The 144,179-nt window shown below is 43.7% G+C and overlaps 2 protein-coding genes and 1 long non-coding RNA gene across 3 annotated transcripts in view; 1 reads left to right on the forward strand and 2 right to left on the reverse strand.

Annotated features, from left to right (window-relative positions):
- Window positions 1–54,627: 54,627 nt before the first annotated feature.
- On the reverse strand, window positions 54,628–102,765 carry Cenpf (centromere protein F). The gene is made up of 18 exons (XM_052737986.1): window positions 102,662–102,765; window positions 100,423–100,616; window positions 99,170–99,366; window positions 98,123–98,244; window positions 97,629–97,720; window positions 94,949–95,240; window positions 93,655–93,857; window positions 86,277–86,402; window positions 84,420–84,548; window positions 81,883–82,005; window positions 75,276–75,411; window positions 70,156–73,535; window positions 65,848–68,682; window positions 64,731–64,883; window positions 64,183–64,342; window positions 62,648–63,121; window positions 60,547–60,725; window positions 54,628–55,651 (listed from the first exon to the last, which is right to left on the reverse strand). Exons 2-18 carry the CDS (start codon window positions 100,582–100,584, stop codon window positions 55,448–55,450), a joined length of 8,967 nt encoding a protein of 2,988 aa, XP_052593946.1. The 5' UTR covers window positions 100,585–100,616; window positions 102,662–102,765; the 3' UTR covers window positions 54,628–55,447.
- A 29,341-nt stretch (window positions 102,766–132,106) lies between these two features.
- LOC128109518 (uncharacterized) lies at window positions 132,107–135,284 on the reverse strand. The gene is made up of 3 exons (XR_008217833.1): window positions 134,695–135,284; window positions 133,904–134,048; window positions 132,107–132,449 (listed from the first exon to the last, which is right to left on the reverse strand). It is a non-coding gene; the product is annotated as an uncharacterized LOC128109518 (long non-coding RNA).
- Window positions 135,285–139,173: 3,889 nt separating this feature from the next.
- Ptpn14 (protein tyrosine phosphatase non-receptor type 14) overlaps window positions 139,174–144,179 on the forward strand; it is a 146,506-nt gene continuing 141,500 nt past the window's right edge. The window contains exon 1 of the mRNA XM_052737987.1: window positions 139,174–139,600. The gene's annotated coding sequence lies outside the window, so the exon portion shown is untranslated. The remainder of the gene's footprint in view (window positions 139,601–144,179) is intronic.

The following is a 144,179-nucleotide window of genomic DNA, read 5'->3' on the forward strand; positions in this document are numbered from 1 at the left end:
CGCCGGAAGTAGGGTATTTCCTATGATTTAAACGCTAAAGATGAGAATTATAGGGACTTATGTAATGAATTAGAGCTGTCTAGAAAGATAAATCTAAATGTGCCTGAATCGTGGTCATTTTTTGATGCCAACAGCTTATGTGTTCAGCTTTCCCAGCTCATATTTGTATCCTGATTGTGTAGATGTTTCTAAATCTGGTGCTGGAAAAGCTAGGAGAGATGATGGTCTAGCCCTTGCTTTTCATTTGAGGAAAAATCAAAATGAAATGGAAACACCACATATCTTGTTTGTTTTTTTTTCCTCTGAGAACATTTTATTGGCCTTTTGTATAAAATTTATTTTCAATCCTACCTTTTCCCTGTACTTTTAAGAAGAAGAAAAAATTCAAATACTAGGTTTGTGAAGGTTAACATTGACGGGCTCTAGAAACACCTTGGAAACTAAGCTGTTGACATGTCTGTCAAGGGTTTCTAGATTGGGTTACTCTAGGTGAGAAGGTGCTCCAAAGTGTGGGCTGCATCCTCTCACTGGTGGGGTCTCAGAGTGAATAACAAGGAGAAAGGGAGCTGAGCACCAGCATCCACCGCTCTCTGCTTCCTGACTGTAGATGTCATGTGACCAGCTGCTAAGCTCCTGCGGTCATGCCCTCCCGGCCATTAAAGGTTGTACTTGGCACTGTGACTCTAAACAAGCCTTCCTTCCACAGGATGATTTGTATTGTGGTGCCTTGGAGCTCAGCAGTGGTCCTCTTCATCAGAACACCTGTGAAGACTTGCCAGAGACCCTCAGGATCAGGCTCGTTGACTGCTGACATTCCATCCTAGGAGAAGGGGGTGGGGTGAGGATGGGGAGGACTGTTGGACCCTCAGCTGATGGCAGCTGCTCCTCTTGCACCACCCAGTCATTTGTATGTTATTCTGCCTCAAGTTCACATGGCCTCATGGTTTTGGGAGGTGCTAGAGTATATAGACTAGGAGAGATTAACTGAAAAGAGGGTTCCATCCATCTGACTCTGAGGAAACCATCTCCATGCTGAGAGAGATTTTCTGGTGAGGCCACTTAAGAGTCACTCATGCTCCGATACCTCACATCTCACCGATGCTATGTAAGTAACCCCAATAAATGCATTGATTCCGAAAGTTGGGCTCTGATGTAATCCCTATTTTGGTTTTGCCATCAGGGCCTTTGAAAGCCTTAGACAGTGGATGGCCGTCTGTGGGAATTCTCCCAGCATTTCTGACACGTTCTTTGTCACAGCAACAAGAAAAGTGACTGACACACGCCTGTTCCTCTTGCATTGCAGTATCAGGTGATTTGATGCAGGGCAATCCCCGGGAGCCAGAAGAGCTTAGCTCTGCCCCCGACAGACTTGCATCTGAGAACACATAACAGGTGCTCAGAGCATGGGAGCTCTGGGGAGCTCTGGGGAGCTCTGGGAACACTCCTCGCCCTAAAGGAGCAGAGAGAGGAACACAATGAGATGGGCAGGAGGAAATGGAGAACAGGGAAAGGTGGGGAGCCACCGAGGGAGGCTCGAGGAAGGACCTGGAGAGAACCTGGCCGTCAGATGCTGCAGGGAGGCCGGAATTCCAAACCTGCCCCAGGTCCCTCCTGGGCTGCTGCATTCTCTTTCTTCTCTCTTCTCTTTTCAGGAGCAGTTTTCAAAGGGGTCTACTCGGATGCCCCCTCCCCGTGGGTGCGTGGAAATCATTAATGGGACAAAGGGGAAAGAGACTAGTGAGGTGACATTTTATCCAGAGCTGGACATAATGACACTCTCGTTGTTTGGGAACAGGGACAGAAGAAAACCTATTTGTTTTCTAACAAATCCTGTGTTAAAGTAACACAAGATCACTCAAGTCAGAAACACTCCAAGGTACAGAGAAAATTAAAATCACACTCAACCGCCCCTCTGGAGATAACACAGTACTTTATTCCTTCCAGTCTTTTTCTGTTTTCTGGACCTGTGATCTCGGACAACAGCGTAATATTGCCCCCTGGTTTTTAGTTCTCAGTACATCACGAGTGCTTTCCTTATTGTGTAGTATTTCCTGAGAATACCCACTTCTATTGTGTAGATATACACTAGTAAAGTATCATCAGTGGGCGGAGAAAGGGCTCATTGGGTAGAGCCCTGTCACACAAGGGTTAGGACCTGAATTCAAATCACCAGACCCCACAGAAAACTACACAGGCTGCATCTGTAATCCCAGCACTGACAGGGGTGTGGGAGGCAGGAGCATGGGACTCCCCGAAGTTTGCAGGTCAGCTAGCCTGTTATATACAATAATGAACAAGAGACCATGCCTCAAAACAAAGGAAGGCAAGGACCAACATCCAGAGCTGTCCTCTGGCCTCTACGTATGTATGTGTTGGCACAAATGCACTTGTACTAACACACACAAATCACTAATGATAAGGTTAAAACCCCAACCCATAACCTCACCCTAAGCACTCCCTTGAAATAGTACCACAGTTGTTAAAGAAATAGTTGATGTCAGCCGAGCAGTGGTGGCGCAAACCTTTAATCCCAGCACTCGGGAGGCAGAGGAAGGCAGATCTCTGTGAGTTCAAGGCCAACCTGGTCTACAGAGTAAGTTACAGGACAGGCTCCAAAGCTACACAGAGAAACCCTGTCTCGAAAAATCAAAAAAAGAAAAAAGAAAGAAAGAAAGAAATAGTTGATGTCAACAAGAACATTTGCTTAAAGAGTTAAGTAAGGCATTCTGTGTCTTAGTGTTACAAATAAAAATTAAAGGTATACCTAGTTCATAAGAAAACAAAATGAGGGGCTTGGGAAGATAACTAAGTCAAAGATGGGCTTGCTGTGCAAGCCTGAGGACCTGAGTCTGGGCGCCCAGGATCCGTGCCAGGTGTGAGTGGTTACACACAGCTGTAGCCCACAATCCGTGCCAGGTGTGAGTGGTTACACACAGCTGTAGCCCAGGATTCATGCCAGGTGTGAGTGGTTACACACAGCTGTAGCCCAGGATTTGTGCCAGGTGTGAGTGGTTACACACAGCTGTAGCCCTAGCATGGAGGTAGACATAGATGGACTCCAGGGCTCACTGCCTGGCCATTCTATCCAACTGGTGAGCTCCAGGTTGGAGAGAGATCCTGTCTCAAAGGCAGAGCATAGTCATGAAGTACACTCACATAAATAATCAGAAAAATAAAATCTTAACAGAAAGAAAAGTCTTCATTTTTACCAAATACTTATGCCAAGGCAATTGAATGCATCAAACCATCTCTCTAGCCAGAATTTATGCTGCAGAGACCTTGTGATAGTACAATCACTTCATCTCTGCAGCAATAAGTGTCCCACTGTGTCCACACAGAGGTGTCCATGACCTTTGAGGACCGAGAGCTGAGGGCAAGGCACCATTTCCTGCTATTTTTATATCCTTTGGCTTCTAAGGCTCAAGCACATAGGGTTCTGTCGGGAGTTAAAGGAAGAAGAAAAAAATAAAGAGGAGCCACTGCCCATCCTGGAAGTTTAGTTTGGGGACAATTGCAATCACTGTTCTTTCCTTGAACAGTCCTTCCTGACCTGGGTAGGGCACAGCAGCTCAGGGCAGCCTGGAGTATAGAAATGGCCATTCAATGGGACCAGCTGGCATTCTGGAAGTTTCTTTGATAATGCAATGAAGTTGGTCTGCCTGGTCTGACAGAAAGATCGGTCTGAGAAGGGAGCTCCCAGAAGACCTCTGGCAAGCACTGATGGGTGACAGCTCAGACCGCTGGCCTGTTGGTGGCATCCATCATTAGGGCCACTGCTTACTCTTCCCAAGTCTTCATCACTCGCTGGGACAGCTGTTAACTGTGGTGACAGGGAGCCTGTTCGGCCAGAGACATCACCTGTGTCCAAAGGGAAGCAGTCCCTGGTGTGTGAGCCTTGAAAGGTTGACAGCATTGCTTACAAATGCACCCCAGCCCAGCAGGGCCCACTCAGTAGACTCTGGCTTAGCAAAATACCACAGCTTTGTAAGATACCTGTTCCAAAATCTCATAAGGCCAAAACTGTTCCTGTTCCCCGCTCTGCCAGGTAATCACAAATGATGTTTTTCTAGGGCAGAAAAGGGATGCATAGAGTTGGTAGATGCTAGACTCTGGCTATAGGCTTCAAGTTTTTAGCTTCTAAGACACTCAGAAGACATTCACCGTGAAAGCTTGTATTACAACTTCAGGAACTTTCCTGAGACATTTCAAAAGTAGGCTTCAGAAGGGCAGTCATATTTCATTAATGACATCACTACCAACAGATAAAATAAGGAACATGTTTTATTGGGAATAAGTATAATGGAGTTCATTAACAATACTGAAGTCATTAAAGTGATATGAGTACATTCAAGATATTTCCATATTCATTTCACTCCCTTGCAAAGCGAATTTTTGTGGTTTTTGTTTTTGCTTTTGCTTTTTTTTTTTTTTAATATAGGGGAATTGAACCTAGAAACTATCCTCTTACATATAAGGAGTCCCAAAAAATCTGTAAGAAACAGTTTAGGGTTGGAGACAGTCTGATCTGCCATAAGAACCTGAGACCCGACAACAGAGCCCAAGGAAAAGGTTGTGTAGGTGGTCAGAGTGTGATGTCAGCCCTGAAGAGGGGAGCAATGATCTCCAGGGCTTGCTGGCCAGCCATGCCACTGGAAATTGTGAGCTTTAAGCCAACCAGAGATCCTGTATCAGCAAACAGAGTAGGCAAGGCAGACTGTAGCTGAGGAAAGGTATCTGAGGTTGACCTCCAATCTACACAGGTACACACACACACACACACACACACACACACACACACACACACACACAGTGGGGAGGGAGGTCAGTGCAGTGATAAAGCATCACTTCCAACTATATAGATACCAAAGAACAATCCTTATGAAAGCTTACTTCCAAGTGGCTGCCATGGATGTCTTTCTCCCTGAGCAAGCTCACACCACCTCCCTGGTACGTGGACTGTCTAGGAGACACACTGGACCCTGTGATGCTGGCAACTGATGCTCTGAACATGCAAAAGCTAGAATGATTCAAAATTATTTTAATAAAGAGTTGTTACTTTCTTCGCTGCAGTTTTAGAACTGGAGAGGAGAGGATTGAAGGAACATCACCCAGTGACGAAGTAACTATTCTGCACTGAGGTGGCACCCAAATGAGCAGCCAACAATGATGTCCCCTGTGTCCTCTGCCATGGCTTAAGCAAAGCAATGATAATTGTCTGTTTAGTCCCCGCCCCCTATGCCTCAAACCCTTTCACACTTACTTGGGGACTAGACACTAAGTGTTCAGATTCTTTCCAACCCAACACATTGATCAATGTATTAACTGTTTAAAAAGCTTTAAGTGCCAGAAAGATGGCTCAGCGATTGAGAGCATGAGAGGCTGCTCTTTGAGGACCTGGGATCGGTTCCCAGCATCCACATAGAGGCTTACGGCCTTCTGTAACTCCAGTCCCAGGGGATTCCATGCCCTGTTCTGTCCTCTGCAGGCACCAAGCATGTTTGCAGTACATACAGGTAAAACACCCATACCTAAGATCTGAAAGCACTAAATAATCACCTTACTTAGCAGACACAGGAACCTGTAACATAGTTACACTGTGGCAAATTGCTTGCATCATGATCAATCAACCTATCAGTATTTTTTGCTTTTTTGTGTGTTTTTTTGGTTAAAGAAATTGGATAATATAGTTTGTACTATCTTTCTTAATCTCTTTCTTCCAAGGCCACTTTACTGAATTACTTTGAATAACTTAAACTTACTTTGTTTGCATTGGTGTCCTAGACAGGCTTACATCTGCCAAACCACACCTTCCATGGAAAGGGCTGTTTTCATCAACACGCCTGCACAGCGGCACCCACCAGTCCTCCACAGAGCATCCTTCCTGAGGACTCCAAGATCTTCAGTGAGGCCACTCCGATACTGTGTTCATTGAATTCTTCAGACATTGATAAAGGAAATATTTGTCACTGTACTTTTCTTGTCTAGCACATGTGAAGCACAGACATAATTCTGTTTTCTTGAAGACTATCTCAAGGTGGAGCCACTTTAAAAGCTTGGGGTCCAAATCTGAAGTTCCCTCCTCTTCAAAAGCTTTGCCCTGAAGTGTGTTACAGACAGAAACACACAGAGAGACAGCCTGAGTACTAAGACTTACTGCCTGTACTGAAAAATAGAAGCAAAATAATAAAAGGGGGGGTCAATCTAATAGTAAATGAGAAAAGAAAGAAATGCCAAATAAGTCCCACCATTAAATGCTTCTTTTGCAAAAGTTTGAGTGTGCTTTTCCTTCACTGGTTTCTTCTATTAGACCCAGAAGGTGCAAGTCCTCCATCTCAAATGACAACGTGCTAGCAGTTGGAGTTATCGTTTTCATCCACAACAGAATTTAAAGTAGCACTAATAAGATCCCCATGCAAAGCCTAAGGTAAGTGACAGCAGAACTCCATATTGTCATCTAGCAATAACTCAAAGTGCTCATTTATGAAACAAAGAGCACCAGACAGTGAGTCAAAGAGGACGTGGGCCATTTGTCATTTTTATTTAGACAACTGACTTCAGCCATGGCAGCTCCTTAAGCATGGATCATTTCATCTGTCTGTTGATGTGGCTCTCATGAACCTAGTCAGTGCTACCCAGCATAGGTGCCCCAAAACACTCACTAGTAAATGAAGGGCTGATGAACCAGAGAGACAGCAGGCAGGGGATCCGTGACCTCAGAACACAACATGCTGCTTTACTGTAAATGGACCATTAGTACCCAGAGTAGAAAAACCTTCAGAAACTTCTGAGGTCATCACTCCTCCCAGTGTGCCCATGGACGAGCAGCTCCTGCATCACTATCACTAGAGTTCAGCAAACAGCTCCTGCGAGCCCAACCAGGTGCATTAGATCCTAACATGCCCCTTAGTGAGCCAGCACTCCTACCCTGTGTGCCCTGGCATGGGATGCACACACAGAGCAAAGATCGAAACCTAGATGCAAATGTCACTGATGTTCACGGAAGTCCTCTCCCAGCCCAGTCTGCAGTCTGGAAACTGACTACAGGATGAGCACACTGAGAGAGAGGTTTTGGGGAAACTGAGCCCACAGCAGTTAGTGATGAAGAGTGGATCTGAGAAGCAGCCACGGCATCCGAAATAAAATTGAAGAGTTTATCCAAGATTGGGCATCCTGTCAACAAAAGCTGGTTGGGGATCAAGCAAAAATACTTGCAACACATCAGCAGAAACAGAATTAAGGGCTGGGAAGCAGGGTGTTAGAGAGGTACTCATCCACAATACATAGGAGTCCCCAGCTAAAGGGACAGGACAACATTCTGAGAAAGATCACTCAACTGTGTGGCAAACGAGGGATAAAAAATGGGGAGAGAGAGCAGGGGTCCAAACAACATCAAACAGCTTCTTAGAAGCCAACAGAGTAACAATAACTGTCCAGTTCCTTGGAAGGTCCATGTAGATAACAGAACCTGAGCTGAAAACATAAAATCTGAAGCTGGCGTGAAGAGGAAGGGAGGAGAGAAGGAAGGAGCAGGGAGGGCAAAGAAGTTGTGAGAAAACAGAACGCCCCAAAGAACAAAAAAAAAAAAAAGAGTTCTGTGAAGGACAGACATGAGCCAGGCACAATGAGTTCACACAAAACAAGCTATCATCTGCATTTTACACCTGAAAACTGAAGCCCAGAGAACAGAAAGGCTTCGCAAGAATTACATACAACCAATAAAAACTGTTTGGCCTTACAAGGAATCATAGAAGTGCAAACCAAGACTGAATGAGATCCCCTTGCATATCTACAAGTTGATAAAATGTAGATACCTCACATGGGCAATGGCTGTAGCAGACGTAGGTCAACCCATCCTAGTACAAGCAGGTACAATCATTTGGGTGGAATTCTGCCATTATTTTATAAGGCTGAAGACATGCACACCTTTCAGCCAGTAGTTCCACCATTGGACACACATCCCACCAGAGACAAGCTCGTCCAGATGAGGATGCCTACAGCCCCACTTTTCATAACAAGAAACTGGAGACAACAGAATTGCACATCGACTGAGGACGGATTTAATAAACCTTGTCGTACTGAGGCAATGCAATAATGCACATCAGTGACCGTGAAGAAATCAGAGCCCCTGTTGGCAACACGGCTTTTTCGCTGTTGTAACATTTTGAGGGAAATGAGCGAGTCCCAAGAGACTGTGACTACATGGCATCTTCGTATTTAAAGTCCATGAACAAATAGAACTAAATAAAATGTTGAAAGAAACGACAGTACCAAAACTGAACAATACATAGAAATCAAGGAAATGGTAAGCACAAAATTCAAGATAAAAGTCACAGAGAGAGCAGAGGCATGTGGGAGGAGAGGGTGAGCAGAAGGGAGACAAGATGATTCCATGTCAGCTGTATGAGAAGTGGGGGAGGGATGTGCTGCAGTGTGTGCTGAGCACATGCAAAACCCTGAAGTCACTGGGTTGATTACCAGCAACACACACAGGTGCATGCACACACACATACACACACACACACACATGCACACACATATGTACATACACAGGCATACACACACATGCATGCACAATACACAAATGCACACACATGCATGTGTACACACATATACATGCACACACGCACATTGCCAAGATTCAGCTGGCTCGTCTCTGTTCCCAGAATTAGGACGTGGATGCAATTGAAACCAAAAGTCTGTGAATTCTGAGATAAAAAAGATCTATTTCCATAAATTTACTTTCAGTTCTTAAGCCCTAGCCCAAACTCGTTTTTATAATTTACTGTATTTTATTTAAAGTGCCGTCACTTGAAGCAATCTCTCTGAGAACCAGTCATTTTAAAATGACAACGTCCCTGTTAGAAGACCCTCCCCGCTGTGGGGCTTGGAGCTGACATTTTGCTGTCTCTACTGTCTCGCCCCCAGGAAGCTTCGTGCTTCTGCAGCTCAGCCTACTGCTTTAGGAAGCCTGCCCTGAGTCAAAGAGCAGATGGACACCCACTCCAATACTCCAAATTCTTTACTCCATTACATGTTTGTTCCGGGCCTCTAGACTAGCCGAGAGCTGTACCTCAGTGTCTCAGGATGCCAGAGCTCTGGGTACCAATGGTCCCTTCCCATTGTGGCTCAGCTCTGGGAAAGAAAAGACACACATCTGAGAGGAGCACTTACCACAGTTTCAAGTAACATATTTCTGACTAACTACTTCTGTTTCCTGTCATGAGGGGCTCTTCCATTTTGACCCCCTTCCCTACCCCTCACCCACCCTGTTAGTCCTCTTTGTTTACCTGGACACTTTCTGTTGCTATTGTCATGTCATATATACATACATATGTGATTATATGCATCTAAAACTCTAGGGACCACAAATGAAAGAAAACAGACAATAGTTATCTTTCCGAGATGCTCCATGGGCTTAGTATAATTATCTCTAGTTGCCTCCATTTTTCTGCAAAGAGCAGAACTTCGTTGTTCTTTACGGCTGAAAAGAAAAACTCCATCATGTATCATGCCATGTTCCCTCCTGCCCCCTCTGTTGCCGCACGCCCGGGTGGGTTCCATAGCGCAGCTCTCGCTAACAGGGCTGCGGGAAACGCTGGTGTGCATGTGTCTCTTGAGTTGCTCTGACTTGCTGTCAACAGGGACGATTTCTATTTAGGGGGAAAGGAGTGAAGATCCGGGGAACACACAGAGAGGAGCGAAGAAGATCAAGATGAAGATGTGCTGGTGACACAGGACTCAGTCTCGTGTGTGTGTGTGTGTGTGTGTGTGTGTGTGTGTGTGTGTGTGTGTGTGTGTGTGTGGTACCCCAAGGACACCTGTATAGAGGCCAGAATCAACTCCAGGGACTGCACTCTACCAACTCCCCAGTGAACACCCAGGGTCCTGGGGATCCGAACTCAGGTCCTCAGGCTTGCACGGTGAGCACTTTACCCATTTACCGTTAACCTCGGTGAAATCTACAATTGCCTAGAAGGTGTTCCTCTGGCCATGCCTGTGAGAGATTACTTTAATAAAGTTAATTGAGGTGGGAAGAAACATGCTCTGTGGATGGTACTGTTTCCTGGGAAGGAACTCATGGACTGAGTCAAAAGGAGGAAGATGGCTAAGCACAGCCATCCTTGCTCTCTGCTTCCTGACCGTGGAAGCCGTGTGACCAGATACCGCAATCTCTGCTGGTCTGCCTTTCCACCATGAAGGACTGCAACCTCAACCGCGGCCAGATAAACCCTTTCTCCCTGAAGATGCTTCTGTCAGGGCATCTCTGCACAGCCACAGAAGAGGACACTAGAGCAGCCACTGAGCTGCCTATTTGCAGCCAAGGTTACTTATCAAAGGACACTAGAGCAGCCACTGAGTTGCCTATTTGCAGCCAAGGTTACTTATCAAGGGAGAGAGAGCAGGGCTCTGTTAGCAGCATTAAAAACAAAAAGCCCAGCACTCGGGAGGCAGAGCCAGGCGGATCTCTGTGAGTTCGAGGCCAGCCTGGACTACCAAGTGAGTTCTAGGAAAGGTGCAAAGCTACACAGAGAAACCCTGTCTCGAAAAACCAAAAAAAAAAAAAACAAAAAGCATTTTCATCTGTGGTATTTCTTGAGTCGATCAGATAAATGAAAATGAGTAGTATAGATAGACGATCCAGGAAGAAGCTGCAGGCCCACTGTGTGGCTGAAATGACGCAACAGCCACACTGAGCTGTGACAAGCACACATGCTCTCTGGTGGATGGTAGGCCTGGGGAAGTGAGCTATGGCTAGCACACATGCTCTCTGGTGAATGGTAGGCCTGAGGAAGAAACATGACCCCAAACTTCACTGGTTTGCATGGCTGGGAGAAGCAGGATCAGTAAATACACTCAGTAGGTTGATGGATATTTGGACTTATTTTGACCACATAGATGAGGCCACTAAGAAATAAAACCAGAAATTAGACCTTGAGGAAATGTGCTCATAACCAATTTGATTTTATCTAAAATAATTATTGCAATGTATTCCAATCTTCGTAGTGATTGCTTCCTCAAGATTTTCTTGTTAGTAGATCAGAAGCAACAACATTTCTGAAATGGATAGCATGTGCTTTTAAAGTGACTCATACTGGGGAAGAATCGAGTGGACTCTACGTTTTAAAGAAGGTTTTTCATAAGGTCTTTTCCTAGAAGTATTTTATTGGCATAGTAACTGCACCTCCTTAGTAACTGCACGCTACTAGTGCAGCATGATAATGAGATGCAGACGTGCCATGTGAGACAGCACTTTCGGAGTTCATTTCTTTGTCATAGGAGATAGAGGGTGATTAGCATTTCTGTCTGCTTAGGCAGTTGTCACTTCCTTTGTTCATTGGGACATTAGAATTTGTTCCTCCTGTGGGGCTCCATTTGAGACCTTTGATATTTGCCTTAGGGGTTTGTGTGTGTGTGTGTGTGTGTGTGTGTGTGTGTGTGTGTGTGTGTGTACACTCATGTGGGGAGGGTGCAGGGATGTGTGTGTGTGTGTATCTGTGTGTGTGTCTGTGTGTGTGTGTACACGCTCATGTGGAGAGGGTGCAGGGATGTGTATGTGTGTATCTGTGTGTGTGTCTGTGTGTGTGTATGTCTGTGTCTGTGTCTGTGGAGACCAGAAGTCAATCTTGTGTGCCATCTGTCTCAGTCTGTCTTGGTATTTTTGAGACAGGGTCTCTCTCTTTTACCTGGGCCTGTGATTAGGTTAGGCTGACTGGCCAAGGAGCCCAGGGATCATCCTGTGTCTTAGTCAGGGCGACTATTGCTGTGATGAAACATCATGATCAAAGCAACTTGGGAAGGAGAGGGTTTATATGACTTACACTTCTACATCACTGTTCATCACCAAAGGAAGTCAGGACAGGAACTCAAACAGGGTGGAAACCTGGAGGCCGGAGCTGATGCAGAGGCCATGGAGGGTGCTGCTTACTGGTTTGCTCCTCATAGCTTGCTCAGCCTGCTTTCTTATAGAACCCAGAACCACCAGCCTGGGATGCACCACCCACAGTAGGCTTGGCTGTCCCCTTCAATCACTAATTAAGAAAATGCCCTACAAGCTTGCCTAGAGCCTGATCTTATGGAGGCATTTTCTTAACTGAGGCTCCCTCCTCTCTGATGACTTTAGCTTGTGTCAGGGTGACATGAAACCGTCCAGCACACTCCTGTCCGCCCTGCCCCCAGCATTGGGATGAGAGGTGTACACCACACTCAGTTTTTTACACAGGTACTGGGAGATCAAATTCAGGCCCTCAAGGTTATGCAGCAAGAATTTTATCGACTGAGCCACAGTCCCATCCCTTATTTTTGTTTTTGGGGCAGAGTCTCACTTTGTAGCCAGGCTGACCTCAACATTCTAACAGTGGTCCTGCCTCAACTGGAACTACAGGTGTGAGCCACCACTCAGTGACATGCTTGCAAAGAATTCAGTATACTGATATCTGCTTTTATGAATGTTTTTTTTTTTTGCATGATGCAGGTATGTAGGAGTGAAATGTGTACAAGGTATACAAGTTAAATCATAATCTACACACTGGAAGCAAAATAAATGCAGAAATAATTTTAGATTCTTCATGAAGTCTCAACTAGTGTAAAGCTGATGTCTAGGGTGTTGCTTAAAGTTGACTTTGAATGGCAGTCAGTAGACAGCATATAGTCTCATAAGGAAAACACACTGAAATCTTTTAAGATCCATTCTTTTTCAGAAAAAAAAAAGAGGCTTTGTAGAAAGAACTGTGTGCCTCCGATACCCGATCTTTGCTCCCTGAGTCTCAGGAGCTGCCTTCAGATCTGACAGCGTCTCCTCTACCTGGCTGCATCTGCTCCACACTGAATTTCAGCATTTACTGTTGTCTGGCTCAGCTCCAGACATTATCAGACAGCAAGGCAGATACAAATGCAGCCCCTGCTCCCAGGACGGAGGGACGCGCTTCTATGGGATTCATGCCTGCTAGTTAAATTTTTATTTTATTTACCAGATGCAATGGTATCCCCTACAAAGAGATTCCCTTGAAAGTAATTCCCCCAAAATGTGCATCTTTATGTCTTTTGTTTCCCCTCTTCAGACAGAGACAAATACTGTGTCCTCTAAGAGAAATGAATGGCTGTTTCAGGTCAGTTCCTCTCTATTGTGTGCAGTAGTGCTCCACATTTGAGAGCATTCAGAGGTCTGTGATCAATTTCTTAATAACACACTGAAAAGTGCACGCATGCACGCACACAAACCAGCTAAAACGGAAGCTGCATGGTTTTAAAGCTGACATTGGGAACACTTAGAGCAGCCCCTTCTGGAAACAGGTGCATTGCAGAGGGAAATCTTCCCCCTGGGCAATAAGTAGGTCCAATGCACAGACCGGATGACAGAGAAAAAAATTAGAATCTTTCCTGAAATTGTTCTGCAAATAAATATAATAGGCCCTGGACCAGGCTCGGAAGGGACTCAAGGCACCCTCACTCTGTGACAGCTCTGTCACAGTGCTGTCTGCACCAAGCCTGTCCACCTTCCACACTTACGCAGAGAAGCAGCTGTCTCCCTGACTCTCAGCTACTCCAGTCCTCCCTGACTCTCAGCTACTCCAGTCCTCCCTGACTCTCAGCTACTCCAGTCCTCCCTGACTCTCAACTACTCCAGTCCTCCCTGACTCTCAGCTACTCCAGTCCTCCCTGACTCTCAGCTACTCCAGTCCTCCCTGACTCTCAGCTACTCCAGTCCTCTCTGACTCTCAGCTACTCCAGTTCAGACTTGAGCAGCACAAGCAAGGGTGACTGAAGTTGTATGTGGGGGCGGAGTGGTCTCTTCAATGGCAGCATTTCCAGAGGTTACTGCTATGTCACAGGGCAGGGAGCATTAGCACTCACAGATCCAGGCCCACCTGCCTCCATGCACCTGGGAACACATCTGTGCACACAGATGCAGGTGAAGGTGGGGAGCCTTAAAGGTTTGATACGTGGCCTGTTCTCAACGGCACAGAATTCTTTTGTTTCCTGGGTCATGTGACTCAGCATGCTATATGTATGTCTTCTCTTCTTACTTCATCTCTGCTCTCCTGCCACAAAGACAACAGTGTAAGAATTTGCCATTTAAGAACATCAAAGATCAGGCAGGGTAGTGCATGCCTGTAATCTCAGCACTTGGGAGATAGAGACAGGAGGATCAGGGTTCAAGGTCATTCTCTGACACCTACTGAGTTTGTATATGGTCTACATGAGGCCCTGTCTCAAAAACAAACAAATAAATAAGTAAATAAGTGAAAATAGCAGATGACTAGGTCTATTTCAGCTGTCTGTAGAGACTGAACCATAGAACTGTCAAAACTTGACCTAGAAGATGGCAATCCACAGTTTTAACTCAAATGCTCCATTCAAATACTACCTTCTTTTAATTTTACTTATCATTATTATTATTATTATTATTTCATGCATTACATAGGGATACAGTGAATGAGCCAGGGTGCACATGTGGAGGTCAGAGGACAAGTTTGTGGAATCAGTTCTCTTCTTCCATATTGATTTACATGGGTTTGGGGATTTGAACTAGGCCTCCAGGCTTGCCCAGCAAGTACCTTTACCCATGGAGCCATCTTACCAGCCCCAAACATCGTCTTCTTTGACAGGACAGCGTACTGTTAGTCTAAGAAATGTCTGTGTCAGGCTGTTTGCTGTTAGCTGTCACCATTTTTTCAGAATTCAATAACCAGCCATATATCATTACTTTTCCTAGACCTTCACTGCAACTTGAAGGCAAATGATCAGTATTTCAAATTCTGTGCTTTGGGCAGAAAGCGTCTCAGCCAACTTCGGTCCAACGGCTCCTCTGCTTTTTGATCCAGTTAGTCTCACTGCCCACCGTTAGTTATTGTCCATAAAAATAGATAGAGGAGGTAAGGATAAATCAAACTCATTCTGATGATAGTTTATAGTTTGGGGAACATTTTGTTTCAAACAAGGCTGGAAAGAGGCTTAAACATTCAGAGTGTGCACATCTGCCTTCCCCAGAAATGCCTGAGTAGCAACTGCAGGGCATACTTGCGAAATTGATGCCCAGATTATCTTTCAGAAAAATGTTCCCGAACTTCTAAAGTCATGTTTGTCCTCTCAAACACAGTATTATGGGATTACCTGGAGCCAGTAATACCACACCCAGCCATACATTCCCCTAAAACACTTTCCTGAAGAAACTGGATAGGCTGTGGATTCTCAAAAGCATTGTGTTGCAAGGTAAATACTCCATCTGAAGTATATGAAAGGCTGAAGGCCCCTGGGGAAACTGGAAATAGAAATTACACAGAGAGAAAAACCTCAGCAGGTGACAGGTCTCTATGGGGAGATCTGCAATGTGATACTTCTAGCACATTTCAACATGGCTCGGTTATGTCCTAAAGTGATCATATGACCTCACAGAGCATTTTTCTCTCACCCGGATTGCCAGAACTCTACACCTGCGAGGGAAGCTGGGGCCACGGGATTTCAGAGCTTTGGTTTCACGTTTGTCTTTTGTAGCTTGTACCAGATGATTTCAGGATTAATTGTGTTCTACATTCTTAGTTCAAAAATAACCTCTAGTATCTCATTGGTGTTTCTCATAAACTGGTTTATAAAAAGCTTCTGTCCAGCAAAAGAAACGCCAGCAATTGAAGAGGCAACCCACAGAGTGGGAGAAAATCCTTGCCAGAAATTCACCCAGCTCAGGATTGGTGTCTAGAACATACAAAGAACTCTAAAGTCTAAACATTAACCAAATAAACAACCCACTTAAAACATGGCTGTGGAACTGAACAGAAAAGTCTCAAAAGGAGAAATAGTTTCTGTTTTTCTTTGCAACCAAAGACATCTCAGTACAGTGGAGTTTCCCAGAACTGTGTGCACACTTTAAAGCTCCGTCTAGACACAGAAATCTGTGTACAAATTGGTTGATGTCTTTTCTTCCTGGTTTTGTGTTCGGGATCTTAAGATTTATAGGGCTCTTATCATTTCATCATCTTGCTTCAAACTGAACTTACTGATCCCAACTTCCACACTGCCTGTCAGCCATCCATGCTTCTGTTTCATTTTGTGCTTTGTTCTGTTAAAAATCTGCTCAAATAATGAAGAAAAGAAGTGTGCAGGGTAGAGGAGTATGTGTGCATGGGCCACATCTGTAATGAAGGACTGTTATCTAGCATCAATGTATAAAGAGATAAATAAATAAATAAAATCCAAAGTCAAACGGGACAAAAGAGTGAGCTACATCAAAGGTGGGCAGGTAAGCCAGCTTGGAGGTGCCCGCTTTTCATCCCAGCACTCGAGGCAGAGGCAGACAGATCTCTGCAAGCGCCAAACCAGCCAGGTCTACAAAATGAGTTCCAAGACAGTCAGAGTGACATACTAAGACCCTATCTTAAAACTAAAACCAAAAAAAGATGTATGGATAATAAACATATCAAAAAAAATACTTAACCTCGATAGCTACCAGAGAAATGCAAATTAAAGGTACAATGGGGTGTCAGTACACAGAATTGTTAAAATGAAAAGCAACAGTAACATCCAACGTTGGCGAGACCTCAGAGAGAGTGGATCAGCCACTCACAGCTGGTAAACATCTCCAACACTGAGGCCACTCTGGAGCCAAACCTACAGCTACCATATGATTTAACATAAAGCCCCAGGCTTTCGTCCCAGTGAGATTAAAACTCGTGCTCACCCAAAACCCAGCACAGTGGTACATTTAATAGATCCATTCAAAACAGCCCCCAAATGGGCAACCAGATGACTTTCAAGGAAATGGATAGTCAACCGAACTATGGGGTGTCCACACTGTCGAGTTATAATTAAAAGAAACAACCTATAAAAACAACACCCTGGACAGCAACCCACAGAATAATGTGGAGAAAGAAACCTCTCCCAGAAGGTTTGGTCCTGCCTGATTCCACATCCTCATCATCACAAGGAAAAGAAATGGCACGTGGGAAGAGCAAATGTTTGACTGCAAGAGCTTGAGGGAGAGAGGTCAGGAGAATGGCTGAGCTTAGAAGGGGGTACCAAAGGTTCCCATGGCAACAGGCATTTCTAAGCCTTCCCTGCCTCACACTGCAGGGTTCCTACTGGATGCTGTCCTGGAGTTCTACAAGATGGAGAAACCTGCATGAAAGGACTCATCTGCTCTCTCTGACTTGTCTGTTAGACTAAAAATGAGTTTATATCTCAAGATAATTAAGAAGGATCTATGAAAGCCTGGCTTTCTGGGCTACTCCAGCCAGTTTTTCCTTTGTAATTTCTGTCCATGTATCTGCTTGGGAAGGGTTCTTCTCCCCTCAAGGTGACAAAAAGACCTTGGATATAAGATTTCACTAGTTCTATATGTGACATGGGGACCCTTTCTCCATAAGGATGTTTTAAAATCTAACAGGCTGTCACGTGTCTCACTCCAGATCATTCCAAAGGTCTCTTGCTAAAACAGAAGTGTTCTTCCCACAGCTCACACCCAGGTTCTCTAAGAGACCAAGGGTGGGAGGTGCACTATCCATATTCTCTTTTAAAGACTGCACTTCATGCACCATGAGGTTTTTTCTCCTGTTTTGTTTTGTTCTGAAATAGGGTCTGCACAGCCCAAGCTGGCTTCAAACTTGATTTACCACTGAAGATGACCTTGAACTTCTGATCCTCTAGTCTCTGTCGCCTGTGTGCTAAGATAACAGGTGTTCAGCTCCTTGCCTGGTTTACGCAGAGCATCATTCATTCCAGGTAATCGCTCTGCCAACTGAGCTACATTCTCAGACCCCTTCGTGCATCTTCAAATGGAAATTGCTAATAAAATACTCTGTACTCCTGACATAAGTCTTTTCTAAATTAAAGTACAAGAGCTTAACAAGGAGGTTAGTTACCAATACTAATATTAGGCCAGGAGGTCTAAATTCTAAGTGAAATTTCTGTCACACTCTTGTCCTCCAGTGAAGTAGGGCTAGGCAGTGGACAGGCACACACAACTCCAAACAGCACCAAGGACATGGACCACAACAGCCTTCACACACTGGGTACAACACTCTAGACCAGCCAAGGATCTGTAACAAAAGAAGGAAAGTGTCCAAGTGAAGGGAGAAAGGCTTTCAGGCTTCCATTGTAAGAAAGGCTTGGTGGCACACACCTGTACTACTAGCACCTAAGAGGTTAACAAGGCCAGCCTAGGCTACACAATGAGGCTTTGTCTCTAAGGAAGTAAACAAAGAAGCAAGAAAGGCTCAGGGAGAGGAGAGTGATGCGCACCTGAACCTTCTTCCCAGACAGACCTCACTGGGCTGAGTCACGTACAGGAAAGCTCCCTTCTCATCTTCTGGCAGCAGATGGCAAATAACACGGAACCACATGTGGGCAGTGTGCAGAGAGTGGGAGACTTTGGAGCACTCAGCTCTAAATGGGATGTCTTCATCAAACCCTCCCCTCAAGGCTCAGGGGTCTGTGAGGAAGAGGAGGCTGAAAGATGTAAGAGGGAGGTGGTGGGTGACACCAAGGACACAGGGTCTTCCAGACACAACTGATGCACATATGAACTCAGAGACTGTGACAACACTCCCAAGACCTGCACAGGTTCAAGTCACGCAGGGTCCTGAAGAGAGGAAAGCGGACACAGGGCCTCACCTTAACCAAGAAGCCATCTGCAATTTACACGCCCTGGAAAATTAGTTTTAATTTACTCAAATGGAGGATCACTGAGCACAAAAAACCACACTCCAGGACAGGACCCAGGCCCAAGAGTAATCGGCCGACTCAAACTGACTCTGTGTGCTTTGCTTGGTTGGTTGGTTGGTTGTGGACTCTTTGTTCATTTTGTTTTGTTTTGGCTTTGTGTGTGTGTGTGTGTGTGTGTGTGTGTGTGTGTGTGTGTGTGTGTGTGTGTGTTTTATTTTATTTTCATTTTGTATTTTTTGTTTGCTCTTTAAAAAGAGATAGAAAGAACATGAAGTTGGGTAGGTACAGAGGTGGGCAGGATCTGGAAGGAGCTGGAAGGGAGGATTGAAATATATTGTATGAAACAAAAAATGTTAACAGGAAAAAAACTCCTTTGCCTGCTACAGTCCCTCTCTCCTCTTCTCTGGCTGCCTGAGTCTCAGGTAGGTATGTGGAGACAAAGCAGCAGCCTGAACCCTTGACAACCCAGCAGAAAGAGCTGCAGAACAAGACATCTCAGGGGCTGGAGCCACCTGAGGCCACGGGGCTCACTGGTAATCCGAACACAGGCCCTCTGGCATTCCACAGCCCCCACCTTAGAGTTGATCCACCTTAGCGGTGCATCACAGCATTTCAGCAGCAAACTAGTGACAGATCCGGGTGACAGCTGAGCCATTATTTAAACATCCACAGACACTGACAAAACAAAGCTAAGTTCTGTTTTAATTATTTAGTTTCCTTGGAAAAACAAGAAAATAATATCGTATCAAATGTACATACACAAAAAGAACTGTCCAAACACGGAAGCAAGAGAATGCTCTTAGGACGCTCATCTTTTAAGGCTGATTGTACTGGTGGGGAGTTACTGGATAAAGTGCTCCAGGCTGATGCATTCATTGGGTTTATTCTGAATTGAGAGAAAATCTTGCAGTCAGATGTCCTCATCAATCTTGTCCCTTCCCCCTCTTCAGTGAATGTATACGCAATTCCAACAGAGACACAGATGCAAGAGGAAGAAAATCAAAATGCAAATCCAGCTTTCTCACAAAGCCTACCAGAGAACTGCCTGAAAATCTGAATCTCCAATGTAATATAAACATTCTTCCAGGGAACCAGACGCTGAGAACTTTACATTAATGTTTTGAAGATTCAAAAGTAAGAGATTCATTTGTGAGAGGAGAGGGCTATTCTGAGAGTGGAGTTTGGTTGAAATTATATGAGCCCTTTGATTTACATGATGCAATTGGTGTGGTCTTGTGGGTGGGGCTTCACTTGTAGGTAAGTCCATGCATTGTCAGAATCCAAGCCTTCTTCATATTTGTAGTCTGACTTACATGGTGTCCTAGAAATTCCTTGCCATAAATATGACTTGAGAGAAGCAGGGAACGGAGATAGTTTAAGTGAATTTTATACTGAAAAATAATCTTGGCTGCAGCTCACTGAATATTAATGATATCTCCTTTTCTATGATGTGGCATCAAAGGTCATAGGTTCTTCCCATCACATGGCCGAGGTCATGACATTGTCACAGAGGGTCCTATTAACTTAGTCCTACTGTCGTATTTTAATTATAAGGAAACTGAGCCTTGGAGAAATTTGATGACTTTCAATATCACAAAGTTTTTAAATGAAAGAAGCATGATTTTATTCTGATCCATTCACCTCTAAAGCATGTGCTTAAGTCACAAAATCAGACTGCCATTCTACGTGGTCCCACCCCAGATTTGTATAATGCAAGACTTAGAGGGCATTTCTCAGCTCCAGGATGTAGGGGGTTATCTCTCAGCTCCAGGGTACTAAGGTTGGCTGTGTGTTTCCCGAAACACTGCCCAGGTGAAAATTCCATGGACTGCATGAGTGTTTGCCTACATGCATGTAAGTGCATCATCTGTGTGCTTGGTACCCATGGTGGCCAGGAGAAGGCATTGGATTACCTAGTACTGGAGTTACAGATGGTTGTGAGCATCTATGTGAGTACTGGGAGCCAAACCTGGATCCTCTGCAGGAGCAATAAGTGCCGTTAACCACCAAGGCATCCCTCCATCCCTAGTTAACTGCTCTCTTGATTGCATCCTTTTTTCTAGAGTATGATGATTTAATTTTGTGTTGTTTTGTTCACCAGGACCTTAGGAGAAATAAGCTATGCCATGTGCTGCATAGACATGCCTATAGAACCAGGTGTGTATAGGATACCTTATAGGTTTATGTAAATGATTGCACAGATAACAATTTCCATTTCTCATGGATGCATCCCCACCGTTACACAGTAGGGAACTATGTATGATAACAAACTGTAATAATACATGAAGAAAAAGAAACCGAGATATCATCACAAGAACCAGCTTTCAACTAGATAGGAAAGCAGGCCTCTGTAGTGTGAGCTGAGATCTGAAGAGAAGGAGCCAGACAGAGAAGGCTCTCAGCCAGAAAGGAGGCAGCTGTGGGACAGTGGAGACTGGGGGGCTGGCGCAGCACCCTGACATCCCCAACTCTAATGCAATGTTTTCAAGTTGAAAAGGAGCGATGGCAAACTTTGATCCGTTCTGTTGGTTTGACTCTGCCCCACAGCTGACAGCAGAATAACAGACTCCAAAGGCTCCTCCCAGACTTGCAAAGACAGAAGTCAGAAGCCCATGTCACCTCCAATCCCATCATCAACCTTGAGGTACAGCTGGGCTGAATGCAAGGAACGGGAGCCTCTCTGGCGGGGCTGGAACTAGGCTCTGTGTTGCCTCCCTGGCCTGACTCATCCACAGATGGGAAGGAACTGTTTACCTCCCACACCCTGGACCTAGTGTGGAGCTCAGGGGTCTGCTCCATGAGTCAGCATTCGACTTGGGTACAATATCAGATGCTGAGGGGCTGTGCCATGGCTCAGTCATGCTGAGAAGCAGCATTCTGAGAATCTGGGCAGCACTGGGGTGGACCACTCTTCCACACAGGCAAGGGTGTAGATGTTCCCATGGGCCTTGTAGGACTCAAGGTAGCCTGGTTGGAGCCATTTTCAAAGATGCTTCATTCTAGAGTTTTACCAGAGAGTCTAAAACCAGAGACAGAGTTTATGTCATTGAGAGGCCAGCCATGTCCCACATCACAGAGTTGGGAATGTCTAGAAGCACACAAAAATGCATTTCAAAGTAAAGACCTAAGTGTGCACTTGCTGGGCTCAGAACACAAAGGGCAGATGGAGAAAACACCAGGCTAGAAACAGTGTCTTCCTTCCTTCCTTCCTTCCTTCCTTCCTTCCTTCCTTCCTTCCTTCCTTCCTTCCTATTGCTGATGGAGCTGGAATCCAGGGCTGCTGATCTGGGGCTGGAGGGATGTCTACCAGGTGGGATGTGACCTGACGTAACTATTGTGATTCCACAGAAGCCATGACAAGAGACTATGTAGTCTAAAGTTTCACTCATGTCCTTTCCTTTGTGGTCACACTTAGAAAATCAGTGTGTGTTATAGGCACTCAGAAGTTAGCGCTTTCAGACTAAGATACAAAACCCTTCCACCCATCAAAGGATTGCCCTAAAAAGGCAAAAAGAAGGTCAATCAGACTGCCTAAGACCATGGTGACAGCCAGAATCTCAATAATATTCTGTCAGTGGACATAGACAGTATGCTCCTGTCAATGGACATAGGCAGTATGCTCCTGTCAATGGACATAGGCAGTATGCTCCTGTCAATGGACATAGGCAGTATGCTCCTGTCAATGGACATAGGCAGTATGCTCCTGTCAATGGACATAGACAGTATGCTCTTTGCAGGCAATAAGTGTGGAGGGGCTATAATTCTTCCTGTATCGGCGTCTAGCACCATTCCTGGCACACAGGTGCTACCCAAAATTAACAGATAAGCAACAACAAAAATGAGCCACGTGAATTGTTATGTGATATCCAAGGTCAGGTTCGGGTATTATTCTGAGACATAAATTGGGAGATGAGTAACTCAAGAAGTAACAGGGCTGACTCCAAGGTTGAGAGCACTAACTGCTCTTCCAGAGGACCTAGGCTCAGCTGCCAGCACCCACATGGTGGTTCACAAATACCTATAACCCAAGTTCCAGGAATTCCAAACCCCTTTTCTGACCTCTATAGGTATCAGACATGCATATGGAACACATATATACATACAAGCAAAACACTGATACACATACAATACAATAAGTAAGTCTATCAGAAGTTTTTCAAGAAGACCCAGGGAATGAGTAAGATGTAAGATGATGTAAGAGTGCTGTCTTAGGGCTGATGAGTGCTGAGACCTGAAGAGCACATTAGTTAGTAGTGTTGATAAACTAAGTGACAACATGGAGAAATGAATGGACAAAGACAGCAGAAGCCACTGAGATTTTTGTGCCTGAGGGAGGCTTTGGTAGCTTACTCCTCAATGCACTAATAAGACAAAAACATGGAGCAGGGGGAGAGTGTCATGAACTGATTTCCAATGGCCCATAAAATGCATTGTACTGCAAGTGACACTGGCTACTGGTGAGTGACCTCCCACTCAGGCTCACCACAGTCAGCACCACATTCTACTTGCAGAAAGGGACGGTCAGCTACTCATATATACGTTTCACCAAACAAGCTATTAAAATACTAAAAGGGTTTATAGCTAGTAAGCCCATCCTATTCCATGCCTCCAGATGTCACTGCATTCCTCTAAATGTTCCAGATGCAAGAATTCTCCAGACCACCTTAGCATCCACAGGATAAAGGAGACAGTAAGGCCACTGGGGACCCACTGCACGCTGTGAAGCATCGGTACCATGTCAGTGCGTGAGCACTGTCAACAGGCACCCTGTGTGTCTGCCACCTGCCTGCTCCTGGTAGCTATTTGAGTTTGCCACTTCTGTGCAGCCTTCAGACACCTCCCATCCCCATCCCATTGACATTACTATCTTGCCCCATCTCAAAATATTTGGCTTGATGACAGTGTCCTTATGTGAACTTTAGGACAAGGCTTTTGTTCTTAGCCCCTTTCCCATTGGAGGTCCTGACAACTCACCCACTCAACCCCCTACCGCCTCTGAATGGCTGGTTGTCAATTCATGTGACAACTCTCCAAAAATTACCCCCTGCTCCCTTTGTATGGGCTTTACTCAACCCCACAAGGTGCGGTTTATTATGAGATTTTAATATTAAATTCTGGGGTGCTCTTTGATTACCTAAAACATAGGCCCACTAAAGCAAGAAGAGGAAGATTTTATTACAGAAAAGACTTCCATATTTAAAAAGATTCCTGTTGGGTTTCTAACAAGCCTCAAGCCGCCAGAAGAAAATAGGAACATCATTTTGCATCCGATTTTCTTGTTGTTTCTGCCTAAGCTAACAAAGCAGCCGAAGTGTCAGGAACCGCATCTCCACAGGGGGCTCCGGTGGTCCTCAGGTCCTCAGAGGCTGGCTGTGCTTCAAAATAATAAGCAATTGGTTCTGGAGACAGTTTAAAGGAAATAAAAAGTCATAAAAATCTCTCATCATCCAATATGGTTTATATTGGAATAAATTGATTATTCAAACCCTAACATAATCAGAGTGCAGCATAAGGAACAACAGTTGCTGGCCCAAGTCCTGGTCAGCTGCTCACCACCAGTGACTGTTTCACAAGCTCTGACAAGCGTCTTCGCTCCTTTACTTGAGCTGGGGGAGGAAAGGAAGCCAAGGCCCTGCAGGGGGAGCAATGACCACCATGGAACCCAGGCGTGCGGGGTGGGTTGGTTGGTTTCTTTTTGGACTTTGGGAAGCATGTCTGTGGGCAAAGCAAACTTCAATGTTATATCAAAAGTCCTTACTTCCATCTCCAAAACAATCCCATAACCTGGTGACAAATTCCTAAGAATGATGAAAATATCACATACAGAGTACCATTAGTGTCTTTTATAATATACAAAGTTTTTGATAGAATGAGTAAAAAAAATAAAGTCTGAGTATCAATAAAGAAATGTGAATCAATTCTCACAGAGCAGGTTGTTAAGTGAGAAACCAACACACACACACACTCACACTCACACACATGCACACACACATACAAACATGCACATATGCACACACACACACACACACACACACACACACACACACACACACACACACGAGTCACTATGGCTTCCTGCTAGCCATGTGATTTTACTTTCTCACTGCCATCTTGCCGCTGTGAGATAATCTGACATGCCATTCTCGCCAGGGCTGAGCCAATGCTGGTGTTATATCTTTATACTTCCCAAACCATTAGCCACACTAACCTCTTTATAAAGTTTGCCTTCCTCAAAGGTTTTGTTATAGATAGCCACAAAAGTGAACTTATACAATGACATTTTAGAAAATGTGAAACCATTAGACGTGGCTAACAGAAGTGGTGGTTGGAAGTTCAGAGCTAGGGAGAAGGATAAACAGATAAAGCATCGAGGATTTTAGGGAAGTGCAACTGTTCTCTTGTAGCTGGAAGTTTTCTTGTCCCGCACAGCCCCGCAGCCGCTCAGTCCCAAATAATCATTCAGAGGCTTCATATAAATTACAAACTGTATGGCCTATGGCTCAGGCTCATTATTATTAGATCTTACAACTTAACTCAACCCATTCCTATTAATCTATGTTTTGCCACATGACTTCGTGGCATTATCTGTTCTCTCACATCTTGCTTCTCCTGGCGGTGGCTCACAGCATCTCCCCTGACTCCACCCTTCTTTCTCCATCTTCAGTGTGAATGTACCCCCTAACCTTATTCTGCCTCTCCATTGGCCAAAAAGCTTTATTTATCAACCAATGAGAGCAACACATATTCACAGTGTACACAAAGACAATACAAGGGATGAATTTGGATGTGTCAGTTTTTTGTTTTGTTTTTGTTGTTGTTGTTTTGTTTTATGTTACTTATCACTCATCAGTCAGGATCTTCAGGGAAAGAATGTAGATTTGGTAAGAAACTGTCTTCCATATGTACCAAACAGCCTCATTGCAGAGAAGGGAAAGGGCTGGATTTGAACATGAGCTGCTGTGCAAAGAGTCATGAGACCAAAAGGCGGGTAAGAAACATACATTGCTGGACACAGTTGTTTGTGCAGAGATCCGAGCTAGTTCTGATACTGTTAAGAGTATATGGACACCGAATGGTCAGGTAAGCAGTTGACAGATGTGGAGAGCGAATCGAGATCACAGATAGCAAGGGAAGGGAGCAAGGACAGCCCACCGGTGACGGATGGAGTTGGGGACAGTAGTGTGAATGCACATCTAACTTCACATAGGTGCAGATGGGTTACACATAAGAATGAGGGTGCATGTGTGCATGTATGTGTGGGTGGGAGGATGCATGCACATGCAGCGTGTGCATTTCATTTCTACAATTTTTCTTTTAAAAATGGCATTTGCTTATCAGCCCACATGGAGCACCCAAATCTCAGGGTCTAACACTGTGACCCAGGAGAAGAAACCCAGGCTCCTTGGAGAAGTAGCTGATTTTAGGTCAGGGACAAAAATTATACAAGACCATCTTGCAGCAACTTGTGACCAGAAAGTAAAAAACAACTCAATAAAGCATCATACATACAACACACATACACACAACACACATATACTCATCAAACACACACACACACATACATATGTTACATGCACACTAATAAGGATTGTTGAATGAATACACTGGAAAATTCCAAGATCTCCCATTGTCCAGAGTGGAAATGATTTAAAAATAAAATGATACTGGATTAGAATCCAAAGGATAAAACAAACACCCATGAATCCACACAAATGCTCACAAAGGACTGGAGAAATGGATATCTTGTGCAAAAGAAACCCAAGTAGTTTCAGATGTTCAGTCTTCAAAGGGCAAGAAGGAAACCTCCAACTGCTCTGGTGCAGGCTGCAGAGTGCCTTCCACACAGCCAGCTGTGGAGAGGGGAAGCAAGGATGGAGATGTCCATCAAGCAGTTTGGCTATCAGCATTGACAATCAAAACCATAACAGCCACACGCACCCTTGGCAAAATGTGACAAAAATGTCTTTGCCTCTGTAATCTTCTTCACCCAAACTGGTGACTCCAGGTTATCCATGAGAAATAACACCCAACAAATTTCAACAGAAGACCATCCCATAAAATACTTCCCAGCATGCATCAAAATGACACCAAGTCTCAGAAACTGTCACAGCTGAGAGCAGCCTGAAGGGCTGCAACAACATGTGACACAGTCATCTGAAGTGGGGGTGTTAGGTCAAATCAGAAAAAATCTTGGCATCAGCTGTGGATTTCAGTTAACAAGAAGATGTCGGGCTGGGTGCATGGCTTACACCTGGAATCCTAGTGCGTAGAAGGCGGAAGTAGGAGACTGCTGAAGTTCAAGGTGCAACTGATCTAGACAGCGAGTTCCAAGCCTGCCGTGACTACAAGACCTGTCTCAATGTGGGGTGGGGACGCACTAACAGCAGCTCAAGTTCGGCCAGTGCGCCCTGCTGGTAATGAACAAAGACACTGGGGAGTCATCACTCAGGAGGCTGGAGCAGGAGGAGTGCCACGAGTTCAAAGCCAGCCTGGACTAGGTAGCAACCAGATCTCAAAAAGCACCTAGTCTATGATGCTTAATGAGCTCTTGTGGGGTTGGATATGGATGTTCCAACTATGGCTGAGTACTCACAATCACTTAGTGTCAGCACTTTGAACTTCATTAACCACTAACCACACACACAGAGAGAGAGAGAGAGAGAGAGAGAGAGAGAGAGAGAGAGAATCTCTGACCAAAGCTGAGAACAATACAAATCTATAGATAAAAGCTTATTTAGAAGGCAGTTTGACAAAAATGACCATTTAGCAAAACAACATCCCTAGGTTCTCCCCTTGGGCCTATGGGATCCCTGGACATGGTCTTTGACCATGTTTATGAATTCCCTCCTGTGCAGCAGTCCTCAAATCCAAATCAAGAGAATGGTTGGTTGCCCCCATACACAGTCTTCCTGGTATTGCCGCAGTGAGAATATTTTGCCTGGCAGGTCGGGATTATAGCATTCAGGGGCCAGTGCCAGATAAGACTATTGCTCTCGCTCCTCGCCCAGTGTCAGCAAAGCACATCCTAGCATTATGAACGCTAGCCAGCAGGAAGAGCATTCCTTGATCAGCTCTAGGTTGATTTCTCTAGGCCTATAAGCAAATCGTGTGGTGTCTTCAGGAATAGGGTTTTATCATCTAGGTAGAGGGGGCACCTGGCCTTGTTGGCTTCTCTGTTGCTGTGATGAAAACACTGACCAGTCACAGATGAGAAGGAAGGGCTGCTTTCTGCTAACTTACAGATTCTAGTGCATCATCGAGGGAAGCCAAGGCCGAACCGAAGGCAGGAGCTTGACGTACAAACCGAAGGAGAAACTCTGAGCCGCTGTTCCTGGCTTGCTCAGCTACCTTTCTTGTACAAACTACCACAGTGGGCGCCTACATCAATTAGTCATCAATAAGATGACCCACAGGCATGGCCGCAGGCCAAGCTGATGGAGGCAGTTCTTCCAGAGGTTCCTCCTGCCAGGTTTGTTGTGTTGGCAAGCAAGGGCAGCCACAAAGTAATCAAGAAGCACAACAAAAGCTTGTGCTGTCCTGGAAGCCTCGGGGGCCTCCCAGACCAACAATAGCTCACAAGAGAGGTAGGTTATAGCTAGCACTAATAACCCATGTCTTTAAGAACAGCTTTGTTCCCCCATGCAAGGCACTTCTGGTCAAGCTCCTTTTATTTGAAGTTGTTGATGTTGTTGTTGTTGTTGTTTAGTTAACTTACAAACTAGTGTGGTTTTGTAAAGCTTCTTCATACATCGTTAGTCTTGGCTAACCCGTCCCCTAGCTCTCCTGTCTCCCACTCCTCCCATTCACATCCCCACTTATCCATTAGAAATTCACATAAGCAGGAAAGGCGCAAAGCTACACAGGGAAACCCTGTCTCAAAAAAACCAAAAAAAAAAAAAAAAAAAAAAAAAAAGAAATTCACATAAGTCATTAGGCTTTGATCTCCAAGACAAAATCTATTCCTTTCTTCAGTATCATAAGGAATTTTCCAGCTAAAAGAACCTCCATCCCTCCCTACATCTAATCTTCCTTGTTAATAGGCACAGACTTTGAGTTTAAAATTCAACACACCTAGATAGAAAGTCTGTATCTCTCACCGATGTGGTGAGTGATTATGAGGAAGTTGGCAAAAGACTTCTAATTCTCCATCTACAGAACAGACTAAAAAGCCACTCCCCAGAACCATCATTCAGAAAGCCCCAACTCTTGTGTCACGTGAAAAACATTGTATCTTCTTCTTCCCCTAACTCAGTCACACTCTTGTATCCTATTACACTTATGGATGAGTTCATGATTCCCATCCTTAATAAAAAACAATTCGAGAAGTTGCTATAAACTGCTATTGCAACTAGAGAAGGGTCCTTGACTTCAGAACAGGCAACCTTGGGCCAAGGCATTAGTCCCCCAAATGCACCCACCCTCCTGCTGAGCAACAGTTGGGATGAATATTTAAATCAGGTTCTGATTCTCCCACTAAGGCCACTCCTCCCCTAACAGGGGTCAGGGAGTCTGAGGCTCTGCAGCTTCCTAGGGTTGAGGAGGCTTCTGTTCTGTGTGGCTCCCTCCTGTGGTTTGGAAGCATCAGAAGGGAAGGGCTTATTTGCATCTTCTGTCCTGAACCAGCCTCTCCTTTCACATTTGGCAGAATCATTTATTCAAATATCATTTATTCATTCATCCATTCATTTGTTTGGCTCTTGGAGTCTAAGTCTTTCTATGTAGCCCAGGATGGTCTCAAAGTCCCAATCCTCCTGTCTTAGCCTCTCGTTGCTAGGATTCTCAGTATGCACCACTGTGTCCACCTTAGAACACTTGTTTCATCACCAATGTCACCAGTGTCTGCCTACATGATGCTCATCAGTCAAGGCCCAATATGTCACCAGTGTCTGCCTACATGATGCTCATCAGTCAAGGCCCAATATGTCACCAGTGTCTGCCTACATGATGCTCATCAGTCAAGGCCCAATATGTCACCAGTGTCTGCCTACATGATGCTCATCAGTCAAGGCCCAATTGAGACCCAGAGGTGCTGCTCTGCCGCTTGTCCGATGTCAGCAACAGAAGTTACTGGGGATGATCAACAACTCAGAAAACCAGGAATTGAGATAGCAGGGTCCAGATTCCAAAGAATGGGATCTGAGTGGTATCTCTGGCCCTGGATGGAGACACAGCACTCAGATGGTAAGAGTCCTGTCACAGCAAGTTTCCAGTAAAGACCAAAGACACACAGCATCATTTCTCCCTTAGGAGTTCATCCGAACGGGCCTGTCAATCACTTGGATGAGAAAACACACTCCAAGAAAGCTGTTTGTAGCAGAAACTTTAAAGATACGTACATCCCACATAGCAGGCGGCTCGGCACAGCCATCTTTCCGACTGTTGTCCGCTCTCCTTTGCTTGTGGGTGTGCTCCACTTAGCTTCTACGCTATGTTCTGTGGGTCTGAATTTTTTCCAACAAAGATCACAAGGACCAGGGAGCAGAGATGGGCCATGGTGAGATTCCTCCAGGCAGTGCCAGTTAATTAGACAGTGGACTTGATATAAGGAATTGTTAAATAAGTCCTGAAGGACCAAGGGGTGAGAAGACAGAATTCACAGAGGCTGCAGCTATGACAAGTGGCACTGCTTTTGAGGTCGGATGAACAAAGAGAGTCCAGAGGAGGGGCCTCTTGTGCCTGTCCCCTAGCACAGAAGAGCAATGAGCACGAAGGTCCGCTAGGGAACAAGTCATCTGACCTCAGGCGCTGTGACCACCAGAGTCCAGGACAGGAGGGACCACTAGGACCCGATCCTTTCTATCATCCCAGTGTCCCCCAAACACCCAACTACTGAAACAGCCAGGGCCAAACAGGAAGCAGAAATGGGACTTCTTTCACGAAGCATGTGACTGCAAGCAGGGAATAAAAGGCTCTGTAACGAGTGTTTTATAGCAAAGAAATGCTAAAAAAAAATAAAAGTCAGCTTTATCATTAAATAGGTTATGCTGGGAGTGGTTACAGGTTATGCTCACACCTGTAATCCCAGCTCTCTGGAAGGTGCTGAGGCAGGAGGATTGTCAGAAGTTTAAGGTCAGTCTGAGCTACTGGTTAACATTGTCATCTTGATTAGATTGGGAGTGACTTTTGCCTCTGAGTGTGTCAGTGTGTTTCCAGAAATGTTTGAGGAGGAAAGACCCGACCTGCAGGTGGACAGTGCTGTTGATAGGCTAAAAAGAGACAGCGAGCTGAGCACCAGTCCTCTCTCTCTGGCTGTGGATGCAGTGCGACCAGCTGCCTCAGGCTGCTGTCTCCATACCCTCCCCATGATGGATGGCACCCTATGACTATGAAACAAAAAACTACACCCCAGAAGTTAGTTCTTGCCAGGCATCATGTCCCAGCAGTAAACTAAGTAACTAACAGATCAGTGCAGCGAGTCCCAGGCCGGCCTGAGCTTCCGGACAAGACCCTGTCTCCAGAAAGAGATAACTAGGTTAACCAGTTTGTCAGGGATTGCATTTACCTTTTTAAAGTCACTTGGAAGACCTGATCCTCACAGACAATGTGAACTTGGGTGGCATCCTGTAGATGTAGGACACTTTCACACACTATACACACGGGAATCCCTCTTCCTGCACCTGCAGTGTCATATAAAGTCTTATTTAAAAAGGAGCCGGGCGGTGGTGGCGCACGCCTTTAATCCCAGCACTCGGGAGGCAGAGCCAGGCGGATCTCTGTGAGTTCGAGGCCAGCCTGGACTACCAAGTGAGTTCCAGGAAAAGCGCAAAGCTACACAGAGAAACCCTGTCTCGAAAAACCAAAAAAAAAAAAAAAAAAAAAAAAAGGAAAGATGGGCTGGGCGGTGGTGGCGTACGCCTTTAATCCCAGCACTCAGGAGGCAGAGCCAGGCGGATCTCTGTGAGTTCGAGGTCAGCCTGGTCTGCAGAGCGAGATCCAGGACAGGCACCAAAATTACACAGGAAAACCTTGTCTTGGAAAAAAAAAAAGGAAAGACAGGGCACCTGGGAGCTCCTGGCTACATCTGATGCAGCAGCTGTGTGCAGATTCAGTACTTTTCTGGAAGGTAGCTCCTCCCACTAACAATGGCTACAGCCCATGTTAGTTCATCTGTGTCAAACTCTCACCCTTCTCAGGTCCCGATACCATCAAAGGCCACTGGAGGCCAAGTAAGAATCAGGAATGAGTGTTTGCAGGCTGAGTCCTGTACCTGAACCAGGAGTGTGAAAGGCACAGGACTGTCGCTAGTCAGAGAAGTCCTTACTCAGAGCCTTGGTCCTTTCTATTGCAGTAAATGAAGAAATAGAAGTTAGTAAGGAAGGTGGATTTATTCAGTTCAGACAAACGAAGTGGAGGGATCTAAATCTAAACTGTAAAGTCTATGGCTGCTTACAGTTTGTAGAACCAAGAGATGTGGGTCAGAAGCAATTCAGATCAGCTGGGAGGCAGTTTAGACAGTGACTGAGGGAAGGTGACTGGGCCCCAGGCTGCTTCCTGGTCTCTGCCTGTTATGGGGACAGTGTTTTCATCAAATGGGACTTGAGGGAAATGGAGCAGAAGACACTCCATCTTCAGGATCCCAGGTTTTGACAGAGAAGATCTAAGAGGTGTTTGGTGATGGTGGATGTAAGGTCCCCACTCACTCTGGATTCTGTGATGGCGGGTGTGAGGTCCCCACTCACTCCGGATTCTGTGATGATGGGTGTGAGGTCCCCATTCACTCTGGATTCTGTGATGGTGGATGTGAGGTCCCCACTCACTCCGGATTCTGTGATGGCGGGTGTGAGGTCCCCACTCACTCCGGATTCTGTGATGGCGGGTGTGAGGTCCCCACTCACTCCGGACCCAGCAGAGTTCCTGTCTCTAGAGCTATTCCTTTCATAGATGTAGAGCAACGCCACCCTTTGTATCTTCCCTTTGGCAGTCCAAGTCCTGCATGCCTGTTAAACACTCATTTTCTAAGTATTAAGAAGTGATCATGGTTGTCTGATGGTTAAAGGAAAGGGGACACAACCAGAAGAAGTGTCCCGGAACCACAGTGGGATGTCTATGTTACACCCCCTTCGAAAGGCTCAGGGACCATCTCAGAGGAGGAAGTGAAAAGACTGTAAGAGCCAAAGTCAGCGAACACCAGGATGAAATAGTGTTTTGTAGTTTGCTGTTGTTGTTGTTGTTGTTGTTTTTACTCTTTGGGGCCACACCACCCAGTTCTCAAGTAAATACACAGAGACTTATTCTTACTTATGAATGCCTGGCTTTATTTCTAGCCAGCTTTTCTTGACTTACATTATCCCATCTACCTTTTGCCTCTGGGCTTTTACCTTTATCCTTTATACCCTTTTTTTTACTTCTTACTCCATAGCTGGCTGGATGGCTGGCCCCTGGTGTCCTCTCCTTCTTTTCTCCCTCTTCCCTCTCTCTCTTCTGCTCCTATTTATTCTCTCTGCATACCAGCCCCACCTGTTTCTCTCTCCTGCCTGGCTATTGGATGGTCAGCTCTTCATTAGACCAGTCAGGTGTTTTAGACAGGCAAAGCAACAGCTTTACAGAGTTAAACAAATGCAACATAAAAGAATACAACACATCTTTACATCATTAAACAAATATTCCACAGCATAAAAGAATGTAGCACATTTTTAACTAATGTTCCACAACAGTGTCTTCTGAACATGAGGAATGCTACACTCATGAGCTCACAGCACTGTGGTTGCCTGGACCAGACCTGCACAAGATCAAGCCAGTCAGCATTCCAGTGTGAGGGGAGAGGGGCTCACAGACCCTCACCCCTAACTGGGGAGCTATGGACAGCAGATGGCTGCTGGGGAGGGAGTGTCAGTTTTCTTTAGAGGTGGGTCTCCTGGTACACTGACCACATTCCAGTAAATGGATCCATGGCTAGAAGTGTGGGAGCCACATAAATTAGAATCGGTGGATTATTTAAAAAAGAGAGAGATGGGTGTGTGCAAGGAGGTGGGGGTGATTCTGTGAGAAGTCATAGAGAGTAGTTGGAGTAAATATCCTAAAAAATGCATTGTATGAAATTCTCAAAGAATTAATAAAAAAAAAATAAAGAGTCTCTCTTTAGAATTTATAATACCACCTCTCCTTCTAGGTCTTCAGTATGGAATATGATGTCTTCAAAAGTCTTCACTTCCGGATGAGGAGGTAAGAGATGCACATAAGTAAACACTTGTTGCTTTGTCGTCAAAGTGACCACCACAGGGGATCACCACTGGGTCATCATAAGAGGAGGTGGTCACCCAGGAGGTGGTCAATAGACTGCAGAGAAGGCGGGGGTTACACCAGACCTGGGAGAACAAGGCAACGCAAGGAAGGAATCCAAGAGGAAAGAGAATCCTTTGGAAAGGTGAGGAGAGGTGGGTGGGTTTGGAAATAAAAACCAAGTAATGCCGGGCGGTGGTGGCGCACGCCTTTAATCCCAGCACTCGGGAGGCAGAGGCAGGCGGATCTCTGTGAGTTCGAGGCCAGCCTGGGCTACCAAGTAAGTTCCAGGAAAGGCGCAAAGCTACACAGAGAAACCCTGTCTCGAAAAACCAAAAAAAAAAAAAAAACCAAGTAATTCACTCCAAATTAGGTTGGAGTGAATGCTCTAAGGTTTAGTGAAATAAAATGTGTTGAAACACATTTGACCCTGTAGTCTTCTCCAAAAAATCCAAAGACAATTACATTGTTGTTTTCTACTTGGGAAAAAAAATCTTTATACAGACATTGAGCAATTGCATAGTTCAGTGTTTTTAATCACACAGCTATAGATTGATCAATACTTACTGAAGGTATTTGCATACTAGGCACGCTTTTCTAGGAAATACCAAGTCTAAAAAGAACTTTGGGGTATGCTTCATAACAGTATGGGTAATAAAACAAGCAATAAAATAATGAAAACAACACATGATGAACAGAAGAAAATAAGTAACATGGGTAGTGATGATTGCTGTCCTAATCTGTTCTGGTCAGATTACCTGGAGTCCAGGTAGCATGTCAGCAACTTAAAATCTTAAGCCAGGTATGGTAGCACATACCTGTAATCCCAGTACTTAGAAACGTGAAGCAGGAAGGTTGCCATGAATTGAGAGCAGTTGTAGGCTACATAGTGGGTTCCAAACCAGTCTGGGCTAGAGAATGAAACAGTCTTTTAAAATCCTTAAAAACAAAACCTACCACTATGCATTCTATTAAGTATCAGTACTGTACCAGAAAGTCAGAGAGAAAGGAGGAAGAGGAAGAATGGTTGAGTTTGATTAAAGGAAGAGCAGCATCCAAGATGGCGAGAGCCAATGGAAGACCCATTACAATGGAAATAGAAGGCCATAGGGAAAGCACATGAAGACAGATAGATGGAGTCAAGAATAGAGGACAAATTTATTGGTCCTTGGTAATTGATGATGGGCAAGGTATGAAACAGGCGGAGACAAGAACACCTCCCTGGCTCCTGACTTTCTTAAGGCAGAGGAGACGGAAGAACAATAACAAACTGGAAGAAGAGAGTGAGAGTGAGAGGAAGGGACATCATCTCCTGGTGACCAGTAGTAGAACTGTCTCCTATGTTTCCCAAGTTTTCACTGACGAACACTCATTACTTGTATGATTTTTAAAAATGGACAATGGTATGTGAAAAACCAGTATATATGAAAAAAGTTTAGGCTGGTATTTGAGACACAACTATGCTGGAATCATAGGTGAACTGTTTTCTAATTTGCCTAAAAATGAAGTGAACATGGATGATTTTGTACTTCGGAGAAGCTTGGTGTCTTGTTAGTTTGCTTTTCTTGGTAGAGAGTCAAAGCCATATCAGGATCAACAACAAATAAGTCAGCCTGGTCAGAAAGAAATGAGTCATGGGTGCAGCCCAGGGGAGAAGAAAACAGAAGAGAGCCAGATGGAGACCAACAGAGAAGCAGGGTCCAAATGTCACATTCAGTCATCCTTGACAGCTGAGACCCCTCCCTGCTGACACAGGAGCCAGCTCCGGAGAGTTCCTGCCCATCCCACAAAGGACTACACTGAATGGAGGGTCTCAGTGTTGGTTTTAAATGCAGTGCTTTTACCGTGTGAGGAAAGGTCAGAGGCACGACAAAACCCAGTATCAGAGCTTTATTAGGAGGAAGCGGGGACAGAGAGTGGCCAGGCCTGAGACAGAGACATATGCAGGAGAGAGAGGGTGGGGGTGGGGAGGAAAGAGCAGAAGAGGAGGGAGGAGTCTGTGTCCGGTTTTTTAAGGATTCCCCTGCACATGCACAGGTGGGCTTACGGAGCTACGCTGTGCATGCGCTGATTGCATGACCGACCACACTGTGAGCACTTGCACAATCACACAGCACACTGATGATGTAAGACCCCTTACTTAGCTACTGAACTGCACATGTGCAGTCATATACCTGCAGTGGCAGAATCCTAACACTCACAGAAAGGAAAATGAGGCTCACAGGAAATGACCAAAGTCCAACTTCCTATGCAATTTCTCCCCCTCTGCCTGGCTTTACTTCAGGGAAGTGTTTGACCTCCCTGAAATTAGGAGAGAGTGTTGGCAACACATGTGCATTTAAATTCCACAAAGGAACTGTAAATCTTTCAACCGGTAAGGATTATTTATTGTTTGTTTGTCTTGTTTTTCTCACTGACCATCACTTGAGTCTTTCTGACCCATGACCAATCTCAGTCAAGCTCATTATTGTTGTTGAATATTAGTTTAAGGTGTGTTACATCAGTTTATGCTGTGGAATATTTGTTTAGTGATGCAAAAATGAGTTGCATTCTTTTATGTTGCATTTGTTTAACTCTGTAAAGCTGTGTTACTGTGCCTATTAGACCTGATTGGTCTAATAAAGAGCTGACCATCCAATAGCAAGGCAGAAAAGAGATAAGTGGGGCTTCTGGATAGAGAGAATAAATAGGAGGAGAAATCTAAGGAAGTGAAGAGGAGCAAGAAAAGGAGAAGGAGAGGAGGACACCAGGAGTCAGCCATGCAGCCACACAATCAGCCAGGGAGTAAGAAGAAAAGAATAAAGAAAGTAAAAAAGCCCAGAGGCAAAACATAGTTAAAGAGAAACAGGAAAATTTAAGTTAGAAAAGCTGGCTAGAAACAAGCCACGCTAAGGCCAGGCATTCATAAGTAAGAATAAGACTCCACATATTTATTTGGGAGCTGTGTGGTGGACAAAAAATATTTTTAAACTCCCTCGTTTGGAGCTGAAGAGATGACTCAGCAGTTAAGCGCACTGGTTGCTTTTCCAGAAGACCTGGGTTCAATCCCCAGCACCCACATGGCAGCTCACAACCATCTGTAAATCCAGGGGATCTGACACCCTCTTCTGGCCTCTGCAGGCACTCTGCACATGTGGTGCACAGACATATATGCAGGAAAAATTAGCGTACACACAGAATAACATAAATTTTTAAAGCTCCTTGACTTAATCATTTTTATATTTTTGGAGGGCCTAGGAACCTGTTCAAGTGGGAAGTGGAAAGAAATCTATTTCTTTGAGGTAGTGTCTCTAATGAGTCCTGGCCAGCATGTGACTTGCTATGTGGGTCAGGCTGGCCTTAAACCTGTGTCCATCCTCTTCTGCCTCCTAAGCTAGAGTTACAGGTATAAACTGCATGCCTGGTTAAAGTGGACAATTTTACATGAAGCCAGAAAACAGTAGACCCTGTAAAATGTGCATTCTTCTCAGACTAAAATGCTGATGCTCAGAGCAGAGGATAGAGGGGAAAGCCTGGCAAACAGCTGTTCCTGTGGTAGTGTGTGGTACATGCCTCTAATCTGTGGCCATGTCAAGAAAAATTACATGAGAAAAGTGGATTCCCGATAGCTCTACTATAAATAAAAGTAATGTTTAAAGCAGAGGACTTGTAATCACTATTTCCTTTTTTTGTATTACTATTATACTGACTTTTACAATCCAGTAGTTTGGGCCAATGGAATGACTCCAAGGGCACAAAGTTTTGCTAGCAAGCCTGACAACCCACACTCAGTTCCTGAGGTCCACATGGTGGAAGGAGAGAAGCGACTCTTAAAAGTTGTCCTCTGACCTCTACACACAGTGAACGCACATGCACACACATACGCACATGCACACAAAGTAAGTAGGTAATCTTCTCGAATACAGCACTTTTTCTAGTGATCAGCATAAATTGTTCACCTGTCCTTATACTTGATCTTTGGTGGTGTGTAGCCCTTTGACACTTTTCAGTTAAATTTCCCTCCAAAACTCAATTTTTCTGTTAATTGGTTACTAGTCTCAAAAAATAAGGTGGCAGTGCTTCCTCTACTGTTATTTGAAGATGATAGGAAGGACTTACTTGGACATACCCACTCTCTTATTTCATTCTGGTTCTTATCAACTAACAATTCAAGCAGATTGCCCGTGTAAAGGGAAGAAATCTAAGAAGTCTTAAAATTCTGACCAATTATATGTAGTGTGATATTTTGTTTGTGTTCTGACAAATAAAGCTTGCTTGAAGTCAGAGGGTGGAGCGAGCCACTAGTTAACCATAGAGGCCTTGAAGTCTGTACAGAGAGGAAACAGGAAGTGAGAAGGTGGAGCGGAGATAGGATCTCAGCCTTTTTGGACTAGAGGCATGGGAGAGGTAGGAAGCGACTGTGGCTTCCAAGCTGCTTCTCTGATCTTTCAGGTTTTTGCCTCGATAACTGACTCCTGATTTTTATTAATAATATTAATTAGATTTGTGCATCAATTATATCTAAAGATTTTTGTTTAATATTAAAGTCCAGATCATGGGTTAGGGTTTATCCAGTGCCATAAGAAGGAGTTTGTTGCTAGCTGTTTTTGAGGAACAAGCTGGATATGCGGGGTCTGACTCCATTGATGGACTAATCCAATGATACCTCATAAATCCATGGGCTGCTGTGACAAAAAGAGGTAGAATCTAGCAGAAGAGAGTGTGGCCTTGGGATTTGCCAATGAGGTATTGCCCCTACTCTTTCTTCTTGCTTGCCAGCCTGTTCCATGAGGTAAGCAACGTTGTCTGCCATACAGCCCTGCTGCCAGGATGTTCCAACTCAACTCAAACCCAAAGCAATGGCACCCAGGAACAACAGACTGAAACTTCTGAGACCACAAGTCAGAACACATCCCTTCTCCATCCAGTTGATTTCCTCGGTGTTTTATCACAGTAACAAAAGCTGACTCACAAGCTGTAGGAGGACACATTGCCGTGTTTGAGAGCTGTAAAATGAAAAGCCTTAAAATATAGAGGTCAAGTGAGCCTGTGGACGGAATCCAAGAGGCTCTGTAATCTCTCCAGCAGTGCTCTCGTCATCAGCCACCAAACTAACACAGCTCCCCTACTGACTGCATCCAGTACTGTCCCTGGTCTTTAAGGCAGGACGGTGAGGGGCCATTTACATAGAACTCAAGACCTAGTTCTCTTGACATGGTCCAAATGCATCACTCCTTCAATGCCATGAGTGATAATTTCCAGAGGTGGGGAACAGGGCAAGTGATTGTTCAAATTGGCTACCCACATGCTCTGAAAGGGTGCCTAAATCCAGCTTTTAGGTGATCATGTGTGGTAGAGAGGAAACTATTTTCCCTTCAGGATCTCGATTTTGTCAGTTTCAAAGTGATACAGACAAACTAGATAATAAATCATATGTGTTTAGGAAAAAACACAATGGGCAGAGTAATAAGTTATATTAAAGATTTGTTAAGAGGCATTAGAAAAAATTTTAATGACATTTATTTGAGGGGTTCATATGCATGTACACATGGAGGTCACATGTCAACTTTTGAGAGTCAGTTCTCTCTCTCCACCCTGTGGGCCCAGAGACCAAACTCAGGTCTAGCTTGACTTCATGTACTTTTAGATGTTGAACCATCTCACCAACATACTTTCTTCGAGGATTACATACTTTCTTCGAGGATTCTTCACTGTAACTGAGGTTATATTACATAGGCTAAAATTAAGTTTTAGGCACATTCCCTGTACCCACCTAGGTAGAACCAGACTGTGGATTTTCAACATGCTCCCTTACTCTGTAGAGGCTAAAGTCAAAGAAACTCTAGAGAGAGTAGGTGCAGACCAACAAAATCTCTGAGAACAGCCTTTGTCACTTTATCAGCAAGTCTGTGAGTGGAGTAAGAATTTGCTCTTAGGAAATGCTTTGAAAAATAGTTTTAGGGTATAATTTGGGGGGATAAAAAGAGCTCCAGCTCACAACTGCCTGGAAGTGTAGTTCTGTGGGATCTGATGCCCTCTCCTGGAATCCAAAAGCCCTGCACACATGTGCATACACACATACATACACACACACACAGAGAGAGAGAGAGAGAGAGAGAGAGAGAGAGAGAGAGAGAGAGAGAGAGATTTTAAAGTAGTTTTAACATTTCTGACATGCTAAGAAATCCAAGGTTTGTCCGGCAGTCAGACTGTTATCAGGACCCAGCCCTTCTGGTCTTTCTAATCTGGTGTTCTCCATGTTTCTGGAAACACCTCATTTGCAGGTCCCAGTTGGTTACTACGGGATGGTCATTATAACCAGACACTGCAAGAGAAGGATTGCCCTAATTGGCTTATGCTAATTATCTCAGGGTTGGGGGGATAGTCTGCATTCCCTGAGCACACTGATGCCAAGCATCTGAACAAAAACCGGCTGCTCTGACGGGAAGAGAGCGGAAGTGACAGTTGGATGGGCACTCTCCGTCTCTGCCACAGCAACAAAGCCTGTTCTCTCTGGGGGTGATTTTTACAACTGGCTGAATTTGGCTTGAATAATCTCCTCACTGACTACACTTCACTCTGCATTTGGGAAATCAGAGTGAAACTCTTCCAAGCCCGCATGCTCTCTTCTTAAATGAGTTTATGACCAACTCACAGGAGGAAATCGTCTCATCTCATTTCATATGCTGGAACAAGATTTAGGATGTGAATCTGGACTTCTGGTTCTGAAAACAACAGATTGGTGGGTGCAATCTGCAGTAATCCTCCCAATAAGAACTTGCTTTGAATTCTTGAAACATTAGTCCCACTATGAAGACAGGTTAAATGCAAGCTCAAGCACATCTGGTATTTCCACCTGGACTGAGTCTGTGTTGACGTCACAAGTTGAACATCCAACTTCTGATGTTTATCCCTCTTTCCCTGAGTTGTTTCAGAAGGAAATGGTTTACATTCACCTCACCCATCAGAACAGTGACATTTCTCTCCTTCTCTGTGTGTCCCAGGCAATTGACTGCCAGGTCACTACATGGGCTGTATGCGGTCAGCCAGGCACAAAAGAAACAGGGAATGGCACTTTCATGACCTCCTGCTGGCTTGACGCTAAAAAGTTGACCATTAAAACAACAAACAGATGGCATCTAAAACAAATCATCCTTGTGTGGACTTCCCCAGGACTGCTAGGTCTAGCAGGAGGCCATGGGAACATAGCCAAGAACTCTGCTAGGTAGCTCGGCTGCCATTTCAAGTCAAGAGATTCTGTTCACATCAAAGGCTCCAGAATGCCCCAATGCTTTGCTAGAAAGCCTGTAACTGGAGACACCTATCCATTCTCCCACCCCATACAAAGAAGCCTGTGAATAGAGACACCTATCCATTCTCCCACCCCATACAAAGAAGCACCAGAGAAAACCAATGTGGAGAGCTGGGATTCCCCGTTCCTACTACACTGACATTTTTGCTGGGAATCAAGATGTCGTCACATTTTCAAGTGTATCATTTGGGTAAATCCCTAACAGAAACCCTGTGGGTTCAAATGGAACTCTGAAAAGAATTTGACTAGCAAGCAAGCAAGTTATTCAACATCTACAGGCCTTTACTCTATTGAGATGGTATATGCAAATAATGAAAAGCTGTGGACCAGATATGATAACTTATAACTGTAATCCCAGAACTCAGGAAACTGGAGCAGAAGGACAGGCAGGAGTCTGAGCCTGCCCTAAGCTACACAGTGAGTTCCAGGCCATTCTAGATTACAGAGTGAGACCACATTTCAAGTATCCAAAGTTAAAAATAAAAATAAAATAATGGCTGAGGGTATAGCTCAGTGCAGAGAGCTTATCTGGGTTCCTAGGTTCAATCATTGTATGGCCAAAATGTTAAAATCAAAAGAAAAGAGGGGAGTTCTAGGTGTGAGGGGGATTAGATTCTCTGGTTTGTTTTAAAAGTGAACAATCTGCCTAACAAACAGAGCCCAGGTCACAGGGGATAAATGAGATAAAGCATTTGAAATGGCAAGGACCAGGTCTGGCAAGTAGGATTTTACACATTAGCCTTGGGGTCATCCATTAGAGACCCAAGGCAGAAGGATAAACATAATAACCTCATTCATCTGCCAGGTTAGTGGGCATTCTTGGGGTTTGAACTCAATCTACAAGTGAACAAACTATATAAGGTTTGGGGGTACATCTCTCTGTGAGTTCCTAAAACACCAACAGAATAAGCCATATCTGTATACACACACACACACACACACACACACACACACACACACACACACACACACAGAGCTGAAGCAGTTTTACACCAATAAAATAACTATTGTGCATATATAGACACACCAGCACCACACCAACAAAGTAAGCTATTTCCATGTGCACGCAGACATGCTAGTATCACAACAGACTAAGCCACCTCCATGAACACCCCCTGAGATGCCCACATTAGAGGGTTGCTTTTGGCCACAATGTCAGAGCCAACATTAAGGACATCGCTCCCTTCTGGGAGCAGCTGCTGAGCTGGCAAGGTGGCAGACAGAAGTCTGCATCCCATTTGTCTATCTTGAGACCATTATGCTACTCCTGTGAACTGGCACAAAAGAGGAAGAGAAGCGCGGGGGCACATAGCAAAAAAGATTACAGGGAAGCAAAATGCATCTCGGGCAACCTCATTCTTAAAATCTGTTTTCCATAGCACTATGAATGGAGGAGGTTTGTATAGTTGTCACAAATCTAATTGCCATTTTGACATATTATGAGCTAAATTTGCTTTCTACTTCAATTTAGGTACAATTTGCAATGTTGTTCTTTAAGGAAATCTATTCTGAGTTCTAAACAACCAATTTAAATATGAACTTAAAGAGCACAACTCATTTGTAAGTAAAATTGCAGCAATTGTTTTCTTTGGGTATTTTTAATGAGCCAAACAAAAAAATGAAAAGTATATGGCTCATTTGCATGATTAGCAATTGAATGCTATACACAAATCTGTGGTGAATTAAACTTCTTTGCTAAGTCCAGGTTTAGTTGTATACAGACTGGTCTCCACTCATCTTTTGGAGAACAGAACTTGATCTAAAACTAACCTATTATGTTAGAGGAACACATTTTTTCTAACAATTCTAGCTTCAGTGTTTTTAAAAGTTAGGGATGGGGAAATGACTCTGTGTAAGCATGCTTGCTGCCCCAGCATGAGGGCCTGAGTTCAAATCCCTGGCACCCACATAAAAAGCTGGGCTCGATAGCACATCAGTAACCACAGAATAGTGGGGGACAGAGATGAGAGGACCACTGGGGCGTGCCAGTCACCAGCCTAACTCTATGTTCAGTGAGACACCCGATCTCAAGGGACTAAGGCAGGAAGCTGTACATCAGACGTCCTCCTCTGGTGGCCACACTTGCATTTGCATATGGGCACTTGCATTTGCATATGGGCAGTCTTGCAGTCAGCTCAGTTCATGACCCTGCTGCCATGCCTTCCCTGTCATCAAATACAGCCCCTCGATTCAGGTCAAAACAAACTTCTTTTCCCTCAAGAGTTTCTGTTGGGTGTTGATTATAGCAACAGGAAGTAACTAATACATGTCATCTTTCATCATGTGAGAATAACCACATTCAACAACGTTGATGGGAAACACCTTCAATGTTAAACATGGTCCAGATCTACGAGTCAGAGCTCTACCAGGGACTGCTACTTCATCTCGGCCACAGGAGGCCAAAACCTAGATCTCACACGTCAGACTTGAAAAAAACACCAAGATGACTGGAGATGTACTTTCACATCCGAATAATGGATAAGAGATTACAATTCAAATGTCCTCAAATGCCAGCTAGCACCTGCCAACTCCAGGTTGTCAGTGTCCTCTTTAATACGACACCCACCCCAACTTCCAACCACAAGAGCACTGCTAAGAACATGGCGCCGTGAACCTGGGACTGGTGGAACTAGCCACTTTGTCCTCCATGTAAATTACTTTTATGATGTATTGCTAGCCTTCAAGTGATTTTGAAAAAACCCAGAAATTCCAAAATGACAACTGTAGTGGGTAGCCATTCCAGCTTTGATCTGGAAGTTCCAACCCCCATTGAGACTTCGGCAACTGTCACGCCTACAAGGCGGGGCCAAGGGAGGTGCCTGGAGACCCAAGATCTGGATGGGTCAGGGCTCGCTCTTGGTTCCGGGACCCTGGATGGTGGAGGTGGGCCAAGAAGAGCTCCAGAGAACACTGCTGGACTGCGATACACCTTCCCCAGACACCGCAACCTACCTATACCTTAATTTGTAAGTTATGCCATTAAATAAATCTCCTTTTAACTACGTGGATTGGCCTTAATAATTTCACCAATATCTGGCGCCCAACGTGGGGCAAATTCCAAAGGCCTGGGTGGCTCCTCCCACCATCTCGACTCCAGCGAGCTGCAGTCAGCCAAGATCACCAGCAGGCCCTGCTTTGGAGCTGTACCAACGCCACCTGCTGGCTGAAAAGTGCTACTACACCCCCCCAAAACCATGAAAGGTAAGCATATTGTTTCAAGTAAGAGTACTTGATAATTTTACACCTTAAAATTGACTAACAAATTTTGAGTAATTCTTGTAATATGGCTGACATTACCTCACAAGAATTTGAAAATCTTTTTGCCTGTATGATGAATGACATCTTCCTGGAAATATACGACCTTCCTAAGGCATATCTGGCCTGTACCATTTTGGCATTCATTGTAATAATTCACACAGTGTTCAAACACTGGTTTAATAACAAGAACAAAGATGAGTCATTATTGGGACTGATACAGGCTTTAAGAGATAGCAATGAAAGCTTACAGAAAAAGATTATCTCTCTGGAATATGCTTTAAAGGATAGCAATGAAAGCTTACAGAAAAAGATTCTCTCTCTGGAATCTGCTGATCAGGATTTACAAAACAGGCTTATACCAAAAATTGATCTTATTGATAATAAATGTGAATATTTAATGGACAGAATACTAACTCTCCAGACACTATATAAGGAAGAAAGATTATCATTAATTGATAAGATAAGGTTCATGGAATCATGTGTTTCTGAGGAACATAAAAACTTCTATGATTCCATGAGAAATCTGGAGTCCCTTGCCAGAGAGGAGGTTCACTCCCTAGAACAGATCCTAGGTGCTCGTTTGCAAGCCTTAGAAGAAACTCTCAGTAAACATGTCAAGGGACTTAATAAGCAGAAGGGCAAGACCATAGAGGTTGTAACATCTCCAAATGGCTTTCATACAATGGCTTATCCTGTTATCATCCATGAGAAGCCAGCAGATGACACACACCCCGAGCCATATAATACATATACATTACAACCAATTTCAACAAGGGACTTTAAAAATATAAAGGAAGCAGTAGTTATGTATGGGATACACTCCACATACGTAAAACAGATGTTAAATTCATGGTCTACCTCACATAGAATCATCCCAGATGACTGGCATCAGTTAATTTCAGCTGTTCTAGAATATAGCCAGCAGCTACAGTGGAAAAGCTGGTTGAGAAAAGAGGCAAAAAATTTAGAACAAGGTAAACTCAGAGGTTTTGTGATCTCCCAAGATCAAATACTTGGTGACGGATGTTTCGCTGACAGGAATGTACAAGCCACTTATGATGAGCATACAATATCCCTATGCCATACAGCAGCTCTAAATGCTTGGGAAAAAATTCCAGAACCTGGAAAACCAACGGAGGTATACACAAAGATATTTCAGGGACCACACAAACCCTTCACCGATGTTTTACAAAGGCTGAACACAGCTATAACAAAAGCTGTATCAGATAAAGAATTAAGAAAAGTATTAACTGAGTCCTTGGCGTTCGACAATGCTAATGCAGAATGCAGAAGAATACTTACACCATTAAAGATCAGATCAACTCCTCTGGAAGAATGGATTCAGAATACTAATGGTGTTGAGTCTCGTAACTACAGTAATGAGGCTTGGATAGGAGACAAATCCCAGAGGTGAATAAAGGCCCGGTGTTATCAAATGTTTTAAATGTGGTACACCAGGTCATATAAGTAAAAACTGTACGTGGGGTACTCCTAGAAATAATACTCCTTTTAGGAATAGCCTAAACAGGAGACCCCAACCACCTCCCGGATTATGTAGGTGTGGCAAAGGCCGACATTGGACCAGTGAGTGCAGATCAAAAATAGATATACGAGGCAACCCTTTACTGGTGGGAAACGCCTCAGGGGGCCTCTTGCAGGCCCCCAAATCAAATGTAGTACGAACATTCCCAGCCACTGTGGAAGAAATTCCTCTCCAGGACAACTGAATAAACCAATGCCTAATGTAAAAACCGATACTGCAATGGATGATAAAACAGCTCTGACAGGTGGATCACAGTTTACAAAGAACACTATAAAACAAATATTTTGGCAGACTTCCACAAATGAACAAAGACCAAAGCTTAGAATTTGAATTAATGGCCTGGTTATGGAGGGCCTGGTAGACACAGGTGCAGATGTGACTATAATTACACCAAAATCATGGCATCCAAATTGGCCTCTTCAAGAGGTAGATATCCAACTTTTAGGGATTGGCACCCTATTTCAGATAAAACAGAGTTCGAGATGGGTTGGATGCATAGGGCCAGAATGACAGAGAGGAAGGCTGAAGCCATTTGTAGCAAATGTAGCACTAAATCTTTGGGGCTAAGATCTGTTACAACAGTGGAATACCCAGATTAAAATTACTACACTTTCAGAAAAGGAATACAGACCAATGCATGTTTCTAGGAATAATATCATGACATGCTATAAAAATCAGGCACCAAACATTCAGGCTGTTCACAAACAGAGCACGACTGCTGTTGAACTCTCAGAAGTACCAACTGCCTTACCTTTAAAATGGCTAACTAATAAACCTGTCTGGATTGGACAATGGCCTTTGACAAAAGAGAAGCTACAAGCTTTAGAACAGCTGGTTCAAGAGCAGTTAAATGCTCAACACATTGAAGAATCTACCAACCCTTGGAATTCTCCTGTATTTGTTATTAAAAAAAAGTCTGGTAATTGGAGAATGCTGACAAATCTGAGAGCTATTAATAAAGTAATTCAGCCAATGGGCTCCCTACAGACTGGGATGCCCTTGCCCTCTCTGCTACCTAAAGAATGGCCTATAATAGTTATTGACTTAAAAGACTATTTCTTTACCATACCCTTACAAGAAAATGATAGAGAAAAATTTGCCTTCACAGTACCTAATTATAACAATTCTCAGCCAGTCAAGAGATATCAATGGAAGGTCCTCCCACAGGGAATGTTAAACAAAGCCCTACTTTGTGCCAATACTTTCTGCAGAAACCATTGGAGATAATTCGTGTAAAGTTTCCACAATCCATAATATATCACTATATAGATGATATCCTATTAGCTGATCCAAAGTTAGATACATTAGAAAGCATGTTTGAAGAAGTAAATAAAAGTTTTGCCTCGCTGGGGACTGCAAATTGCTCCTGAAAAAATACAAAGAGGAGATTCTATTAATTACTTAGGATATAAGATAGAGCTACAAAAAATCAGACCCCCAAAAGGTACAACTAAGGAGAGATCGATTGAAGACTCTTAATGATTTTCAAAAGTTATTAGGAAGCATTTCCAACTTACTGGGTATCATGGGAATACACAAAGATGGACTACAAAATTTGGCTAATACTCTAGAAGGGGACAAAGAATTAAATAGTCCAAGAGAATTATCAGCCGAAGCTGAGAAGGAACTGGCTCTAGTAGAAAAGACAATTCGAGAAGCACATGTGGATCGTGTGGATACAGAACATAAATAAATTCTTGTCATATTCCCCTCCAGACATTCCCAACAGGTATTTTGAGGCAGAGGGAAGATATTATATTGGAATGGATATTCCTACCACATAAACCAAATAAGAAATTAAAGACTTATGTAGAAAAGATCTCTGATTTGATTCAAAAAGGTGAACTAAGACTTCGCCAGTTGACAGGAATGGACCCAGCAGAAACTGTAGTACCTTTAACTAATGAGGAAATTTCATCACTATGGAAAGATAATGAATACTGGCAGAGAGCCTGCAGTAACTTTTTGGGAGAGATTAACAACCACTATCCCAAAAGCAAGAGAATAGAATTCAAAAGAAGACTGAATGGGTCCTTCCTCACATTGTACGACAAAAGCCAATTTCTGGAGACCTCACATTCTATACTGATGCAAATAAATCAGGGAAAGCAGGATATAAACCAGGAGACTTAAGTAAAGTGGTACAAAGTCCATACAGCTCTGAAAAAAAGGCATCACTGTATGCCATTCTTATGGTACTGATGGACTTCACAGAACCCCTCAATATAGTCACTGACTCTCAATATGCAGAGAGACTTGTTTTACATATTGAAACTGCTGAATTTATTCCTGATAATACAGAATTAACTTCATTATTCATACAATTGCAGGAAATCATCAGAAAAAGGGAACATCCTATATATATAACACATATCAGATCCCATACAGGTCTGCCAGGACCTCTAGCACAAGGTAATGATGAGATTGATCAGTTACTAATAGGTAATGTGCTAGAAGCCTCAGAATTTCATAAGAAATACCATGTAAATAGCAAAGGTTTGAAGAAGGATTTCTCCATCACTTGGCAACAGGCTAAGGATATTGTGAAAAAATGTTCTACTTGTTCCATCTATAACCAAATTCCATTACCTGCAGGGAGCAATCCAAAAGGTATATAAAGAAATGAAATTTGGCAGATGGATGTGTTTCATTTTGCAGAATTTGGAAGATTAAAGTATGTACATCATACCATTGACACCTATTCAAGATTTCAATAGGCAACTCCTATGAGTTCTGAAAAGGCTGATTCTGTGATTACACACCTATTAGAAGTTATGGCCATCATGGGAATACCTGTACAAATTAAGACAGACAATGCCCCAGCATATGTCTCCAATAAAATGAGACAATCCTTTGCTTTTTACAATATAAAGCATGTTACAGGTATACCCCACAATCCCACAGGCCAAGCAGTCATAGAAAGATCCAATCGAACTTTAAAGGATATGCTAAATAAACAGCAACAAGTAACAATGACTCCTAGAAATAGATTGCATAGTGCTTTATTAACCTTGACTTTTCTCAATGCTGATGAGAAAGGAACAACAGCTGCGGAGAGACATTGGACGACAGACAAAACTCCTGAGCTAAACCAAACGGTTTATTTCAAGGATGTGCTGACCTCAGAATGGAAACCTGGATATGTTCTACGTTGGGGAAGGGGTTTTGCTTTGTTTCTGCAGGAGAAGAAAAGCTATGGATACTAACAAAATTAATAAAAATTTGATTCGAACAGGAAAAACCCCTTGATGAGAAGTAAAAGATCATCCACCAATGTGACATCTCTACAAGTTGTAAGAAAAATTTAACAATCAAAGGTTGGGGTAGGGTTCTGTTTTTGTCTTTCCAGGATAATGGAAATACCCATCTTCCAAAAATCATAAGGCCTTGGATATCCGGATGTTTACAGCAGAAAGAAAGAATCTATTGGTACCAATCTACACACGGTAAAATCTCACTGTCTAATATCTATCTCTCTATCAACCTAGAAAAGTTGTGGTTCCAATTCAATTATAAACCAAGCTGGCTTTGGAGATGGAATTGGCTCACTCCTTCTCTAAACCCAAGCATATTGCTAAAAGAAAAGTTTGAGAGATTCTTCAGTCCCATATCAGAAGAGCCCTCTGGTGTGGGACAGAAGGAAATCAATAAAAAGGGACCATTGTCTTTTAGACTCTAATTCTCTCCATGCTTACTCTTGATTTCTCAGAATCCTTTCTTACATGCTATGTCCTCTTTAAATCCAAATCTTCCATTTTGATAACAAATAAGTTTTTCCAATAGCAATCTCGGAAGTCTCCAGAAGGAAGATGGGGCCCCAACAACAGCAACTCTACCCAATCCAGAATGATGCCATGGTAATCATCATCATGCTACACTTCTTGCCAGAATTTCAGACAATCTTACCCATTACTCTAAGACTTGCTGCAGAACCTACAGTTAGTCTGAGATTTAACTATCTGAGCTTTCTCACAGTACCCAACAGAGATAACATCACCCCTTAAACAGCAGGAAGCAATTCTAAGAAAATGACGCCCCTTCTCCCTTAGGTTTCATAAATCTCAGGGTTATGGATGATGGTTATAGGGTTGGGGGTGGAAGAAAATATTACACTCAGTATTCTAAAAAAAAAAAAAAAAAGAGAGAGAAAAAAGGGAAAAGAAGAAATGGAATGGATAGGTATAAGATATTATGGTAGATTATTGTATATACTAGTAAACAAATTTAGTAAAATAGCAGCCTTATTGCACTGTAATTTGCACTGTTATGGATTCTTATATGTTGATACAAATGTAAACTATTTTTATGTTCCTGTTTAAGATAATTTGTATATTGACACAAATACTATATTTGTTAATTATGGACATATATTTCTACTCTTATTTGAAATATTTGTATATTGATACAAATGTAAATTTATATCTGTCATACTTTATGTATGTTCTACTTCTGTTTAGGATATTCGGTATATTGATATATATTTAAGATTATTGTCATATTGCATATCGCACTATATATTCCTACCTCTGTTATAAATATCTTGTATATTGTCACAATTTTGAAGTCATCGTTCTTTACCATACATTTGCTTATAGACTGTTTACCTTGTTTACGTGAAGCCTTAGTCCTTAGGTTATTTCGGTAGATAAGACTTATAGATTTATAGTCACCTATGCTTGTCATCTCTATAGTTACATTAGTTAGGTTATCCAGATTTACAGATACATAGGTTAGATGGACAGGTAATCTTCAAACACTTCATAGACCTAGAGAATATGACATTTAAATAACTTAGAATTCTGTTGACGTGAGACACAATTGCTCCTGGCTGCACCAATTTGATCCCGAGAGAATGTTGGGCTTCGAAGACATTTCCATTTGGAAGTTTGTCTTCTTGGCACAAAATGGCCTACTGGGCAAAGAACTGCCCTTGCCTCGATGGCTGACAGTACAAATGCAATGCTGTCCTTTCTGGACCAGCCGGACACAAGGAAAGCGACCACTGTACTCAGCCAAGACAGGGTATGATGGTCTTTCAGAATTCCTGCTTCTGAAAATGGTCTGTCAGGTACTCTAGGCCTGTGGACAATTTGAATGCACCAACAATGCTGAGAAACATTAGGTGACTGTCCAGGCTGCCAGCTGTCTCGGTCTACTCTTGCAAGATTCCCGAAAGTTGCTTGCATCCATCTACCATTTCGCAGGTACCATTATATTCCTTCTCAGGTCTTTGATGGGATTGAAGACTAGCAGTTATAGTTACAACTTAATAGATAGAACATATTAAGTATTAGATTCAGGTTCTTTAGGATAGGACACCTTTTGGAATGATCTTTGTAACATGCCATTTACCTATGCTCTATACTTCTCTGGATTTTAGTATGTGTTTCTTGCTTGATATTGTTTGCATTGGTTGTAATTCCATCTTATCTAGGTCATTATCCCTCATTATTCCTGGACAATATTTGATAACCATTCCTTTGCATATAGTCTTGTATTAGGTTAGAACTTTCTTATTTAGACAAAAAGGGAGATGTAGTGGGTAGCCATTCCAGCTTTGATCTGGAAGTTCCAACCCCCATTGAGACTTCGGCAACTGTCACGCCTACAAGGCAGGGCCAAGGGAGGCGCCTGGAGACCCAAGATCTGGATGGGCCAGGGCTTGCTCTCGGTTCCAGGACCATGGAAGGTGGAGGTGAGCCAAGCAGAGCTCCAGAGAACACCGCTGGACTGCGATACACCTTCCCCAGACCCCGCGACCTACCTATCCCTTAATTTGTAAGTTACGCCATTAAATAAATCTCCTTTTAACTACGTGGATTGGCCTTAATAATTTCACCAATAGACAACCAATGTTCTTAGCCCCTGAAAGTAGTTAGAAGTCATTTGCAGACTCAATCCATTGCCCCTTGTAGACTCAAAGGAGTGCCCTAAATTTTCCAGGTCAATACATCTAGAAACTTAACAGCACTGAAAAGACAGATCAATTTGGAATCAAATGAGAAAACTCAAATGAATCTTGAAGGTAAACACACTGGAGTGTGTGTGTAGGGGGGTGGTTCTTAAGGAACCAGGCTACACTTGAACCTCAGATGTTACTCCCTCACCGAATATGCTGTCCCACAGGAATCCTGACAACTGTCACAAACACAAACAGTCATTTCAGTTCCAGCTCAAGGAAAATTTCTTTCCACCACACCATTCCCTTCATTGTGCAGATGAGAACTAAATCCCCAGATCTCTGAACTTGATTTGTTTCCCCATATAAATCAGCTGGTGTTCTATTAGTAACTCAGCCACTCTATAAGACACTGGAACCAACACACTTATTTTCCATTACATATATAGCCCAAGCTCATGACCCATCCTGCCAACTTTCAACAATTCTGATTACAAAAAGTGTTAGTCATTTTTAGGATCCAACTTCCATATTCACAGGAAAATGACTGCTATCCCTCTAAATGGTGAGTTAACTTTGAGGTTAGGCCATCCAAAGACATAGAGCCATATAAACCAAGGCCACCTAGCTGTTATGTGGGACCTAAGCACAGCTTTTAAAACTGTGGGTGGCAACTCATGTAACTTAATTGGGGTTAGGGGGTCACACTACAGCTCAGATTCAACACTATTACGTGATGTGAATTACAGTGTTTTTACATTCAACACTTTTTACACTGCATATTAAGGTTTCTGCTGTTATAAAAACAATTGTTTGCAAACAAGAGACTTAGTATTTTCCTGTGGTCATTCTTTAGCATGTATCAAATTGGCATTATCTTTGGATTGATTTTAAATTTGTACTATTCTGGTATGTGCATGTGTGTTTGGAGATGAGAGTGACTTTGTGAAGCTTGTCCTCTTCAGATAATCAGGTTCGGGTCCACTGAACCATCTCATCAACTCCAGAATGTTTGGTTTTAAAAAATGCTGTTTGAGCTGGGCAGTGGTGGCGCCTGCCTTTAATTCCAGCACTGAAAAGCAGAGACAGACAAATCTCAGTGAGTTCGAGGCCATCCTTCTACAAAGTGAGTTCCAGGACAGCCAGGGCTGTTACACAGGGAAAACCTGTCATGTAAAAAACAAAAACAAAAAAAAAAGCTGTTAACTCATTACATACACACACACAATTTTTAAATGAATTTTGGCTTCAGATTGGGACAGAATTTGTATTTCTGAAATGGCTCTGAATATACTTACACCATCTTCTACTACACATTTATGTGGAGCAGGGTTCCCACTGATTATAAAATGGGAGCATCAGTCAACTCAGGGAAATATTGAATGCGCTTATTTCCTGCAGTAACAAAGGCTCAGCTAAGATTTCATTCTTTATATAAAATAAAAATACTCATTCATCTCATTGGGAAGCAAATTTGCTTCTTTGAAAAAAATGGCTAAATCATATGTACATCAAAAGGTTTTAGGTTTTGCTTTGCTGGTAGCACAAGGATCAAACTCCATTCCTTGAGCATATTACACAATACTTGAACATCGAGTCACATCCCCATTAGCCTAAAATAAACTTACAGTTTATCGGCAGACATCTGATTATTTTATATACCAGGTAGTCTCATGGGAAAAGGGATCACAAGTACTCAAGTTTTAAGTACTGACCTACCGGGCATGATGGCATACGCATTTAACCCTGGTACTTTGGAGACACAGGCAGGCAGATGAGTTCTAGGCCAGCCAGGCTACACAGTGAATCTGTCATTACAATCTCACTCCATACACAGCATGTGCCCGGAATGTGCCCACACATGACTGGTGTTTTACCAATGAAAGCCTTTTGCTTTCTATTCAGACATTGCTTTAAGAACCATCTTCAACATGCTCATTGCTGCAACTAACAAACCATTCTTTACCTTCAGCTTCACATTCAACCGAAGGATGAATCCATTGCTTCTAGTAATAGAAGTATTCCACGTCACAACAGAGCTATGGGGGACCTACAAAAAGAGGACCTGGAAAGTACTCAGCAACACCCTGTGTGGGATCTTTCACTGGAGGCATTCCTTAAAGCTGCTGGCCTGACCCCAGCAGTCCCTCCTTGGGACCACTTGGGACTGTGCCAGCACACTTTCAAGAAGATGCACACTGTTCAGATTAACGCTAGTGGTTTATCTTCCAACAGTGGAACAATATTTGAACACTGTAAACATGTATTGCTCTCATTGTTAATAAAAAGCTGATTGGCTGATGGCTAGGCAGGATTTTAGGGGCAGAGAGAATGCTGGGAAGGAGGGCAGAGTCAGAGGAGTCACTAGGAGACACAGAGGGAGCAATACTTGGAAGACAGGTAAAGCCACGAGCCACAGGACAATATTTAAATTAATAAAAATCGGTTAATTTAAATTGTGAGAACAAGTTAGTAATAAGCCTGAGCTATCAGCTGAGCATTTATAATTAATATTAAGTCTCCATGTCAGTTGTTTGGGAACTGGCGGGCAGGAAAGAAAAGTCTGCCTACATGGAATCATGCTGGAGACATTTTTTTTTAATGGCTATTTGTGAAGGCTAGGATACCAATCTGAAATGAAAACCAAGAATAAATTATCTCCTCAAAACCTTTTTATCCTTATTCAAGGGCACAGGGGCTTAGTCAAGGGTTTTAATGTGGGTTAAATGCCTCCATCTTTACAACAGATAGATAGAAACAATCCCATTCTTGTACCTTTGCTGATGTGATTTAATGAGGACAAGGTATCCATACTTTTATACCATGTGTATGACCAACATTCCAAAGTATGTCTCATATTCAGTAAGCATACTGGTATTCAAATATATGTTCCAATTGTTCAAACATCTTAACATTGCATGGTGCCACTAGTCACAATGCTTTTATACTTACGAAATAATTTTTACAAAGATTTCTATGAGAACATATTTTAATATATCACCAAATACAGCCATGTATACCAAAAGAACTATGATGACTTTAACAAGAAAAATATAGTGAATGTAAACATGATCTATATTACCTCTAAGGTGTCTGCAGCAATCTAACTAGAAATAAATACACACCCCAATGCCCCCCACACATTATGTACAGGTTATATGAGCGGGGGTTATGAAACACATTGAAAGAATGAAGACACCACATTCACACAGGTTCTCATTTTACTCAGCTCAAATTCTTGATCCACAACTATTTCACACCTAACACTTTACACAGGAAGATCCTAAATCAAATCATTGCAGGGTTTTCTAAGTGTAAATTCATACAAGCAAGTCACTATGGTGCTTCCCATTTAATTGCAGAAAATTCTCAAGCTCTATCCACAACTATTTACACCGTGCTTAAGAACAAGAAGTAGGCAATAGGTGTTTCCAAACTTTCCCCATCTTACGGATGGAGAGACCTGAAGGCCATGTAGAGCATTAGGATTTAGTTATTTTTTAGTGATAGTGTTTGTGGCTCAAAGACAAGTCCCCACAGGCAGACTGGTTTGAATACTGCCACCTTCCACAACCCTGACATTTCACTGGACATGGCAGTTTTCGTTGTTTCTCTGGTCAGGCCCAGCAGCTGGGCTGGAGGCAGGGTAGCCCTGCTTGACCTTCAGGCCCTCCTTGGGGCTCTCTGCAGAGTTTCTCCCAGGAACATTACTGGCTGTGACAGACTTCTCTAGGTGTTCTGGGAAGGCAGTGTGTAAATCCCCCGAGCTCTGCTGAACAACCTTGACCTGCAACATACATAATTTGTAAGAGGTTCAAAATCACATCTACATTTTTCAGTGGTTCAAAATCACAGTCACATTTTTTGGTGGTTGTCATTGTTTTGTTCTATAGGGGACTGAACCATGTTATACATGCTAGGCAAGTAGCCCACCAGTGAGCTACATTCTCAGCCCTATTTTTACTTTGGATTTGAAATAGAGGTTCATTACACTGCCCAGACTAGCCCTAAACTCACTCTATAGGCCAGAGAGACCTTGAACTTGTGATCCTCATGCTTCAGCCTCCCTCACTGGTGGAGTTAGAGGTCTGTACCGTCAGGCTTGCTCACATTCCCACTCCTAAGGGATGAAACTGATCACCTGGGTCAGCTCTTCTGTAGGAAGGAGTAAAATCTCAATATCTTCCTCCCTGAAAGCAAGAGTTAAACCTGACTCATTGGTCCTGAATCCCTGCTGCATTCACAGTAAGTGCAATACAAATGCATAAAACTGACTTCAGGGGGAAAAAACTATTTACAACATGTCAAATACCTAGGACCCATATTGAAGTGTCAATCACACTCTCTTTTCTTTTCCTTTCTTTCTTTTTTTTTTTTTTTGGTTTTTAACACAGGGTTTCTCTGTGTAGTCCTGGTTGTCCTGGAATTCACTCTGTAGACCAGGCTGGCAAACTCACAGAGATCCACCTGCCTTTGCCTCCCAAGCACTGCCAGGCTCTCAATCACTCTTTTAATAGTGTTGTTTCCATACTGGATTTGGAAGACAGTTATGCTAATAATGAAGTCCAGAAAGAATAAATCTCCCATGATGTTGTATCTTTTAGATGAAAGAGGTTATACCACAAAACGAAACTTTAAGAAATGGTTAAGATGTTGATGTAGTTGTTAAGTCAAAATTTATGATATATAGAATAATGAGGAAAAATCAGGTCTGAGAATAAGGTCAAGAAGTGCTGGGGAGAAGGCTATTTATGAAGTGCTTGCCCTGTAAACATGAGAACCTATGTGCAATCCCCAGAATCCACATAAAAAGACTGGGCATGATAGTGCTCTAGGGATTGCTGGCTCAACAGCTGATTCTACTTGGTGAGCTCCACACCAATAAAAGATCCTGTCCCAAAATAAGGTGAAAGTAAGGAGGTACATGAACAAGAATTAAAAGCAAGAATGGAAGTTTCATATACAGGATCTTCAGAAGAAAACAGAGCAACAAGGTGAGAGACTCGAGATCAGTTGAGCCCAGGAGTTCAAGACTAGCCTGCCCAATAGTGAGGTGCAGCTAAAAACAAAACAAAATGAAACAAAGCAAAAGACAGTCAGAAACCTAAGGGGCCCAGTGAGGCCTGCCAACCTAGATACTCAGGAGGCTAAGGAAAGAGGACAGCAGTTTACAAGGCCTGCTTGAACTGGCTACAGAGTAAATTCCGGCCAGCCAGGCAACTTAGAGTGACGCTGTCTTAAAAATTAAAATTAAAAGGAGGGCTAGGAAAGGAGCTCAGTGGTAGAGAATTTGCCTAAATGCACAAAGCCCTATGTTCAATTCTGCCCAGTACTGCACGTCACCCTCCAAAAATGAAAAGATTAATGAAAATTTCAAAAGAATAGCTATTTTGCAAGTACAGCTAGGTCTTCAGTGGAAGTGTCCCAAGAATAACTACACGACAGACACTCCCTAAGTAAGATTTCCAGGTACCATTTTGAAACAGGAAAAAAGAATGGAGCTTGTTTTTCCATTTATATTCTCTCTACAGGAAGCACGTGACTTTAAAGGGCAGTTAGAGACGTTGCATTACAAAAAACACAGCAAATTTCAAAGCCTGCTTCTATCTCAGATCATGTGCACAGGACACTGAAAAACCAGTAGCCAAAGACCAGGAGTTGGTGGACAATTAGCCCGTGTGAAAAGTTGAAGGGAGAAGTTTTACTGGTACTACCATTCTTTTTTCTCTTTGAGAGAAGCAGTGAGACCACGGACAAGGGTTTCCCTTGAATCTATCAGTCACAGGAACATTAAGTGTTCAGGTGCATTCAGCAAAAGAGAAAAGGAGGAAAGCAGGGAGAATGACGGGTCAGAGACAAGGAACTGAGACAGCAAGACCCAACCAAGTGACTGCAGAACATTCCTTGGCTCTTCTGACATGGAACTGAGTCAGTTACACTCTGCGATCAGAATGTAAAGTGTGAGTGTAATGTTCATGTAGACAGTCCGCTTCTGAATGGCCCATAACCAGGCAAGGCCCTGAATCTTTCGGAGAGTGCCACTCCCCATCTCACCAGTGATGTCTGAAGACAGAATGGGGAGAGAAGAAAGATGTGGGCAACTTGCTAGAAATGAGTCCTACTAGCAGGGGATTGGGGGGTGAGCTGCAATGTCTTCAAAGCTCTGTTAACTGACCCTCTGCTCAAGGCCATCACTACTATCCATGTGGACAGCCCACCAAGCAGAAGCAGTCAGGGAATCAAGTCTATATATAAACAGCAGCTCCTTTGTCTCCGGTAGAGTAGGATTTCCTGGGCTTCCTCATCTCAGAGACAGGATGAACACAACAATGCACCCAATGCATCTTCCCGATGTATTTTCCCTACCTGGAATTCATCAGATATTAATAAATGACTAAGGAGCTGCTTTGAACTCAGCTTTCACCTTAGAGGAGAATTTACAGTTTTGAGTGTCAAAGTACCTGCTTTAGTAAACAAAATCTTGTTCTGTATTTTTTAAACTAAATGATGAAACATACTTGTATTTTTTTACAGAGCATCTCAGAAAATGCTGACTTAAAGTGAAAATGAGTAGGCTATGTTTTTAAAATGTGAATCTAATCAGAAAGTCTCCTAGACCCTCTTTTCAAGAGGACCCCCTGCCATTCTTCAAGTGCAGAAAACTGCTTTGTAATTCCTAACTGCTGGTGCCAACTAGACTGCATGTAGCTAATGCAGAGAACACAAATCTGCAGGAAACCATGGTTACTGCTCTGTACCAGCAGGCTCCCCAGCAGTGAGGAGTGCAGGCCCCCTAGTGTGCAAAACTCTTCCTCCCAGGTAATAAATCTGAACACCGCATACAGACTGCTTTTCCCATCAATTCCTTATAGAGGGAGGGAGGGAGGGAGGGAGGGAAGAAAAGACCCTGTGGTGACTTCATAGGACAGTTTCCTATCTTTATAAAAATCTCATTATGAAAGTCACTCAAGGTAACATTCAGAGCTCCGTTCATCCCACAACCATTTGCTAAATGTCAGTCTTTTCATTAGCCATGATGACACAGGCAACCCAGACATAACTAGCTACATACTGCAAATCAGAGGACAGATATCTGAGCAAGCAGTACCAAGGGAGTAAGGACTTTTTGACAGTGAAGTCCAGATCCTAGCTTAGTGCCCGTTTCCTTGTAAGGGAGCCTGACATACAGAACATCTGTATCACATAAGCCTCAGAGAGGAAGGAGTAGGACTTTTTTTTTTAACTGAGGGGGGACAGGGAGCTCCCTATCACATATCTAGAAAATGGCAGTCTATAATAGCACCTACACCTGATTCCTAGCCTTGTGGCTATCCCATGGCCATCAGCTCTAGTCAAGCTTCCCAGCTTCTCTCCTTCAGGGAACCTGCTACTCTACAGAGCTTCTCAGCAGTGGAGGAAGTCAGGACCCACTCTACTGTACTCCAATATTGTTGGCAGTGCCAACAGTTGATTCCAAGTGAGAGAGGGAACCAGACAATAATTGAGGGGAAGGAGAAAACTGCACAGGATGATATACTACTTCTACTATGAAGAGTGGACAGCTCCATTCCAGTGTATGAAAAGTTTAAGACCCTTCCTCACTGTTAAATTAACTTTAACTTATAAGCTATAAGAAAACGTATGACAAGGTTTAACTATATATGGCATTTCCACATCAATCAAAACAAACCAATTTGCAGTGTGTTGCTGTTTTGATACAACCAATCACCAATGTTTCTGGATTCTGACACATAGGAACCACTAACTACACTTGTGAAAAACCTTTTTTTTTTTTTTTTTTTTTTTTGGTTACTTGAAGGTTATCCGATGGCATACTTAAATTCTGACAAGTGAGCAAACTAACATCACAAATTTTAAAACTTCCTGAAGTTACTTTAGAAATTTCCAAGACTATTCCCATGGTTCCCAGTTTGAGAACTACAAACAAGCTGCAAAAGAGAGGTGTGAACTGTGGAGGTTTCAATCTTTCAGGAATGTCACCTTCTTCATTCGGTCTCCCAGTGTGAGAGGTCAACAAACATACCTGAGGGGAGTAACAGTAATGGGTGCAGCTTAGTTAGCAGAATGCCCTAGTGTGCACCAAGCATAATCAGGGAATGGTGGTGCACATCTCTAATGCCAGCACTCAGGAGGTGGAGGCAGAAAGATCAGAGTTCAAGGCCATCTTTGGCTACACAATGACTTTAAGCCAAGCCTGGGATTTAAAAAGAAAAGTAAAACACATGTACTGTGTGCAGAAATGGTGCTGCTAGTATGAATTACAGTATTAGAAATAAAAATCAGCTGAGGATATATTCTCCACCTTTTGTACAATGTAAAGAATAAAGTCCAGGAGAATCAGAAGCTTTGACGGGAGAGGGGAGATGAATAGAGTGAAAAACCCAGTGACCAGAACCTGTGGCCCAAAGGAAAACAACCTCTTTAAACCTTTTAAGCCATGTTTGAAAGTCTCTTACAAATGTGCTGAAGTTCCCCTAACACCCCTTCCGAGGAAGCTATTTACAAGCAGTCCTTTGGGTAGAGGAGGAGATTAGGCCTCAGGAAACTGAAATGTATCCTTGGACTTGCTTACTCAGGCCGAGTCAAATACTACAGCAGCCAACCCTGGGTAATCTAACAGACTTCCAGGCTGGCAGGCAGGAAATGACATTCACAGATTACCTTTTGTGATCTGCTGCCACCAGCTGTTGGTTTTGAGGGCTCTGCAATGTTTTCTTTGCCTGGTATTGGTGAGGATCCCACTAACTTCTGTGCGGCAAGGCGGGGGCTGGTTCTGGTTGCCATGGTTGTTCTCCGCAGGATATATGGACTTGTCTTTCCTGTAGGAATGTCAGCGAACCCTAAGGGCAAGAGTTGCTTGTCAGTAATGGCATTCATAAGGGACTTTCTGTTTTAGCTGGGCTAACAATGGAGTACAGATGCTTGTACGTGTACAAAGTTTCAATAACAGTAAAAATAACTGCAAAACATAGTTTCTCCCCAGCCATAGAGAACAATGTATTACACTACATAATGGCCTTGGTGGTCATCAAATCAACTGGAAAATTAACAGGTTAGCCCTTATTAGAAAGATAAAAAGCCGGGCGGTGGTAGCACACACCTTTAACCTAGAGCTTGGGAGGCAGAGCCAGGTGGATTTCTGAGTTTGAGGCCAGCCTGGTCTACAGAGTGAGATCCAGGACAGGCACCGAAACTACAGAGAGAAACCCCATCTCGAAAAACCAAAAAAAAAAAAAAAAAAGAAAAGAAAAGAAAAGAAAGATAAAAGATTTAAAAAGAGACCACGATGGGAAAAAGGATCAGGGAGAATCACATAAAAAGATAAAAAGTCTTGCTTCTTCTATGTGGTTGCATTATCTTGCAGTCTCAAGACAGGAGGGGCATTTAACACAGCTGAACTAGGATGGGACAAGGCCAGCTCTCGTCTGGAAAGGGAGACTAGAAACTAACAGTGACTTCAGGACTTGAGTGTCTTCGTATTTGCTCATAGTCTCCCTCCAGGAAAGGAACTGAGCTGACTGCTGACAAGGAGAGAAGGCTAATCACAAAGACACTCCACAGGGCCCTCCACAGTGGCCTTCAGATCGAACTACAGGCAATGCTCTCAATCCCTTACGAATACATCATTTACAGGACAGCTAGCTAAATACTATGGAACCACGTTTACCAGAACATAACTCCTCCCATCAGCTTTGACTTCAAGGTGTAGGGCCAAAGATCCAACCTGCTGTAGATATTTTTTTTTAACAGAACTACATGACTGAAGCTGGGTATGGTGGCACAAGTCTATAATCCTAGCACAAAGAGGCTAAGACAGAAATGCTTCAAGATCAAGACCAGCCTGGGCTCCACAGTAAGATTCTGCCTCAAATATCGTAATTAAAAATCAAGACCAAATTAACAGGGGGAAAGTCTGCTTATGTCTTAGAGACTGCAACAATATCAAATAGCTATGAAAACTGGAAACTCTTCCTTCCAGGTCAGTGTCAACCAGCCTACTTGTCCCGCTCACATGGCTCAAGAAAGGAAAAGCTGATTGAAAAACCAGCAATTCCTAAGAGACTTTCAGCAGTCATTTTCCAAAACTATCAGCTCTTTTTGTAGTGCTGTAGTTAATCTTAGACACTTATTTTATCGCCAATTTAAAAATGAACTAGGCCGGGCGGTGGTGGCGCACGCCTTTAATCCCAGCACTCGGGAGGCAGAGCCAGGCGGATCTCTGTGAGTTCGAGGCCAGCCTGGACTACCAAGTGAGTTCCAGGAAAGGCGCAAAGCTACACAGAGAAACCCTGTCTCGAAAAACCAAAAAAAAAAAATAAATAAAAAAAAAAAAAAAATAAAAAAAAAAAAATAAAAAATAAAAATGAACTAGTCTCTTTAAGCAGCTAGGGCTATTATGCAATAATTGAAAAACCTAAAAAGTAAAGGTTTCTATCTTTCCACATGCTGATTTTTATGTAAAATCTCAAATTTTGTGGGGTTTTTTTTTTTTGGTTTTTTTTTTTTTTTTTGGTTTTTCGAGACAGGGTTTCTCTGTGTAGCTTTGTGCCTTTCCTAGAACTCACTTGGTAGTCCAGGCTGGCCTCGAACTCACGGAGATCTGCCTGGCTCTGCCTCCCGAGTGCTGGGATTAAAGGTGTGTGCCACCACCACGCGGCAAATTTTGTGTTTTAATGCTAGGAATTGAATAAAGGGCCACATGCAAGCTAAGCATATGTTCCACACCCTCAGCCCTGTTATTCTGTATGTGAACTATACATACCTTTTTTTACGACTTCTGGGAGTCCCTCTAGCTCAAACTTAGTCTCTTCCTTATCTTCAGTAGGGTGAACACTACTATTGACTGCTTTCCTGCTTTTTTTAGAAAATGTCTCTGGTGTACAAGGTGTTGTCCCACTACCATTCTCCCAAATTCCACTGGACCTCTGCCTCTTGCCTGAAGTTTTATTTTGGCCAGATGTTGACTTCTCACTGACAGAAGTGGTTGGAGATGGTCCTGGAACCGAAGAATCCAGTAAAGGAGAACAGTGGAGATGCCGTCTGGATTGCTGTGAACTCAGATGAGCAACTTGAATTTCTAGCATCTCTTTGGCTTTCTCTAACTCCTCAAGGCTTACAAGCAGGGAACAGTACTTATCCAAGTACTTATCTGCTTCTTTGATTTTTTCTTCAAGATTTTCTTTCAGCTCTTTGTTTTCAGTCATTAATTTCTCTACATTACCACCCACAACAGAATCTGTGGGAAACAAAGTGATACATCACACACAACTTGCTGCTGCTCACAGTTATTATCATAGACAGTTCCCAGCAGGTAATCTTAAAGCCTGTTCTTTAAACTTTTCCAGGAGTTAAGGACCATCATTTGTTCATGTCATAAAGCTCAATCTAGTAGGTAAGTTTAAATAAAACCCATCAACTTAAATTCCCTTAGAGAATTATAAGAGAGTTACAAGAGATCAAGCAAATGAACTTTTTATATCCTCCCCCACCCCCCGCCACCCACCTTTCCCCATCCATTCTTTCTCCTACAAATGAATAAGCAATATAATCCAGTAATGATCATAAAGTCTATGTTGTATGGTTTTGGGGACAGATACCAGCCTATGAAAATTTAAGTCCCTAAAGTCTATGAAAACATTTTGAGAGAATACAGGGACTGGAAGGTACAAATAAAGAAGAACCACATCATGGCAGGGACCTCAGTCAGAGTCTAGATGCCAGGGGTGGCAATCAATTCATGAGGAAAACTCCCAGATTCCAAAACCTACTTCAATCACACTTCTCAATGAGAAAGACCACTGAACTGTCCTGCCACACTCTGTCTAGAAGCCTCCCACACACACCAGCCACTGGCTATTCATGGAGAAAGCAGTGTGTGTGAGCGGATAAAAGTGGCATAGTTATTTACCAATGAGCAGAAAAGGAAGGAAGGAAGGAAGGAAGGAAGGAAGGAAGGAAGGAAGGAAGGAAGGAAGGAAGGAAAGAAGGAAGGAAAGAACAGAAAAATATCACCCCAACAGTACCAAAATGGCTAACTCTTTATGGATACCCATTAGCAAAAGGTACCAAAGGTACTATTCAGGTTTTTCCCCATTGGAATAATTCTATATCTAAATGTAGGCTTCATTCTGAATTCTATAGTCATTAAGTCCACAATTCAGAAATTACAAACTATTAAACTACTTTTAAAAATGAGCACAAGACAGACTATTAAGGCGGATTTGATGCATGCACACAGAAGTGCTGACTCTTAGAAGACAGCCTATGGGGAACCAATATGCCCCAGCGAGCACCCACCAGCTTTCTGCTTCTGTGCAGCTTCAAGTTGGTAGAGCTCTTTCTGCAACGTCCTCTTTTCTCCTTCCAGCTGTTTACAGGATTTGAGCAACAACTTTATTTTCCCCTGAGCACGCTGAAATTCCTTCTCAAGCTGATTCACATATTTACGATGCTCTACCTACAAAACACATGTAATTTCATTTAAAACCTTGAATTTCATTTACAAGTATATAGAAAAACAACTAAAACATATTAAAGCAGCATATAGCACAGTTATGTTTAAAATATAACATCTCAAGATTCATAACCCCCCCCCCCTACTCAGCTGCCTCAGTCTCCCCCATAGGCAGTGTGGGTTTGGGATTTTTTTCAGCATCACATGAATCATGACTTCTAGGCCCATGACAGTGTTAGATGGTGAAAATCACTACAAGTCTGAGCACTATATAAGTTTGGGCTTCAAAACCTGAAACCAAGTTTGATCCATTTCAGAATGTCTTAGGAAGACAACCAGAGTAGGCATGCCAAGTTCACAGAGGGTAACAAATCTGCCAGGAGGATCTTACTTTGAGGCTCTTGAGTTCTTCCACGGGTACTTTTAACTCTTCAGTTAGCCTTCTTTTCTCTTTATTGAATCCTTCCTTCAGTCTTGTTGTCTTCTGTACCATTTCCTGCAGCTCCCTCTGTAGCTGGGCTTCCTTCCCAACCATTGTGTTAACCTGGAATTGAATACTCATCAGCACCTGCTCTGGGTGGTCTGCTGGGACTAAATTAACCACTGTTACAACACACACTGACTCTTTAAGAAAATGGAACCAGATGATCCCCTACTAATTCACTCACCCGGTGTTCTCAAAATCTACTAGTTGAGTTTCCATTTTCTTCTCAGCAAAGACTTAAGATAGCAGTAAGAAAAAAAAAAAAAAAAGAGGCAAATAATATTCCTAACTCTTACGACCCTTTACAAAGGCTTTAATTTGAATTAATATCAGAGAATGTTTTGAGTGAGTGCCTTAGTGTTTTTGTATTTAGTGTCTTAGATTTCTATCTGCTCTTAGGTCTCTTAATAATCCCACCATGCTACTCTAATCCAATAGAAACACACCAAGGATTAAAGTTATAAATATACAAATCCTGGAAAATATAGTTGTGATAGACTTCATTTTCTGGACATTCCTTTTTAATTATCTGTTGAATAAGAAATGTAATTTGAAGGAATCCCTCTCTTGATCAGGCTAATTTTTCTCAAGCCATACCCTGGAAGCCGTGGGTGTTCCACCGGTCCTAATTACATCAGTATCTTTAGGTATTTTCTTCTAAAGGTGCAAAGGGCAGGGGCTGCCTTCAGACCCTAATCATTATCTGTTACACTCTTGCCACAGTGGTTCTCAGCTTGATAAGGGGATGTTTCCACCCCGGTGAACCTGAACTTCAGATATTAAGAACCTGGAACTATATATATCAAACCCAAGAGTCCCCTATGTGGAGAGGTCACATCAAAAACCTAATCCAATTCACAAAAAAAAAAAAAAAGTCTCTTACAAGCACATCAGAGCAGTCACTGCTGCCTGAGCTGACTCAATATTCCTGTAGTCAAGACCCTATAAACACAAAGCCATGAACCATCTGGAAGTCCTTCCCTCCTGACCATACTTCCACATGGAAATAAGTTATGGCACTTACTTTTTGGACAAGTGATACGTTCTCTGTCTTCATCAGTCCAAGCTCACTTTCTAAACTCTTGTGAGCATTCTGCAGTGCTTCAAGGGTGCTCTGCAAAGCGCTATTTTTAGATTGCAGCAGTTGGACCTTCTGCTCCAGCTCCACTGTCAGATTTCCCAGTTCGAGTTTCTGTTTCTGCCAGAGTTGCTGCTCTCCTTCCAAATGGGAAAGTTTACACAAAAGCTGCTCTTGACCTTTAAGTTGATCTTCCAGTGTCCTGGCCTCTTCCTCCTTCTTCTCTAGTTTCTCTTTGCCAGCTTTTACTTCTTGAGTGAGGACATTTACAGAAGACTGCAAAATAATGTATTTGTTCTTGGTCTCACCAAGGTCCTGTAGCAGCTGGGCCTTCTCAACTTCAAGAGCTTGTACCTGACCACTCAGGGTCTGTTCTTTGGTCTTCCAGGCCTCTTGGTCATTGCACAAGGAAATCATTGTCTCGTTTAGCTCTCGTAACTGAGTTTGAAGCATCTCCACTTTTATTTTGGATTCCTCTTCCACCTGTACCTTTTCTTGCTCTTTTTCTTTCAGTAAATTTTCAATTGAAGAATTTATTGTTTCTAATTCAGATACTCGCTTTTGCTCCTTTTTTAATTCTTTCATGAGACTTTCATTTTCTGACCTTGTACTGGTAAGTTCTAACTTCAAATCTTGGATGTTTTGGGCCATTCCTTGTATTTCTGATTTTAAAGTCTGAATCTCTGCTTTGGCCTTCTCAGCTTCGAGAGTCGCATTCTCTTTGTTTTCCTCTGAGCGCTGCAATTCTTGTTCAAGGTCATCAACTCTGTCCTTGAGCAAGTCCGCATGCTGCTTCCTTTCCTTCAGTTGTCCGAGGAGGGAGCACTGCTTTTGCTCAGTAGCAGCTATGTGAACTTTCAGCTTCTGAATGCTGCTTTTCAGGTGCCGCACTTCTTCCGCTGGCTGGTCTAGACTCTGTCCTTGGGTCTTCAAGGATTCCTGGTCATTACACAAGGCTGCTACTTCCTCACTGAGCTCCTTTAACTGTGTCTGCAGCATCAGCACCGCAGATTTAGAGTCTTCTTCCATCTGTACTCTCGCCTGCTCCTTTTCTTCCAACAGACTTCTAAAGGAAGAACACAATTCATCCAGTTCTGACACTCGACTTTGCTTCTCTTGTAGTTGCCTGGTCAGATTTTCTCTTTCAGACCTAACTGTGACAAGGTCTAATTCAGAAACTCTCAGGTTTTTGGCCATTTCATCCACTTGTGCCTTGAGGGTCTCCACCTCTGCTTTAGAATTCTCGGCATCAAGAATCACCAGCTCTTGGTTTTCTTCTGACATTTCCAATTCCCTCTCCAGATTCTCCACTTTATCCTTCAATGAGTCGTTTTCACGCTGGCTTTCCTTCAGTTTCTCCTCAGTACTGACGTGCTTCTTTTCATCCGCCTTGATGCGCACACTCAGTTTCTCAATGCCTCTTCTCAACTGATGCACCTCCTCCTGGGTTGAGCTCAGCCGCACAGCAAACTCACCTTTCTCCATGAGTGCCACCTCCAAGGCCTTGGAGATGTTCTGCTTTTCACATTCTGACTCAGTCAGCTTGACCTGGAAGTTCTGAGACTCCTTGACCAATGATTCTTTCTCTCTAGTCAGTTGTCCGATTTGGATTTCCAGCTCACCCACTGCTGAAGATAATCTCTGCGAGTCTTTTTGCAAATTCTGCAGCTGCTCCTGGAGATGAGCTTTGTCCTTTGTTAGCTCACTCACATTAAAGGACAAAGTCTGAAGGAGTTCTGCCTTGTCCTTGACTTCAGCCTCTACCACCTCAATGTGATGGAGGCTCTCACTTTGGTAAGACTCCAGCTCTTCTGTTTTCTCTTTCATCTTTTTAGACATCTCATCCAGGGCTTTTCTTTCTTTTGACACAGTATCTAGTTCTCCACGAAGCCTGTCTCTCTCACTTATGACGACAACTAGTTCTTCTTTAAGGCCATCAATAATCTTCTGCTTACTTTCAGTGTCTCTTTCTAAACCCAGCTTCTCTGCTTGAACCACCTCTAAGCCAGCTTCCACAGAGAGGAGAAGATGCTCAATATTAGCTTTCTCAGACTCGATCCTGGTCAGCTCCTTTTCCACATCAAGAAATTTGGCCTTCCAATTGTCTTCTCTGTTGGCTTCATGATCTTTAATAGCTTCACTTAACTCATTTGCTCCCGATTCTAAGTCAAAACCAAGTTCTTCTGAACTTTCTACTCTCTGACCTACCTCCTGGTTACAAGGAAGGGACTCCAATTTTTCACTTGAGTCAGATTTTCCCTTCTTGAGGTCCTTGACTATTTTTTCCAATTGTAGGCATGTTTCAATCTTGATCTTTAGCTGTACTTCCTCTAAACTGAGTTTTGAATCTGCCTCTTTTATTTCATTTAGCAAACTTCCAATTTTTTTGTCCCAGTCGTCTACTGCAGGAAGTAATCTTAAATTCAGATCTGATGTGTCTTTCTGCAAATGGAGATTCTGGGTAGACCCCCGATCTTCCAGAACATCCATGGGTACCAACACATTAGGACTAGAAAACAATTCAGAAACACATTCCGAATAGTCATGAGTTTTGTCCTCTGCTGGCGCCCCACAATTGGTCTCTGGGGGCTGTTCTTCACACCCCTCTCCTGTGAGCCCAGCTGTCTCAGTCTCGGTGATTGAAGTTTCCAAACAAAGGTCCTGCTGAACATCTTTATCACAAGTCTGATCAGTGTCCTGCTTTGGTGTTTTCGCTGTAGTCTCTGAAATATATACTTCTGATTCTTTTATATTATAACTATCATTTTGGCCCCGAACAGCCTGTAAACATAATATAAACCAAGAAAGCATTTTATTTTTTAGAAGAATCAAAATGGAATCTACGGTTTAACTATTACTTTACAGAAACTGCCCATATGAGCAGTGTTATGCATATCCCTCCAAACAGCATAACTCTCAATACTTCATTCCATCCTGCTCTCTGTCCAGATAGTCAACACAAACATTCAGTGGGTCACTTATAAGTAAAGCACTGGGTAAGGTATTTATCATAAGGATGAACCCTCCAGCAAATTTATTTCAACTACATCAAACATGGAAATTACATTTTTCCTTCACAGCTTGCAATGCTTTAGGCAATTAAAAAGAACAGCATTTCTTTGTGATTACCAAATAAGAGTCTAACCAACTTCAAGGAAAATGGTTAATGGGATCATCAGTATTCGTGTTCTTTACTAAGAAAGGCAGTAAAGGTTTATGAGCAGATTCTCAGCCCAAAGACCTCATCCTAGTCAGCACTTTCTTGGGTAAAGTACATGTTTCCTCTCAACCTCATCTACAAAATGGGGTGCTATGACTTTGATTACTGCTACCACCATCTCAATATGACCTAGGACCTTCACCTCAAAGAAGTAGCATAAGACTCAAACTGTACAGCATTAGTATTTAAGCCAGTCAACTAAAAAAGACAAACTACAAGGAACTAAAGTATAAAGCAATTTTCTTTAAATAACTGATACCATTGCAAGCTGTTAGAAAATTAACATTTAAATAATTTCTTATATCTCACTTAGTAACTGATGCAATAACATTTAAAACAGTCTGAAAGGCATGAGGCTAAACTACCTTAACACACCATTCAATGTTCATAATATTTAAGTGTGCCTTATTAATCAGTAAAAGTATATGTGGTGGTTTGAATAGGAATGGTCCCCAAGGGCTCATATATTTGAATGCTTGGTCATGAGGGAGTAATGCTACTTGACAGGGACTGGGTGTGGCCTTGTTGGAGCAAGTGTGTCACTGGGGGTAGGTTTGGGGGTTTCAAATGCTCAAGCCAGGCCCAATGTCACTTTCTTCCTGCTGCCTGCCAATCTGGTTGCAGAACTCTCAGCTACCTCTGCAGCACCATGTCTGCCTGTGTGCTTCCACGCTTTCTGCCATGCTGACAACGAACTAAACCTCTGAACTGTAAGCCAGCCCTAACTAAATGCTTTCCTTGGTCATGGAGTATACATTTTAAAGACTTCCAACTTCAGACTTTAAAAATATGTTCAGCCATTTCCCATAAAAGAATATTTAAATCAAATCATGATGGACATTAACTCCTCAAAGTTTCCTCATTTTTCTGAGTCCTGCTTAGCTCTGGGAAATTTCTGGTTTTTCATTTATTTCCTTGAACTTGAAGAATATTCCAATCTTGACTTCATTATTTATTTCAATCCAACAAGCATTTACTAAGTGTTTAACTAGGCATGCACACAGAGAAAGAGCATGTATAACCTGGGTACTTACATTTTCCATGTCAGTGCCAAGCAAAGACCTTGAGCTTAAGTCCAGCTCTTGCAACTGAAGGCGTGCTACCTCAAGCTCGAGGGACAGATTCTTCGTCTGCTGCTTTTCTTCTGCCAACTTGGACTCCATCTCCAAAGTCACATTTGTCAGCTTCTGCTGCCATTGCTCCTTTTCTGACAAATACTGTTTCCTAAGGCAGCCAAGCTCTTTCCTTTCAGAGCTTAGTAACTGCTCAAGCTCTTGAATTTCTTTATTTTTCATAATCCCTTGACTCTCAATTTTCTCTTCTAGATTCTTGAGGGACTGCAAGTACACCTGACATAGGATTTCAAGTTCTTCAATAGTCCTCACAGAGGCAGCTGGGATTTCTTTCTCAGTCAGACTCTCCTCCTCTAGACTGCTGTAAGACACTTCATCTACATTACAAGGGTTTGCTGAAGCATTCCCTTCTAAACTTAGAAGAGATGTGTCTCCAGTTTGTTCTAAAACATCTTTGTAAAAAGAAGTTTCTCCAAACTTTGTCAGACTAGGGCTGTCTGCCCCACAGAATGACAGTGACAGAGTATGTCCATCCTCCACTCCAGGCTTCCTCTCCTTTACCAAGTCACCCTGCAAGTTTCTCAGATTCATTGACAAGACAGAATTTTCAGCTTTTAATGTGTCCACATAGGAACACAGCTCTGACATCTTAGAGCTCACCTCACAGTGCTGATGATGTAAAATTTGGTGCTCACTTTGTAAACAGGAAAATTTCTCCTGTAACTCGGCGAAGTGTACTCGAACCTCTTTGTCCGACAAGGTTATTTGCTCACAGGAACTGCTCCTGTCCAAAGGAGGCAAGAACATGGATGTGTTGTTTTGTTTCTCATGAAAGACATCTGACACATCTTTCATTAGCTCACTCTCAGGAAGAACATCTTCATGGCTTAGTATTTTTACTTCATTCACTAGCTTCTCAACCCCTGATGCCATTTTACTAGTTGCTGTGAGACACTCTGCTCGTGAGTCCTTCAGCTCAGACTGTAGTTGTGACTTTTCAACCTTCAGGCCCTCACACATTTTCCCTAGCTCACTCAGTTTATTCAGTGCCGTCTGGAGAGAGCACTCCAAGTGTGCCTTCTCATTCTGACTTGCTGACAACTCATGGAGCACTGACACATACTTTCCTTCTGCTTCTATGTCCCAGTCTTTAAGGCCAGTCCTTTCATGGGACTGAGTGTCCTGGGAGCTCCCAGTTCCTAGCTCTCCTCTAATTGTCTGTAATTCCTGATGCAGGGTTTTTTTCTCCTCCTCGCTCTGGTCAAGCTTTACTTCCATAACCCTAATCAAAGCTTCCAGTCTTATCACCTGTGCCCTGTAATTGTCTGGAGAACCGTCTTTAGTGTCAATATCCATCTCATACTGGGAACTACACACAATGATATCATCTTCTGTTGCTTTTACAGAGTTCTCAACTGATTCTCCTTCAAGATGATAACGTTCATGTTTAGTCTGAGCTAATTGCATTAATTGCTCATTCTCAGGTGGTAAGTCATTAACTTCCTCTTGCATCTTATTTTGCTCTTCCTTTAAAGTCAAGCTCTTCTCTTGCCCTAAGCCATCAGCCTCACTCTTAGAATAGTTTTCGGTATCTGTAATCTCAGATCTCACAGTTTGTTGCTCTATCTCCAACTCTGGCATCAATTTCCTGTTTTGCTCTTCACTGAAGGCTAATTTTGTTAGAAATTCTTGCTGTTCCTTTGCAAATGCTTCCTTTAGCTGCTCCAGCTCATTTTTCCTATTCTCACAAAGAGCAGTGCATTCACTGAGCAAGCATTCTAACTTAGCATTGTTTTCTTGTGCTGTTTTGTAGTTAGCCCTGAGATCTTCCAACACAGTTTCTGTTTCTTCACATCGTTGTAGTAACAGAAGTCTTTCTTGTTTGTACTGATCAGACAACTCTGAGATGCTTCTTTCCTGTTCTGCTATACAGTTCGAAATCTTCTCATGTTTTTGGAGTAAATTCATTTTCTCCTGCCATAAGGCCTCATTGACTTCCTTGAGAGCCCCATTTGCTTGGGTTAGCTCTTCAATGTCTTTTTTGCTTAATGAGATGATGTTATTCATTTCCTTCTTCTCTGAGCTCAAGGTTTCAGATAAAAGTTGTAGCTCCTTCACAGAGTCTTCAAGAAGGCAGTTACTCTTCTTTAATTCGTGAATCTCTGTTTGCTCAGCTTTGAATTTTTCTTTCAAAAGTTGACACTCTTTTTCCTTACTCTCAAGGGTTGCTAAAGTTTCAGCAACAATATTCTGATGAACTGCAGAGTCTTCCTGCAATTTACCAATGCGTTGGTTTGTTTCATCCACAAAATCTTGATGAATCTGCTCTGCTTTAATGAGGTTTTCTTCTATTTCTCCTTTGATTTGTAGCAGCTCTTCACATTGCTTTTGCAGATCTGAGTTCATCTGGTTTTGAGACTCCAGGGAACTTTCAAGTGAAGTGACTCTACTTTGTAAGATAGCTAAATGAGTTTGGTCCCCACCTACAAAGCAGCCCTCTGAATACATGCTTCCTTGTTCCCCCATTAGATTTGCAGAGGAATCACTCACTGCAGGCTGCTGTTCTAAAGGCGAAGAACTTCTCTGCTTATCCTCATTTGTCACTGGAGAACCTCTGGATTTGAGCAAATCCCTCAGGGTTTCGTATTCAGCATGCAGGCTTTGGTACTGCTGGTCTTTGGTCACTACCTCGCTTGACAGTACCTGAAGCTTAGACTCCAAACCTTCAACTTGCCCAGTGAGCTCACTGCTTTTCAAGCACATATTTTCTATTTCTTTCTGATGCTTCTGATCTGAGAACTCAGCTTTCTGCTGCAGTTCCAAGTAGGCCTGTTTCTGTGTTTCGATCTCTACCATCTTGCTCTCTATCACACTGTGGAGATTTCTAATCTCCACATCAAGGTTTTCTCTTTCGATCTCCAGGGTTCTTACTCTTTCACTGTAGTCTTGACTTTTCATTTGTTGTGTCCTGAGACTGGCTTCTAAGTGGTTCATTTTACTCTGCAAACTTTCATTTTCTGATTCTACCTGATTTATACGTTTTTCATTTTCACTTTTCCAACAAGAAAACTGAGTTTTCTCTTCTTTCAATTCTTCACATTCTTTCTTTTTTAACTCCAAAGCACTCAGCAAAGCTTCAAACTCCTTCTCGATTTTGTTTAACTTATCATTCAGTTGTTCAATGTGATGTTCCCTTTTCTTCAACAGGTCTTGAGAACAGTCTCGCTGCCCTTCCAGGTCAGCTAAAGCAAGCTTCAGTTTCTCTAAAGTTAGAGTGTTTTCTTGCTGCTTTAGTTTTTCCTGGAGATCTCTTAACATGATTTCCTGAGAGGTATTCTTAGCTATTAAAGCAAACAAATGAAACACAAAGTTATCAGTGTTTATAACAAATAACTATTTCATAAGAATGTTATACTCTAGCATCAGGGTGTAATTCAGTAGGAAAGAAGTTGCCTAGCATGTCTAGTCTATGGCTTCTAAAATTTTAAACTCTAAACTAAAAAGAAGAAAAGCAATGAAACTAAGAATTTGACACTAATGCTGAATTCTTGAAAGTAATTCACCTAATAACTTTATAACCTAAGTTTATATAAAGATAGAGAGAAAATGGCCATTTTAGTATAGTAATATATCTGATAATCTCTTAGGCAGCCTAATAAAAATGATGTATAAAGAACAAGGAAGTTTACAGAGCATTTAGAATTATTTCTTTTTTAAAAATGTATGTTATTTATGAGCAAGAATGTCACCCACATTCCAATCCCTCCTTAGCAAGTGTAGTGAAAGGAGTTGAGGTTCATCTAGAAGCTCCTATCACCACCTTATTTTTGTCCTACTGAAAGCCCTCCTACTTGGCAATATTTTCACCTAGCAGTGACTTGACAAAAAGGCCTGGGGGAAAAGGGAATAACTGAAAGTCTCTTTGGTAAATAATAAAATATAGTATGAAATATAATGTAATATTAAATGAAAAACTATACTTATTTCTAATCCGCTAACTTCAAACCTACCCAATGAGAGCTGAAGACTTGTGGAACAGCACCCCAAAGGCATTATTTTTCTACTTTGCATTTGAGGGTCTCAAACAATGACACTTTTGATCAACCCTGAAAAATGGCCCAGTCATAACACATTCTTATAGTCTTCCTTAGGAAAGCTGAAAGCTGATAATTCTACCAGCTGCCACAAAAAAAGGGAAAGCAGTCTCAGAGATTCAGTTCTAGATACTTGGGAAACTGAGGCAGGAGGATTAGTTGAGCATAGGCTGTGATCAAACCCAGTCTAAACAAACAAAAAGAGAATGAAAATTTAAAAACAAAACCAAACCATAGCAGTGTCACACACATTCAGGTCAACAGTTAGAGATAAATTCTTCAGGCAAGTACCTCAAGAAAATGTTATGTAAAAGATATGCTACAAATAAATATGCACCAAATGACAGATTCATTTGCTGTGTACAACATACTTCTTTGGCTATAAACCCAGGAAATAAAGTCATTTAGTCAATTAAGTTTCAAAACACAATGGTCATTAAGGGGGTGCAACACATACATTTAAGGTAGGGCTTTCCGTTTCTAAGAGAAATGGTAATGAGTGAATAGTGCCCTATACGCACTGAACAAACAAGATAGAAGGGTGGCACTCTAGGGTGAGACAACACTGCCAATATATATTGTGTACCAATGTTTACCCTTCTGGTTGCAAAGTAGTGAAAACCGTGCATTTGGGGACTCAATGTGCTCCAATTTGTAAAAGTTTAACTATCATGTTGGAAACCAGGCAGTAAAAAGAAAACTTTGTCAACTGCAGAGACATTTTTGGGTGAATATAGAAAAGGACAGAGGTTTTTTCCAATGGGCTAATACGATCAATCTCTCCTTATGGGAATAAGACTTAATAGAATTCTGGGCTGCTGAGATGGCTCAGTTGGTAAAGATGCTTGGTGCCTAGCCTGATGACCTGAGTTTGATACTTAAGAGCCATATAGTGAAAGGAAGAGTTCTTTCATCAACTGCCCTCTAGACATACAAAATAAGTAAATGTAAAAAAGATGTATAGAACACTATCATTACTGAACTCACCTCGCATCTCTTCTGCGAAATTCTGGCTCTGGCTCAAACATTCTTTAACTTTACCAAGTTCTTCCTCCAGGTGGCAGACTTCTCTGGTCCTTTGCTCAGACTGACTCCTAATCAGACTGTTTTCCTTCTTCATTTCCTAAAAACACATTTAGTTTGTTTTAATCTAAACTGCTCAAGTGAGTCATAACTTCTGCCTTAATAAAGGTCCTTCATAGACCTGTCTATATCTCAGGAGGAATGAACTCTCCCTTCGAGTATCTAATAAGTGCTATCTTATTTGAGTCATAAAAGCAAATCCCAAACCTAAGATAAGAATTATCTTATACCTTCAGGAAATGTTTCTTCAAACTTTCTGGTTGCTAAAAGGTTAGCTCAGAAGAAAAAGCCTATTTATAAGATCATCAAAGACAAAAGTTTTGCAGATTCCTATCAAACCAGATTAGTCAACATATCTTTGCAAAGAGATGATGTGATACTTAGGTCATAATGTTCCAAAATCAGATTTTTGTTTCTCACTGCAAAACTAGCTTAAGGTATACTATCATAAGAGTGTCTTTACAGATGAAATTTCCTGGGCACTCATAGGTTCCTTGGATCCATGATTAAATATGCATCCACACCATAAGTACAGCATACGTGCAGCAAAGCAACACAGATATATAAAAGTACAGTTTCATTCCACTATGTTGAGAAATCATGATCTAAACCATGCAAAATGCAGACACCGAATGCAAACACTACTGCTCTTCCTTAACAACCTAAGACTGATACAACACATAGTAAAAAACATTCCAGTCACACTGAAACTTGTTTCCTTTAGTTTTTCAAAATTATTATTATCTTTATTTATTAGTATGTGCAAACACACACACACACACACACACACACACACACGCATGCACTGGGGAGGCAGGACATGCTATGGCATATATGTGGACATCAGAGGACAACTTGGGGTAGTCAGTTCTTATTCTACCATGTGGGTTGCAGAGATCCAACTGAGGTTTGATACACTAAGTAGCTTTACTCACTGAGCCATCTCTCCAGCCCTTTTGGTTTTTTTGGATCCAGAGTCCCGTTGTGTAGACCAGGTTGGCCTCACACTCAAAAGATCTACCTGGTTCTGCCTCCGGAACACTGGGTAGGCACTTGAGATTTTTACTAGTTTTTATAGCTTAAAGGTACATCCACCTATATCATACCCTAAACTGAGAACTGGCATATCACCACAAACTAAGAGCTAAGTATCTCACAGCTTAGGGAATGAAAGAAATCCATAAGGCTTTTTTTTTTTTTTTTTAGTTACATTTCAAAAATACCCTTCTGAGAAGTAGGAAGACATTTTTTGAATCTTAAAGAAACAATTAAGACCCATCCTCCAAAACCCTACTGCACTGTTGGAAAACAGATGGCCCTGGCGATGCTATGTTGGAAGGCTGCCTTCAATTATCAGTCTGGTTACTACCAGCAGATGGGTACCCATGTAACAAAGCCAAATTCAGGAAGAGGGAGAATGTGGCGACTAGAAAGTACTTGAAAACTTGCTGGCAGCTGCTGTGTTCACGTATATACACTCATTTCATCATGAAATGAGACAGCCTGTTGTCAGGACCGCACTCCTATCTACTGTGCTCTGATCCTGTCTTGCTTACACTAGGAAATTGACTATGAAACTAAGATACCAATGAGAACTAAAGGGCAGCTGTAATAGATCAAGAGGTTAACCTGCCTACTAGTCGGTACTCAAGCTTGTAAGGAAAAATCAGGAAAGTGAAACAATGTAACTGATTAAAATTAGCATTAATAAACATACAGAAATATAATCACTTGTTTGTTCTTCAGGCTGAGGATAATCACCTATCTAATGAGATCACAGATGTGAACGACAGAACACTTGAAGCATTCCGACAAAGGTAATGGGGCATTGTTATTAGTATTTCTTCCCTAAATGTAACAGTTGCAAGATCATCAGAGGTGAATCATGAGTTGACTTACTATTTTTATAACTTACAAATTATTCTTACTCAAAAAAAAAAAAAATCAAATCAAGTCTGGGCCTTGATAAGGAACCTCGGGAAACAGTGCATGATAAACTGACAACACCTCCACGGGAAACAGGTTTTAGAAGGTTTACAAGGGGATGGGGGGATGGGAGAAAGGTAGGTAACACAAAGGGGAGAGGTTATTGTCATGTCTGCATGCCTGCTAGCCTCTGTGGCTAAGTCCATAACTGCAGACATTTAAGAAAATAGCAAGCCCAATGAAAAGATTAGGGTGTCCTTCTCCACTTTGGCATTAGCTTTGTAAATATTTGTTCCTAACGAAGGAATGTTCAGCCAATCCTGGGACCCAGCAGGCTTATAATGCTATGGCTGCGACCAACCCAAGAATTTTAAGAGGCCAGAATTTAGAAAATAAACATCTGAAAATGGATGCACAGGCTGCCATCCATCAGCAATTAGTTTTCCATGAGGCTACAGCCACTTAAGTCTTGATTGGGTAGCTCATTAGCAACAATGAGTTAAGCATACAAGGATATATTCTCCTAGGCATCTCTTGTGTCCTCACATGATTTGCAAAATTGGGCACTACTCTGGAAAAGCACGGCAATCTCCGTAAGCACAGCCAGCACTGAGCTTAGCAAGCAATCCCACCCAGAGCAGCTTTGGTTTACGAGCAGCAGGGGAAGCATCATTTCCTAGGGCCAGACAAAACAAACTGCAGTTAGTGTGTGGCATTTCATAATCCATCCATGAGCACAGCTTAATATGTCCCCTGCTGGGTGAAGGCTGTCTATGTGGGTGTGGGGTGGATGCAGAGAACGTGCTTTCTCCCTTCTACATTTTCATTCTTGCCCACCAGACTACACTACTTATACAGTACAGGTCCCTATCCCTAGAAAGGTCCCCAAGCAAGTGTTTCTTCATCCTGCCTGTCAATGATGGCATTTTACCACCAAACCCCAGTGCAACAGAGGCTGGCACTTGAAGCGGGGTGAGCAGCTTATCTACCCCCACCCCCATCACTTTGATACTAAATGTTAACTTTACCCTTGATTGGGCCATTAAATCACATTTCCAGCACTGGTATTTCTAATTGCAAGAAGTATATTAGTTTACTAAACACAGTCAAGGAAAATTTCAGGACAACTGTCACATCATTTCAGCATCCAAAACCTATAAGCATGTTAAACTTGTTTGTGATTACTTATAATTAGATACAGAAAAACACCAGATAATTAAACTGGCAAGATTCTTAAATATGAAAACTCTCAAATGCACTGTCTTTGGTCACGACCCTTCTGTGCCTGACATGTGATCACAAACAATTCTAACATAAAAAGTTATTAACATTTGTGAAGCAAAAACAACAAGCAGGTGGACTTCTATGATTTACTGGACACTTACAGGCGGGGCACTGGGCCACATACTTTCTATGCAATATTGGACTTAATCGCGAATACAGTCTTAAAAGGGAAGTATATTATTTGCATCTGTATGCAGACTAGAAGGGGATCCCAAGGTAACATAAGAGATGGGTAGATAGCCTAACAGTGGACATCAGGATTGCTCCGACTACAGCCATCACCACTGTAATCCCCAAGCTACATCAGCACTCTTAATGGCAAGTCACTTCTCTGGTCTTTGAACCACAGTTCAAAGTACAAGAGCCAGAAAAGCCTTTTCAATTCCTGCTGTTATCCCCAAAAGAAGACTCACAGGCAAGCATAAACACAAATTAAGATGAATGACACATATGTATGTAGGCCCTGTGCTAACCATGTTCCACACATGACTTCATTTGAACATGGTAGGCGCATGATACAGTACGACCTGAAATCAGAGATAGTACCACAACCCAGACCCCATGGGGATAAAACCAGTCTTCAGAAACATCTGCAAGACAATGTCCAGTCTATTAAAATGCCCCAGCAAGTCACGTTAAAAGGTGTTTAGACTCTGAACCAGATGATAGTTCTACAAAATGTTTCCACAGGCAGCCAGTCAAGTCGCAGGAGAGTTCCTGGCTAAAAGGGGAGCTCACAGAGGGAAGAGCTTCATGCCAGTCTGCCTGTGGAAATGTTAGCAGAAGCATCTGTTGGTTGGTCCCCACTGGCCAAAAGGCAAACATTTGTTTTGCTGCAATAAACACGTACTGGAAATGTTTGCAGATGAACCCATCACAGGATCTGACTGAATGGCTTCCACTTGGGGAGCCGATGTTGAATGCCCCCACCCCATCTCCAGCAGTGCTCCCCCTTTGTTGCTGGCTGGTTTAATAACTTCCTCTTTGCCATGACAGGTGTTCTCATTTGTAGTGAAATGCCACGGGGGCAAACGTATTTAGACTTTATCACCTAGATAATGAACAAAACTATATTTCTTTCATCGTTAGCAGGCTAAAAAGTGATGACAAAACAGTTCGATAGGGGGAAAACATTTTTTCCTGTAGTATCTGAGAAGACACCTCTACTGATCTTCTCTTGTTCTCTGTTCAATTTCAGGCTCTATTCAAATCACTGCAGTCTATCAGTTGTTCCTAAATGCTTCTTTTTTTTTTTTAATTTATTTTAATTTATTTTGCAATACAATTCAGTTCTACATAGCAGCCACAGACCTAAATGCTTCTTAATTAAGGCCTTTAAAACAATCTCCAGGCCACCAAGGAAGTTCAGAAGCCAAACTGACATGGGTAGGAATAAGATCCTCAGAACACCCCCACAGCCAAGACACTCCCTCATCCACTGCCTGGCAGAACAGGGATCTACAAGCAACACGGACCAGGCTGCACAGTGGATCCTAAGATCAATGGTCACTTCTAAGGAGTAATACCATTCATAATTACATGATTCTGTTTATTTTGACAGTGCCAGAGACTGAACTAAGGTCATTTCTTTATGTCTACGATTTTCCATGGGTTTTTCAACACTGTGACTCTCAATTAACCCTTCAAAAAGGGATTCAGATCCCAGCACTGTGGAGACAAGGCAGGCTCCACACTAGCCTGGGACATACAGCCGGAGTGCACTCCAGACAACAAAGAGCAAGTGGGCATGCCAGCCCAGGCCGGTAATCCCAGCAACTTGAGAGGAAGGGGCAGTGGGATCAAGAATTGAAGGTCTAACTTAGCTACTTGGGTTTTAGGCCATCCTAGGCAACACAGTGAGACTCCACCTCAAAAAGAAATAAGTGAATGAATGAAGAAGCAAAAGGGAGAAGGTAGAGCTGTAACAAACAATAATCTACATTGACAGTTTCACTTATTCCTTTTAAATCTGAACAATTCCTTTGTTCTATAATTCCACCTCTCAAGTGGTCTAAAACAATCTTTAAATCAGTGGTTCTCAATCTTCCTAATGTTGTGACCCTTTAACACAGGTCCTCTTGTTGTGGTGACCCCCAACCATAAAATTATTTCCTTGCTACTTCATAACTGTAATTTTGCTACTGTTATGAGTCATAATGTAAATATCTGATATGCAAGGTATCTGATGAAAGGGTTGTTTGACCCTAAAGGGGTCACAACCCACAGGTTAAGAACCACTGCTTTGAAATGTGATTTTTTTTATAGGGGCTGGAGAGATGGCTCAGAGGTTTTTTTTGTTTGTTTGTTTTTTCAGGACAGGATTTCTCTGTGTAGCTTTGCGCCTTTCCTGGAACTCACTCTGTAGCCCAGGCTGGCCTCGAACTCACAGAGATCCATCTGGCTCTGCCTCCGGAGTGCTGGGATTAAAGGCATGTGCCACCACCGCCCGACTGGCTCAGAGGTTTGAAGAGCAGTGGCTGTTGCTCTTTCAGAGGACATAAAGGCTCACAACTGTCTTTAACTCCAGTTCTAGGATATCGGACACCTTCTCTCTTCTTGCCTCTGTGAACACCAGGCATACATGTGGTACACAGACATAAACACATATAACCATACAATAAAAATTTTTAAATTTGTTTATAGCCAGGCAGTGATGGTGCATGCCTTTAATCCCAGCACTTGGGATGCAAAGGCAGGCAGATCTCTGAATTCAAGGCCAGCCTGGACTACAGAGTGAGTTCTAGGACAGCCAGGATTACACAGAGAAACCTGTCTCAAAATAAATAAATAAATAAATAAATAAATAAATAAATAAATAAATAAATAAATAAAAACTTGATTATATATTCTTAATTCCTCATGCTAAATGCATGAGTAAGCATTTCAAAGTAAAAAGAGAAAATAAGGACATATTCTACATATATAAAACACTTTTACATTAGCATCCTGAAAAGAAGAGAATATGCATGGTACTAATAAACTACTGACAAAGGTCAGGGTCCATTTTTCCGGACCAGGAGATGACTCAGTGTACGGAGGTGCTTGCTGCCAAGCCTGCTATCATGAGTTTGATCCTCGGAACCCACATAAAGGTGGAAAGAACGAACAAATGCCTGCAAGTTTTACTCTGACCTCCAGGAGCAGGATGTGACACACATGCCCATATGTGCACTTGCACACACACACACACACACACACACACACACACACACACACAATTTTTTTTTAATTCTTTAGACATTTTTTATTGTCATACTTCATCCTGTGTGGGGTTTGTTCCTTCACCCTCCTGCTCACATACCTCACTGCTTCTCCTCAGCTCATTCTCTGTGATCTGACTCTCCTGAAGGGCTTGTTCTGTTCTGTTGAACTTTTGCCTAAATTCTTCTAAACTCCTTTCTAACTGCTGCTTCACTGATGTGACCTACAAGAGAGAAAAAACAATGAAGTTCTGTATTTATGTTATCTGCAAATAATCAACCACTCTTAAAGAATAACAAAAACAAAAGGCTGAGATAAAAGAGAAAGACAGACTAGGAGAACATGGGTCATCATCCCCTGGTATGTGCAGAATGGCTCCGGAAGATCCAAGGACATCAAAACCCTCACTCTATAGAATGTTGTGGGGTTTGCCTATAACCTACACACAGATTCCTGAGTACTGTGCATCATCTCTATACTACCCATAGGTGCTATGTAAGTAGTTACTTTATTAATTTAGGAATTATGTTTTCAGATCATGGGCCTAACTACACAGTACACAAGTGAGCCAGAAAACGTTCAAATGTTCACACTACAGAGAGAGATTAAATACACTAAAAAAAACAGAGTATTGAGAGACTGAGATTGGAGACAGATGCAGCAACCAGGATGCTCAGTGCAGTAGAGGCACACGCCTCCCAGGCCATGAGCAAATAGCAACCTGGGAGTTGAACTGCAATCAAGGCCTGAGGTTGCCCCCACTTAGTGTATCCAGCCAGAGCCAGGGGGCCACATGGCTAAATGGAAGCAAGTGAGAGGAGGGCAGAAGACGAGCACCAGAGGGAAATCAGGAAGCCACCTGGGTCTGCCACCCAAGCACAGTCTGGTCTAGTGATGGGGCAGCAAGTGACCACACGGTTTTGACGGTTTTGAGCAGAGGAGCTATGGGATCTGACTTACGTGATGGAAGCTTCACTCTGACTACTGACTGAAAACAGACTGTTAAGAAACAACCACAGACAGGGGTTTAGGGGGCAGACAAGAGGCTGGCATGGTAACTGGTATCAGGATGTGGCCCTGGACATGGTTAAAGCAGTTGTATTCAACAGTGTGTGAACATAGACAGAAAAGTCAAATTTATTCTTAACTAGTAGGAAGGGCACATGGGAAAGTTTCTGGGGGTAGATGACAAAACTAGACGCTGACAGGTAATAGTGACAAGACCACATGCTATAAAATATGTAAGAGCTAGAGGGTGGAAATGACCAGGGTGAAACGTGTCTTCAGTCGTGAATACACAGCAGCTATGGTTGCGTGCACAAGACCTGCACGAGATCAAGTTAGTGGACACTCCAGCATGGACTGGAGAGAAGTTAGCTACCTCCCAGCCCTAACTGAGGAGCCATGGACAACTGATGGCTGCCGGGAGAGGGACAGTCAGTTTTCTTTAAGGGTGTGGCCCCTGGTAGGTCAACCATGCTCCTTTGGATGGCCCCATACCCATGATACACAGACTCAGAGGTTATAAAAAACAAAACAGAGGAGATGAAGTTGGGAGCATAGATCTGGAAAGCATTAAGAGGAGAAATAAGATGAAAATGATCAAGATATATTGTATGCATTTTTAAATTTTTCAAACAAAAAATTAAATTAAAAAAATATACTATCATTCACATGGAAATATATTCATACACTTTATAAAATACAAATATACACCAAGACGTGTGCACAAAGGTAGATTCAGCAGTTTTGATGGACTAGCCTGAAGTGTTGGCCTGAGCACTGTGAAGAATGGAATTCTATCTAGTGGGATGGAAAGGACGAGAGGAGGTACTCATCTAGAAGACAATAGCTGAAGTTCAATGATCACCTCATTATTGTTATCCACACAGAGAGAGTGCCAAGTACAGCGACAAGCCTGTGGTTCAGAAGACACCTCCAGGCTGGAGACATAACACAAGACCCATCATAATGCAGGGGGTATGCAAAGCCAGAAACCTGGGTAGGCCACTCTTAGAGTCTTAAATAAGCCAGCTGGTAACTATCCAAGCTGTAACTATATGGGGGAAGAAACTACTTAGGAAAGCCGCCCCCCCCCATTGTTATGTACTCCATAAAGACCAGAATATCAGATTTCCACTTATATCCAGATCTGAAAACCCAACCCATTTCACCCTTTCCTGAGAAAACTGAGCCATAAAGGTTGTTTTCCACTTTGAAAGAGAACGAAGGACATTTAACAAGAGACACAGACTTAGACTGATTCCCGTATCAGGAATACCAAAAAGTCAATCCCAAGGACTTTGGAAAGAAACAGGAGTTTCAGAGACTGGGGAGAGCAAGGGGAAGGGAAGGATGCCTCTCAGGTCTAATCTGATGTGTCACTGCTAAGTACACACAACAATTCTGTTCTGCACAAATGCCGAGACAAGGGACTTTGAAAGTTTTTACTATAAAGAATGACAAATGTTTAAGAAGATAATACATTTAACCTGAAATATTACATTTTTCAAAAAGTATGTATCAAAATCACATTTTTTTTCTGCTTTTAACTATCAATTAAAACAAAATCTAGGTCAACTGAAGTAGAAAAGGAGCATGCATGTGGGACTGTGAGAACTAAGTTCGGGGCCCTACCTTCTCCTGTTCCACCTGGAGGACATTGAGCGCATGCTTGGCTTGCTGTAACTCCTGGGTAAGTCTGGTTTTCATCTGAGTATACTCTTGGTCCAGAGCTTGGAAAGATCGATGCTGTCGGGACAGCTCCTGAAAAGTAAAACATGGGATCAAAGAGCCATTAACAGAGGAGATTCCACGAGCAGGCACAAGCATCCTAACAGGCAATGCTATATGAAAGTGAAAGACAACAGGGAGTCACACTAACCATCTACTGAATGCCAAAGACAATCACCCTGAACACTGGCCCTGATAATCAAATCCAGGTCTCAGAGGGAAAGAAAGATCAAGAGTCACCAGTTGATCCCATGGAAGCCAGTCAATTTCCACCTCATCTCTTATCTCAGTCATCTCACTTTGGAGAATGGAGGGCAGGTAAGACTAGCTGAGCTGCAACCAACACAACTTAGCACAGAAACACACCAAAAATTTAGGCATAAGAGCTGGGAAGATGGCTCAATGGATAAAATGCTTGCCATCCAAGTATGAGCACCAAAGTATGCATCCCAGGAACCCCAGAAAAGTCAGGCAAGTGTGCAGCCACCTTTAATGTCAGCACTCATGAGGCAGAGAAAGAGGATCCCCAGGGCAAGCTGTTTAGCTATAGTAGTAATTAGCCAGTTCTGGGTTCAACTGAGAAACCCTGACTCCAAAAATAAAGGAGTGCTGTGAAATATCTTTCTCTATGCTATGAACATGTATTGTTCTGATTGGTTGATAAATAAAGGTGCATTGGCCTATGGCAAGGCAGCTTAGAGGCAGGCAGGAAATCCAAGCAGACAGACAGAGAGAAGAAAGAAGAGGAAGGAGAGACACCAGCAGTCGCCGAAGGAGAAGCAAGATGCCAGCAGACCAGTAATGCCACAGCCACATGGCAAAACATAAATTAATAAAAATAGGTTAATTTAAGATGAAAGAGCTAGCTAGCAAGAAGCCCGCCATAGGCCATACAGTTTGTAAATACTATTAAGCCTCTGAGTGCCCCTGTGGGACCGTGGGGCAGGGCGGATCAGAGAAACCTTCCGGCTACAGTGGAGAGCAACTGAAGACATCCTGCGTCCACATCAAGCCTCTTCACTCCTGCCCATATATGTGCATGTACTTCTGCACTCATGTACCTACATACATATAGACCACATGCTTAAAAATAAAACAAAAGAGGGCATTAGAGCTGAGCATGGTGACACACACACCCCTAATCCAGAATTCAGGCAGTAGAAGCAAAAGGATCAGAAGTTCAAGGAGCCTGGGCTAATGAGCTCATATTCAAAAGGGGGGAGAAAAAGAAAAGAAAATGAGGGCTTAACTAATCAGTCATATACACTTACAATGGTCTTCATTTGAAAAAACAGCCATAAATGCTGCTAGTTGACTGACAACTGGGGGAACATCTGTTATCACTTATGCTCAGAGTGAAGCACCTGAACAACCCACATTGGCAAAACACCTGCCAGCCCATCTTTGGTTCCCTGACTGCCTCAAATACCTTCTTAGGTAATGAACCAGCTCCCAACCTTAAAAGACAACTGACAACACAGCAAATCCTCTCACTGTGGATCAAGAGCTCAAGACACTCCTTCTCTACTCAGTATCAAATCCCAAGCCCGTAAAGAAAATGAACTCAGAGAGTGTCCTTGTTAATCAAACAGTGAACGATGGGAAAAGCACAAACTGCAGTGGGAGGAAAACGCAGTGGCGTTGTGCTCACAAAGCATGCCTGCTCCACAACGTCCTCAGTCATAATAAACAGCTCTTCCTTCCAAACTACAGTCAACAGGTCCTTCTCAGAAAAAGTCCTCCATGAACCCATCCCCTTACCTCCTGAAGCTCCTTTTCCTTCTCCTTAATCTTCTGCTCCAGAGAACATCTGGCACTCTCTGCATTCTGTCGATGACAACTCAATTCCTCAGTCAAACTTTTCAGCTTCTGTTCCAAGGCAGTACACTGGTAACCGATAAAAATGTTCCATAAAACAAGTTACTCAAAGAAGCCAAGTTTTGTGTTTTAAGAAATTTTAGTCCAGGTCAGTATGATGATCCGTATCTTGAAATCCAGCACTAAGGAGTCAGAGGCAAGCAGATCTCTGAGTTCGAGGGCAGTATGGTCTACATAGTTAGGTCCAGGCTAGCTAGGGTTACACATTAAGGTACTGTTACAAAAACCCAAAAAACTATAACAAAAAACTGTAGTCCCTAAAGTCTATTTTGTGTTTACCATTGTTTTGATTTTTTAATTTCATTTAAAAAGTCAGGTTTACATTCATTACCTAAATCCTAAGGTCACTATGATTCTATCAGCAAATATGAAATTTATACTGAGAGGAACTAGCTAGCACAAGGATGGTAGGCATCAGTACACTTTTAAAGTATTTCATGTGTGCCCTGGGAAAGGGAGACAGTGTTCTCAGAACGCACCCCACCACTGCATGCCAAGCACACATCAAAAGGCAGCAAAAGACCTGAGAACTCAGCAGGTCGAAGCACTTGCCACACAAGGCTGACAGTCTGACTTCAATCCCCAGAACCCACATGAAGAGTTGAATGTGATGGTTTGAATCTGTCAGCCCAGGAATCCCATGGCGAGATGGGTTTGGAGACAGGAGGGGCGTCCAGAAATTCTTGGTCCAACTAGGCTGATGACTTACTCCTCAAAGTTATCCTCTGACCTCCTTCACAAAGAAAGTCAGTAAGTAAACAAGCAGTGATGCTGACATAGTGATTTATGAGCTATGAAATAGCTAGAGCAAGCTCCTTACCCTGCTATGAAAATATCCTGCAAGCACATTAGAGACAGAGAAATAGTTTTGAGTCAGGGTCTAAGTAAGTAAGTAGCCCAGGCTGGCCTGAAACTTACAACATTGACCAAAGTGGTCTCAAACTCAGGATCTGCCATCCTATAACTTTCTGATGCTGGGTTAAAAGCAGGTACCACCATGCCCAGCCCACAATGAATTTTTGTGAGAAATGTTAAATATTAAACTACTTCTTTACATAATACTTCCATTATACCATTACATTTCTAGAGGTTCACAGAATCCCAGAAAACCATAGCCTGTATTTAAATTATGCTCTCAGAAACAATAAAAAGAATATGCTGTTGCTTTCTTACACACACACACACACACACACACACACACACACATACACACACACACACACACACACATATATAGTTATCTGATAATTTAAAAAATGTTAATTACATGAAAACTTGGGGTATTTTCCTAAAGTTAAATTTAAACAAAATTGTTTTAGTCCTTCAAGTGGTGAGATTCACTGCATATCTTGAAGCTATTCCTTTAGATCAAATCCTTAATGCTGTGGAATAATCCTTCTATACACTGTGAATACGGATTAGTCTCATCGGTTGATAAAAAGCTGACAGGCTGGTAGCCAGACAGGAAATACAGCCAGACACAGAGGACTCTGGGAGGAGGAAGAGTGGAGTCAGGGAGAAGACGGCAGGCTGCCGAGCAAGCAGAACATACAGAAAATGAGGTTAACAAGCCATTAGCCACATGGCGAAGCAAAGATAAGAATATGGATGAATTTAAGTGCAGAGTTAGCTAGAACAAACCTGAGCTATTAGCCAAGCATTTATAAGCCTCTGTGCCGGTTATTTGGGAGCAGGCAGTCGGGACAGGAAAACTCCGCCTACATCTTAAAATGACTGACCCCCCAAAAAACAACACTTAAGGAGTAATAAGAAAGCTTTGTGGGGGCTGGAAATATGGCTTAGCAGAGATGGCTGCTCTTCCAGAGGACTGGAGTTCAATTCCCAGTACCCACACAGCAGCTCACAACTGTCTGTAACTCCAGTTCCAGGACATATATGTCCTCACACAGAGATATATGCAATGTACATAAAAATAAATAAATCATTGGGGGGGAAAAAGCTTTATATTAATAGGGAAGAGTTCTCCATTCTGTGAGGTGCCTCAATTTAATAAATTTCACTAATATTTTTCTCCGAAATTTTTTCAATACATATGTGTTACTTTGTGTGCACACACTGTGTGCATGTGTATGAAGGTAAACATTTGCAGGTGCACATGGAGACCAGAGGTCAACATCAGTGTCTTCCTCAATGGTTCTCAGTTTTTCAGGCAGAATCTGTCAATGATACTGGAAGGGTTCACCAATTCAGCTGGACAGCCTAGACAGCCATCACCAGGGATCCTTCTGTCTCTGCACTGTCCCCTCTCCCCCACCACACCCCAGTGCTAGGATTACAGCACGTGCAACCATAACCAGCTATGTTTTAATTATTGTGTGTGCATATATATATATGCTGGGGGGACACAACACATGCATACAGGTCAGAGAACAACGTTTTGGAGTCAGTTCTCTCCTCCAACCATGGGTTCTGGGGACTGAACTCAAAATCAGTTCACAGATCCTATCTGCATCTGTATTATGTATGCATGTAATTTAAGTATGAGTGTTGAGGACAGACTGAACTCCAGTGCTCAAGCTTGTGTGAGCACTTTACTGACTTAAGCCATCTGTTCAGCCACCCATAGTCTAATTTAACACTACTGAGTATTATATTAGAAACCTGAGAATTCAGAAGAAAACAGTATGCAATATTTACTGGAATATAAAATGTCGATTATTAACTAACCAAAGACGAACAGCAACAAACTGGTCAATGGTGACTAAATGATTTTAGAAATACCATAACTAAGAAGATAGCCTGAGCTGTACACAGTAGCACACACCTGTGCTCAGCATTCAGAAGGCTGAAACAGGAAAATCATCAGTTTGAAGTCAGTCTGAGCTACACAGTGAAACACTTTCTAAACAACACGAACTGCTTACTTCACATGTGTGTGCTCTTTGTATGCAGATGAATGCCCAGCTCTTTACTTGGGTGCTGGGAATCCACTCAGGTCCACAGCAAGCACTTCATCAACTGATCTATTTCTTCAGTCTCAGAAAACATTACATTCTTAAGCCAATGCAACAAATTCACCCACTGCCTCAGACATTAAGATAACTTCCTTCCATTGCTATAATTATTGTCTTTTTTTTAATTCCCAAGGAATACTACAACATGATTTTCAACAATAACTATAAATTTAACAAATAGTGATTGAGAACCCACTGTGTCCTCCACTGCTGTAGGCTGTGGAAAAACAACTAAGATCATAGCCCCTAAGACTGCCATTTTGACGGCTGACCATGTCAAACAGAACAAAACCAAAAACCAAGCACCAAAGTAAATGAACCCTTGGCGCCCTCTACTGGCACTCCTTCACAGTGCAGCGCATTCCTAAGGGACAGCAACCCTTTCCTTATAGACGGGAGATTAAAACAGACCCTTGAAGGTATTTATACCTCATTCAAAAATATTCTGAATACCACTGTGGTTCCAATGATGCACAATCCATGTGTAAGTAACTGCCCACTAGATGTCATGTATGCTCTGTAATACTCTAAAGCAGTGGTTCTCAACCTTCCTAATGCTGCAACCCTTTAACCCTTTAATTCAATTCTTTATGTTGTGATGACCCCAACCATAAAATTATTGTTGATACTTCATAACTGTAATTGTGCTACTGTTATGAATTATAAATATATGATATACAGGATACCTGATACGTGACCCTTGTGAAAGGGTAGTTCATCACCCAGGGGTATGACCCATGAGTTGAGAACCAATGCTCTAAAGTGCACAGAGCTCAAGTTCCTCCAACTATGTAGTTTATGACCCTAAACACTCCATCAGCTTTTTCAATTGTAAAGCATGGGTGCTGATTCCACGTTAGCTGCTGTGAGCCCTAATCTCCTTCCAGCCTCCAACTGTAGTTTGTAAACAGCTGGAAAAAGAACCAAACAACGTTCAGTCACGTGAGAGCACAAGAGTATATTAGCTCCATTGGATTTAATAAGCAATTCTAATGGCACACATCATAATGTGATGTCAGCACAACATTCAACAAAGTCATATTAGGCACAAGAAGAAAAAGGAGAACTGAATTTTCAGTTGGGTAATTTGAAACTAACTTGGGGAGAAAAGAGAATCCAAAAGGCACTGAACTACATCTGAACCTTAAGGACCTGGAGGAACCGTAATAAGATGAAAGACAAAGTCAGATTCTCAGCACCCTCCAAGTCAAAACCTCTAACAACAGTCTGACTAGAGACCTCACCAAATATGACAGGTAGAACAAAAGAACTGTTCTCATCAAAAACAAGACAAATATTCATTCTTATTACACAGGAAGTCCCAGCTAGACAGAGATTCAACTCAAAATTAGCTAAGTTCAATACAAACTCAATAATAAGCTGTGATAACAGCAATTAATATTATAAATTCACCTTGACCCAGGTATTATTGCAAACCTTTTACAAAAATCACCTCAATCTTTACAAAACCTTAGCACAATGGTATTATTGTAAATAATAATACTTCAAAAAATAAAAAAGAGAACAGCAACAAATACAGCTTCTGAACATTACTTTGAAATAAATTATGAGTGGAAAGGAGGAAGCAGACTAATGAGAGTGTTCAAGAGAGTCTGTAAACATAACCAATACTGGGGAGAAAACAAAACAAAATGAGCAAACAAACCTCAACCCAGAAATATCCTTCAGGAATGAAGAGGGATCAAAACATCTTTAAATAAAGGGAAAGTAGGACCTTGTGAACAGCACACATACTCTAACAATGGAACAGGAAGCGCTTTAAGTGGAAAGGTAAAGATAAAAAATGGAACCCTGGAAGAATTTAGAAAGAAAGAAAATACAAGAAAGCATTAATATCTGACATTTTTAAATGTCTGACAACTGTCATAAAAAATGTAATACAGCCAATATAGTTCTAAGTGTAGGTTAAAAAGACATTTAAGACTACTATAAATGGGAAAGGATAAAAACAAGGGAGGCAAATGTGTCATATTAAAGCTGGCAAAATGAACAAACAGCCTATGAATCCTCTAAAATGTCTATGTAATCCATTGAATGGTAAGAAACACAGTAATCAAAAACAGAAACAGCAAAATGAATCACAGGCTTAAGTCATGGCAAAAAGTTACATGAAATGAGCTAATTCACCAATTAAACACTAGACTAAAAAAACATGACCTAATTCTATGCAAAACATATTTCAAAGAAGATAACATAGCTAGAATGAAAATAGAAATAAGGAAATTTGACCACTCAGATAAAAACATCAACTACTGTAATTCTCTCAGTAGGAAACATATAATTGTTAATTATTAAAGGAGTTGAATTTAAAATATTAAAATTTCCATGAAAGAAATCTCAAGCCTGGTTGATTTCACTGGGGAATTATACTCAGTCCATTAAGATAAACTTATCAATGGCATTTTCTTCAAGAAAACTGAACAGAACAGTTCCCAGTTCATTTTATGAATGAGATTACCCTGATAACAAGTATCATACAAAGATGGAAGAAAAAAAGAAAATGCCAAACAATAATTATCTCTCATGAAAATAAGACACCCAAATCCTTAACAAGTTATTGACAAAAAAAAAAAAATCACATCAAAGTAAAAAGTTACATGCCATAATCATGTGGGACGTTTTCTAAAGACATACGGCTCATTCAAATATCTGAAACCCGGGCCGGGCGGTGGTGGCGCACGCCTTTAATCCCAGCACTCGGGAGGCAGAGGCAGGCGGATCTTTGTGAGTTCGAGGCCAGCCTGGTCTACAGAGCGAGATCCAGGAAAGGCGCAAAGCTACACAGAGAAACCCTGTCTTGAAAAACCAAAAAAAAAAAAAAAAAAAAAAAAAAAAAAAAAAAATCTGAAACCCAATCAGTATAATCTGCCACATTAATACGTTACTACCTCATATAACTAAATTTGAACCTTCAACTATCTTAAAACAAAATTTTAATTAGGGAAGAAAAAGGAACCTGCTCATAGAAAGCAGAGAGACCCAGGTCTACTGCTGCAATTTTCACCTATAAACTCAGAAATGCTATTTATCAAAGGAAAAAAATCCTTTGTTTTCAGGGTTCTCTGTAATTTTAATAGCCAAATGAAAGAACCATAAGCCCAGAATATAAATAATGACACTACAAGGGCCCTGAGGAAGAGGCCTGAGGTGGTTTTGTGTTCACCAAAATATTGTGCACCCTAATAAACTTATTTGGGGTCAGAGAACAGGACAGCCACAATATTAAACATAGAGGATAGGCGGTGGTGACACACGACTTTAATCCCAGAAAGAGAGCCTTTAATCCCAGGGAGTGATGGTAGAAAGGAAAGATACATAAGACATGAGGACCAGAAACTAGAAGCATTTGGCTGGTTAAGCTTCTAGCAGCAGTTCAGCTGAGAGCCATTGGGATGAGGACACAGAAGCTTCCAGTCTGAGGAAACAAGATCAGCTGAGAAGTTGGCCAGGTGAGGTAGCTGTGGCCTGTTCTGTCTCTCTGATCATCCAGCGTTGACCCCCAGTACCTGGCTCCAGGTTTGTTTTTTATTAATAAGACTCTAAGATTCCTGCTACAGAGGCCAGAGAGTAAATGGCAGAAAACACATGGCCTGGGGGGAAAGTGGGTTGTTCAAGTACAATGACAATATAATCCAAACACTAGGCCCAGAGAGATTGGGTCCAGAAAGCACCAAGTCCATCATGGTTGGTTCTGAAAGGTAATTCATTTCTCCATGTTACTGTAGTTTCTTAAAAACTATCGAATGTACTACTATTTTCTGAATTTATTCACTGCCTCCACAGGGTAATAATTTTTGCCACTCTACATATCCCCAGAACTAGAATAATGCTGAACATACAGCAGCACTCAATAAATAACTTAATGAATGAGGACAAATGACAGAAAAAAGAGGAAGACCAGAGAGAGGTAGGGTGGAGCTAAGGGAACAAGCCCTCAATAGCCCTAAGTAAAGTCTTTGGCAGCATGCCTCTACCAAGTCCCAGGGCAGATCATCTAAATCCCACCCTGTGTCCTGAAACTATCTGACAGCCTCAGTATTCCTCCTAGTCCATGTGACATTACTGGTCACTGTGACTTGCTCAATGTCACTCAGCTGGAAAGGCACTAGTGAGACAGTCCCACTACCTACCCAACTGCAGACAGCCCACTACACTAGTTCATCTGCATCAGGAGCATGTGCTTTCAAGACCTTTACGAACAGTTACTGTATACATTTAGGTATAGAAGATGGCGATTTCTCAACCATTCATGGAAAGTCAAGTACCTTGTTTGCTGCCTGGTCATACTGTGCTGTGGTTCTCACTAGTTCATCCCTGGCTTTATTCAAAACTTTCTCTTTTTCAATTAATTCCACTTTTGTTTTCTCCAGCTGTAGCTGTAACTCTTGAAATTTATTCACTTGGCCTTTCATTTCCTTTTCTTGCCCTTGCAGGCGTAGTTCCAACTCATTCATCTTGTTTTTTAGGTCTGAAAGCACAAAAGAAAATAAAATTCCGATTTATATATACAAAGACATACATATACTTATACAAAATGTTCACAACTTTTTATTTTACCTACTCTGAAATCTTTGGTGAGATAACTCTAACATTAAATACAGAAACTATGTTAACTGGATTTAACTTCAGCAGTTGGCATCTTCATTGACATGTATATTTAAGTAGTCTATATAAAAAGCAGTGAAATACATTTTCTTATGTCTCCACAGAGGAGCAAAGAAGGGATGCTTTGCAAGCAGCACCTTATGGTGATGTAGTAGTTACCACAAGTAAGGCCCTGTGTAAAGGTTATCACTTGACTTTAGACAGTGGAAACTAATATTTGCTTTATGTCATATCAATGCAAATTCGTGCTAGGCAGTGATATGCTCACCTTCCTACGGTGCCTAGGAGCTTGGCCGCCACTGAAGATCAAGACATGTAGACCTCTTACACTGCCAGAATTAACAATGGTACCCTCCCCTTTTCCTGCACATGCAGTACTGGTTCCAGTGGCATTGGCAGGGTGACAGCTCTCACCAGCAAACCCTGAAGATGAGTCTCAAAACATCACAGCACTGGAAATGATCAGAATCCGCAGAGGAGATTCCAAAACACCACCTGGTATGCTTGGCATCAGCTGCAGTGTGCTACAGCAGCCAAGGTTACAGGTTTGCCTCCATATGGACAGCGCGGCAGCACAAGGCAGAGCTATTCTGCAGATACATGCCACACCTCTCCAAGGCTGCTCAGGCCACAGGCTCATTCTAAGGTCTCAACAGAGCCAGGTGAGAATCATGAGGAGTGCAAACTTGTAACCAACCTACTCACTCTGCTTTTGGGAAAATAAGTTAATGCCTCTCAAACTACTTTTAAAGGCTCACAGTGCCATGTTTTCAATACAAATACAAGTTTATTCCAAAACTGTCATGTCTTTTGTTATTACCGAAATGGCAAGTTTCACAACATAAGCCTGAGAAGTGAACTACCAATGTGTTCAACAAAATATACAATGCACACTGCAGACTGAAATGATCGTGGAAAACCTCCATGTAAACTTAATTTATGTCAGAAAGTTACCTTGATTCTGGGCCTTGACTTGCTCCCAAAGCTGAGAACCACTGGGATTGTCACCAAAGTCGCTGCTGCAGCCTCTCTTCCCTGTCTGCAGACTTGATCTGTTAGGAGTCACTTCTTCTTCCCCCAAAGAGTGAGAGGCAGAGACATCTCTCCTAAGTGGGGTTTTCAGAGAACTAGATGAAAGGCGACTCGGGGTCTTTTCCTGTTGCCAAGAAAATACTGATGAGGAAGCCTGATGTCTTGCAATGTCCCGGTGATTCATGGTGGCTTGCTGAAGAGGCTGGTTCACTTTCTGTAAAAATAGAAACTCTTCAGAGCCCATTAAGTCTCAATTTTCTTTTTAATTTATTCACCCCTCGCCACCCCTCACCCCACCCCCAGTGTTAGGGATCAAACCCAGGGCCCTGAGCATGATCTGAAAACATATTACTGCTGACCTACATCCCCTGGAAATCTCAATATTCAGGGCTATTTCTTTTCAGACAGAACATGTAGCCACAATCCCACGATGATGATGCTTGCACAGCATGCTAATATTGAATGTTAACCAGGTGTAGGACATCATAAGTTAAATGCCAAGACTTAGTAGTGCAATGTCCTGATAGTCAGACTTCTCAGCACTGAAGGATGAGCAAGAACGACCATCTGAGGTACCATCAATCCATAAGGGCTAAATCTTGGTTCTACTTACCATTATTCACCTCCATTTTCAATTCCAAAATTGGCCTTCCTTTGCCCAGGCACCTTTACACTAACTATCAACCTATGGAACTGTCCCTGATCTCACATTTCATTATCTGGTAACGCACTCCAGAAACATCACGTGGCTCTTTATAATCAACACTAGCATGTAGCCTGTGGAGAGATGCTGTGTTAGTTCTATAGCAAGCATTCTTCTGACTACTGGAGAGGTTCAATGGTCATAGGAATTCACATGCCTTATAGGGCACAACAGGTACCAAATGATGAAGCACATGTCCTTAGGACAAGTTAGAGAATTTTTATTTATCTTGGTAAGCAGTGCCTTTGGTGCAACAATCCTGGTGACCTCAAAACAAGGTTTAAGGATGTGTAAAGAAATAGGCCTTTCGATTCTCAAATAGTTACCTACTTATAAACTCTGCCTTAAGCTGTTTGAATTGTGATGTATCACCAAATGTCTGTTTGGCAGTGATGTACAAATGATACGAAACTAGGTTGTATTGGGGGGCTTTTGTTGCTGTTACTGTTTTAGAAAATGACATGACGAGCACAGCAGTGGTGAAGGAGTCTTCCAGATCAGGTTTGGAGGGTGGTCTCTAAAGTAGCACAGGTTTTAAATCCGCGTTTCCACCCACTTCTCCGCTTAGTGACCCATATCAAAATGGAGTTGATACCTAGGCTGCAGCGAGGTGGTAGTATGCCCTGTATACATGAAGCCCTAGATTCTATATACAACACAACATAAACCAAGTTTAGTGGCACACACCTGTGATCCCTAATCCTCTGCAAATAAGGCAGGAGGTTCGAACCCCAAGGCAATCCTCCACAGCTGTATGGTAAGTTTGAGACCAGTCTAAGACAGGAGACTATCTCAAAACACAAAACAAACAAAACCTACTGGCAACGACCTATAAGAAATAGGACACTGTGTTGCCAACGTTCTCCTCTGAAAAGAGAATTTTACCAAAAACGACCCTCAAAACTCACAGTTCTTATAGTTAACTGCATTCCACCACTAAGTATCAGGACAAAAGAATAATTCTGTAGTACTTCTCTCTCCAAATCAGGTCCTTATCTCAGGGTTAATAAGGAGATAAAATAGATTTGGTGTCCCCATGAACATTTACCATTTATGGACAAAACTAACCTCACCTGAAGTCCTTAGGTTTTGTTTTAAGACAAGGTCTTAACCATGTAGGTCAGGATAGCTTGAACTCAAGATTCTTCTGCCTCAGTCTCCTCAGTGCTGAGATCACAAGCATGTTCCGTTTTAATTTTATTTATTTGTGTAATAGGGGAGTAAGTACAGTAACATGCATACTGAAGCACCTGCATGCAGGTCAAAGGATAACTTTCAGGAGTCAGTTTTCTCCTTCCCCCGTGGGGTTCCACGGATCAAATTCAGACAGTCAGGTTTGCCCAGCAATTGCTTTACCTGCTGAGCCATCTTGTGCAGCTCCACTCCACACCCACCCCCCCCCCTTTTTTTTTTGGCTTCTTGAGACAAGGTTTCTCTGTGTAGCTTTGGTGCCTGTCCTGGATCTCACTCTGTAGACCAGGCTGGCCTCGAACTCACAGAGATCCACATGCCTCTACCTCCTGAGTGCTGGGATTAAAGGCGTATGCCACCACCGCCCAGCAAAAATATTTATTTTTATTTTCTGTGCATTTGAATTTATCTGCATGTATGTCTGTATGAGGGTGTTAAATCCCGGTGTTGGAGTTACAGACAGTTGTGAGCTGCCATGTGAGTGCTGGGATTGAACCTGGGTCCTTTGGAAGAGCAGCCAATGCTCTTGAACACTGGAGCCATCTCTCCAGCGGTTTGTGGCCCTATTTTTAAAAAAACAAAAATAATCATCACCAATGAGCCCTGAAATTTTTCTCAATATAAGAGAAATATGCCAGCCCTAGATAAGGTAGGTCAGTCTTATGCTTCAGCAAAGAATTTCTTCTGCAGGGACCATAATGAACTTACTTTAGCATGCAAAGCTTTAACTTCTGCCTCTAATTTTTTCCGTTCTTCAACTTCTTTATTATATTTTTCTTTTAGATCTTCATATGTGGAACCTTAAACACAGACAGTCAAATGAGATTTTATGTCAACCAATCATTTCATAAGTAAATTAACAGATCAGCAATGATTGCACTAAGTCTTGAAATAAGTACCTCAATCTTTAATAGAAAGAAGACTGGAGCAACATGTCAAAATACTGATCAAATTACTCAAACATGAAACTGAGGTGTCTCCCATATTCTGAAACTTTTAAAACATACTGCAGAATGGTAAGATGTAAGGGTTAATGCTCACCTCTAACGGCTCAACATAATTCAACGAAGACGCAAACAAATATCCAATTGGGGATGACATTTTTAAAAGACCAAAATTAAAAGCTGCATTCAAATGTGGACTAATTCATTGCTCTTGCAGAATTTAAAACAGAGTTGTTTATACCAAATAAAAATCTTTACCGATATAACATTTACTTGGTGTGAGTGGAGTTGTAAAAAGGTTTTGTGGTGTACTGCATGGATTCAAAGAAACATCTATAGACTGTGCGGCTTGGTGGCTTCTTTCAAGTTCAGATTTACACCTGTTAAAAAAGAACCCAAGAGACCAATAAGACAGATTACAACAAAGGCTACAGAGTGCAAATGCTATACATTCCCAGAGAACAAAAGAGCATATGAAACTTTGCTTCTAAGAATCCTTTTATCCAGTAGACATCTAGTGAGCCCTAATCTTTAAGCCAGATGTAAAATGCAGTACCCTGTCTTCAAAATATAATGAGGACCTATCACAATAAGCACTACAGCAGCAAAGAAGTGTAGGGGACTAGGGATATAGTCCAAGCAAATCTTATGTTCCATCTAAGCCAAAGAAAGACACAAAGAGCTCAGAACTTCAGAAGGCCAAGTTGAGTAATATTCTTAAAACATAGGTTTTAATTATGAAAAGAGAGACATTACTTATGAAAATTATTTCAAAACAAGAGATTTGGGGTGGGCAGGACAGCTCAGCAGGTAAAGACAGACAATCCAAGTTTCATTCCTGAGATCCATAAGTGGAAGGGGAGAATTGACTCCCAAAAGTTGTCCAATGACTTCCATATGTGTGCATGAACACACAAATGTAATAAATGTAGAGACCTGATTTACAGATATCATATGGCATTTTAAAAAGAGATGTATAAATTAACATATCTAGAAAGGATTATGACTAGAAATGCTACGCATCCATGTTAGGGGCTATTTACTCCACCTAGACAGAAATTATAGGCAGGCAAGTGATGATCTCTGGCAGCTTTAGTTTGCCAGAGTCCATGGCAAAAGCAAGGGGTGGCAAATGATACCCTCGAGTGTTTGTCTTCCTGTATATTGGGATCCTTAGCCCTGCAAACTTTAACAACTCTTGTGTGAGCCTAGAAATTACAATTCCTCAGCCTTTGGTCAAGCTCTCAGCTGGGGGTCTGAGACCCTTGGCACTGAAGTCCACACGAATACTACTCAGACAGTTACCGCTTAAGTTCCAGTTCCAGTTTTTCTATTTGTTTTCTGCATGAGCTCAGTTGACCTTCTTGAAAATTCAGTTGGGACTCCTTAACTTGAAGTTCATGAGAAATCTTCTGCTTTGTTCTCTCCAGAGTTTCACATATTTCCACCAGTCTTTGATTTTCCCTTTTCAGGTCTGCACCCTCTGTTTTTCCATCTTCAACCTAACAGATTATTGACAAGAAAATAGTTCTGTTGTTTGTGTCCTTACCAAGTATTATGTGTAAGTCTAACTCTAAAACTAACTTTCTGAGACACGGTAGTAATAAACCCCACCCTGGGGTGGCAGAGGGGATGCTTCATGAACATAGAAATTTTAAACGACCAAATTGTTGAGCATATAAATAGGAAAGTTCTATAAAGTTACATACTATATTATCTTTTAACATGCTTTGAAGAATTTGAAAAAAAGGCTAAAGCAGTGGCTCAGTGGATAAAGAGCAACTTGCTGCTCTTGCAAAGGACCTGGGTTCAGCTCCTAACACTCATATCACATGGCTCAGAACTGTCTAGAACTCCAGTTCTATGGGGTCCAGTACCTTTTTCTGAGCCCTCAGGTACTACATGCATATGGTGTACTTACAATCAGGCACACACAACACATACATATACATATTTTAATAATGTATATGTAATACACATAATAATAAAATAAATACAAATGTATATATATTTTTTAAAGAGAATTTTAAAATAAACTTTATAACTTTTCCTAAACAGTTCACTTTCAAGTTTTGCCAAGGAAGCCAGTTATTTTAAGAAATGAAAAAAGACCTTTCCATAAGCAAAAATACATTAGAAGCCATGATTGTGCTACCACACAATTGGCTAACAGACTTTTTGTTTTCGTTTTTAAAGAAGTCTTATGTCTTTATTTAATACTCCTGAAGAAATGATGCTGGAAATCCCAAAGTAAAAAGCTCCCTGTCAGAGAGCACCCTCCACCTAAACTGTAAAATACCTTAACAGTCCAGAGCTGAAGCCAGACAGTTGTCCTTACTGCACAAGGCAAAAAAGCCCCTTCCCAAAAAGGAGTTAAAATGAAATTAAGCCCTAAATATCAGCAGGTGGGGAGCAATAAAGCCACAGATGAAGAAAACCAGAGGCAACTTAAAATGTCTCAAGGAGAGACAATCATCACCTGGAGATGACAAGTTCCCTCTTCTACAAGAAAGCAAATTATCCAAAAGGAAGCCGACTGCTTCAAAAAGCAGTGATACCTTCTGCTTCTGCTTCTGCAGCGCGGCTTCTAGAGAGTCAAGCTGAAACTGCCTCTGCTGCTTTTCCTTCTTCAGTTTGTCCAGCTGTCCTTCAAGCTCTTGAATTTTCTGAAGAGCTCTTGTAGGGAGCCCTTCCTTCCATTCTTCCAACGCCCAGCTCATTCTGTGTTATTTTTCAAGCCTTTGTAAGTAAACTGAAAAGAATAAAGTCAGTAAAGGAAACTCTGAGATTATATAGCAAAATTATCTGTTTTCCTCTTCATTTATTATTTTTTCAGGTTTTTTGTTGTTTTGTTTTGTTTTTTGAGACAGGGTTTCTCTGTGTAATAGCCCTGGCAGTCCTGGAACTTGTAGACCAGGCTGGCCTAGAACTCACAGCAATCCCCCTGCCTCTGCCTACCAAGTACTGGGATTAAAGGTATGGCCACCACCGCCTGGCTATTTTTTCAGGTTTAAGCTTTCATATAGCTACTTGCGTTATATAAAACAAATGCTTTACTGTAACGTTTCCAGGTGAAACAGATCCTACCTACATGAGAGAAAAGCATGACATTATTTTACAAATGTTCTTTTCCTTATTCTTATCATTATCACTCACACTTTGCATCCCCAGAGAGGCCTTTTCTGAGATACCTAACCAGGGAATAGCTTCCAGTCAGTTTCTCACAAGATACCCAGCTCTTTCCAAGCTGGTATTTGTTAAATTAATACATGTATCAGCCAAGACTGGATGCCAGGTTACTACCAGGACCATTCCAAAGGTGGTAAAGGCACACTCCAGACGAAAAGGAAAGAATACAGTGACTCAAAGCACATTTAAGCCCTACCACTTTCACTTAAATAATGCACAACCTTGAGCAAATCATTCAATTGCTCTTAATGTCCTGGTTTCCTCATTTATAAAAAGTTGGCAACTTCCACAAGCCTCAAAATGGCATCTCCTAGTACATTTTATGTACATGTTAACTATTATGTCAGTTCCCCCAAATATACTTCAGCCTATGAAACAAAAGGAAACGTGGATTACTGCCTTCTGAGCTACTTCTGAGTATGTACACTGAGACAGTATCTAACTGCAAATATTTTGAAAAAATATTTTCCAAAGTTAAAGAGAAACAAAGATCCTGACATGTTATATATCAAGGCTTGAAAACTGTTTTTGCTGCCAGCTTCATTATTTTTCTCCCAGATCTCTGAAGACATCTGTAACTCCACAACCAATTTCTCACAAAAAAATTCTGAAAGGAATACGGCCTCTCAACGAACAAAGGGCAATTTACCCTGCTCTATGAGATGGCTTGTTCATTCAAGAGCGAGAGTAGAATACACCAAAAATCACACACTAACTAGTCTTAACAATTCAGCCAGCCACCAAAATCATTACATCAAGATGCCACAGCCATATCTGGGGGTGATGATGCAAGCCTTTAACCCCAACAGTTGGGAGACAGAGACAGAGAGGGATGGAGGGAGGGAGAGGGATGGAGGGAGGGAGAGGGAGAGGGGGAGGGGGAAGGGGAGGGAGAGAGAGAAATAAAAGATGCCACTGCCAACAAGACAAAAAGAACAATCCAGAGACGAGAAACAAGCAGGGGAAACCAGCAGGCCGCTTTTCTAATTGAACAAACAAACAGCTACATAGATTTGTTTGTAGTCACACGCTTACACATTTTCTGTGTGATCGCCTAATTGTCATTAGGTGTTGACAAACTAAGAAATCAGTTGTCGGCCATCTAAGTCGGATCTCTGGAGCCAAAGAAGGAAAAACAACGGAAAAGGTAAGACTAAAGGGGCAGGGTCTGAGAGGAAGACGAAACTCTGAGGCGAACGGTCTAAAAGAGCGGTTCTCGGGGACTGCCTATCAGATATTAACACTACGGTTAGTAACAGCAGAACTAGTTTTGAGTAGCAACGAAATAATGTTATGGTTGGGGAGGGGGGAGGGTCACCACATCCTGAGGTGCTGTCTCAAAGGGTCTCCGTACTAAGAAGGCTGAGGACCACCGCTCTCAAAGGACTTCCACCGACACTGTCTCAGAAGGTGCGGGGGGCCCTAAGGAGGCTCGTCATTTCTGGCTGCTGAGCACACGCCGCCCGGCCCGGCACCCAGGTGACCCTTAGTCAAGGGAGAAAGAAGCTTCTAGAAGCCATGAGGGTAGGCGCGGTGCGGACTGGGGGCTCCAGGGCGGCGACGCGGCCGCGCGTCGGGGCGACGCGGGCCCGGGAGGACGCTGCTCACCTGCGCTCCTCCTAGAATCCGGCTCCAGAGTCGGTCAGCCCGGGGCTCCTCACCGCCGAAGTCCTCCCGCAGCGAGCCGCTCCTCGCGGTCCAGCACGGCGTCGTTCAAACTGCCCGCGGCCGCCGCCCCTCTTCGCCCCCCTCGCCCGCTTCCGGTCCCGCCCAGCTCACCTCCACTCCTATTGGCCATCGGGAGCCGCTCCCAACCAATCCGCCCCCGCGCGCTCGGGAAACCGCCTCTGATTGGCTCTTTTGGACGGCTGTTTAAAAACAAGCCGTGGTCGCCGCGGAGCCTGCGCAGACGAGCGATGCGCTCGCGTTGCCTAGAGACGGGCGCCGCGTGCTCTGAGCTGCTGGCCGGGGCCAGGTGGAACCGGGTTTCCACCGACCCGGAGCGGCTAGGCGGGTTGAGGAGGAGGGTGAGGCCTGCACTGCAGGGTGGCCGCTCACGTGTTACCTGTAGGACCAGGACCCTGGCTCAGCTCTCGGAGGCGAGCATCCCTATAAAAGTTGGCTGAGAAGTTAAGTCGCACCTGTCATAGCAGCCCTGAGGCTGGCTTTTGGAGGAGAGCCTGGGCTATGTACCGCATTACAGGCCAGCCGGGACTATATACGTGGTCCTTGTCAAAAATAAATGACTGAGTCACAGAATAACAAAATAATCTGAAATTGAATCTAGACGTGCGTGCAAAACCTCATTTAACTGCTGAACTCATATTTTCAAAATGAATATGAACCAGCTGGGTGAGAATTGAGGGGAAGACTTTCCATCAGACTCAAATATTCACAAGACTCTTCAAAACTGAATGCACTCCAACCTTTTTATGAAGTCCAGGTTTGTGTGTGTGTGTATGTGTGTGTGCTTCTTTCCCTATTCGAAAATGAGCATCACTTAATGTTCTATTAGTACATATCAATTATACATAGTATTTTTGTTATGACATTTTCATTATATGGATGTGTATGTCTCCTTTCCCCTAAAACCTATTCCTCTTTCCAGCTAGAATCCCACCCACACACCAGTGTGTGTGTGTGTGTGTGTGTGTGTGTGTGTGTGTGTGTTAATATCATTAGAGTTGCTTACAGGAGCATGAGTAAACAAGCTAGAGTTTTGTTTCTTACTAATCTTGCCTCATCAGCCTTTATCTGTTAAGTGCTCAGAGATAGGTGAGATCCATAAGCCCTTCCCCAACAAATAAGCCTCTGAAGGTAGGAAGAAACTAGGAATTGTGAATTTGATATGTTCACTCAGTAAATTCCACACTTCTTCTGCCCCTTTTACTCTTTCATTAGACCATCCCCTCAGCTTAGTCTGAATCTGCTTCCCCTTACACTGAAATCATGCTGATCCTTCAGTACCCAGTTCAAATGCAACTTTCTTCATAAAACCACTTGCTGGCTAGTCTTATGTCAACCCGACACAACCTAGAGTTATCTGAAAGAAGGGACCCTCAATTGAGAAAATGCCTTTCTTACAGATCCAGCTGTAAGGCATTTTCTTAATTAGTGATTGATGGGGAAGGCCCAGCCCATTGTGGGTGGGGCCATCCTTGGGCTGGTAGCCCTGAGTTCTGTAAGAAAGCCGGCTGAGCAAGCAAGCCATGAGGAGCAAGCCAATAAGCGGCACCCCTCCATGGCCTCTGCATCAGCTCTTGCATCCAGTTTCCTGCCCTGTTTGAGTTCCTGTCCTGACTTCCTTCAGTGATGAACAGTGATGTGGAAGTGTAAGCCTAATAAAGCCTTCCTCCCCTGGTCATGGTGCTTCATCACAGCAATGATTACCTTGACCAAGACAGCCACCCTATTCCCAAACACTCATAGTTGTTCCCTAGCTCTTTCTTAGAACTGAGTTTTAAAACTTCACTTTTAGGATTTTGCCATGTCTTAGATTTTTATTCCCCCAGATCAGACTCAAAAGTTCCTTTAGAATAAAATCCAGTTTGTCTTTGCCACCCCAATTAAAAATCCCTAGTGCCTTTACACATAGTAGTGTGTAAACCAGATCATCTTTGGGGATAAAACTGCAGTCTGTGGAAGGGACTGGTCCTCCGCCTTCCTTGAATCCTCAAGTAGAAGAAAGCAGCAAGAAAGAAAACCTTTGAGGGGCCTTGCTGCCATCTGACTGCTGTCTGTTAGTTCTGGGATTTGAACCGATGTGACCCCAACACCAGTTACTGTTCCACTGGGTCTCACAATAATTATTCAGTTATTTAATATCCACCTTAGGAAACAGACCTAGAAAAAAAATACAGGATTTTTAAAGTTTGAGCACAAACTCTGCACTAATTAGGAGATGGCTGTCTACTTACCACTGTATAGCCAAGCCTTGTGCTATATTATTTTATAATAAGCAATTAAAATTCATCCTTTTCTCAAACAAGGAAACTGTGTAATGTAGACTATTCTAGGAGCTTCTGTAATATTTCTTGTCTTCAGTGGTTTGGGTATTTCGGGTGCTGGAAGTTTAAAGATGGGCCCCATCCAGCTAAACAATGTGTCCTTTGACAGTCCGCTCTTGTCTCCTTGCTTTTCTCATCGTCAGTCCCCTGTCTCAGTGACCCAGGTCTCCATCTGTGGACCTCATCCACCACCTTACATTCTAGGACTCAGTGCTCTCTAGCCTACCCATCTTTTCTTTTCTGGCTTAAACTGCAGCATTTGGCACCAAAACCAGCCCCATTGCCCTTTGTTCTGTCGCCCAGATGTGCACACCTATCTGTCCAGTTGCCCTCACCTTTCCTGGGAGCGCCACTATGCAGATGGGGTTGGAGAGAAGTCCTAAGACTGGGGATACTCGTGTATGACGACTAACTGGACCTCCATACTACTCCCCAGACCGTGCTCCAGGGTTTAGAATTTCTCCAACCTCCTCTAACTCCCGCCTTCACGTTCACCCTCAGGAGTGGGACTCATCTCACAGTTCACAGGGAATGTAAGATGTCACACATGAAATTTCTTACCACCCAAACAACCACAGGAAACATTCTAATTCTGCCAGGCTCAACTGAGTTATGTAGCCCACTTTTCTCAGGAGTTCCCTTTATTAGTGATGCACTGCAAATGATCTTAACCACTTCCAGTTTCCTAGAATGCCTAAATATTTCCCTTTAAAAGTAAATATTCTTGGAATTGGAGAGGTGGCTCAGCAGTTAAGAACACTTAACTGCTCTTGCAGAAGACCTGGGTTCAGTAGCACCACATGGACGCTCACAGCCAGTTTCAGGGGAATCTGATACCCTTTCTGGCTCTATGGGCAGCAGGTATGCATAGACACATGCAGACAAACGTGTGTGCACCTATTCTCTCAGTTCTGCTTTCCCCTGCAGTGATCATGGCATCTCTACTCACGTTCCATTTCTTTTTAGGGCTGATTCGGATAATTGTTACATACCTTCTAATCAATGGTGCTTTTATATAAGGCAGGCTGTCTCCCTCTCTAAATCATGGGGACAATATGATTTATTTCAGCAGCATCTTATTTTTTAATCTCATAGTTTTGTCTATTTGAGGACTTAAAACATTTTATAATGAGCACATTTGCCTATATAATTACGAAATTCTCTCTCCCACTTTCGTCAATGCCACAAGAAAGCCATGGCAACTGGGTGATGGTGGTGAGTTTGATTTGTTTATTTGGGTTTTATTAAAACCAGTTGTTAGTATAGGGTAGAATATATTTTTCCCTCTCATTTCCAACTTCTGTGTGTCTATATGTTTTAGTTGCTTCTCTTGCAACAAGACATTATTTTATTGTGTTATAGCTCTTCTGCACAACAAGATCTTTTATTGTAATAAATTTACCCAAAACACACATAGTTTAACGCTGAGGTGCAATGAATTTTAACAAGTATATACACCTCTATAAACACTTTTAAAGTCATAATACAAACATTTTTTGACATGACAGGGTTCCATATACCCTTTCCAGCTGCCTAGTCTCCAGTTCCCAGAGCCAGACAGCCACTCAGTGGTTCGGTCAGTAAGTAACAATTTATGGTACATCACTGTTTTCTTTGGTTTCATAAGGCTGGAATTACACAGCATGTGCCTCTTGAAGTCTGTTTCTTTCAGTATCTTATACAGACATCATTATTGTTCATAACTTTGGGGGTTTCTTTTATTTCTTAGTATTCTTTCTTTGCATAGATATAAAAATAGTCTATCCATTCATGAGAGACTGTGTTGTTTCCAATTTTAAAAAGTTGCCAGAACTTTTATGTTGAAGTCTGTGCCTCATAATAATTGCATAATCTACCTGGTAAAATTAGTTGAGTAATATTTTCTGCTCATCTCTGAGTTTGTATAGAATTTCTATTATTTATGCCTTAATACTTAGGCCTGGAGTTTTCTGTGGGGCTGCTTTAAGTTAGGAATTAAATTTGTATTGGTAAAGACTTTATTTTTCTAGTTTTAGTTTTCTCTGATAATTTGTTTCTTTAAAGAAAATTTTCTATTTGCCTTTCTAGTTGGGCTAAAGTCATTAAAACTATTGGTACACAGCTTTTCAAAGTTTTCTGTTATCATCCTTTGAATGGTTTTAAAGAACATAGTTACAATTCTGTGTTGATCCTGTGTTCTTGTTATCTAGTCTTTCTTCAATACAAACTTTTTTTTAAAGATTTATTAATTATGTATACAATATTCTGCCTGCATGCATCCCTGCAGGCCAGAAAAGGGCACCAGGTCTCATTACAGATGGTTGTGAGCCACCATGTGGTTGCTGGGAATTGAACTCAGGACCTATGGAAGAGCAGCCAGTGAGTGCTCTTAACCTCTGAGCCATCTCTCCAGCCCCTCTTCCAAATTGCTTTAACTTTGTTGATATTTTTAAGAACCATTTTGTATAGTCAAGTATTGTGTGTGCCTGTAATCCTAGCATCTAGGAGTTGAGGCAGGGAAAATGAGGCAGCCTAAGATACATAGAAAATTAAAGCCATCCTGGGCCTCATAGAGAAGAGTCTCAAAACCAGGGTGGAAGTTTAACGGGTGGCTCCATCAGTAAAAATATATGCCTAGCAAGCCTGGGGACCTGTATCTGATCTCCAGAACCCGCATTAAAACACAAAAGTGTGTCCTGTTGGAGGAAGTGTGGCCTTGTTGGAGGAAGTATATCACTGGGGGTGGGCTTTGAGGTTCCAAATGCTCTGCTCAAGCTAGGCCCAAACTCCCCCCTCCCTCCCCGGGCCCCCACAACTCTGCTGCCTGAAGATCCAGATGTAGAACTCTCAAGCTACTTCTCCAGCATCATGTCTGCCTGAATGCCATCATGCTTCCCACCGTGTTGACATGGACTAAACCTCTGAACTGTAGGCCAGCTCCAATTAAATGCTTTCCTTTATGAGTTGCCATGGTCATGGTGTCTCTTCACAGCAATAGAAACCCTAACTAAGACAGTATTATAGTACTTCTGCCAACCTTTATTCCGTGCACTCTCTTTTTTCTTGACTGGAGAAATTCCTCAACTGTTATTGTTTCTGAGTCTGTTTCTACTGGCTTAGTGTCTCTCGGTTATGACTCACATTTTCTGGTTCTTCCTGTGGATGGAGATTTTTGATTAGACACCAAGCATTGTAGATTTTATGCTTTATATTTTGTGGTATTGCTTGATAGACAGCTGAGGTACTTTGAGATCGTTTTGTAAGTCACTCAGCTTCATGATGAAGAATCTGAGAGTAGCCTTTTCCCTGTGGTAATTTAGGCTGTTTCTAAGTCATGTTCCTTCTGGGCCTTGTACTGAATTCCCCCCAATGTGTTCAGTGCTCTCTTTTTACTCTGGCTGATGGGAACTCAGACTATTGGCCCCAAAGGAGCTTTGTTTGATTGATTGGTTGGTATGATGGTTAGGTGTCTATCATTATTTTGTTTTTGTTTTGTTGTCAACTTGACAAAAGCTGGGATCATCTGGGAAGAGGAAAGCTCAGTTGAGAAAGGGCCTCCATCACGGGCCTGCTCATATTGATTAATGATTTGATGGGTGGGGCAGGCCGCTGGGAGCAGTACCATCTTTGGTAAGTGATCCTGGGTGCTATAAGAAAGAAGGCTGAGCAAGTCAGGGGGAGCAAGCCAGTAAGCAGCATTCCTCCACAGCCTCTGCTTCAATTCCTGCCTTGTGTTCTGCCCTTACTTTCCTCAGAAGTGACCTGTGACCTGGCAGTTGTAAAGTGACATGAGCCCTTTCCTCACCTGAGTTGGTCACGGTGTTCATCACAGCAGCAGAAGGCAGAGCAGAGCAGTTACTTTTCATTTGTTGTCTCTTGAGTCAGGATCTCCATATCCTTGCCGACCTGGGGCTTGCGGAGAAGTCCTCCTGCCTCTGCCTCCCACGTGCTGGGATTACAGCTGTACAAGAGCACACTGATGAGCTCTGAGAACTTGTCATCCCAGGCTCTCCCTGGTGGTTGTTCTCCCCCTCGATGTCATTCTTCCCAGCCTCGTGCAGTCTCACCCTGCGAACGCACTGACTGCTGTGTGGTCACATTCAGAGACCCAGATCAGATTTCAGTTTTCTAGGTTTGAGATTTCTGGTTTGTGTTTGTGCTGGGCAGTTGTGTTGGATTCGCAGTGCCCCAGGCCTTGCTCATGCTGGGCAAGTGTTTCTATTACTAAGCTACATTCTCAGGCCAGGATCTCTTCATCACCCCCTCCTCTCTGCTCCTGTGTCATGTACATCTTGCCTTTTTCAGTTCCCCCCAAATTCTGACACACATTATCCTCTTTTCTATTTCTGGGGTCTCAGCAAACTTGAACAAGCTTTTGATCCCCAGATATCTCTAACACAGACCACTTTCTGGATACCACTCAACAATTCCAGTAAGAATTTGCCCCATGCCTACTCTCCCTCCCACTTCCCCACCTCAGTACACAGTGTCTTCACTTCAGCTCTCCAAAGCTGGAAATTCTGGAGTCAGTCTTGTCTCCTAAATCTTATTTTTTATTTGTTTTTAGATTTATTCATTATGTATACAGTGTTCTGTCTGCAGGCCAGAAGAGGGCACCAGATCTCATTACAGATGGTTGTGAGCCACCATGTGGTCACTGGGAATTGAACTCAGGACCTCAGGAAGAGCAGCCAGTGAGTGCTCTTAACCGCTGAGCCATCTCTCCAGCTCCCATTGTCTCCTAAATCTTATCAAGTCTGTCTCCCATGAATACTTCTCCACCTTTCCTGCCTGACACTTGGTCCTAGCCAGTCAGCTCTTGCCTTAATTATTGGAACAGCCTTCTGGGAGGGCCATCTCTTGGCACAGGGTGCCTTAATTAAAGTTGAGGCCTTGATATGGAAAGGATGGGCCCCTGAATCCTACGTTGATGACATTCAGATGGGCCGAGAAAAGGTAGATCTTTGCACGATGCATTTTCTAGTCCAGATTCTGGTGTCCCCATATCTGCTGGCACACACTGTCTATGTAGCTCACTCCTCTGCGAGTAGACAGCTTATTTATGAAAGAGCTGCGTGGCCTGGCTGTATGTGCCAGCTGAAATCAGGGAAACACCACGTTTGGGAGGAGATCTTGAGGAAACTGAGAAGGTGAGGAGCCTAAAACCTAGTGCCAGCCAGGCATGGTGGTGCACGCCTTTAATCCCAGCTCTGAGGAGGCAGAGGTGGGCAGATCTCTGTGAGTTTGAGGCCAGTCTGGTCTACAGAGTGAGTTCCAGTACAGCTAGAGCCACATAGAGACCTTGTCTCAATTAATCAATGAATTAAAAGTGTAAGGGTCGCTGGGCGGTGGTGGCGCACGCCTTTAATCCTAGCACTCGGGAGGCAGAGCCAGGCGGATCTCTGTGAGTTCGAGGCCAGCCTGTCTCCAAAGCGAGTTCCAGGAAAGGCGCAAAGCTACACAGAGAAACCCTGTCTCGAAAAACAAAAAAAAAAAAAAAAAAAAAAAAAAGTGTAAGGGTCTGAGAAAACAATGAAGGAAGACTCCAGACTCAAACAGTATTCAAGAACAAAGAGCGTTTATTACTATTCCAGCATGCAGGGGCCGACACCTGTACAAAGTGTCGGTGAGAGACGAGTGCAGGCTCCTTCTAAACACAGCTCGGGGAATTTCAGGAACGGTTAGGTCATCTCAGACATACTTTGTCAAGCAAGCAGCAGTTACATGAGTACATTTTTGATAGGCTGGGGTTTTATCTTTGGACATACTTGGGTACATTTTAAGGGGTTGCAAGAACTGTCTTTATTTGGTCATTGCTTTTAGATACTGTGAGGCTGACTCAGACCTTGTATGTGTTTTTTCCTCATCCCTGTTGTCAGGGGCACTTTAATTAATAGCCTTTTGTTTAGAAAACTGAAACTTAGACCCAGCTTGTAAAATGGAGGAAGCTTAGACCTTTCAAAAGAAAACGTAGGGCCTAAGACATAGGTGTGTTCTCTCGTGATTCCCAACTTAACACATGGCAAGGACACCTGGTATAGATGCCATGGAGTAGCTCCCTGAAACCTGACATAAAGACAGTCTAGCAAGTTGGGGTTGACATTCTAGAACCATATGTGGCAGTGTTGAGGACAGGGTTAGATGGCTTAAAGAAACAGGCCAGTTAGATTGGATTCGTTACCCTAGGCTACCAACTGATGATTTCCAGTACTGCAGTGGTATTTGCTCTGCCCATAACCTTGAGCTACAGGGCCCAAAGGAGGTGGTGCTTCCTTCTTCCTATCTCCCTTTTTCTTTCCTTTTTTAATTTTTTTTTAAAATTTTTATCCTGGTGTAATGCGCTATGTAGGGTGCAAGCAAGGGACACCAAAGGTTTATAAAATAGCAAAAGCTAGGCGGGAGCCAGAGAAGGGGTCTATCTCTCTTGCTGGCATCATCAGGAGCCAGCACCGATCAGCCAGGGATTTCTTCCCTACAGAACGGTGAGACAGTTTCTGCTGTTCCAAGTTGCAGTGTCCTGGGTGCTTTGTTTTAGTAGCCCCAGGAAATTCAGGTACCACGTTGAAATCATCTGCTAAACTTTAGCAGCGAAAGGCTCAACTAAGGCACCAGTTCAGGATTGCACCCTCTAGGGTGGAGAGCAGCCCCTCCCTCCCCAACTGTGCGCCGTCAGCACCAGAGCAGCGCCCTCATCCCTAGAAGCTGGAAAGAGCAAGCCTGACCAGCAGTGGGCGACTGGGCTCCTTTCACTGTCACCTAGATAACTCTCCCTTAGACTCCACTGAGTAAGGTGTGGAGTGGAGGACACTTAATAACATAACACAAAGGGTTCAAAAATACTCACAGCTCCTCCAGTCCCGGGTTTCCTCAGGCATGTGAACAGCAGAGAAAGGAATTCTAATAGTAGCATGAGGTTTATCAACCCTGATTTATCACATGCGCGCTTCTCTACTACAGAATGCCACCAGAGAAAATACACCTACAGCTCAGGAGACGCTCTGGGGTCTCCCACAACCTCCCCGTGCATATTTTGTTCTGGTGAAAAAGCTATCGCAAACAGCATGGTCCAAAGAGAAAAAGCCACCAAAAGCTAGCCCTGAGGGGAGGATGAGACAGAATCCCTTGTGGACAAGCGAATGAGGCAGACGCTGGCCATGGACAGGGAGGTCTAGTGTGGGTGGCAGCCGCAAGAATTGGTGCACATTAGCCACAACCTTAGAAACGGTTGTGTGGCAGAGGCATGCTTCTTAGATCAGTTCTCACTCTCTCTCTCTCTCTCTCTCTCTCTCTCTCTCTCTCTCTCTCTCTCTCTCTCATTTTATTTAAAACATTTTACTGGGGGAGGGGCATTGCATGCCACAGTACACATGTCCACTCTCACTGTCCCCCTTGTTGAGGTAAGTCTGTCTTGTTTCTGCTTTGCTGTGAACTCCAGGCTCACTGGCCTGTGAGCATCTAGATGATTCCCCTATCTCTGCTTTCCACATTTCTGTGAGAGAGCTGGAATTACAGCTGTGCGCCACCAGTCAGGCTTCTAATGCCTGTCACGGGGCTCAAGTTGTCAGGCTATGTGGCAGGCATTTTGACCCGCTGAGTCGAGCTCCCAGCCCCATCTCTTCAACAAAGTCTTCCTTAGCTCATGGCCACCGTCATCAACACAGGGACAGAGTTAACGGAGAGACCAATGGATCTAAACATGGCGAAAGGTAGACTGTAGCCAATTATCTTATGACATCCTCATGGCCCACGTATGGTGTTAGCCAAAGATGTGTCAGGCTGTTGTGTGAGAGTGTTGCATGACTTTCCCAGGGAGAGCCACACAAGTGTGTCTCCACCCCCCGGGATAAGATACTGACAGACCAAAGAAGGGTCTCCTTGAGAGTCCAGCTCACTGAACCAACGAGTTTCTTGGTTCACTGGCTTAAGGACCTTAGGTGAGGGGTTGTTTACAACAGCATGGGTGACCTGAGCAGTCTCATCACTGACCAGCCCCCCCCCACCCCCCCCCAACATGGATGAGGACTCAGAGAGCTGCATCTCTGCAATTTCCGCCCTAGTCAAACTTCCACCTTCCATATATTCTAGAACCACTGCCTTCACACGTCTGTGTGCAACCAGGGGGAGGTGCATGCAGTTAGAGATGCAGCCGAAGAGAGTGCGTAGCTGTAACTCAGGTGAGGACGTGATGGCCCTCTCCCTTCTCCTGTGAGGACACGCTAGTAAGACCACTCTTGTGAGGGTCTTGCTGTGGGTGAAGATAGTAACACTCTATCATGTCAGAGAACAGAGGGCCATACAGCGGGCTCAGACCCCACGCCTTCAAGTGCAAGCCATAGGCCTCAAGGTGTCTCCTGGACTTTCTTGGATGCTAAAGGAGCTGTCTTACCAGCACCAAGCGCAACCTGGAAGTGAGGAGCAGCTATGGCTTCCTGAGGTAGTCCTCAGCAAATAGAGTTGGGAGCCAATGGGGGGGTGTCCTTCCCACAGGCAGGGTGGCGGAGCAAGGAGAACCAAGCCCAGATACTCACTGCAAAGCAGTGACAGTGGCCCTTCTGTGGCCTTTTCCAGGATCTCCCTTTTCCCTCTCAGCCCTTTGCTTCCTGGATTATCACAACAGAAACTTCAGGCACCCAGGCCTATCTTGTCCTTTTTTGGAGGAGAACACAGAGTGAACTGAAGGCTTTCCGTTTCCACACATGAGGAATGTGGCTGGACTTCACAATGCTGCATAAACACGCCTGCTGCAAACCTGAGCCTCGGTGGCCTTCTCTGGGAAGTCAGAAGTGCAACCACTGAGGGATTTGCTCGGATTCGTCGTCCACTTTCAGATTAGGGCTGATGTTTCTGTGCCTGTCCTGTACATACTTAGACTTCCACAGGCTGAGATTGAGCACCTCACAGCAAGAAACTGTTTCCAAGACAAGATTAATTAAAAATCTTTTGAGTCCCTGCAGCATAGAGGAGCTTAGGAATAACTATTAAATATCCAACAGAGGTATTGATTTAATTACATTTTATTATAAAAATAAATACTTACCATATCCACATGTTTCGGGTAAAATGGTTACACACAACAAAGCACCACTCAGAGATGTGAAGTCCTAGAAAGGGGACCTGAACTTTGGAGACCCCTTTTTCTTCCCACCACTAGGTGGCTCTGTCCCACAGAAGGTTTCAGCCAACAGCCTGGTCTCACTGGGGTGTAGCATCTCCTTCCTTTCTTCAGGTCCCTCCTTCCTCCTGTCTGTCCTCTTTCTACAAGAACATTCCCTGTTCAAAGGAAGGAAAAGGAAAGGCAACGACCTGTCGTCCAACTGACTACTTAAAGCTTGTCCTTACAGAACTGTTAACTGGAAATAAAGAAACAACAATCCCTAAAAAACATCATCACCTTTATGGAATCACAGAAACTCTAAACACATACTTGCAATAGTATTTTTATAGAGTAAAATCATTACTATGTCAAAATGTTAGGGCTTGATCGTGCACCTCACAAGTAGCATGTGCATTTTAGCATGTGCAATCCCTGCTTGACCCCCAGCACCATATAAAGAATACTTCTAACTAAAAAATTTTAGTAGAATTTTGAAGGGAAAAAAAGTTTGCCTAGTGCAAACTTTTCTATCTTTGAAAATATTTTAAATTTAAAACAGGACTTTTAAAATTATGTTATGTGTTATTTTCTTAGTTGGTTGGAAACCTGTACCTCAAAGGGAGTGGTCTCTACAAATCTTGCTGTGGGTGAAGATAATAACACTATATCATGTGAGAAACTAGGAATTTAGTGAATGTGGAATACACATGTGTAAGTGTAGATTAGGCATCTGTCTTAGTTCTACCAGACACAGGATAGGGTAAATCTACAGCTATTTATGTTTTAGTAATGTTTGTCAAAGTTTTTACAGTGAGCAACCTTCTGAGGAGCAAAAACAAAAAGAAAGAAACAAAACTGAAAATTCACTGGAACATTAAGTATGGTTTCCATATCTTAGTAAAGCAGATGAATGTACAGAATATGTAACATGAACAATGGCATCTCTGTCCTCCATGAGGCCCGTAGTCACAAAAATGAGAAGGCATGCTTGGGCTAATGAAACTCTAGAGTTTGTTACTTGGTTTTCTTAGACAGGTGTGACATATGAAGCAATGTCAGAAAGCAGAGAGAGGTGAATGCTGGCACTTAGTAGGTCTCCTTTTCATTCAGTCCAGGACCCCAACTCATGAAATTATGTCACCCATATTCAGAGTGGTATTCCTATTTCAATCATCCTAATTTAGAAAACTTCTCACAGAAACACTTTAAGAAATGTTCATCATCCTTAGCCATCAGGGAAATGCAAATCAAAATGACTCTGAGAGTCTATCTTACACTTGTCAGAATGGCTAAGATCAAAACCACAAGTGACAACTCATGTTGGTGAGGATGTAGGACAAAGGAACACTCCTCCATTGCTGGTGGGAGTGCAAACTTGTATAGCCACTTTGGAAATTAATATGGTAGTTCCTCTGAAAACTGGAAATTGACCTATCTCAAGACACAGCCATACCACTCCTGGACATATACCCAAGGGACATTCTATCCTACCATAAGAACACTTGCTCAACTATGTTCATAGCAGTTTTATTCATAATAACCAGAAACTGGAAACAATCTAGATGTCCCTCAACAGAAGAGTGAATAAAGAAAGTGTGGTACATTTACACAATGGAGTATTACTCAGCTGTTAAAAAAATATGACATTATGAAATTTGCAGGCAAATGGATGGAACTAGAAAAGATCATCCTGAGTGAGGTAACCCAGCCGCAGAAAGACAAACATGGTGTGTACTCAATCATAAGTGGATATTGGCTGTAAAGTAAAGGATAACCAGGCTACACTCCACAGACCCAGAGAGACTAAGTAATGAAGGGCTCAAGAGAGAAAGGCAGGGATCTCCCTGATTTAGCTAGAGTTTTCCTGCCTGGCCCACAGTCAGGACAAATCTCTCTCACCTGCCAATCCCACAGCCGCTCAGACCCAACCAAGTAAACACAGAGACTTATATTGCTTACAAACTATATGGCCATGGCAGGCTTCTTGCTAACTGTTCTTATAGCTTAAATTAATCCATTTCCATTAATCTATACCTTGCCACGTGGCTCGTGGCTTACCGGCATCTTCACATGCTGTTTGTCATGGTGGCGGCTGGCAGTGTCTCTCCCACTCAGCCTTCCACTTCCCAGCTTTATTCTCCTCCTTGTCCTGCCTATACTTCCTGCCTGGTCACTGGCCAATCAGTGATTTATTTATTGACCAATCAGCAACACACTTGACATACAGACCATCCCACAGCACCCTGGGGGTGGAGAACAGGATAGATTTTGAGGGTGGACTGGAGGTGGGTGGGGATGGGAAAGGAGGGATCAGGTAGGAGGGATAAAAGAAAAGAAACCCCTCACAGACATGCCTAGAGGTTTGTTTCTATGGTGATTCTTAATCCATCAAAAGTGCTGAAGAGATGGTTCAGTGGTTAAGAGCACTCACTGGCTGCTTTTCCAGAGTACCTGGGTTCAATTCCTAGCATCTACGTGGTGACTCACAATCATCTGTAACTCCAGTCCCAAAGGGGTCTGAGGGCACCAGGCGCGTGTGCACACACACAAAAACAAAACACCCATCCACATTAAATAAATAAATAAATACTTAAAACAACAACAAAATCTGAAAAAAGAAACCCTATGAAGTTGATAATCCTGGTAAACCATTACATAGACCCACAGCAGTTTCTGTGCCTGCCTTAAATTCTAGCTAGCCCTCTCTTTCTGCCCAGAAGACACTGGTCTAGTATCTTGTGATAATTCACTCCCCTCCCTTTCCCCTGAGTGTGTCCTGAATTCACCACCATCCTTTCAACCCTGAAACGCCTCCTGCGTGAAGAGCTCTCGGGTGCTCCTGGGTGGCCAGCAGAAAGGCTGAGCACAGAACATCACACATAACTCGGTGCTGAGCACCGCAGTGCATTTTCTATAATACCCAGAGCATTCAGTGACAAGCACCAAAATGTATTTCCTATAACACACTCATCAGGCTGTCCACTCCATTACCTGAAAGAAGAAGCTTGTCTAAGAGACAAAGGAAGAGGAAAAAGATAGAAAGTAACTTTCCTTTTTGCCTGCTCAAGACTCAGAAGCCAAGGTGAAATGCAAGCAGATCACACAGGGAGGAAAATTACAGCTTCCTTTTCTCTTGGAAGCTGGAGAAAGAGGAAGAATTAAAGAGCCTAGCTTTTCCTCCCCTGGGTGGTTCTGGCTGACCAGATCTGAGAGAGGAGAGTATAAAATTACTCCTTGTATTTTCTTCCAGGGAGGATTCCTGGGATGCTAGAACTAGAAAACAGAACATTTTCATATTTCAAAAACCGTTTTCAGATGCATGGTCTCATGAAAACACCAAGTGTAACTGTATTCAGGGAGGGCATCGCAATATACTCCTGTAATCCTAGCACTCAGGAGGCTGAGATGGGAGATTGAGATTACAAAGCGAGTCCCACGGTAGCCTGGGCTACAAAGCAATGCCTTGTCTCCAACAGCAACAGCAACAAGGAAAGCTAGACCATGGGGTCAGGGGGTGTGAGCAACTACACATGCTTTTCCTGTCTTCCGGACACCTGTATGGTGTGAAAGCCAGGACTAGAGGTGCCCGTGCCACAGCACCACAGTGTGCCAGCTTTGAGACACTGAGCAAATTACCCAGCCCCCCTTCATCTTCTCTACCAAGTAGGGTTGTTATGGAGATATGCAGAATGATCTCCATCAAGCCCTCCACACCAAGCCTCATGGTGAACCCTGAGAGGAAGCTCTGATGCTCCTGGACCTAGTATGTCCTCTGAGCCCCCGTGGTTTCTGCTGGAAGGCATAAGGTGGCTTCTCCACTCAGTAAGTTTAGAGGGCGTGTGACTTCACCTCAGGGAAGGTTACACATGGAGGTGGTTGTTGCTTAATTTGATGACTCAGAGTATTTTCTTTATTTCACTTCTGGGTTGAAAATAGAAATTTAGGTCGATGTTTTACCTGAGGCATAAGCATTATGACCTGGTCAACTGTCTGAACTAAGAATGCAACCTTTGTGGATGTCTGGTCACCTTGTCAGCTCCTCAGTGGATGCTGTCTTTGGAAAGCTGAGGCAGGGATGTATAAATTCTGTGTGTGACTCTTTAACCAGTTAGCATAGGTTAAAATTCAGTGTCTTGAGTCTTTTATCCCCAAACCCACCTGAAAGGAAAAATTAGAAAACCCAGAATCTCAGGATTCTTCAGTTGAATTAATAGGTGATCTCTGTGTGCAGACACCTATGATAATGCTTGTTGTCTCGCATGACCGTGGGACAGTGTCCAGGAAAGGTTGCCACAAAGACACTGTTGATGGGAACTGTGTGTTGGCTAGCAAAGACCAAAGTGAGCTGCTTGCCCAGAAGAGAGCAGCCAATCTAAAGAATGGCTCAAAGAGGCTAATGATCACCCAGCCCTAATTAGCAGTAAATGAGCAACTAAGTTGTCAGCCCAAAGTCCTGAGTTACCGTGGGCTAACTCCAGAAAGATGACTTATTGTCTGTTACTGTGACTAAGTGCCATCACTTTATCCAAACTGACAGACCTTCATTTCCCTTTCTTCTCCCTGCCGCAGGAGCCTGGGTGCTTGCTTAGCAACCTTAGGCCATCAGGTATGGAACATGTTGGCTCCTGCTGGGTGGCAGCCTGTTTGTTTTTCTTGATTATGTAACCTGAATTCCTTTACCAAGAAGGGATTTGGAAATACGTTGTTAAATTGGACTGCCAGCAAGTATATAGTCCAAGAAAGTACACGTGTATGAACTTCAGCAAACTTGGGCCCTTCCTCTCAGACTGCCACCCACCTGGCCCCTCTACCAAAGGTGAACTACAAGTCACACGGGATATGGGGGAACACGACCCAGTGTCTAGCTGCAGTTTACATGAAGCATTAAAATGCCTACTAAGGATTTTTGAGGGGGGATATTTGATCTGTTCTTCTTAAATAGCAACCTTTTCAGCCAGGGCATCCAGGCACCACATTAAGTGTGCTTTAAACCCTAACACAGTGTTAAAATGTCTTGTAAAAGGTTCATATTAGCGTAGGTTCAAAGACTTCGGGTTCCAGGCAAGTACTTATTGTCTGGAATGCTATTTAGAGAGTTCCACATTGTTCCGAACTTCCCGAACAAACTGAAACAACACAGCAAGGACCAAGCTTGGAGTAGGGCACTCTGTATTCCTGCCCCTTGCAGACACACTTCCTGATCCTCCCTGGCTGGCAGACCCAGAGGCCAGCACATGAACGGTTTGATTCTTGTACTTGAACAATCCACTGTGGCTTTTCAGCCCTGTGGGGTCTGCTGTCAGCCTAGGTGGGGTTGGAAAACAAGAAAGCCCTCCCCACAGAGATGTGGATGGTGTGAAAGTAACCGGAAAGGTGATAGGGACTGAGTTAGGCATTTGAGCAAAGACGGCACCAAACAAAGACCAGCACACCCCAAAGACGGGCGTTTCAAACAACCCAATGAAGAGAAGGGGAAGGAAAAGAAAAGGGGAACAGAGGCAGGGTGGCTGACGTGATTCCTGGGCCAGCAGCACATCCCACCACTTGGGGAAATGGCAGATCATTTTCAAGAGCTCTGTAAATCCACACTTTCCTGAGCAGCAAAGGCAGGGGCGGGGGACTGTTGCACTAAGTCATATCCAATGGCCCCAGGTCAGAACCCCCGGAAACTATGAAACAGGGAAGTTGTACCTCAGGAACTCTGTGTGTGTGTGTGTGTGTGTGTGTGTGTGTGTGTGTGTGTGTGTGTGTGTGTGTGTGTGTAATAGGGAGGGAAGGGGGAGAGAGAGAGAGAGAGAACTTCTTGTATGAGGTAGCTGTGAGTCTGCTTTGAATTTAAGTAGAAAACTAACGCAGATGATCCTAGAGCATTAGTGATTCAAATAGTAGCCTCAGTTGTGGGGACTGTTAACCTTTTCTTCTCTGCCTCTTGCTCCTGCACCTTCACAGGCGTAAGGCAAAGGACAAAATCTTGAAGTGAGGGGGCAGGAACAAGGAGGAGGGAGAGTTGAATTTTAACTCGCTGAATGGGAGATTCATTTTCTTGTCAGTTCAGAAGTTCTTAATGAAAGCTTGCTGCCAGACCCAGAGCAGCACAGGCTGACATCCTCACACCGAGGCCTGTTCTGACCCTCCTGTGGGGAGCAGAAGGCTGTGACATCTCCCCAGAGGGAGTAGACGACCTTCCTGAGTCTCATTCCCTCCCGCACCTTGCTTACCTCCACCTTTGTGCCCTTTCTGTCCTCTGCTTGGGAGTCTCTCTCTCCCCACTCTCTAACTCAAACCCCAACTTCCTTTCGGGTCCAAGGCAGGGTCCTCCAGAGCCTTGCTCTCAGAGGCTTCAACCTGCGTGATCCGGCTCTTCCCACCACTGCCGTCAATTGCTGTAGGTGCGTGCAGTTCACGGCAGAAGCTTTGAGCTAGGTGAGCATCAAGGGGCAAAATCTGTTCTCCTTCCTGGATGTACGTTGTTTTTGTTTGTTTTCCATGGGCTTACAATCGCTCTGCCTGGATTTTATTATTGTTTCCAGCACCTACAGATGTGGAACCCAGAGGAATGGCTTTTCACAGCCCTCACGCCTGGTCAGTATGTTGTTTCCACGGCTGCATCCTCTGCCCAGCAGCGCAACCCTGTGTCGGTTTGGTTTTTGTCGAAGTCCCCTGGCATTACAATTTCAAAGCAATCCAAAAAATGGAAGTTATTTCGGCAACTAGCTGGATGAACAGAGAAGGAAACCAGGGCAAGAAGGGTGTGTTACAGTCCTGTGTTCCACTGCTTTGGGGATATATACAAAAAAATAACATGGAAGGAATTGTCAGAAGTGTGAGGCAAAGACACCAAGGGAAACCCTTTATTATCAAAGAAACAAACACAACAATTTCTTTTAGACTCCCTTAGTTTTAAAATGTCCTTTTAAAACAATAGTGGCAGGATATCGAACTTCCACGAGAGAGAAGCCATTCTTTTTTTAAATGTTTTTATTTGTAAAAGCTGCACACATTATGTTGGATGCCTTTATGACATGTTTGATCAAAGTGTGTTTTTATGGATCTCCTCCCATCTCTCACTCCCACAGGAGAGAAAAAGTGCTTCCTGGTGAATCTAGACTTCTCCGCCTAGAGGAAATTGAGGGCAGCCAGCCCGCCAGAGTGAGCAGAGCGGCTGGGAGCACACCGAGGACTCGGAATCCCCTCCCTCCTCGTTAATGTCCACCTCTGTCCCCTTCTAGGGGACTTCAACAGGAAACTAAGCAGACCAGACTGAAGTCACAGCCTGTCTCTGACCCTCCTTCTCCTCCACCCTGCGGTGTCAGTCAGCCTGGAGGAGGACTGTTGTCACAGAAGAAGGTAAAGGAAGAGATGCTGTGCTTCACTTCGCGCTCTCCTCCCTCACTTCTTGTAACTGCAAAGATGCCAGGCAGCTGTTACGTTTGATATTAGCTAAAATGACATTATAGACTTGTTTTTGGTCTGATTCCAATTTGTAACAACCTAGATTTTACAAATTTTGGGAAATTCAGCATAATTCTGACTAAAGTAGTCATCTGACCACAGCTGGACATTGGTGTTTCCAGCGGCTTCCCACCCTTTGTAATGGAGAAATACACATAGTTTCCCATAAACACACCAGTAACTACTGAGCACCCTGGAAAATGACTGAGGCACTATCTCTCCCAAATAATATTTCCTCTGACATTTCACAGTAGTAAGTGCTCTTTTGTTAGTCCTTTTTTTAACAAAAAAAAAAAAAAAAAAAGAGACAAAGTCTGTGTTGGTGTGCACGCTGGCCTCAAACGCCTGGACTGAAACAGTGCTCTATTCCAGCCTCCCTAGAGCGGGAATGAGTGTCTTCCATTGCATGTGGTCCTGTTTTTCTTAAGAAGGAGGGTGTTTCAAAGTTATGTCATGACAGAAAAGTTATTTTCAGAATTCATAAATATCCAGTGACACCTCTGGATGCTAATTTGTGGGAACATTAAGTATTCTGGCACAATCAAGTTCAGGTATAATGTATTCAAAGTCCTAAGAAGCCATGGTAAACAGAAAAGGGGGACCTGAAGTGTTCACCTAAATATTAGGGCTCCATGGGACTTTCCTGTGAGTCAGAGGGAGTCCTGCCAAAATCAGAGATCCCCCAGCTTCATCTTCTCTCTCCTTAGCAGGACCTGCTTGGAGCCCCCATAGCAGGATGGCTCCATGGTTGATTGTGAAGTTTTCACATTGTAGCAGTGTTGGACACTTAAATTTTGCCCTAGAAAAATATAGGTGATAGGGTACTTATGCAAACAATTATCTAGAACAGAAGTTCTATTACATTCCAGATGAGGCCTGGAAATAAAAATAAACAAGGTAGTGTAGAACAGTGGTTCTCAGCCTTCCTGATGATGCCATCCTTTAACACAGTTCCTCGTGCTGTGGGGACCCTGACCATAAAATTATTTTCATTGCTACTTCATGACAGTAATTTTGCTACTGTTATGAATCGTAATGTAAATATCTGTGTTTTCCAATGGTCTTAGGCTACCCGTGGGAAAAGGTCCTTTACCCCCAAAGAGGTTGCGGCCTGTAAGTTGAGAACCACTGTTATAGAGGCTGGCATGACAGTGCACACTGTGATCCTAGCACTCCAGAGGTAAAAGCCAGAGGACCAGGAATTCAAGGTCAGCTACATGGCGAGTCTGTGTCCATTCTGGGCTACATGACAGAAGAAAATCAGACAAATAGTCTAGGTTCTTATCAGGACACTGCTATTGGGAAGTTAGAAGTATATGCCAGCCACATTTTTTAAAAAGACTGAAAGAGGCAATCTTTGTAGCTGGGTATGATTAGTTAATTATCTGTGTCCAGTTGACTAGGACCATAGGACCCAGTTGGTGTTGCTGTGTAACACCAGGGCTTTGGTAAACATGGTTCCTATCTATAAGCAGTTGATTTTTAAACCTAGAAATTATCCTAAAATATCCTAAGTGTTCATCCAGCTGAAAGGGATTAAGAACAAAACAGAATTCCCCAAGAAAGAAAAAAAAAAAAACTTCTGCCCATAGAATGCAGCTTCAGATTCTGCCCAAGAATTTGCAGCTTGCTGACCTACCCAACAAAATGCAAAATTGCCAACCCCTGAATGTGGAAGTTTGTCTGTCTATCTTTAGCACTCTCATATATCATCTATGTCTCTATCATCTATTACCTATCTGCCTGTCATCCATTTATCCATTCATTTATCCATCCATCCATCATCTATCATCCATCCATCAATTCATCCATCATCCATGATACATCATCCACCATCCATCCATCCATCCTCCTCCTCCATCCATCCATCTATCCATCCATCATCCATCCTCCTCCCTCCCTCCCTCCCTCCATCCATCCATCCTCCTCCATCCATCCATCTATCATCCATCCATCCATCCTCCTCCATTCATCCATCTATCATCCATCCATTATCATCCATTATCCATCCATCCATTCATTCATCCATCCATCTCACAGCCGATCTACTTTTCTTCCTATGCTCTGGTTTTGTTTCTCTGGAGAATACTGGCATGCTATGATCTGGAAGTACCAAAGAGATTTAAAGGCTTTCCAATGAATAAGGAGCCGATTATGTGAAAAGCAGAGGGTAAAATGCTCCTTATAGAAGAAAGAACGCACCCAAAGACTGTGAAACCCCAAGAGGCTGTCAGGTGTAAGGAAGTGAAAGGCCAGGGGTGTCGGTGGTGAAGTATACAAGTGAGGTATACAAATGCATGCATCTCTGAGTTCAATCTCTCCTCTGTGAGGGAAGGCAGAGGAAGAGGATGGAGAGAGAGAAAAAGATGAGGATGTCTGGAGCACAATAAGCTAAAGACAAGTGTCCCAAGATGAGGCTGGAGAGTTTGTAAGGGTTAGATGCAGAACTCGGGCCACTGGAGGAAGCCATGGAATGCTGTTAGTTTGGAAGGGAAGTGCTGCATCACCGAGAAAAGACTAAATGAAAGTAGATAAATACCTAAGAAGCTGGGAAGTGAGCCCTGGGGGAAATGATAGCATCTGGCCCAGCATATTGGCAGAATGGAAGTCATGGTTAATTCAGGATGGAATGATGGGATTTGTGAGAAGGCAGAAGGTGAAAGGTCAAGAATTTTCCTGATGTCTGGCTCAAACAACTGAGTAGTGGCTACTGAATGGATTGGATAGACTGAGAAAGGAATAAGACAAGTCCAGAGTTTTGTTAGTCATTTCTGCATCTATTGAGATAACTCTGTAATTTCTGCCCTTGAGACCACTTATGTAATTTATAACCTTTACTGATTTTTAGATGGTAAATCACCCCTGTATCTTTGCTATAAAGCCACTTGATCATGGTGAGTGATCTTTTGGATAAGTTCTTGAATTTACTTGGCAAATGTTTTATTGGGAATGTTTGCATCTATGCTCACCAGGGAGATTTCTCTATAATTTTCATTTTTGCTGTGTCTGTGAGGTTGACAGTATTAACAACCACACTGACACTTTTTTTTCATTGTTTTCACAAATACCTGAAAGAACAACCTGGGGGTGTATTTCTTTTGGCTTACGGGTTCAGAGGGTCCACCTCCACTGTTTCTGGGCTGTGGTGAGGCAAGATGTCGCCACAGGAAGGTGTGCTCCACACAAACCTAACCATGTAAATGTTTATAAGGAGTTGCAGGAAAGTGGGTAGAAAAGATACTCTCCTTGTTAGGGAAGTCACTCCACACAAAGACTGTGCTGCTTCACAGAACACACATGCTCACACTGCTTCACAGAACACACATGCTCACACTGCTTCACAGAACACACACACTTGCCTGGCAGGTGGGCAGGAGTATGTGGTTCCAAGTGTGGAAGGGCCCTGTCAGGGTGGGGGTAAGGAGACCCATGTACACCGAGGGTTTCTATCTGATTTTAATCTTAAAATTTATATTTATATTGTATGTATATTTGTGGGAAGACAGGTCACATGAGTGGAGGTCTGGGGACAGGTTTTGTAAATCTGTTCTCTCCTTCCACCATGTGGTTTCCAGAAATCGAACCCAAGTCATCAGCCTGGCAACAAGAGCCTTTAACGGGCTGAGCCATGCTGGCCTCTAACTGTCTTTAAAGAAGGTTCATGTAGGCAGGGCACTGAGTTTCTATTCAGATTTATAAACCTCCTAAATCTTCCTTTATCCTTTTCTCTGCCAGTGCAAATCTGTTGTGATTAGCTAGTCAACTGTTTTTAATGGAATGATCCTAGGAGAAACAGATTCTTGGAAAACAATTTTTAAAAAACCTGAATTGAACTGGGCTTGTTGGTGCAAGCCTGTAATTCCAGCTACTTTGGAAGCTGAAGCAGGAGGATCGCAAGTTCAAACCCCGTTTGGGATACAGAATGAGTTCCAGGACAAGCAGGGTAACTTAACAAGACCCCCCGCCCCAAATAAATAAAATAAGTCCCTCAAAATAAAATAAGTAAAAAGAGGGCTGGGAGGTAGCTCAGTAATCTATATCCATGTGCAAGGCCTAGGGTTCAGTCCCCCAAACTGCTAAACAACCCCCCCCCCCAAACTGAACCACTAGGAGTGAGCAGTTACTTTCGTACAAAGGCTACATGCATGAAGACGGAGGTGAAATCCCAAAGACCGATCATGGGCATGTGGACACATTTGAAATGTTGCATATAAATTTAATGAAATATCAAAATACTTCATCATGGTGGTGGGATCCACAGGGAAAAGAAGGCCTCCTTACATGTGTGGCTGCTGGCTTTCAGGGAGCTCCTTCCACACAAACCAAACAAACATGTTTGTTAAATTTGGACTTTCATGTGTGCTTTTCCCAAAGCCAGGGTACCTTGACTTTACTCCAAGTTCAATTAGGAATCTGGTGCAGATGGCAATGCCCACCCCAGATGGTGAGCCTAGGGGGTCTTCCTGCCTTATTTGCCACGCACTTGGAATGCAATACCACAGCACTGTGCCTGGCTCTTACATGGGTAGAACTGAACTCAGGTCCTCACACATGGGCTGCAAGCACATTACTAGTTGAGCTATCCCCCCAACCCCTACTCATTAAAACTTTCAGTAAATGCCTGTTGAGCTTCTCCCAGATCCTGAACTGATAAAAACACCCCTGAGATGGAGCTTCTGGTGGGGAAGAAACAATAAACTAATGACCTAAGCCACGAAGGGGAAGGATAAGTAGCAGCAGGAAACAGCAAGGCAAAGGGAGAGAAAATAGGTGTAGAGGCCGGTTTAAACAGGGCAGTCTGGGAAGGTCATTGGGAGGAATGGGGTGAGTGACCAAGTCAGAAAATATCCGGAGGAATGGGGTTCTTTGCAGAAGCAATGGTGAAGGCCAAGATCCTGGGGTGGGAGAGAACGCCCTGGGCGTGCTCAAGCAACAGCAGGATGCCAGGACCAGGGGACAGAGTGAGCCAGGGAGGAGGAGCTGGAACCGTGATTAGAGTAAATGGAGGCAAAACCATCTTCATCTGCCTTGAAGAGCTGAGTCTCTCTCTCACCATTTGCAAGTGTTCATTGGGGGCTGGACAAGTAGCATGGCAGGCAGAGTGCCTGCTAGTGTGGCATGGAGCCCTGGGCTCCGTCCCCAGCAAAGCATTAACCAAGCCTATGGGACACAACTGTAGTTCCAGCACCCAGGAGGTTGAAGCAGGAGGGTGAGAAATTCAAGGTTATTTTTGGCCATGTAGTGAGTTTGTTAATAGCCTGGGTTATACAAGATGTCCTCATAAAAACAAACAAACAAACAAACAAACAAACATGTTTTTCCCTCATTTTGTTCATCCCAGAAAATCAGAGGTACCAATCATGAAATCCTCAGGCACCTTCTCACCTTGGCATTTGTCCAGCCTCTAGGATTTATGATGTCAGTAGATACTTCTGACTCATACTTGTAGCAGAAGGCCTCTCAAAATTGAGCTTCCCAGGTAATTTGCCTTTTCCCATTGGCCACAGGAAGTGATGTTCTATGGTCATTCCAAACCGGTCCTCTAATTGACATGGTTGGCCATGCATATTACTCACATGTGTTTGAAGTGCCAAAGCCAGACACACTGAGTCACCCCCTCATTCTCGGGGAAGAGGCCAGGAAGCAGCCTGGTCTTGAGGGAGGTTGTGATTTAGCACTGCCAGATTCTCTGATACAGCCCGGCCCATCCCATGGTCACCCTATCTTGCCCTTCAGGGTTGGTATCCATGTTCTTCAGAATGGCATCCCCAACATGGCCTGGCTGCCCACTCCCCCAGAGGAGGTTATTGCTGGTCTCTTGTCACAGTGGAATGTTGTTTTCAAGTGCATATCGTTCAGAGGGGTGTTATGGCCATGGCTACTGATGTTGAAAATAAATGTAACATGTTTCCCATCTACTTTCTAGTCATTTTGGAACTTGTCATTGGTCTGAAAGACTAGTAAGTTTTTGCTCCACAAATCTGGTTTGCATTATTTGTTGACAACCTCATGTAGGTATTTAAATTACATAAAACAAAACAAAAAGCCAAAGATGTATAAGAAAAACAAGAAAGAATGCTAGTCTCTTGTTTAAACTCAGCATACAGGACGTACTAGAAGGAGGTGAACCAATTGTCCATTAACTAGGACTCCAGCCAGGCCTGGCAGTGAGTACCTGCCTTCCCTGTGAACAGGAGACTGAAGAAGAGGACTGAGTGTTTGAAGTCAGCCTGGGCTACACAGGTAAACCCGTTTTAAAGAGGAACAGGGCCAGGCCTGGTGGTGCACAACCTTTAATCCCAGCACTCAGGAGGCAGAGGTAGGAGGATGTCTGCGAGTTTAAGGTCTACATGATGAGTTCCAGGACAATCAGAGCTAGATAGTAAGAAGATAGTAAGACATTGTCTCAGAAAATCAAAACCAAACCAAAAAAAAAAAAGACAAAGACAGTCTCTCTCTCTCTCTCTCTCTCTCTCTCTCTCTCTCTCTCTCTCTCTCTCTCTCTGTGTGTGTGTGTGTGTGTGTGTGTGTGTGTGTGTGTGTGTGTGTGTGTGTTATGTAGAGTGTAGGTGCAGTGCATGTTTGTATATACATGTAGAGTCCAGACAGAGATCAACCTCAGCTATCATTCCTCAGGACACCATGTACCTTAGGTTTTGTTAAATGCTACTTTCATTTTTTTTTTACACTTGTGTGTGTGCTATGGGATGGTCTGTATGTCAAGTGTGTTGCTGATTGGTCAATAAATAAATCACTGATTGGTCAGTGGCCAGGCAGGAAGTATAGGTGGGACAAGGAGGAGAAAAAAGCTGGGAAGTGGAAGGCTGAGTCAGAGAGACACTGCTAGCCGCCACGATGACAAACAGCATGTGAAGATGCCGGTAAGCCACAAGCCACGTGGCAAGGTATAGATTAATAGAAATGGATTAATTTAAGCTATAAGAACAGTTAGCAAGAAGCCTGCCACGGCCATATAGTTTGTAAGCAATATAAGTCTCTGTGTTTACTTGGTTGGGTCTGAGCGGCTGTGGGATTGGCAGGTGAGAGAGATTTGTCCTGACTGTGGGCCAGGCAGGAAAACTCAAGCTACATGTGTGTGTAATGTTGTAGCCCACTAGGTTTCCTAGTGGCTGTTCCCAGCAGGACTGCATAAGAAGTTGATTGGACCACAGGCCTGAGTATCAGGTATTTGTAAGGGTCTACACTTGACTGTAACTAGCAAGGGGGAGGTCTTTTGCTCCACCCCTTGGCATTGTTATAAATAGACCTTTGGAATATAGTTCTGACCAGTGGATAAGGATTCAGGCCCACTCAAGTCTACCCTGCGTTTCTCTCCCCTCTTTATTTCTGTCTAAGTCTCTTATGCCTCATTCCTCCATAGTCCTTGGGGTAAATAAATGTGGGGGCTGGTCTGCCACAGTGGAGGAGATTCATGTCTGCCATGCCATGCATGTGGAGGTCAGAGAACAAATTGTGTGAGCTGGTTCTTTCCTACCACCATATGGGGTTCAGGGATCAAACTCAGGTCACTGGGCTTGGTGGCAAGCACCTCACTGACTCCCACTCCTTGTGTTTTGAAACAGGGGCTCCCACTTGGCCTAAAGCTGGGTGATTCAGCTAGGCTGCCCTGAGTGAGCCCCAGGTCCGCACCTCTTCTGCCTCCTCAGCATTGGGAGTATAGGAGCACACCAGCAAGCCTGGCTTTCTTGTGTGGGTTCTGGGGATTGAACTGAGGTCATCCTGCTTGCATGGCAAGAAGTTTGCACAGTGAGCCACCTCCCCAGTCCTCTCTGGCTTTTCCTGAATGTCTGATGTAAAATTTGAGGGTACCATTGCAGCTGCAAACATCTGCAGACAGAGATGGACATCAACACGGATGTTCTTTGTGCACAGTACCTTTGTTCTGAAGAGCACCATCGTGAGACAGCACAAATGTACTCTGTCTTACATGTTTTCCTCCTGAGATCTGTGGAAAGGGACTGAAAAACGTGTATATGAAAGCAGGGCATCTTTTGATTTTTTTTCTTTTTAACACTGAAGTGTCCTGGTTGGTTTGATTTTTTAGATTAGTATGTGCCTGTCACTTCCTTGATCTCTTGTAAACAAGGATTTGAAGAGTCTGGTCAGAATTTCTAGCTATTCTTAGCAACCTGGCCATTTCTTTCCACTCTCAAATCAGAAAATGGCAGCTGACAGGTACTGGAAAGTATATGATGAAGATGACGACAGACGTCATGTACCTACCTCATGAGACTCTGTGAAGGTGCTGTGCCAAGGGTTCCTGGGCTAAGCACACCAATTCTGTTGCTGTGTACTTTCCAAGGAGCTGGCCAGGGGATCAAAGCTCTGGAGCCTTAAAGTCCAAGATTAAGATGCTATCGGGGGTAGCCGGACAGTGGTGGTGCACACCTTTAGTGCCAGCACTCAAGAGGCAGAGGCAGGAGGATCTCTGTGAGTTCGAGGCCAGCCTGAACTATAGAGTGAGTTCTGGGACAGCCAGGGCTGCACAGAGATACTCTGTCTCAAACAAACAAACAACAGCAACAACAAAAATAGCGCTGTGTGGGGAAATCACTGGCAACCATAAAGACCTGAGCTCTGTCCTCAGCACCATGTAAGAACTAGGTACAGAGGCATGTGCCATAGTCCAACTGTTAAGGAGACAAAGACAGGAAGATCACGAGGGCTTGCTGGGCAGCCCGTCTAGTGGGATCAGCAAGCTCCAGTTCTCAGTAAGAGGGACTGTCTCAGGTGGTCGTGGTGGCACATGCCTTTGACCCTAGCACTCAGGAGGCAGAGGCAAGCATCCAGATCTCTGTGAGTTCGAGGCCAGCCTGGTCTACAGAGAGAGTTTCAGTGCAGCCAGGGCTACACAGGGAAAACTTGTCTCAAATAACAACCACAGAAGCCCTGTCTCAAGAAATATTAGGCTGATCAGGAAGATGCCTCATACCCTAATATTGATATCTGGCCCTCACATTCATGCATACACACATAGCACATACATACTAACACCCCCCCACACACACACACACCACAAACACCACAAACATATACACCACTTACATACACAACACATACACACACACACCACAAACATATACACCACAAACATTCACCACACACACACACACACACACACACACACACACACACACACACACACACACACCCCATCCTGCTACCAGCTCTCATTTCCGGTGAGTCCTCTCCTTGGCTCTCAGGTGACCTCTTCTGATGACTTGCCTCTCCTCCCTCCGTGTGGATACAAGAAAACCACTTTCGTAAAGACAGCGAGTCCCACTGACTCAGGGGCCCTAGTCTTCTGACCTCAACTTAACCTTAATTATCTTCTTAAAGAATACATCTAAGTAAGTCCTGCTGGGGATTAAAGGCATCAACACAGGAATCTGGGAGGGACACAGTTCAGTCCACAGCACTTGAATGCTGTGGCAGAAAGCATCCCTGTCCCTAGAGCATGAAGTGCTCAGTGGCCACTGGTCCCTTACACCCCTCTCTGCATCACTATAGCCTAGCAACACTGCCTTTGCTAGAGGGAAAAGCCAGGTCTGGCCTGGTAGTGGTGTGGACATAAATGAATAGAGAGATTCCCCAAGCCTTTCCTTTTGCTAACACATTTCTCCTTTTCTGTATGGGCACGGGTTTCAGATCTCCCAGGTCCCTCTCCTGTTTATGACAGCCTTCCTTCCCTTCCTGGGCTGATGACTCAGCCTGATTCTTTTATTGGAAATGTAGATGTGAGGTTTGGTTCCTGTCCATTCCATAAAGACATAATTAGACTGGGTGATGATATTAGGTGATATACGGAGAACCAGGAGTGCTACTAAGGGCCTTGCACATGCTGATGAGTGAGTTACAATACAAAACAGTGAGCACACACTTGGGTATTCCCCTCTTGGAGATGAGGAAACTGAGCTTTGAGAAATTTGGACTTCATTTTTTAGGCTTGCATGGGTATTTGCCTGGGTATGGACAGAAGTAGAAGACGGCATTCCCAGCCAGAGAAAAAAGAGGAGTGTTCCCATGGGTCTCTGGCCCCGTTTCCCTTCCCTCTTCCTCCCTCCCTTTCTCTTGCAGAACCCAGAGTCTAATTTGCATACTAAATAAGTACTTAGCACTGAACAGTACCTCCAGGCCCCCACCCTTCTAAGACTTGTTCTTTTCCCCCCTACAAAAACCTGAGATAGGAACTGAACATGGTGGCACACACCTTTAAACACGCTGGGTTACAGCGTGAGTTCCAGGAAAGGCACAAAGCTACACAGAGAAACCCTGTCTTGACAAACAAATAAAACAAACAAACGAAAAAAACAAAAAACAAACAAACAAACAAAAAACAAATGCATAGGCTAAAATATTTCATTGTGCCTAGGTTGTATTTCTTGTAAATTTTCCTGGTAGTATCAATAAGGTATGTAGTAATTAATAATAATAATAATAATGGTGCATGTCTTATGGTCTATTGTTCAGCATATATTGATATCATTGGAATTTTTCAAAAGTAAGTAATTAGCTGAATCTTGTACATTTTTATTGGAAAAATCAGCGATACTGCCTCTGGTGAGACTGCCTTTTTGATGTGGGGATGCTGATATCCTTGCATACATGGTCATTCACAGATGCCCGAGGAGTCAGCCCAGCTCCCAGACAGGAGGATGGCTCCATCTGTCCTTTCCAGCTCAAAAACATACAACCAAACATCTTTGACATTCTCTCCAGAAGGACGTAAGAGAAATAACGCACCTCTACAAGGCCTAGGTTGGCATGCACAGAATGGGGCCTCTCTTCAGTGCTTCATTTTAAGGGACAGTACTTTGGAAAATAGGGAGGCTTCATCTGAGACCTGGGAAAAGGAAAGAGAAATGAGATGGAGAGGTGGCCAGAGTGGTGGTGGTGGGAGCATCTGGAGCATTCTGAGACCTTAGAACGAGAGGGAAGCATGCGTGACAAGAGGGGACCACACGCTTAGCTTCCATGGGAGATGGACTAGAGAGGACATGGAATACACGTTTTCTACTTTCACCTCACCTGTGTGTGGTTGTTGCTTTTCTTGCTTCTGTAGCAATACCTGGCTGAAACTACTCCAGGGAAGGAGAAGGAGGGTGAATTTTCCTTCACCATTCAGAGGAGGTGTCCCTGCTGTTTGTGGCAGAGGAAGATGAAGTGTTCAGTAGCTGTTGGTTGTATTGCCCCAGGACACACAGAGAACTGGGGGTGACTCTCAAGGCCCACCCCTGATTACCCACTTCCTTCAGTGAGGACCCACATTCCAAAGGCTGCACAACCTGACAGACATTGGCCCCCAGCTGGGGAGTAGTGTGTCAACAGATAAGCTGTGGAGGTGACATTTCATATCCAAAGCATAAAGCTGTGGCTCCACAAAAGTCTCATATTACTCCACTTTGACAATGATTGAGGACAGTGACTTCCCGGCCATGCTGGCCTAGGGGAAGGATGGACATCATAGGCCGACTATCATTCACAAACTGAAAGCCCTCCAAGATGCCACCAGGAGGGAAGGAGGAATCTCCATCTCCTGTGTCAGCAATGGTTTTCCGAGAACAGACGCTAGGAAGCCATCTCTAAAGGCAGAGGTCACTGGTTCTCGCCCACTGTGGCACAGCCTCTGGGTGGTGTTGTGCCACACTCTACCGTACTGTGTGTCCATATACTATACTGTATGTAGTCTATGTCGGCTTCTGGGATAGAACTGAGACCCATGGGCAGTTGTATGCGGCAGCTCTTCACAAACAATTATACCACTTAAAACGAAAAAAACCCACCAGATAGCCAGAAGTTCACGTGCCAGTTTCCTAACTCGGTGTGGCTCACCTTGTGACATCAGCTTGTTAGGGTCTGGAGTCGCTTGGGACAAGGGTCTCTGAACACGCCTGTTGGGGAATTTTCTGGATTGTGTTGACTGGGGTAGGAAGACCTGCCCACCGCGGGTGGCACCATTCCGACTGGGAACAGGAGTGTGTAAATGGAGAAAGGGAACTGCACGGCCAAGGCGCCCTCATTTATCTCCCTGCCTCTCGGTGGAAGACGCAAGGTGAGTGGCTTTCCCCCAGGATGCGCCGGAACCAGAACTGTGAGCCAAATGAACCTTTCCTCCTCACTGTGAGTTGCTTTTGTTGGTTTTTTTTTTTTTTTTATCACAGCAACAGGGAAAATAAACAAACAAACAAAACTAAGACAGCACACTCCACGGGTTACAACATTCTTTTGGGTGTGTATGTGTGTGGGGGTGCACTTGTATTCATATGAGGATAACCCTAGACATTGCTCCTCAGGTACCTTTCATTTTGTTTTTGAGACGGGGTCTTTGTGGCCTGGAGCTTGTTGAGTAGGCTGTACTGGCTGGCCAGAAAGCCCCAGGAATCCATCTACTTGTCTGTGCCTCTTCAGTGCTGGGATTCCAAGTGTGTGCCATCATGCCAGCCTTTAAACAAAAACAAAAACAAAGTAAAACAAAACATAGGTCTGGGGTTTTGAACTCAGGGCTTGAGGGGCACTTTATTGAATGAGCTATCTCCCAGCCCTGTCAAAGCATTCCTAAGTGATCTGTTGTTTACCACTTTTTGCAGGTGTCAATAGTCTAGGCTTATCTTACATTTTTGCTGTAAGCCAGTGGCTCTGACCTGCAACCCAAGCACAGCAGAATCACTTGAGAAGTGTTTCCAAAATACACCTGCTCACTAGATCAATAGAATGGGCAAACACAGTGTGATATGATTCACACCATGGAATGTGTTCTGCTGTGCAGGGAGATAGATGAACTCCTGACACACAGTGAGCCAAAGAAGCCAGCTTCCCCATCTAGATGATATGGGAACACTGCTTGAGTTCATTGGCATTATGTCTGAGGATTAACAAGACATGCGCATAGAGCAGAAGTCAGCCCAGAGGGGACATAGTGACTGGGAAGTCGCACAAGGGAATTTCCTGCAGTGGTAGACACTTTACCTGGACCTGGGTCGAAGTCACATGCATGAGAGGTGTTTGAGCCTCATATATCTTAAGTTTTCTGCTTTTTACTGAATTCTGGTTGTAGCTTAGTTACATCCAGTCTAAAATATGATGCATACCAACATGTGTACTCACAGATGTCCTTTGAACAGCAGGAAAAGAAAACAAGGTATTAACAAAGCCCTCCTCCTCCGTAAAACTTCAAAATGTATAGACAGCCCCTACAGCGCATCAGACTTTTTCAAATAAAGCCAGCCTACTCTCCAGTTTTTTAAAAAAAATGGGCCGGGCAGTGGTGGCGCCTGCCTTTAATTACAGCACTTGGGAGGCAGAGCCAGGCTGATCTCTGTGAGTTTGAGGCCAGCCTGGTCTACAGAGGGAGATCCAGGACAGGCACCAAAACTACACAGAGAAACCCTATCTCGAAAAAACAAAAAACCAAACAAAACAAAAAAAGGAGGTGTTTATTGTGTGTGTGCATGTTTGTGTGTACGTGTGTACAGGTGTATGCACATGTGGGAGCCAGAGGTTGACATCAGCTGTCTTCCTCTGTCACTCTCCACCTTATTCTTTGAGGAGGTCTTTTGTTGATCCTGGACCTCACTGCTTTGACAGTTGGAATCTTCCTGTGTCAGCCTCCCTGTAGCTAGAGTATTCCTGTGTCCACCCAGCTCCTACAGCCACTCAGACCCACATAAACACACAGACGCTTATATTATTTAAACTGTTTGGCCTAATGGCTCGAGGTTTTTGCTATCTAGATCTTACATCTGAAATTAACCCATTTCTAATAATCTATAAGTTGCCACGTGGCTTGTGGCTTACCAGTACTTTACATCTTCTCATGCGTCTCCTGACTCAGCCTCCCACTTCCCAGAATTCTCCTCTCTTCTTATCCCGCCTACACTATACTTCCTGCCTGGCTACTGGCCAATCAGCATTTTATTTATCCATCAATCAGAGCGACACCTTCACAGCACACAGGAAGACACCCCACAGCACTTCCCCAGTGGTGTGACTGCGGCTGAGCACCACCATGTCTGGCTTTTTACCTGAGTGCTGGAACCAAAGTCGGCTCTTGCACATCAAGTGCCTTTCTGACTGAGCCATCTCCCAGAACTTGTTCTGCTTTCAGGGACTTCAGTGTCTTTGAAGGTGTAAAAGTAACACATTAATGAGAAGAACATATTGGAGGTGGGAGGAATGGTGGAGGGCCCTGAGATTCTGCTTGGCATCCTGTATTTATAGTTAGAGTCAAGTTCAGAACAAGGAGATGTATTACTTTGAAGAGATAATATCCACTAGTTTCTAAAATTGTAAAACTTTAAACATGAGGCTCATTACTTTAAGTCCTGTCCAACTCATGCACCTTGAGGAAATGGCAGAGTGCAGACTTAGCTAAAGGTGTGTTTGCTTACACACACACACACACACACACACACACACACACACACACACACGGAGGGGTGAGAGAATGTATTTGGCTTATTTTGGAGAGAGAGAGAAATAGAGATAGGCTTCTGGTTTCTTTTCAGTTACTTCAAGTTGTGTTCTTTGTGTATATGAGTGAGTATGGTGGTGTGTGTGTGTGTGTGTGTGTGTGTGTGTGTGTGTGTGTGTGTGGCACATGTGCACAGAGCCCAGAGTCAGGCATTGGGCATCCTCCTCTTGCTGGGGGATGTCTTTCTGTATGCTGTGAATATATGTTGTTCCCATTGGTTAATAAATAAAGTTGCATTGGCCTATGGAAAGGCAGCTTAGAGGCAGGCGGGAAATTCAAGAGAGAGACACCAGCACCACCAGGAGAAGCAAGATGTGAAAGTACCGGTAAGCCACAGCCACGTGGCAACTTATAGATAAAGAGAAGTGGGTTAAGTTATAAAAGCTAGCTATCAAGAAGCCTGAGCCATTAGGCCATACCATTTGTAAGTAATATAAGCCTCTGTGTGTTTACTTGGGTCTGAGCAGCTGTGGAACTGGGTGGGACACAGGAAAACTTCTGACTACACCCTCTACCCTCCACCTTATTCTTTTGAGGCTGGGTCTCTCCCTGAACTGCAGTTCATGGAGCTCAGGACAGTTCTCTCTCTCTCTCTCTCTCTCTCTCTCTCTCTCTCTCTCTCTCTCTCTCTTTCTCTCCTTTTTCCTTCCCTCCTCCCTCCCTCTCTCTCTCTCTCTCTCTCTCTCTTCTTTTTCCTTCCCTCCTCCCTCCCTCCCTTCTTTTTTTAACTAGGCTGGCAGCCTGGAAAGCCCCTCTCATCCCCCTGCTTCCAGCAGTGCTGGGTTACAGGCACAGGGGAACCATGCCCAGCTATGAGGAGTGTTAGGATCTGAACTCACTCAGGTCCTCATGTTTCTACGCCAAGCATTTTGCCTTGTGTGTGTGTTTTTGAGACAGGGTCTACTTAGCCCAGGATGGCTTTGAACTCACTGGCCTCAAACTCATGGAGGTTGTCCTGACTCCGTTTCCTGAGTGCTGGGATTATTATAAATGTGGGCAATGTGCCTGATTTCCCAAACCTCTCCCAGTACTGGGCATGCGAGCACTATGTACTGAACCCTCGGGCTCACACTGTGTTTTCTTGTTACAAAGAGTTATATCTCAGTGGGTCAGCATATGTCTAGCATACCCGAGAACCAAAGTACAACTCCCAAGTCATTAAATAGGCAGTTTCTCTCTCTTTCTGTGTGTGTGTATACAACTGAAGTAGTTCCTATTTGTATTGTCTTCCTATGATCCAATATAAAGCTAATCAGTCACACTTCATAGGTCCTTAAAATTAATGACTTTTACTTTTATGAATAAGTTGATTTAAAAATTAAAAACAAGTGCAGAGGGCCAGTGATCAGCCTTGGCTTTACTTATAACTACAAAGGCAGCAACGTTCACTCACTGGACTCCCAGCATCCACGTTGGTCTCAAGGCAGCATGCAGGCAGCTGTTCCAGCTCTGGCTTTGCCTCGCTTCCTCCACAAACGTACCTGTGTCTGGAGGAGACACTCAAGCAAGCTCAGACAGGGTCGCAGCCCGAGACTCAGCTAAAGCAACCAAACTTAGTCCTTGATGTCACAGTCCACTGGCAAAATGAACTCAAGCTTGCACAGGGTCACATGGCTTCCTGCTTCCTCAGCCTTCTCTCAGGGATGCTGATGGTATGCATGGCTGTGTGGAATATTGCCCACACTTGCAGCCACAAAGAGAAGCCCTTCAGAAGACTGGTTGGAAACTCACCAGACCCCTACAGTGATCTGTTTGACCTTGAAAAACTGACCCTTCCATCCATCATCCCATTCCGTCCCCCTCTGGCCCTCTCTAATCCTTCTTGGTTCTGCAGACAGGTAAATGCTCAGAAGGCAGTTATTACAGATTCGCTCCCTGGGCACAAGAGATTTAATATTTTTCTTTCTTGTTTTGAGGTAGGGTTTTGCTGTGTAGTCCAGGCCAGCCTTCAGCTTGTGATTTTCCTGTCTCTGCCTCCAGAGTGTGGCATGGGCCACCAGGATGGAGTAAGGCCTGGAAGTTTAGTATCCCTTGCCTGTACAGTAAAGTAATTTGATGCTATCTTCTGTGACAAGGACTTCAGGGTCTGTGGAAGGACTTGGCTTGAGACTTCAGAAGAACAGATGCCAAGACACACAAACTCTAGAACTACAGGCGGCCCCTTTCATTTCACAACTACCAAAACCAAGGATCCGGGTGGGGGGCTGGGATCCTCCTGAGTCAAGCACTGGGTCAGCAACTCAGCGGGACCTAATACAGGTCCCCTGCTCGGCTGAGTGCTTTTTCCATTATACCGGCTGCGCCTCAGTAACCCCACCTCCGAAAGTGCTCAGGCAGTTCCCTCCCAGTGCCCAGGCGGGGTGGGGCCCCTCCGTGGCATGGAACAAACCGGGAAAACCACATATTCCAACTCCTGGCGCACAAAGGCTGGCTGGCCGTGGGGGTGGGGTGGGAGGACCGGAGCTAAGTCTAGCTCACTACTGGGAGAACCTGGGATTCTGAGCAGGGCTCCTAGATTGCCTGCTCAAGGAGGCTACCCTATTTTGTCCTGTCCTGTGTCCCCTGGGCGGTGGGGGCAAGACCTCCCCCAAATAAATGGCCTGTTCTAGCTCCAGCGTCCCACCCCCTAGCTGCCTACGGAAATCTAGGAGGGACGGTCCTTTCCTTTCCGCTTTCCCATCCGCCCCCGGAGCGTCGCACAGCTGGGTTGCCTTGGGTCGCCACCCCCTCTCCACTTCTATCTTACTCCAGGCACTTTCCTTCCGTCCACAGCCCCCCACCTTGGAAGGAAGACACGCTCCAAAGCTAGCCCATTAAAAGTGCACGACTTCTGCCCGGCCTGCCGAAGGAACTCGGGCAGCCCGGCATTCCTCGGATTCCAGCGCTGTGACGTCCCCGGGGACCGTGCGCCCGCAGCGGGGGAGCCCGGGCTCCACTTTTCAGCGCTGGGTGCGCGTGCCCGAGGTTAGCGCGCGCCCTCCCCAGTCGCATTCCTAGCCCGCCCAGAGAGCACCCCGCGCACTCCCCGCCTCCTGGCCCCCAGAGCAGCAGAGCCCAGCCCCGGGCGGGGGAGCCCGGCCAGCGGCGCCTGCTCGTCCCCTCCCACCCGGCCCCTTCCTCCGCCCTCCCGGCCGCTCGCGCTTCCTGGCACTCGGGCTCTCCCGGCGGCTCAAGTTCTGCACAACTTCTCCCGGCTGCCCAGCGCCGCGGCCGCGGGTCCGGGCCAAGCTCGCTGCGCTCTGCGGCTCAGCCGTCTCGTCCCCAGAGCTGGTCCTCGTGGAGCATCTGGCGCCACTTGGCCGCTGGCGGTCCCTTTCGGCACCCCACCTCTCGGATCGCCCCAGCCCCCTCGCGCGGGACGGCGGTGCTCAGGTTCTTGGCCCTTTCTCCTCCCCAGTGCTCCCGGCGCGGCGGAACCCTCCCCGTGCCCTTCCTTGGCCAGCTCCTGGAAGCCAGTGGTGGGGACCCAGGCTCCCCAATGGTCACCGCGCGGCACCCAGGGCACTCCCGGGCCATGTAAGCAGGTAAGCCAGCGGGCAGGAGCAGATACTAGGGCAGCGCCAACTTGGGCTCGACGCGGGGGACGCCGGGGTGCGCGGCCGCGGCTCCAGGTGGCCAGCCGCTGGGCTTCTCTTCGCGTGCAGCGCTCGCTCGACCCGGAATGAGCTGCAAGGGGAGCGCGGTCTGCGACTCGGTAGTTCAGCCAAGCTATGCCTCTAGCTCGTGGTTCTTTTCTGCGTGTGGAGAGGCAGAGCGTTCTGGGAAGGGCAGAGGGCAGCTGGAGGTCCCCATACCGCCCGGGCAGCTCTTGGGGAGCAGACGTTGCTGTCGTGCTTTCGAGCAGGAGAACGAAGCGCAGCGCCCTAACCTTGCCTCTGTGCCTCCCTTGGGGACTGGATTTGGGAGGGGGTCCTTGTTTCCTTTCTCCATGCCCCAGCCGTGTTACCAAATTCTCAAACCTCTTGACTCCCGCTTGGGTCGGACAGACGCGCAGGGAAAATTTGCGGCCTCATCACTTCAGATCAGATCTCCACCTCGAACTTTGCGAGTTCTGAGAGTTAACAGCTTCTTTCCCACGTGACCTCACGTCTAGGGTTGAATCTCTGCGAATGGGTTTCCTACTTTTTCTGGAGGGGTCGATGATGTGTGGTGATGTGCGCTGTCACTACCTCCCTTTGCCTTCCTCCCTTCAGTTCTTGTCGCCCCACCCCCATCTACAGTTTGTGGGGTTTTGACTTTAGTAAGTCCGAGGATTGGCTGTTACCGGGTCCTGCTGGAGGCGAGTTATGTTCTGACCGCTGGATCAATGTATGGTCAGAGTGTCCAAAATATGTTGATGTCTTTAAATGGATTCCCTCCCTCATTCATTCAACAAACCCAGTGTCGAGGCTTCCACTCTGCTAGGAGATCACACTACAAGAGTCAGCAGCGGCCTGCAGGCAGCCTGTGGGCGGATGGGAGCATGTGCTGAGAGAAGGCTTCTGTGAGAGCTGGGAAGGCCTGGCCCTGGAGGAAAGGGGTTACCTGTGTCGAGGGAATGATGCTCAACCGGGGAGTGGTTGGGGACTGCATTCCAGAGGAGGGAACAGCTTGGGCCAAGTTGGGGGCACAGAGGCGCGTACGGGAGGCGGGGTGGGGTGGGGTGGGGGGGCGTGCAGAAAGTCTTGGATAACGACCTGGTGCGGAGGGGCGTGCAGGAGCCTGTTGGTGGTATAGTTAGTCCCCCACCCCAGCAGAAACGAAACCGGAAGTTTGTTACCCACTTCCCGTGACCACCAGTAGCTTCCAGGGATCAGAAGCTTCCCCTTTGGACATGTTCCCTCTCCTGATGTCTCTCCTACACAGTTGTGTGAGGTGGCAGGTGTGTTTGTTAGTACCTGATCCACTGGACCGCAGTATCCCAGTGAGGATCATCCCACTACAGAACCTTGTCCTTGGAGAGCTTTTCGCGTGGGCAGAACAGCTTGGGTCTCAGAAGTGACAGCTTGCTTTGTTTCCCCTTTGGTGCTGGGGATAGAACCCAGGCAGGACCTTATGGTCGCCAGGCCAGCGCTCCGCTCCCCGCCCCCCTCAAGCTCCCTAACAACTGTAACATGATGTCCACTTATCCAGTCTGAGTGTATGGCTGGCATGTACAGAAACAGTTGGAGCATGTGCCTCTGTGTCTCAGGATCGCCTCTTTTAAAAGTCATTAATTTTTTTTTGTTTTTGCTTTTTTGGTGGGAGTTTACTTTCCTTTTCCTGAACCTGTGGAAACTGAAACCTTCCATCCCTCCCTGTAAGCAGGGTCCAGCATATCCTGCCTGAAAAAGCTCCTCAGTGCAGGAGAGGTTGTCTACAATCACCTCTCTGAGGGTCCTTTTCCTGGGCTGAGATGCTCTCCCTGTGTATTCCTAGTGGCTGCTCCTGGCCAAGATACCAGATCCCCAGCCTTCAGATATCTCAGGCTGGTACATATGAGTGGCTCCCTGCAATTCGGGGATGTTAATTCAAGGTTCTCTCCCAGCCCATGTCTGATCTTGAGAGCAAGCAGTTCCATGATGGAAAGTCTGGAAAGTGTGTGTGGGGGGACCCGCCTGAGGTATCCTGCATGTCCCAGGGATCTGTCCAGGTTCCCCGGGTTGATGTGCATATACTCGTAGTACCACAGTTACTCAAGTTTGTGTGTATTATGTTGCATGGCCACCTGGGAGAGAAGCATCCGTTAGGGAGACTATTTTAATGTTGAAACACCACGAAGAATTTAGAGTTTTCAGGAGAATTCTTCCTCGCTCCATGGACCATCAGAAGTCTAGAACGGATTTCCCGAAGCACATGCTTTCTTACTGGATTAAGTTCCCAACAGGGGTGCAAATATCAACCCCTTCCTAGCAAATTGAGCTCACCTGGGTTCCAGAGTCGTGTCTGGTTTTGAAGAAGAATTTGGTCACATTCCTGCATTTGAACTTTTCATTGCTTGGTTACCTAGTGCTGTGTGTGGTTTTCAAGCCCATTCTGAGCCTTGGAAACACTGCTAGGCCCTTGGTTGGAGGTAAGGCAGGAGAAGAGATAAGATGAAATGCTTAATTAGCCAATTAACGAAGGAGGGAAACAGACATCAGCCTTCAGTAGGGAGGAAGTGTGTCTGAGATGAGCTTTCTGATCTCCCAGACTGATTAAATGGATTTAATTTGCCCTCCTCCTCAGAAGGGCTGATTGAATGGTCCCAGGAGTGGGTGGGGCTAATAGCTGCAACCTTGTGGGGTGTGTGTGTGTGTGTGTGTGTGTGTGTGTGTGTGTGTGTGTGTGTGTGTTTGGGAGACTGAAATATAGCTAGCCTTGAATTCCAATTCTGCCATTTAAAATTTCCTGTACATTTATTTATGGTGTGTGTGTGTGGGGGGGCATGCTTGTGGAAGTCAGAGTTGGGTCTTTTTCCACTATCTGGGTATCAGGGATCAAACTCAGATTGCCAAGGTTGGTGGTGAGCATCCTTACCCACTGAACCATCTTGCTGGCCCAGCTCTGCTGCTCTTTAGAAGTGTGATGTTGGGCCCACTTCATAGCCTTTCTGACTGTCCGTTTCTTCATCTGCAAGAGGGAGTCAGTAATGGCTCGCCAGGGCATCCGTGAGGATTTCTGTGTGATGCTGAATAATGTACGGCCTGAAAGACCAGGGCAGGATGGTGTTTGTGTGTTGGCGGCCTCGTATGTGGCCATGAATGTGTTCTTTGTTACTCAGCAGCCTGAATCCACATGTGTGCCAACATACACATAAGCTTTGTCCTTGACTTTGCTTTGGACTATTGGCTCACAGCAAACATGCGCCTGGCAGCTGCATGTGCCCCTCCACACTGAAGGGGGTTCACAATACCCCAGGCAGTAGGAAGTACCGCAGGAAGAAGGCAGGGAGAAGACTTCGTTTGTCTGCTCTTCTCAGTGACAAGGGCCTAGTGTGTTGTGCAGGGTCTTTGCAGTTTGAATGCTGAGATCCGGTTAATTAGAGGATGTCGGGATCACTGCCTGTGTTTAGCAAGGATGCAGAAACTAACTGCCCACAGAGACGTCCTCGGCAGCCATCAGTTCCTTCTTTGAAGCCCCAGCTCAGTGTCAGCTTGCCATAGAACAAGGCTGGCTGGCCACAGGTGGCTTGAATCTTGATGTTGTCTTTCATCCCAGAACTCCGAAGTATTTGGCAAACATTAACTCATTGATCTTCCTATCAGCTTCCTGTGGCTCAGGAGGACAGGTGTGCCCTTAGAGCGGTATGGATTGGGACCACAAAGATTTGGGTAAATTTCCCACCTCCAGAATTGTGTGCAAACTGGGAAGGGTCAGAAGGACAAAGCCTAGAAAAATTTGAGTTTTACCAGCATTTTCGCAGTTGGGAGGAGAAAGGAAATTTGTTCTGCCCAGACCTGCAGTGCCTTTAACATACATTGCATGCACACTGGTCATGAAAATAAATTACTTAGGGTTCTGAATTAAAGGATGTGATGTGACACTTGTGTATACACAGTAAGGATGGCTGAGTCTGGGTTGGATTATAAACGAGGAATTGATTCTGCGGTCCTTTCCTTTCCTTTTTTATTTTATTTTTTCAGGCAGGCCCTTTCTGTGTAGCCCTGGAATTCAAAGAGGTCTGTCTGCCTCTGCCTCCAGAGTGCTGGTATTGAAGGCGTGGGCTGCCGAGCCTGGCTCTTTCCTTTGTTCCTTGGTGAGTCTGTGTTTTCTACTCCCTTTCTGCCATGCTTTTGTTGGCCATTGTCATTGGTACATCAGCCTTACATAGGAAGTTTGACATGGGATAGTTTAGCTTAATCCTCAGGCAGTTAAATTAGACCCAGGTCAAGACTGCATCCTGAGCCTAGTTCCTCAGCCTGACCCAGGGGACCTTTGTAGTCAGAGATCCTGTATCTCAGCTGGCCACCTCACAGATGCTTACTGTCTGCCTATAGGGAGAAAGGATTCTGGTGAGAAAAAACAGAATGGGGTAGTGTGGTGGTGGTGTAGTCTCTTATAGTTAGTAAATTACCATGTTGGGGGAGCTGGAGAGATGGCTCAGTGGTTAAGAACACTTGCTGCTCTTGCAGAGGACCTGGGCTTGGCTTTTAGCACTCATGG

This window comes from Peromyscus californicus, unplaced genomic scaffold (genome assembly GCF_007827085.1).
Source record: "Peromyscus californicus insignis strain IS unplaced genomic scaffold, ASM782708v3 Scaffold_14__1_contigs__length_90479793_seg_2, whole genome shotgun sequence".
In the NCBI taxonomy this organism is placed as follows: Eukaryota; Metazoa; Chordata; class Mammalia; order Rodentia; family Cricetidae; genus Peromyscus; species Peromyscus californicus.

Bases quoted from the DNA above. Each gene is read 5' to 3' on its own strand.
- Cenpf (XM_052737986.1), bottom strand. From the start codon at position 100,584: ATGAGCTGGGCGTTGGAAGAATGGAAGGAAGGGCTCCCTACAAGAGCT. The intron at 93,858-94,948 runs GTAACTTTCTGA...TTGTGCTTTCAG, and splicing joins AGTCAAGGCCCAGAATCAAG to ACCTAAAAAACAAGATGAAT. The intron at 86,403-93,654 runs GTACTTGACTTT...ATCGGTTACCAG, and splicing joins ATGACCAGGCAGCAAACAAG to TGTACTGCCTTGGAACAGAA.